General features: G+C 43.3%; 10 protein-coding genes across 19 annotated transcripts; 4 read left to right on the top strand and 6 right to left on the bottom strand.

Moving 5' to 3' along the window:
• Positions 1 to 8,240: 8,240 nt before the first annotated feature.
• vmn2r1 (vomeronasal 2, receptor 1) lies at positions 8,241 to 15,590 on the bottom strand. Its single transcript, XM_076099862.1, has 14 exons — positions 13,763 to 15,590; positions 13,024 to 13,315; positions 12,689 to 12,931; positions 12,358 to 12,549; positions 12,098 to 12,223; positions 11,740 to 11,924; positions 11,385 to 11,505; positions 11,055 to 11,282; positions 10,806 to 10,929; positions 10,047 to 10,207; positions 9,751 to 9,946; positions 9,404 to 9,645; positions 9,117 to 9,316; positions 8,241 to 8,824 (listed from the first exon to the last, which is right to left on the bottom strand). The coding sequence occupies exons 1-14, from the start codon at positions 13,984 to 13,986 to the stop codon at positions 8,503 to 8,505; spliced, it is 2,856 nt and encodes a 951-aa protein (XP_075955977.1). The 5' UTR covers positions 13,987 to 15,590; the 3' UTR covers positions 8,241 to 8,502.
• Positions 15,591 to 15,740: 150 nt separating this feature from the next.
• On the bottom strand, positions 15,741 to 26,330 carry gmps (guanine monophosphate synthase). Of its 2 annotated transcripts, none has more exons than XM_076099863.1 (16): positions 26,054 to 26,330; positions 24,458 to 24,630; positions 24,240 to 24,354; positions 23,774 to 23,871; positions 22,974 to 23,077; positions 22,665 to 22,858; positions 21,744 to 21,909; positions 21,491 to 21,642; positions 21,095 to 21,268; positions 20,748 to 20,853; positions 20,426 to 20,541; positions 19,721 to 19,846; positions 18,697 to 18,812; positions 18,454 to 18,584; positions 17,863 to 18,035; positions 15,741 to 17,702 (listed from the first exon to the last, which is right to left on the bottom strand). In XM_076099863.1, the coding sequence occupies exons 1-16, from the start codon at positions 26,078 to 26,080 to the stop codon at positions 17,601 to 17,603; spliced, it is 2,073 nt and encodes a 690-aa protein (XP_075955978.1). In that variant the 5' UTR covers positions 26,081 to 26,330; the 3' UTR covers positions 15,741 to 17,600. The 2 variants fall into 2 exon arrangements, with proteins under 2 accessions (XP_075955978.1, XP_075955979.1); XM_076099864.1 differs by lacking the exon at positions 26,054 to 26,330 and adding an exon at positions 25,674 to 25,691.
• A 2,977-nt stretch (positions 26,331 to 29,307) lies between these two features.
• Positions 29,308 to 35,013, top strand: slc33a1 (solute carrier family 33 member 1). Of its 3 annotated transcripts, none has more exons than XM_076100044.1 (9): positions 29,308 to 29,395; positions 30,310 to 30,767; positions 30,866 to 31,019; positions 31,131 to 31,326; positions 31,432 to 31,631; positions 31,765 to 31,949; positions 32,048 to 32,165; positions 33,071 to 33,286; positions 33,381 to 35,013. In XM_076100044.1, the coding sequence occupies exons 2-9, from the start codon at positions 30,352 to 30,354 to the stop codon at positions 33,546 to 33,548; spliced, it is 1,653 nt and encodes a 550-aa protein (XP_075956159.1). In that variant the 5' UTR covers positions 29,308 to 29,395; positions 30,310 to 30,351; the 3' UTR covers positions 33,549 to 35,013. The 3 variants fall into 3 exon arrangements, with proteins under 3 accessions (XP_075956159.1, XP_075956156.1, XP_075956158.1); XM_076100041.1 differs by having other exon boundaries at positions 31,732 to 31,949; XM_076100043.1 differs by having other exon boundaries at positions 29,323 to 29,567; positions 31,732 to 31,949.
• A 552-nt stretch (positions 35,014 to 35,565) lies between these two features.
• On the bottom strand, positions 35,566 to 43,247 carry rps6kb1b (ribosomal protein S6 kinase b, polypeptide 1b). Its single transcript, XM_076100045.1, has 15 exons — positions 43,067 to 43,247; positions 42,013 to 42,056; positions 41,774 to 41,894; positions 41,547 to 41,615; positions 39,664 to 39,811; positions 39,433 to 39,490; positions 39,255 to 39,355; positions 38,878 to 38,968; positions 38,642 to 38,732; positions 38,422 to 38,529; positions 38,256 to 38,318; positions 38,060 to 38,137; positions 37,720 to 37,827; positions 37,151 to 37,263; positions 35,566 to 36,838 (listed from the first exon to the last, which is right to left on the bottom strand). The coding sequence occupies exons 1-15, from the start codon at positions 43,136 to 43,138 to the stop codon at positions 36,583 to 36,585; spliced, it is 1,521 nt and encodes a 506-aa protein (XP_075956160.1). The 5' UTR covers positions 43,139 to 43,247; the 3' UTR covers positions 35,566 to 36,582.
• A 554-nt stretch (positions 43,248 to 43,801) lies between these two features.
• On the top strand, positions 43,802 to 46,751 carry tubd1 (tubulin, delta 1). The gene is made up of 8 exons (XM_076099950.1): positions 43,802 to 44,095; positions 44,198 to 44,345; positions 45,048 to 45,264; positions 45,344 to 45,575; positions 45,709 to 45,873; positions 46,000 to 46,128; positions 46,244 to 46,427; positions 46,511 to 46,751. Exons 1-8 carry the CDS (start codon positions 43,945 to 43,947, stop codon positions 46,614 to 46,616), a joined length of 1,332 nt encoding a protein of 443 aa, XP_075956065.1. The 5' UTR covers positions 43,802 to 43,944; the 3' UTR covers positions 46,617 to 46,751.
• Positions 46,752 to 47,664: 913 nt separating this feature from the next.
• vmp1 (vacuole membrane protein 1) lies at positions 47,665 to 60,810 on the bottom strand. Its single transcript, XM_076099951.1, has 12 exons — positions 60,617 to 60,810; positions 60,104 to 60,208; positions 59,675 to 59,807; positions 59,417 to 59,507; positions 58,881 to 58,991; positions 54,994 to 55,161; positions 54,587 to 54,718; positions 52,635 to 52,715; positions 52,390 to 52,506; positions 51,051 to 51,112; positions 49,366 to 49,465; positions 47,665 to 48,752 (listed from the first exon to the last, which is right to left on the bottom strand). Exons 2-12 carry the CDS (start codon positions 60,180 to 60,182, stop codon positions 48,609 to 48,611), a joined length of 1,218 nt encoding a protein of 405 aa, XP_075956066.1. The 5' UTR covers positions 60,183 to 60,208; positions 60,617 to 60,810; the 3' UTR covers positions 47,665 to 48,608.
• Positions 60,811 to 61,275: 465 nt separating this feature from the next.
• npat (nuclear protein, ataxia-telangiectasia locus) lies at positions 61,276 to 70,972 on the bottom strand. Of its 3 annotated transcripts, none has more exons than XM_076099947.1 (17): positions 70,656 to 70,972; positions 70,302 to 70,420; positions 70,119 to 70,179; positions 69,951 to 70,023; positions 69,770 to 69,810; positions 69,198 to 69,440; positions 68,898 to 68,973; positions 68,029 to 68,149; positions 67,527 to 67,618; positions 67,303 to 67,384; positions 67,085 to 67,181; positions 66,854 to 66,970; positions 65,277 to 66,686; positions 64,818 to 64,918; positions 64,517 to 64,604; positions 63,024 to 64,384; positions 61,276 to 62,086 (listed from the first exon to the last, which is right to left on the bottom strand). In XM_076099947.1, the coding sequence occupies exons 1-17, from the start codon at positions 70,690 to 70,692 to the stop codon at positions 62,006 to 62,008; spliced, it is 4,200 nt and encodes a 1,399-aa protein (XP_075956062.1). In that variant the 5' UTR covers positions 70,693 to 70,972; the 3' UTR covers positions 61,276 to 62,005. The 3 variants fall into 3 exon arrangements, with proteins under 3 accessions (XP_075956062.1, XP_075956063.1, XP_075956064.1); XM_076099948.1 differs by having other exon boundaries at positions 67,527 to 67,615; XM_076099949.1 differs by having other exon boundaries at positions 65,334 to 66,686; positions 70,656 to 70,971.
• Positions 70,973 to 71,149: 177 nt separating this feature from the next.
• On the top strand, positions 71,150 to 94,426 carry atm (ATM serine/threonine kinase). Of its 5 annotated transcripts, none has more exons than XM_076101064.1 (63): positions 71,150 to 71,297; positions 71,545 to 71,670; positions 71,824 to 71,942; positions 72,285 to 72,430; positions 72,524 to 72,688; positions 72,863 to 73,028; positions 73,144 to 73,382; positions 73,855 to 74,024; positions 74,157 to 74,335; positions 74,492 to 74,866; positions 74,987 to 75,190; positions 75,495 to 75,596; positions 75,759 to 75,993; positions 76,091 to 76,222; positions 76,348 to 76,473; positions 76,969 to 77,058; positions 77,157 to 77,343; positions 77,466 to 77,659; positions 77,751 to 77,830; positions 77,956 to 78,111; positions 78,631 to 78,706; positions 78,908 to 79,038; positions 79,173 to 79,290; positions 79,384 to 79,554; positions 79,866 to 80,041; positions 80,192 to 80,435; positions 80,859 to 80,974; positions 81,135 to 81,261; positions 81,372 to 81,571; positions 81,663 to 81,840; positions 82,324 to 82,482; positions 82,646 to 82,778; positions 82,883 to 82,978; positions 83,085 to 83,256; positions 83,368 to 83,509; positions 83,681 to 83,857; positions 84,073 to 84,250; positions 84,360 to 84,465; positions 84,611 to 84,769; positions 84,954 to 85,062; positions 85,370 to 85,458; positions 85,573 to 85,675; positions 85,764 to 85,912; positions 86,045 to 86,149; positions 86,251 to 86,370; positions 86,537 to 86,771; positions 86,953 to 87,117; positions 87,273 to 87,392; positions 87,752 to 87,969; positions 88,152 to 88,359; positions 88,464 to 88,589; positions 88,675 to 88,815; positions 89,063 to 89,201; positions 89,419 to 89,501; positions 89,964 to 90,104; positions 90,856 to 90,972; positions 91,186 to 91,335; positions 91,495 to 91,660; positions 91,888 to 91,974; positions 92,294 to 92,408; positions 92,840 to 92,903; positions 93,010 to 93,155; positions 93,286 to 94,426. In XM_076101064.1, the coding sequence occupies exons 2-63, from the start codon at positions 71,599 to 71,601 to the stop codon at positions 93,464 to 93,466; spliced, it is 9,273 nt and encodes a 3,090-aa protein (XP_075957179.1). In that variant the 5' UTR covers positions 71,150 to 71,297; positions 71,545 to 71,598; the 3' UTR covers positions 93,467 to 94,426. The 5 variants fall into 5 exon arrangements, with proteins under 5 accessions (XP_075957179.1, XP_075957181.1, XP_075957183.1 ...); XM_076101065.1 differs by having other exon boundaries at positions 71,286 to 71,403; XM_076101066.1 differs by lacking the exon at positions 86,953 to 87,117.
• A 728-nt stretch (positions 94,427 to 95,154) lies between these two features.
• LOC142959679 (transmembrane protease serine 2-like) lies at positions 95,155 to 100,290 on the top strand. Its single transcript, XM_076101071.1, has 11 exons — positions 95,155 to 95,321; positions 95,809 to 95,901; positions 95,992 to 96,105; positions 96,552 to 96,681; positions 96,791 to 96,901; positions 97,001 to 97,044; positions 97,460 to 97,622; positions 97,695 to 97,867; positions 98,545 to 98,646; positions 99,269 to 99,411; positions 100,108 to 100,290. The coding sequence occupies exons 1-11, from the start codon at positions 95,216 to 95,218 to the stop codon at positions 100,288 to 100,290; spliced, it is 1,362 nt and encodes a 453-aa protein (XP_075957186.1). The 5' UTR covers positions 95,155 to 95,215.
• Positions 100,291 to 101,009: 719 nt separating this feature from the next.
• Positions 101,010 to 115,087, bottom strand: bace2 (beta-secretase 2). The gene is made up of 9 exons (XM_076101070.1): positions 114,520 to 115,087; positions 110,546 to 110,634; positions 109,897 to 110,113; positions 105,835 to 105,966; positions 105,022 to 105,156; positions 104,641 to 104,742; positions 104,082 to 104,231; positions 103,798 to 103,966; positions 101,010 to 102,695 (listed from the first exon to the last, which is right to left on the bottom strand). The coding sequence occupies exons 1-9, from the start codon at positions 114,805 to 114,807 to the stop codon at positions 102,457 to 102,459; spliced, it is 1,521 nt and encodes a 506-aa protein (XP_075957185.1). The 5' UTR covers positions 114,808 to 115,087; the 3' UTR covers positions 101,010 to 102,456.
• Between the last annotated feature and the right edge of the window lie 5,537 nt (positions 115,088 to 120,624).

Raw genomic sequence — 120,624 nt, 5'->3', positions numbered from 1 at the left:
AAGATACAATTCAGTAAATACAGTTACCTTGATCTAGTAAGGTAGAATGCATGTGTTAAATTGTCTACACATGCATGAAGACAACTAAGAAAAGGAATAGTTTCAATAATCTTGTCTCTATTAAAAGCACATTAGCATTAAATTCATTTGTAAGAGGAAACAAAATGCATATTTGAAGGGGGGAAAAGGCTATTTTTAGCTCAGTTATAAAAGCCCGGGATTTCTGTTGTTACATTCTGCCCCAGTTTTTATGCAGAATCACTGGAGAGCTAAAAATCGTAGCAATTGTTTTGATTCAAACGAGAGAGAGAGGATATCCAGCCATCATATGCTGTTTGGCATCCGCATCAGGGGTTCAAAGAGGAGAGCTGGCAGACAGCATGTGTGTGTGTGTGTGTGTGTGTGTGTGTGTGTGAGGCACGAGTTGGCTGATTCACATGAAGGGGACTTTTGGAGGGTTTCATCTCATGCTCATGTCTTTTCTAGGTCACAGACAACCGTTCCTTCAAGCAGAAGACCAACTCCCCGTCATAATCATGGCGTCCTAGTGATCAGACACTAATGATCAGTATCGATTCTCCAGAGGGGATCAATTGTTAAATGTGTTTTTGTCCATGTGTGTGTGAGTACAGCTTATCTGTGTGTGTGTGTGTGTATCTAAGTGTGTGACGGCCGTGCTAATCTTCTAGTCATTTACACAGCGTTGTCCCTTTTTATTGGATCTTCCCAATGAGCTCATCACTTCGGAAACATACCTATTAGTCACACTCACACACTCCACATGCACCTGTCAATAGAGCCACAAGAGGCTGTCATCATATCTTTATGAGCCTGTAAATAAAGACCATGTGAAATGTGCAGCAACTGCTAACATGTCGCCAAGCCAACTCTTAAAAAAAACATGAGAAGCCACATCCCAAAAGACAATCTGACGAGTCGTATTTTTCCTCAGTTAACAGGCCTATAAGGCATAATAAGTACATTCCATCTTTGAAAGTGCTTGAGAGGTGGAAAGTAGCATGAAGTGATTGAAACAATACTGACTTTAAAATCTCCATCTGTCAACACTACAGTGGCATGCAGCGATTGCTATATTTTAAAGTATTAGCTGGTTTTTATCAAGCTGGGTCTTCTTTACAGAATTGTGGCCGTTTTGACATTGGGTCACGCTAACTTGCCTGCAAGCATGAGTTTCTTAAATTTTCCAAATAACACTGTAAATTATTTCAAACACTTTGTCTTTGAGTCCAGACAAAAACAAACGCATGAATTACTCCCCTGGATTAGCTACTGTAGCTAAATGCGAAGGGATTTACTGTTGCCCCAACAAGCCAGTTAACCAAACTAGCCGATTAGCTGCTAGTTGGCTGGTACGCTAGGAAACCAATTGGTTGGTCCTACAAATCCATGGTTAAGTACGTTAAGGTATGCTATGACAACCAAAAGCACTTGTAAAAGGTTAGGAAAAGGGTGCAATCATTGTTAAATATTCTACATTTTAACAACACTTGTATAAGAGACATCAGTAAAAGCCAAGCTTGTTTGTAAATAGCTAATGTAACACCTGTACCTTATATCTCCTGATGAGTAACTATTAACAAAGCAAACATTTTATTTAATGAAGTAAATAGCCAATCACTTTTAAAGATAACCCTTAATGTCCAATATAAATTATCTTTGACATTTACATTGTATTCTACATCTGAAACGAGGTTTAAAAAAAGAGATCACACAGTACATAAAAGCTGCCAGAAATCTTACATGGACAAAAGTTACTTGAGGCCGATTGAAGTTCCTCCAGTTTTCAGCCAACTAATAATAATGATTATAGAAATCCATTTGAATTGTGACATTGATTTGTTGCTCTACAAAATAAATGGATCCATAAATATTTGGGAGACCTCAACATTTTGACGCCGCTCTTGGCTCTTAATCATCCTCGTCTCTGCTTTTCTAAATTAGAGAGTGAACAGAGCCCAAACCAGCGGGGAGCCTGTAGAATAAAGACAGAGGGAAAAGAGAGGAGAGGAGATGAGAGGGAGGGAGAAAGGCTGGACGATAGACCCATGAATGTGGAGCTTTAGGCTTTTAATGATTAGAATGGGGCACAGACGGATTAGGCATTTAGCAGCAAGAAAGGAAAGTAGAGTAATGGCAAAGGAACTGGAGGGGTAACCCAATACTAAAAATATCCATGTGTGAGAAAAAAGAGAGGAGACAGAGAAAGGGAGGAGATGGGAACACAAGATCACCGCCACTTGCTGCGCTAATATTCTAACTTCCAAAGGTGGAAACGGTCGCGCACGTCACGGCCCGCTAACCAGCGCCATTGGTGCCCTCTGTCTGTCAGTCACACAGACAAGAATAAAAACACTCCCTACCAGCCTCCATATGTTTTGTCACCATGGTGTTAGAGGATGTCAACACGGCCTAATGCGGCAAGACAGATGCTGGCTATTAGCATTACGGCCAGATCAGGTGGCACAACTCTAGGCCGGAGGTCTTTGTGACAAATGACATGATAGGACAGGGGACCACTTGTCAACTGATGGTCCAGGCCAAAAATACAGCGTACATGCACACACCATGTGTTTTTACTGAGCAAAAAACCTTTAATACTTTTTTTTAGTGTGTGTGTGTGTGTGTGTGTGAGCACTGCTGAGATTAATTTGTCCATGGAGCCAAATTATTTTGTGCATCAACAAGCAGCTCTGTACAAAACATTAGGACTTCTATCTGTTTGCGCTGTGTCACGTGTGGCTGCATGGGCACTATTTAATCTCTCTCTCTCACACACACACACACACACACACACACACACACACACATTCTCCCACACTCACAGGGCTTAACTGACCTGTAGGGCATGCCAGTCTTGTGCGCGACTGTGTCCTCTTTGCCCAGTCCAGACATTTTTAGGTAGCAGCTGGTCTCAATCTCTCTGATCAGCGCCGCCTTGTGTCTGTGCTGGGCCCCCTGCTTCCCGGATGTGGAACCGCGCTTGGCATCCTGGCTGCGTTGGGCTTTCGTCCCGCTGAGAGAGGCCACCGAGTGTTTGCGGTGCGGGTAGTGCGGCTGGTGCCCCCCGCCGACACCCCGGGCAGCTAGCATGGCCCCAGAGGGTGCCCCTTCCCCTCAAGGGCAGAGTTCAGAGGGCAAGGGGAAGAGGTGGAGCTGCAGGGTTCCAAGTCCTTCTTTTGGACTGATCACTCCAGCTCAGAGTGTTGCAGCATTCAGGAAAGCTTCTTTTGTTTGACTGTCACAGCCTTTCTCTACATTTCCTTTTGTTTTCAAGTTCCTATCTGTTTATCCTGAGTTCTCTCTCTCTCTCTCTCTGTCCGTGCACTTTGCTCTCTCTCTTATAGCCTCCTCCAGCCTGAAACAGGATCCTGGTTTCCTTGTCTCGTCACCACCAGCCCTGGTCTAAAAGAAGGGAGCCAAACATGCCAGGGTGTCGGCAATGCATACACGCACACACCCTGCACAACATTTAAGAAAAAATAAGAAAATAAATTCTCTTAAATGTCTCTTATGTTTTTTGTTAAGAGAAAAAAAGGAAACTCCAGCTGCACCAAACTTAAATTCTTAATCATCCTGCTCTGACCCAGATGAGCTGAATGATGAATCCCACTTGATTATAAATTCGAGGCATGCGGCAGATTGTTTAAAATGAGCATAGGACACGCCTCCTAAACGCTATACAAGTAAGAGGTTTATGATATTAATGCGTTTTTTCCCCTCAAATTTAAAAAATATTTTTGCGTTGGACCAACAATTTGGTTGACTGTGAAACAAGAGGGTTTTTTTTTCTTATTTTGGTAAGCGTGGTCTCTGAGAGAAGAGCAAAAAATAAGAAAACATTGATGAATCCCATTAATCAATGGGTACGAACAAAATAAGAACAAATTATGGATACAAACAAAAATAAGAGGAAATTTGTTTGTATATCGCTTCCTGCATGAGGCTCATTGTTTTTTATCTCCAGGGTTGGTATCAGTGACAACTCTATATTTATACTCCTGCAGGACCATTTCAGAGTCTTGGAGTCTTAACACCATTCCTTGTGTCATAAGACACCAGACAGAGAAACACAAATTTGCCAGACATAACAATGTGGAAACACACACATTTGGCTGCAAAATATGCAAGCACAGATGCACACCATGTTAAATACTTGTAGTATTTCAGACTTTGCCAAAACAACAAAATTGATATCCGACTATTACATGTTTAATCTAGGAGGAAAGCATGAAAAGAACAGCACTGCAGCCAAGCTTTCGTGCATATTTATTTGTAAAGTCATAGAGGCTTTGTGATTCACTGTTTCCATTTGTGTGTGTTTGATCTGCTGGAAGTTCAAAGTTCAAGTACACACTAACAGGGAGCCTTTCTTGAATCCGTCCTGACAACTTTCAAGCAGATTTTGGAATCTTCCTCCGAACTTTTTCTGACCACACACGAACAAACTTGATTTTTTGCCTGAATGCACCAGAGAGGGGGGGGGGGCACAAAGCAGCACTGCGAAGAGGGGAGAGTATATTTACTGAAGGTGAGTGGAAGGACCCAGGAGATGCAGGCATTCAATCATCGTTTGTGTGGTGGAGGGGGATTGCATGCTGATGAGATGCTAATTCATGTCAGGTACTGCAGGAGAGCAAGGGGCCGATGTGGCCCTTTACCACCTGACTCAACACAAGTTTAGCACAGTACACAGAGAAGTTCAAAGTTAGTCTAAAGATGGAAGGAGAGAGGCAGTGAGAGAATTTGGATCCTGTGTGGAGTTCATTTATCATGAAAGCTGGCTGAGCAAAGTGCTGGCTGACATGTCCAAACCAAAGGATGAGAGCAAGCTTTGTTTGGGGAGCATCAGGGAGAACTCTACTTTAATTTTAATCAAAATGTTTGAACAATTGTTTGAATTTAATGTGAGCTGATCACATACTGCAAAGATGACAGAAGAGTCAGGTATAATTTGTTGAAGCTCACTCACTGAATTCTTACAATAAGAGCATCCATGCTGTTTGCATGGATGCTCTTGATGGATATATTCATGATATTATACTTAACAGACTGAGGGCTAAAGCTGCATGTTTAGCTAACGTAACTCTATCCAAGTTGGCCGGGGTTTCTGGAGTGTAAACTTACCCAAATCCAAAAAAAGAACATGAGCTGCTAGCGCCGCTAAAACTCTGATAGCATCCATGACTGGCTTCAACACAGTGGGGAAATACAATGAAGTTGATGTGCTAGTCATTGACAAGGGTTTTTTAGATACCATGCAACCCCAACTGATGTAATTAGTTTTAACTAACGTGTTTGTATAGGATCATCAATGCCTCAGAGCTTAAACCCTTTCAAGTATTAGGGGTTGATTTCTATTAGGTTATAGTGTACTGACTGTGGGCTCCTTTTGATAAAAGACATATGTCACATTTAAGATGACGCACACACGCCTGCTCACAGCACTTTGTCTGGATGACCTGATTGTTGTCAATCAAGGACATTCGTCACACAAAGTGAACCCAATCTGGCTTCTCTGCAATGTCTTCGTCACTAGGAGAGAAATCCAAGCATGGACAAAATCTGTCATTCAAGTAGTTTATCCTGAACGCCTACCCAGACGCAAACTGATACACGGGCGCACACACACACTCACAGGCCTGCGTGGTACACCCAACTCTTTCTCTGAATATGTTAGATGCTGTTTAATTAGTCTAATTACTACTGCGAGTGCGGTTGTACACCTTCTGTGGTTTGCACTATGCATTATTTTAACAAGATGCTGCATGTATTTATATGGACGAGGTTCTATCTGCCTTTAACTCTGAGATAATCAGCTTTAAAGATGACATCCATTTAGTTAACTAGTGATGAGTTAGTACGCTGGTACGTTAGGACTGCACAATGAATGTCATTCTGACCTTAAAACCATCAATAGTTGCAAGAACCGGTGCAGTGTATTCTTCTCCCAGACCAAAAGGTTTTTTTTAAAAAGACAGTGTGGGATTAAAGGAGTTACAGATACCGAGTGGGTGTATAATTAGTCTGAGAGCCAGATAGTGAATGAATGTTTAAGACAACAGAAAAAAAATGATCTCCATTGGAATCACTGTAGTCAGGTAAATTCTTAATCTCTGCAACATGTCAGTTTTTGAGAAGATCAGGAAACAAATGGCATTTGGAGAGCAGATATTTCACCGACAGCAAAAACACAGTAGGTTTACTGACAGTTTGTTCCTGCACCGCCAAGAACAATGAGCTTTTTTTAATACCCATCTGAACTTTTTTTAAATTGGTCTTGAGAGCAGAGAATTTATCACCATGGATCAGACGAAATCACCAAAGAATCCACACAAACACAGACGTAGTGATTCATCACGGGCTCAAAGCATTTCCAGCTCTTCCTGGAGAACCCCAAGGTCTTCCCAGGCCAGGCAAGATAAAATACAATCTCTCCAGCGTGTTTTGGTTCTACCTTGTGGCCTCCTACCAGTTGGGCGTGCCTGGAAAACCTCTGGCGGGAGGCGTCTGGCATTCTGATCAGATGCCCGAAAGACATTACCTACCTCTGCACCAGCTGGCAGGCAGTCATCTCTTTTCGGCTTTTTAACCTACAATAAAAGGCAAACCCACTCTATCACAATGATTAAACAGTACAACACATCAAGGTGCTTGCCCTCCACTACCTAAACAACAAAAACACCAAAATAGTGATGAAACATCATTAATGATTTTTTTTAAAAGCACAGGTTTGGCTTCTTACCAGAGCCACATGTACAGATCAACAGTCTAAGCCGAGTGCACACACAAATCACCACTGTCTGAGCATAAGGGCAGCCTGCAGTGTCAACACCTGCGGCCCATTAGCCTACTTATGAGTGTGTGGCTCTCACCTGATTGGCTAATCCGGCATGGATGGTACAGTCTGTATAATATTGTGAATAATGTTTTATCACCTTCACGGCCAAAAGACCTCAACCCAGCTGAACTCCTGTGGGAGATTTTGGAGTGACATGTTAGACAGCCCTCTCCACGCCCAGTATCATTATACCAAATGAGGGAATATCCGTATGAAGAACGGCGTTCATCCCTCCAGTGGAGTTTAAGTTTGACTTCCCTGAAAAAATAAAGGTTTAAAAAAAATGATGCCAAGGAGCATAAAGCTCTGTAGGCTTGGGGTTGCCAAACACCTCACAGAGACACTTTGTTCATCTTTCGTTTTGTTTGTCCCTGATCTTATTACTGATCTATGGTTAGACTCACTGTAGCAGCATCAGCATCAGTTAGCATCTCCCTCTGCTGGTGTATGTACATTTTTACAGACTGGCTTTTATGTGACGTCGTCGCTTTACTGTTTTATTTGTATTTGTTGATTTTACTAAATGATTTTATTTTATTTTTTTTATTTATTCGTTTTTTTTTATCGTATCGATTGTTTTTGTTTTATCTATTGTACTGTTTTATCCAGGTTTAACTCTTACCTTTGTTGTTAAACTTTCTGTTAACGGTGCTATGAAGTTATTATTAATATTATTATATGTTGTAGACTCACTAATTCTATTTCAGCCTTGAAATAAAGCTTTAAAACACATACATACAACAAACCCATACACACACACACACACACACTAAACTCTATTAATCATTTTGAGTGACTAACACTGCACCTGCCCACACACTACAATGATTAATCACAAGACCACCGCATGTTGATGATTAGCGAGGCTCCTCTCTGCATCTCCTGAGAGTTTCTGTCTCCAGCGATTAAAAGTTGATCAATTCCTCTCTTTTAGTTAACACAGTACACGTCTGTGAAGTTGACTGCACGGTTACTTGGAATGGAAACAAATGACATTAGCTCTTTGGCTCATTTGGATTGTGTCACACTCACTTAGTTCTTGATCAATCACATGGAGACCGAGGAAGATAAACTAAACCTCAAAGTCCTTCAGGAGTAGGAAGTGTTCGAGAACGTCTCGAAATGAATCATTGAAGTTGTCTAGAATCAACGCAGGCTAATTTAAGAGCACAGTGTTCCTTAAACTGTATAGAAGGAAAAACCCAACTTGTGTGTGTGATGTTTTACACAAATTGAAAATAGATAGTTACATTTTCTATGTATCGCCATGCTGCACTTGGACTTGCAATATGAAACATGAAGATATCAAAACACAGGAAATCACAAGGTAAAATGTTGACTTTAAAATGTAAAAAATGTATTATTACAACAGTACAATATCTGAGGTAAAACGTTGCCTTTATTGCAATTATGCTACACAAAAACAACACTGAAACAACAGCAATTTGATAGTAAGAGTCTGAACTTGTTAAAGTATATTTTAGCATGACTCAAAGACATCATAGTAAAAACATGATGATTGTAAAATATATGTGAATAACAAGACTAGGGACCCTAATCAGCTGGACCAGTTGCTTAATGAGCCAATGAACTATTTCACGATGTCGGTATTGTGGCTCTGTTTAGTTCTTAGTGCAGCTCCACTAATCATCAATAGCAGTGGATGCAATCGTCGCATTGACCTCAGTAGCAGCTGTTACGAATGAAGCCGAGGTCCCGGTCGAGGTCCCATCGCGTGGTTTTGCGCGGGGCATCATCATCTCCTCTCTGTTGCACTCAGGTTTGACCAAAAGAATGTAACACTTGGGCAAGAAGATGCAGCTCAGCAGGCCGAAGCTGGAAGCCAAGATGGCAAAAATCTGGACGGCAACCATGAACTTGCCGCGTGTGCTGAGGTACGCTGGGACAAAGGAGATCCACACGATGAAGAAGACGAGCATGCCGAAGGTCACACACTTCGCCTCACTGGAAGGCAGAGGAAGAAACATGTTGCTTTAGGGTCAAGAGAAATGTTCTTTACACCAAAATGTCTGAACAAGAGAAAGAGGAACAAGTGGAAATTGAATTAGAAAAGTTACATAGCACACATGTTTTGATTTCTCACAGATTAATACCGGCACTTTTGTGTGTTTGTGCGAGAAGAAGATGAGGAAAACAGAAAGAAATCATCCCTTTTAACATGTTACGTTACAATACAATGTCAAACATCAACTACAACGCAACTCTGTTTACGACTGAAACCTTGTGTGTTTCCTACCTGAAGTGGTCCTCCAGTTTGCGGGCTATGAAAGCAAAGATCAAGGCCAGCAGAGCCAGCAGGATGTCATAGGCGAAGATACAACAGATGAAGACCACAGAGCCTTCGTCACACTCCAGAATGATCTTTATATTCTGGGCAGCGGTGTTTTCAAAGGGGTGTGGAGGGAGGATGATGAGCCACACTGTGCACGCTATAGCCTGGGTAGAAGGATGTCAGATATAATACAGGATCAGGTCAGAGTAAAGATGCTTCACGTCCTTTCTTCCTGTATTTATTGTATCTACCTGTATTAAAGTTGCCACAGCAGCTATCGCCCTCTGGTGGGCACAGGTGAGACTGTCAATTTCAGGGTTAGCACAGGCATTGGAGTCACTGTTTATAAAGGTGTTGGTGAAGATGACATCAGGACTACCGCCGTTGGCTGCTGCTTCAGCTGCAGCCAACTTTGCAGCTTTGGCAGCTGCTTTGGCTCTGATCCGGGCCGCTTTCAGAGCCTGAGCTCTCAGCATCAGCACTGCTGTCTTACCTGAATTACAGAGCAGTTAGTAGATAGACAGACTGCGTGTATATACTCATATACATACACACATAACAGTGCAGTAAAAAAACAAAAAAAAAGCAGTGGACTCACCCATGATAGAGGAAAGGCAGAGAGCAAAGCCCAGAGCCAGGGATACTTGACTGGTCATGCAGCTCCAGTGCTGAGGCTCTCCGAGGAAGACGATGGAGCAGAGGAAGGTCACCACCAGCGAGAAGAGCAGCGAGAAACTCAACAGAGCATCGTTGGCTTTCACCAGAGGGGTGCCAATGTGCGCTACAAACACCACCTGGAAAAAGAAGAACAGTGAATCACACCATTTGGGGTTTTTTGGCTCCTTATTCTGTGCAACAAGGGATCTGTTGGCTTCACTGGGAGGTTTGTCTCACCCCGACACCGATGGTGACTAGCGCTCCGAAGGCCGAGATGATGATGAGAGTGATCCCCAGCGGCTCTCCAAAGGCTAGGAACTCAATGATTTTTGGTACACAGCTGTCATGAGCTTCATTGGACCACTCGTCATAACTGCACAGGATACATGCACGAGCATCTGTCAGAGAGGGAGGAACTCCGACTTAGTCTGGAAACGACCCGGAAATTAAGAGCAAGAGGCCCAGCAGATACAAGTGGCCTCTAAAACATGACAGAAGAGATTCCGGATCCAGAACCATTTCAGTGTGAAGTGTCAATGAATATAAAATGTAAAATAATAGACATTTTGGTAGTGTATTATATGTCGAAGGGGATTCCGATGGGTTTTGTAGACGCCATGCTTAGTTTTGCAGCATATTAAATCTTTGTGAGGCGAAATTAACGCAGCTTCCTCACCGTGGTAATTTGCATATTTTGAATAATACATTGTTATTATAGCAAGTTTTATAAGATGTCATTATCACATTTACTTTGTGATTATTTTATATTTGCCCCAATAGCATTGTATTTCAGACAGATTAAGTTAAGTATTTTCAGGCTATTAAATTAAGTAAAAACAGATGTGTGTTTTCTTCTAACATCAATCTTGAATGTCTTTGCAAAAATTAAAATAAAAGTAACTTTATTCACTCAGGTTTATATTTCAGTAAAAGTTCAGACTTTTCAGGAAGACACCGTCATGTCGATAAGGTACAGTTTAGAAGCTGTATACTGACTAGTTGAGTTGCTGATCTCTCCATCAGCACACGGGATACAGTCAAAGCAGCACACTGGCTCTCCCTGTCGGATTCCCTTCCTGGTGCCCGGCTGGCAGTTCTCACTGCACACTGACCGAGGAGGCTAAAAAACACACACATATACACACACACACACACACACACACCGATTTATAGAGCCACACATGCATGTGACACTAATCCTAATCTAGAAGAGTTAAACTCCGTCTTGATCAACATGCTGCTGACCTCCAACATTTCATTGTTCCACACAATGGAGTCATTCGTGATGGTCATCCTGTCCTCTGGAGCTGCTGAGCCATTGTAGCTTCCCACAGTGACGTAGGATATCTCCCCGTGACTGTTGACCTGCCAGTTAATGATGTCGTAGCCGCCTTCCACGTCTCCGTCCTCAAAGTAGATCTCTTCGTCCGTGTGCGGCACTTTGAAGCGTACGTTCTTCAGGTAGTACATCAGCTGAGGGAGAGAACGATGGAGCCACGTCTGAGTGAAACACGTGCACGTAAAAACAGTTGTACTCACACACACACACACACACACACACACACACAGGCTTACCTGCCATGGCTCAAAGTTGGTGATGTCAGCACAGCTTTTCCCGATGAATGGCCCCTGTCCGTCTTCACAGTGCTCCAGGTTGTGCAAGGCGTGGGCCACAGCGTACACAGCTTTGTACACACTGTGGGGAGATATCTTCATCATCATCATCATCAGCACCACCATTATCAATCACGCCTTCATGGCACATCAGTGTCTCTATCTCAAAATCTCTATGGCCTGGTGTTACTTTTTGTAATTTGGGTGTACTGACCCTTTAATGGTGGAGACAATAGGTGTTGTAGAGGCGATTCCAGTAGCATGAAGGTAAAAATAATTCATACTTGTAGCAGCAATATGGGCAGTGAGAACTGACCTGTAAGTGATTCGTAACTGGGAAACATCAGAGTAGGTGTTACTGAGCTGTGCCAGAGACTCGCCGCCCGTACACAGCCCGTCAGGAACCCCCCTCACTGCCCTGGACAGCGTGCCGTTGACCTCCTTGTCCCTCTGTTTGGCCTGCTTCACTGCTTTGCCATAGTCCAATGTGCAGTTAAACAACTACAAGAGAAAAAACAAGGTCACAAACTTTTTCTAGATTTGTGTATGACTTTTAGAGTTGCCACTGAATGTTCGTCGTCATTTTGTCTCAATGAGATTTTGCATGTGGTTAATAGATGGGTGGAGACAGATATGGTGACAGTCTGTGCAATTAGAGAGCTTAATAAACGCACGATCTCCCAGAATTCCTCTGTGAGCTGGTTAGAATAGGGGTCCAAATCCAGTAGATGGCGTCGAAGCCCCGGGATGTCAGCCCTTTTTACCCCAAAGCCCAGAGTACCACCGAGCACCGAGTTCACCTGGGTAAAAACACGCACATTGTCGACTTCAGTTCAAACTGTGATTCAGAGCCTGTGGAGCATCTGCTTCATGTCTGTTCAGTCAATCAATCAATGAGCTTTGACCCTCAGTCATCACTGGACTGAGCACTCACCTCAGGCTGGTTGATGAGAGCGGAGGTGACCCAGGCCTCGCTGGCGATCCAGGTGCGGTTGGTCACGTTGTGCCGGAGCAGCTCGAGGATCAGAGGACTGAGGTCCACGTCTGACGAGAAGACCACAATGATCTTGGACGTGGCCTCAACTACGGTTTTAGCAATACGTTGTATGTCCTCTTGTGAACTCACCTGAAGTTAAAAAAAAAAAAAGAACATATTCATTTTTCAACAGGAATAAATTGCAATACATCCCTCGAGAAGACCGGCATGACAGTGTGTGATCAGAACTAAAGGAGGGACAGTGAAATATTGACTGAAGAGGTGTTACCTTGGGCAAGATCTCAGAGAAGGAGATGCAGACACCAGCTTCCTCAACCTGCTCCTTGAAGGCTTTGATGCCATACTTGCCGTAATCATCATCAGCAGCTATGGTGCCCACCCAAGTCCAGCCGAAGTGCAGCACCAGCTGGGCGATAGCTGTGGACTGGTGCTTGTCATTGGGAATGGTCCTGAGGAAGGTGGGGAACTGGAACTTACTTTCCAGGGCGGAGCAAGTGGAAGAATAGCTGACCTAAGGATGACAGAGGAGAGGACACGAACATTGCACTTGTTCTTTCTATTTGTTCATCTTCCTTGTCTTCATCCAACTCCCCATTGACCTACCTGTGGGAAGTGATAAAGCCCAAGTATCCTCGCCGTGGCAATGGACAGATCGGAGCCCCCAGCGCCCACCAGAGCAGCCAGAGGAGCCCCAGTCCCGCAGCGGTAGTTGGGCACGGCCTCGTCTTGGCCCGTCAGGTAGGTGAGGGTGCCCTCAACCGCCTTGGAGATGGTGAAGCAGGAGTCGTAGATGACGTAGCCCAGGTCGGTGTTTGGCAGCAGGTCCTGCTTCTCGTTAATTTCGTTGATGGCAAACAGCATGGTCTGGGTCCAGCGGAAGGTACGGAAGTTAAACCTGGAGGATGATGGGAGAGAGATGAGATAACGGTACACAAAACTTCATGACTGGGAGATATGCACGGACTATTTTAGTCCTTTGAAAGTTATTACCTAAATTAGCCACAAGAGGGCAGTTTGCAGGCTCTCTGATTATTGTTGCATAGTACTAGAGTGTAAAGGCCTGTCTCCATGATAATATGGGCTACTGAGGCTAATTGGCCCCCAGAGGTGCTGCCCAGCTCTTTCTTGATTTCTATAGTAAAATCCTCAGGTTAAGAGTTCTCAGAAGCACACTGTGAGGTTGAAACATATACTCTAGTAAATCTTTTTCTCATTTAGGGGCTAAATTATGAAATAATGTCACTTAATTAGGCTTTTGAGATTATCTAAGATTAGTGTAATATATTCTAACAGCAATTTAAGCAAAAGGCCAATACAAAGACAAATGAGAAGCTCAACTCACCCCTCACACCCCGAGGAGACCGGCACCCTTGACGTGTTGCGATCACTGGAAGCGATACGCTGGTGAACAGGAAACATCCCCCCAACGACAACCTTCTTCTTCTCTACATCCTTGTAGCCGCTCAGGTTGAACTTGGCCTTCAGCTTGCATGTGGACTCTGCTGAAAATGATCTGTACAAGTACAAAAAGGCACATAATCCAAGCAAAAAGCGACCGATTTCCATGCTATGCGGGCGCAGAAAGGAGTCAAGAGAGCTCTCGCTGTGGCAGACAGCAAAGTGTGACAGGTGTCTTGTCTGCTCTCAGGGGAGATGTGCTGCACGGGGAAACCTGAGAACAAAAGTGAGGAGGAGGGCACTGGATGAGGACATATTAATCTTCATTGAAACATAGACAAGAAGGACTTAGTTCATTTTAGATGATTTTAGTAATTATTAAAGAATGATGATCTCATTAACGGTGTATAAAATGATGTTTGGTTAAAAAAGTTTTACTCTGTTTTTTTCTCCCTCCATTCGCACAAACTGGACCCTGGACCACAAAACGTGCACAAACACACTTCAACTTCAAATAAACTAAAAAAAAAAAAACATCCCATAATTTAATTTCTCTTTGTTTCCTCTTTCTTCAATCCTGTTGAGACAAATCAGTTTATCAGTCTGCACTCGGGTCAGCTGTGGAGGATAAACTGCCACAGGCCACATGTTAATTGGCAGCCGCATGTGGTAACTTGTAGAGTCTTTACGCAACTTAACAGCACGGCTACTGTTCCAAAACCATGGGTTGTCCCCTGAGTGTGGGTCTGAGTGTGTGTTGATGGATGACTGAACTTGTCTGCTCTTGTCTCTCAGTCAGTGGGGAGAAACACACACCTGAACCCCGGCACACAGAGGGACCTCTGCTGGGTAACAGCACACAAATAAGCTACAGTCTAAACTTCTCTCAACAATATGGCTGTTTACATGGATTTGATTGAAAGGGAAGTTGAAGCACAGAAAGCAGGAATCTAACAGGAGGATATTTTCATGTAGTTGCTGATGATCAAAGATGACCTACAGGGTGTGTGTGTGTGTGTGTGTGTGTGTGAGATTGGGCCCATGTGATCTCTCTCAGGCACGTGAGAGACATCTGACCGATACTGATGTGTGCTGCAAGAAATCAATTACATGTGGTAATTCATAAAAAGCGCTAATGTAATTATTTTAAAGGCCTCTTCCAGGAGGACATTTGTAAAGAGGCACATGATTAAATGGAAAAAGGGTCTTCCACTTTCCCATTTTACTCTACTTTTTGAATAACTACTTCTACATTAATAAAGTTAGATAAAGTTGCTTCCAGTCCTAAAGAAAACTGTACTTCTGTATTCTGGCTGTGATTTATAGTTGGTACATATAATGCACAAGGCCGCATCGGAAGCATGTGGAATAATTTCAACCCAATTGGGGGGGGGGGGGGGGGGGACAAAATGATGAAGTGTGGATAGTTAAAGCAGCGGGGAGTGAGGTTAACACAAACTATATTTACTTTCACCTCTATGGATTTAGATCATCATCCAGTCTCCACCCCTCCAGACAAAAAATATCATAAATCAAGTGGAATGGAAAAATGGAAATCAAATAGCGACAACATAAGGAAAAGGTCTAATAACATGTGAAAACTTAATCTCTGCAATGCTCACTTTACCCTCAGAATTTACCAAGTTCTCTAATATCAAAATTTGGATATTGTTCTATAATTTAAAAATAGTTCCTTTGAATCAATCATTAACTAGAAAGCTTTAATTTACTTAAAAGTGCTTTTGATTTCTTCATTGTCTTCTGTATTTTGCTGTTATGTTGGGGTTATTATTTACATTATATACTCCAAATAATCAATACTCTCAAACTGTGGGAAGACAAACTATCACGATGAAAATCATTAGAAAAAAAGTAATGTGAAGTGTAAACCAGTAGAGATAAGTTGCTCATTATAGAAGTGAGAAGTTTCAACATGGAGATCTTTATTAAAGCTCAGTTTTCCATTGTACAAATGTCATCAGAGTTGAAACTGCATGCAGTGGCTTGGTTTGAGGCACGTTACAAAGGAGAATGAGCGTTGTTGAACAGAAATTATAAAACAAAACCAAAAAAAAAAAAAAAAAACTTAATCTTATCGATATTGCAATTAAATCCAACTAAGAAAGTGTGTGTCCAATATTATCAAGCTGTTGTTTTCTATGGTGACATATGCAACGGAAAATACACATGTATAAAAGGCCGAACAGAGGGACACTAATGGCGGTTAAGACGAGTTAGGAAAACAATTTATTTCGCATTAGGAGTACGTTTGCCACTACGGGTTACGGAGAGAACAGAGAATGAGAGGCACAAAGACATGACAACCACTGCGTCCGAGTGAAATGGCTCTATCGGGGGGGCACAATACACTTTTAAAATCTCAGTTAAACCCGAGCACTGTATTCACTGAGGACTAAATGACGAGACTAGAGATTATGATGTAATTAATGTTCTGACAACGGACATGAATTAAGCAGTCGATGCCTTTTTGAGACACAGTGAACTTGAGTTAAGAGATGTAACAGACAACCTGAACTTTGACTCTACACAGTGACGCACTTGAATGTGGTGACGTTCCCACTGGATGCATTGTTCCGCACCAAGGCTTTCTTTATGGGTGGAAAAAAGAAAACAAAAGACAAAATGTGCAAAAATGTGCCCCTGCGCAACAAAAGAGCAGCCAAATAATGCTATAAAGACAATTGCAATTTACACAATGTGGTTATAAACTCTACTGTACTTATAATTTTGTTATTAGTTAATCCTCTTGTGTTTATTCTTCATAAAAAGCATACATATTGCAGCATGAAGAGAAACAGTGTTATATCGTCCTTTTCCAGAAACATTAAAGTCCAGGTCGGGTCACATCAAGAAATTAACGCAAACAACAGAACAGGCACATACAAAGCTGCCCATCATATTGGCTTCCTGCACACTAGTCATCACACTGAAGCTAATCTTGGGTTGTCTGCTGTCCTCCCTGTGGCACAGCAACAAGTCAAGAGCTCTCGTCAACAACATGATCGTCAAGAGGAGCCCACAATGTTATACATCACCACGGCTTATTCTACTTTTGGCAAAACAAAAAGCTGAAAAATTATTGATTGGTCACATAGGTTGCCCGTTGGGTATTTACCTTAAAAACAGACAACCGTCTTCATAGCACAGTACACAGGCAGAAACTGAAAATGAACAAATAGAGAGGATAGTCTGAGGTTGAGAAGATTCTGACCCACAGCTGTGAAACAAAAAAACATCCGACAAAAAAAGGCAGAAAACAACTCTCCTTCAGTTCGTGACCTTTCTGTTTGCTTGTTTTCACGTTTAGCTCATCCCATAATGCAACCTGAGGCACACCATCAAAGTCCACTTTCTTAACTTTTCACAGCTTCTCACCACTGGCCTTTAATGGTTGACCTTAAGAAAAGGAAGCAGCAACTTACCTTTTTAGTCATAGAGAGGAAATACATTGATGCACATGGACCAAAAGTGACAATATATTATCAATAACCAACATTAATCAATCCCTATCGCCAAAAATATTAAGACCAGGGAGGAGTGGTGGGGAGAGCAGAGTAGTAGCGCCTTTGCATGTGCGCCCGTCACAGTACGGTCTGCCTTCCGTGGGAATGTTGAAGAGGAGGGAGGGAGGGAGGAGGAGGAGGAGAGGGGGGGGGCGACAGAAAAGGAGGAATTCACCAGCCCACTCTGATATCGGTTGAGTGTATTTGTGCATTGTGTGTGAGTGTGTGTGTCCTGTCGGTATGACGTCATGTCGTGTTTTATTCCCACTCAGTGGTGCCGGGTGGTTTGGAGGTCAGATCATACATGACTCTGGAGATGCCCGGGATCTTCTTGATGTCATTTACCATCTTCAGCACCACCTGCGGAAACAGATCACACGACAAATGACTCTTATAACATTGAACAAAATGTATTTAAATCATTCTGGGGCTGATAATGCTCAATCCCTTAACGTAGGTTCGGTATTCATGATGGTGAGATAATGCCAACACTAAGTTGAGCGCTTCAATCATGGTTTACCTCCTCCGGGATATGGTTGCCTGGCGTGGCAGGGATGCCGGTCATGAAATCGCTGGTGATGAAGGTGCGGACCACCACAGAGCGCCGGCAGGATGGCTGTTTTTGCAGAGGGTCGCGGTCAAAGTGCAGGGGGGTCAAGATGATTGGCATCTGGCTGATCTTACTGGAGTAGCCTGCAAGAGAGAAAATGTTCTCATTGCTGCTATAACAACATGCTTTTTGTCACTTAATCATGTTCATCTGTTAATGAAGCAAAAAAGGCTTACACCATACTCTTATGGATCATTTATATGATATTAAATGTGGACAAAATGATCTTCAAATCCTCCCCGGACTACTGAGTGAAATCACAGACACAGTCAGGAACAGACTCACAACAACCAGTATGTGGTTTGCCTCTGGGGAAACGTTACATTCCTCATGTGGATGCAAGTATGCAGATGAGTAGACTATTCTTGAAGCATATTAATACCAGGCTTTGTAAAAAGGAGAGAATGGCTCTAGAGAGACTACATTGTTATATTGTAGTCTGTAATACAAGACATAAGGCTAAATTAAAATGTCTAAAATCACTTGGCTACACACACTAACCAGACTCTGTGAGGATAGAGTGAGCTACGAAGTCAGCCTGTCTGAGAGTGCTCAGCACGCCTGTGGTCAGGAAGGTCGGGGTAATGTCTGTAGGCGGCTCTTTCACGTGAGACCCGAACACATACACGACTCTGGAAAAAGGAGAGACGTGAATGAATGGATGAGTGTCCATAGAATACACAAGAGTGTGTAATGAGGCATATAAGTGGGGAGAGAGACGAAGAGCAGAGCGGGGTGTGTTACCTATTGATAGTATGGCACATGCGAGGGATGAGTCTGGCCAGGAACATGAGAAACTCCCAGTGAGGAGACTCTTTACTTGTGATGCCGCACACGTAACTGTAGGACCGGCAATCCCCCTGAGACAGAAGAACGTATTTTTACAGTCATTTATAGGCTTATCAGAAAGTCAGAGCAACAAAGACAATAAAACTGCAACAAATGTTAGATTACCACACACACACACACGTGTGTCATTCTCCAAACATTTCCTTTTAAATAAACAGCGAAGTTTCTATAAATAGAGTGTTTTCACTTCCAACAAATTCCACAGGCAATAAACGCTGCCTGTGTTTGTCCACCGTCTCCTGTCTGCCCCACAATTTGAGGTTAAGGGTGAATATAAAACTCAAACAGGAAGTATTAGGACACACCCACACCCACACAGAGTCACTGGACGACTGCAATGTTTGGGGGAGGAAAGTAGTCATGACCATACATTTCTCCTGGAAACAGTAAAGGGCCGTTAAATTACTGGAAAATTATGTTTGCCGCGTTTAGCCACACCCTCGGCATATGTCATGTGTTAGCATCAGAGAAGTTGGGGGAGAAACAAAAACATGTCACAATGTTTACAACAGATCAGTCATTTGGCTAGGAAGAGAGCGAGGGAGAGAGAGAGAGAGACAAAAAGTAAGAAACGGAGGCTTTGTGTGGGTGGGTGTGTCTCGCGGTTAACCACTAAATTATAGTGAAAACACAGCGAGACAACCAGCACAAGTGAGACACACCGCTTCCTGCTTCTCCTGCATCACATTTATCTGCATGTCTGAAGACATTTAGACATAAATGTTTGGATCAACCTACAAAATGTCCTCTTTATAACTTTTACTTGGGCCTTTAAGAAGCCACTGCAGCAAGTCTGCTTTAACACCATTTTGACTGCAGGTTAAAGCATTCGGACTGTAGAAATATGTGGACAGACAGACAACACACAAACTATCAGTGACCGGTTGGAGTTGATGAGTCGATTGACCAGCTGGTTTACCTGGACGCCGACAGTTTTGATGGGCAGCAGGAAGGCATTGAGCGAATGAAGGCTGGTGATCTGCAGGAGCTTCTCTTCCTCCTCGGCCGACATGCACGACTTGACTCTCTGCAGCAAGGTATGGGGCTGGAGGAGAGAGAGAGAATTTTAAAGCAGAATGTAAAACTGGAACTGCAAGGACCGAGACCTCAGAAGTAGCTCTGTCTATGTTGTGACTACTTTTAACTCTTTTTTTGAACACTTCTCATTTTCCGGCTTTCCGATGCGTCCATCGTCTTAGTCAGTACAGCCACAATAACCCTGATTCATGAAGTCAAAGTAGATCAACTCTGAACTTCCATCATTTATCAAATGAACAGCTGTTCTGCGTGTCATGGCAAATGAGTCCCCGGTTCTACCGTCAGACAACCAGCAGCAAACAGCCAATCTTTGTTTGTTTGGATCTGTGTACTACCTCTAATGTTTGTCATCAGGAAATGTACAGTGAGCGCACAAGCCAAGAGGGCTGTTTTCAGTAAGCAGTGATTCAATTCATATTAAAAAAATGTGCATGCATCATCCAAACTGCAGAAAAAGAGCTATTAGTTGCAAATACATGAATCATGATCCTGTTACAGTGACAAGTTGTTTATGATATTTCCCTAAAACACAGGACGTCAGATGACTACTTATTACAATTTATTTTTGCATCTGCATTGTTCTGACCTTTTTGACGCTTGCAGAGAAGTCTGTGATGATTTTGAGGATGTTGTTTGTTTCAGCAAAGTCCTTACAGATGTAGGGCTCCTCTGCACAAATCACTCTGATGGACAAACCCGGACCTAAAAAGGAAAAGCAAGGAGGAGGGGCACTTCTTCTTTAGCAAATATAAGAGCAACGCGAGGACAGTTTTGAGTCCGTCTGATTGAATTAGGCAAATGATACATGAGGGAAAGAAAGGAGAAAATGGCAGAAAGAAATCAAACATTATATGAATAATCCCTTTTGTCAGAGCAGTCACATTATTGGCATGCGTTCATGTACTTGCCAGGGAAAGGGTGTCGGGAGACGATCTCCTCTGGCAGGCCCAGCTCTCTCCCCAGCACTCTGACCTCATCTTTATGGAAATCTTTCAGTGGTTCGATTACTTTTCCCTGGAGGGTCACAAAGGAGTGGAATCAGCATTACAACAGAGTGGGAGTGAGGTGAATGCGTCGGTGTTGCGGAGTTGTGCGTTTCTATAAAAAAGGGGCTACTGAACAACTGTTGAAGAAAGAAAGCCTCTTAAGGGGACGATGGATGATGTAGAAACGCATGTTTCAATGAAAAGTGAATGACGTTCAGCTGTTTGCTGGCCTCTTAGTATTTGTGTGGATGTGTGCATGTGTGCAGTACCTCATCCCTGAGTTTGCGGATGAGCTCAGTGTCGTTGTGATGCGTTTTGATGACATCCGCCTTGCCGCTGGCCAGATGAGAGGCACTCTCAATAAGATCGGGCCGCAAGGTACCCTGGGCCAGGAAAACCTCTTCAGGCTTCAGATTCAGCTCTCCTATAACTTCATTTGCCACCTGTGAAGCAACGGAATCCAAACCGTCAGATACAACAGTGAAGCAGTGAATTAAAGAAACAATAAAGCAGCCATATTGGCAGATGTTGACAAATGTGATAAATGACGATGTATTGCATGTTAGTGCAGACAAGCTGGCAGGTTGAAACAAACATGTGATATATAACAAAAACTTATTACGTAGCACTTTCCACAAAAGAATTGATTAAGACCCAATACTCACTTTGACAAATGTATCGCCAATGATTTTCCTTTTCTCTTCTGGGTTGGTCGTCATATTCAAAGTCTTGCTGATGCGTTTGCGTGGCGTCCTGTCCTCCTCAGAGATGGGGAGGGTTGTCGTTCCGTTGTAGAAGGTGTGAGCAGCGTTCACCACTAAATAGAGCGACATTTTAGAGCAGAAAGAGAATTATTTTATTTTCAAACTGATGAGTCATTTAGTCTAAAGTAGAATATAATGACAATTGTGTCCCTACCTTTGAGTTTGATGCCCAGCTTGGTGAGGGCCTCCTCCACACTCTGACTCTCTCTCTTCCTCATGAAGCCGTTGTCGATGTGAACCGCTATCACCTGGTCCTGGTTCAGCGCTTTGTTGAGGAGAGCTGTGCAAACTGTTGAGTCCACCCCGCCACTCAGCAGCACCTGAATACACCGTTAGAAACAGTCACTAACTGTGCAGTCACATCCACCCTCTGCTGGATTAAGGAGGAAGGAGCTCCTACTCTGCCTCGCTCTCTAAGCAGTATGTCTAATATCGATATATATGTTAGCCTCCTAAGACATTGGTCATGTTGTCTTTGACATATCTGGTGTTCTGTCTTATGGCAGGCTGTAAAAATATTAGGCATTGTCAACTCAATCAAAAAGATAGATGACTACAGCCTTGACACTTCTTTACTTATTAGCAGACTATTAACTCTTGTGACTCACACACCACTACGACAGGAGCAAATAGTGAAACATGCATCAGACTATAGTTGAAGAACAGGAAACAGAGGCTGCATGTATTTCTTTAAATATAAACCACGTGCCTGGAGGCCGGTTCTTCCACTCATTTATCGCCTTCACAATCCCCTGAGATGAAGCCCAGTTTGAAGGCGCTCAGGGAGTCGACTACCTCTTTTCAGATAAAACAGGGTTTAATTTGAGAGTTTAATTGGTTCTACTTTACTTCCCACCACCGCTGCTGCTGCCGTCACCACTTCCTGAGCGGCTACTAAATATCACACTCAGCAACCCAGCTTTTGACTTCAGTCAAATGATCTCCCATTGTTTGTTAAAATGTGCTGAGAATATATTTTATTCTGTTTTCTGCTGTTCTTCCTTCATCTCTCTGCCCTAAAAATAGTTTGGATAAGAACACACACCGTCATGAAACTTTGTGCAGTTTTACTCACCAGCACTTTAGACTTCTTTACTTTTTCTTTGATGTCGTCGATGCAGACCTGTTGGCGGTTCTGTACGGTAAAATTACTGGTGCATCCCGCAATCTCGAACAGGAAGTTACGCAGCATCTCGATGCCTCTCTCCGTCAGGTCGACTTCAGGGTGAAACTGTGTCCCGTACAGCTTCTTCTGTTCGTTAGCGATCCCTGGTGGGGACATCAGATGTGGCGGAGGACCGTTAACATTACCATTTATCCTCTTTGAATGACACTTCTTTTTTTTTTTTTTTTTTAATATATCCAAACAACATAACATGCTCACCGGCAATGATGTTCCCCGATTGGGCCACCACTTTAAAGCCGTCGGCCACTTTATCCACACTGTCTCCGTGCGTCAGCAGGACCAGTTCATCCTTCTGAAGGCCCCTGATAAGATAAACACACACACACGTCAGAGGAAGATGTGTGACGTTCAATAACATTGCATGGAACAGTTAAATGTGTCCAGGCCTGCGTTTACTCAGTGCATGCGAGTCAAGTGTGAGAGGCAGACAGCGGCTGTCTATTTTAGAGTCTGCAGTATTTGTGTAACAACCAGGGGGAAATATGTGACTGCTGGAGTGGTTGTGCAGTTTATCTCGTAAATATAGCACGGGGACAAACCTGTTGAGCAGCAGTTGTGCTTTACGCAGCCCACATCATTTTGTCCTCAGTTATTTAAGAGAAAGAGATGGTACTGTAAATTTGCCGACTGATCTAGAAGGGATTTGGTGAATGCTTATTTACATTGGCTATCTTCAATAGGTTAAAGTCATGTCGGCTGGACTCCAGTCGCCCAACCCTAGTTTCTCCTTCCTTGTGATATTGTTCTCTCTTCACTGTGCATCACACCATGTTGTTCCTGCACCAAGTATAATTGTATGTTCTGTCCTCATCCACAAACTCTCAATATGTTTTCTCGTCAGTCTGTCATCTTCTCACGCCAAACATATCAGATTATAAATTTAAAAATGCAAGGATGTGTAAGAATGTGCAGCTCCAAGAAGATCATATTGACACTTATTTATAATAACACCCAAATTAAACTAATTTTCTTGCGATCCAGTTGAGCAACCATATTACCTGAAGAGAGAACAAGTGTTGTCCAGTCCAATAGTGAACACTCCATCTTCCCTCACACTCTTTTTGTGTACTGTGCCGCCGAAAACTTTATTCATCATCTGTAGGAAACACACAGAGCAAAGTTAACACTTGGACACAGAAAATGACATGTTAGTGTGATTCCAAAGATGGTGTAACTGCCAGCTGCCTCGAGAAATGAGCTAGAGAATGGATGGCTGCTGGTTTTAGTTTCCAGGCAAAGCTGGGGAACAATTGAGCGAGTAATTCTCTCATCTCCCTCAGCGAGTGTCAAAGTGCCCTTGAAGAAGGTGGTGAAGTCCCAGCTGGCCCAGGAGAGAGCTGAACAGCAGCTTTAAGTCTAGCTGCTCACTGTGAATGTGTGTAACACAAATGCTTCCTGGAACAAAGGCCTAAGCACTATAAAATCCCAGAACTTTACTGTGTATGCATGCATGTGCATAGATACCTGCATCCCATAGCAAATCCCAAGGACTGGCTTTCCTATGGTGAATATGGCCGGGTCGAACCAGGGCGCATCTTCTGCATACACAGAAGCTGGACCTCCGGAAATGATGATTGCCCTAAGAAGGGAAACAATAAAAGGCAAAATGCATTATAAAACACTTCCATAATGACAGAATAATGTAATAACAATGATGTGGTTGAAATGCTTCTCATGCTCACCTGTAGCCCTGCTCTCTGATGGCGAAGGCCGGGGTCTCTAAAGGGAGGATCTCAGAGCGTACGCACATCTCCCGCACCCGTCTGTCAATCACCTTGCCATACTGGGCCCCAGCATCCAGGATCGCCACCGCCCCCTCGCAGGATCCATTCTGCTCTGTGCTGCTGATCTCCAGCTGTGGACAGAAAAACCCCGGTCTTGATTTTAAGTGCTTGTGTTGAGCCGAGCAGGGCAGAAACGTATATACATAGTCTCTCGTGCACACGAGTATTTACTGAATGATTTTGACGAGCCTTAATGCTGTCCTTAACAGTTCGGTGGTGTAAGGTAACCCACTCCTCCACGACTTAATTGGGCTCCACTTCAGACATCCCCCGTGGAAAAATGTGACTCAATGAAGCCTAAGACAATTATGGACATGTGAGCTTTCAATACAAGACAGACAGTCACTCCCGTGAAACGTGGTGTATCCATTCAGCCCATCAGGAGAATCACATGAAACCCACAAGTTAGTCAAAGGCTATCTGGGAGCAAGATGTACCGTTTCACTTTGACACAACTTCCCAGTCTGGATTGTTTTTATAAACATATGCGCAGATCGAAGTTTGGGAAACAATTTTCAGCACAAGAACTAGAGAGATGTCAGATCACTGATAGCTAATGAGAGTAGATGATAAGGACGGCAAGAAGAGAAACATGATCCCACGTGGTTTGTTGAAACACTTCCGCCCGTAGATGTTTCTAAAAACAACTTTCATCAGGCATGCTAACGTTACCTTATCACCTCAGACTTGTTACCTTTCAGTTTCAGTTACCGTATTATCGTTAAATCATATCGTCAGCAGCTCTAAAAGTATAATCACGACACAAAAACAAATATACCAAAACTTTACCAAATGAGCGGATAAGACAGCAGTAATGGCTCCTGTTGTCAGAGAGGTAGCGTTAACCGCAAGTTGGCTCATACTAGCTCCGTGACGACGTTAGCAAAACCTGTCAGTTAACGTCCCGTTAGCTTAAAGTGTGTGACAGCAGCAGAGGGAAATAAATTACTGTTCAATGCCACTTCCCAAAATGAAAAGCATATAACAGTCATACTGCATGGCTGTCGGTTAGCAGTACTATCGTTACAACATTCTGACTGCCCCGGCTAGAGCTAGCTAACACAGTGCCTATGTAGCATGCTAGGTCACGGACAGTGTAAACAGTAGCAATCACCATTAGCCTGTTAGCAGCACGTCCTGCTGGCTAAGTTAGCGGAGCTATGCTAAAACCCACGCGGTGCTTTGGAGGCAAAGGGTCCTGGGAGGGATCCACGAATAAGGAGAAAGGCAGCCACGGCTAGGGTTTAAATGTGTAAGATGCTAATCGTAATAGAGATATCCTGTGCGGCTAGCGGCTATGAGCAGCATGTTAATGTAATACAGCAACAGGCAACAGCGGTACTCAGAGCTCCTCAGCGGAACTGATGATAACGCTGAATGCTCTCTAACTTTCCCCCCACACAGGCCGTAATTAACCGGGGGGGACTACACGGGCAAACAGGGTCCTAACACCAGGCAACCGGTCAACCCAAGTGTTCTCCCCGCACCACTGACCTTGCTGTCTCCGTTGCACACAGCCATGGAGGACTGTGGTGTGGTGGAATGAGCTCTCCTCTCGGTGTCCCAGGTCTCTCACACAGAGAGAGAGAGAGAGAGAGAGAGAGAGAGAGAGAGAGAGAGAGAGAGAAAGAGAGAGGGGGCTACTGGTTCGCTCCTGGCTCAGCACGCCGACTACTGTTTCAAAAGCAGATTGGGTTGAAGATGGGCTGTCACACAGACTCCTACACTCCGGCTGGGAATAAGTTTCACAGCGGGAACTGAAGACTAAATAAACCTGCCATGCATCATGGGGTGGAGCGCAAAGTGAGAGTAAAGAACAGTGTGGCCCCGAAGAGGGCTGGGCTTAGACAGCATAGTAGAATGTGACTGACCATGTTATGATAGTGGCAGCATTTGGGTGCTTAATTTTTGTATGTTTATATAGAATATGAGATGGAGTTTATAGCAATGTAATAGTACATTTCACAGAGGTGTCCAGATCTCCCAGGATATTTGCCAATCCCGAACCGCAGAGGTATCCAAAGCGAGACAATTCGATTTTTTAACAATTTGGGAATTTGTCCTGATCCACCATACAATACTGACATATCTAGGTTTTTCTAAGATAAAACTGTGGGCTATGACAGGGGCACAGTGGTGTGGATAAACAACTTGTCCCACACACGCTATGATTTGTTTTATATTGCAGTATCAATATTTATCATAATATACACCATTTTATGGAAAACGTCTGCAGATAAAAAAAAAAAAAAGATGGTAAATTCTGTTTTTGGCTTATCCAGTGAATTAAATATCTGACTATTGAATTACTTAATTAGTACTAGTATCAACATCCGCATAAAACAGTCTTGCACACGTATTTGCGACATTGCCAGCAAGCACAATGAGTCTACAGAGCCTCATGCTTCAGAGTCTCGTCAGGCAGAGGCAGCAAGTAGGAACCACCTGTACTTTAACACATACTGTACTATATGTTCCACAACCTTTCTTCTTGCCATTTCTTTTTCAGACAATATATTACAACATAAGTTACCTCCAGGCTCATTGTTCATATGTGGCTTTTTTGTCTGCCACTGACATTTATTTCTTTATTTATCTAATAATAATGTAGTTTCAGTATCCATATTTTCTCGACATAAAGATTATTACATTCTCTCATAATTGTTCAACCCGCTTCACTGAAAGCTAAAGAGGAACGTCACAGCAAAAACACAAGTGTCAAATAGGCAGATGTCAAAGTCCACTTTGTGCCAACAAGTTTGTCATTACTAGATTCTTAAAAAAAATTCTAGGTATGATAGTGTCTTAAAGAAAGTAGTTTCAGAAGTAGTAAGGCAGTGGTTTTCAACCTGGGGGCGGCAAACATCACCAGGGTAAAATGTGTCAATATAACTACACTGTTGAATAGACTTCTCTCAAAGCAGGCATTTGTACGAGGCACTTGCTGTTGCATCTAATTACATTATTAATTGTGGCATATCATTTGGATAATTGCTGGAACAGAGCCTACATTAATGTTATTAGTTCCATCAGTGTATTACCTGCTACGACAACTCAAAATGTTTACTGTAAGATTAAGTGCTTGGTTCTCATTTGTCTTTTTCCCACATTTCAAAGGAGTCTGACAGAAAAGGTCTGGGAACCACAGTTCTTGCAGATCACAAGATAATTAATAAAGAGTTGTTCATATGAATCGCAGGTTTAGGGTTAAAAACAAACATTCAATAAACACGCCCGTGATGGGATATTAAAACATCTGAAGGCACATAACCAGAGGTTGAGAACCACTGGGCTCTGATATGCAGAGGTGCTGTAATATCAGCGCCATCCTGTGGAAAATGTAATGAAAAATACATAATTGTTACCATGGCCATGATTAATACACATTTCTGATTGGCTGGTAGGTGTCAATCTATAACCAGTCAAACTATAACCTCCACTCCAGTGCACAAAGAACACTAACCATAAAAGCACTTCCTCCTCAGTGAACTATCACTGGTTAAACCAGGAACATGGTTGGATTAATCTAAAAGGCAGAACTGATCTGTGGGTCCCTGTTGACCTTCTGCTTTTTGTCATTTATTTTAGGAATATCATGCACCATGTCTGTTTTGACAAAGCTCATATCTACAAGCCTCTCTTCTGTGGTTAGTGACCGTGGTGTAAGTACAATAATGTACTCCGTTCTGATGACGAGTGCATTATTTTCTTATATCAGGACACGTTATGGTAGATTGACACCCTCTCACATGGTTTAAAACTTCCCAGTGCTCCTGTTGTCACATGCTGATCCACCCAAATATGCCTGTGTGTTGTCACATGCCATCGGTGTGGATAAGCAGCTTCACATGCACTCACAGCAACCACAAGGCAGAGCGTGCGGTTATTCATTACCTCTAATTTAAATGGGGTGGATGCATCATGACCATCACCAGAATATCTTTTGATGGAGGAGAATGTTTGAGTGTGATTTCGGTTCAATCAGTCATCATTCCTGTTAATTCGTGTTAATTTAGAAAACAAACTACTACTCGTAATAATAATAATAATAATAATACATTCCCAATACATTATTAGTGTGATAGACTTTAAATGATAATGATTTTTGTTTTAAATGCTATGGGCTTCACAATGAATGAATTAATGTCGTCTAGTCCTATTATAAAGTGATACTGCGACTAGTGTAGACTAATTAATATGCAACCCGATTAAAGACTTGCAAACTGATCAACTTACCATTTGTCTGCCTTGTTCTTATAGTTGATGATGATGCTAAAACTTGAAGGGTCTCTTGTTTCCTGGTTTGCTTGGTGTTTTAAATGCCATGTCTTTGTTTTAATTGTATGTGAATGTAACACAACATGCCAATGAAAGGACAACCGACAGTATTTCCTAAAAGTTTCCCGACTCTGTGATTGTATGCTTTAATGATGTTGGTTAATTTGGCGTTTTGTGGAACTGATGTTATTATTGGTGTGATATTTCCAACCTCTGAGGAAGCAGCCTCTACTAAAGGATCATCACCAGTCAGTGGTGTGTGTGTGTGTGTGTATGTGTGTGTGTGTGTGTGTGTGTGACACCTGAGTTTGTGAGGATATTTTTGAAAGTAATTTTAGGCTCGAGTTTTACGATTAGGGCTTAAGAGTGCACTTCTTTGAATTTCTTTTCCTTCCCCTACATGACATACTGGCATTAGCACTGAAACGGAACTCCTTTCCGTTCGTCTTTGACACGTCATCTGTAGGTGCCGGACCCATTTAGACGTCGCACATGCCGCACATCCTGGATCTTCTCTTGAGAGTGTATTGATTTAACTAACCTGCCTTGAGTGAAACGGTAGTGATTTTCTCGTGTTTCTTGCCTTCTATTAAGATGCCGCAAACTCGCTATTTGCAAGAACATAGAATAAAATCGGCCTCCCGTTGATTTGCTCTGTAATTCAGCCGTTTGTGTTCAATCTCTTTCCTGATCTGGCATTATTTGTGTGGCATGCTGCTATCATCACCAGGTACACGTCAATTAATGTACTGCTTGTGTGATTTACCTTTTACCTTTTCATCTCGCGCATGTCCTTTCTACGTCTGTATGTGTACTAGAAACTATTGCTTTTAATAGTTTACGTTTAGGCTAACGTAAGTTAACATCTTGTGATTTTTAGGTGACAGCAGGAAACAGCCGTGAACATTTTCCTTGTACTGTACAATACAGTATGAAATACAAAAGCTCGATAACTTCTTATTTCTAACCAACCTAATCCTGGATCTATTGGTTAGCCTCTGGAAGTGTCTCCTTCACCTTTCACCCCAACAATGACTTGACACTATTTATTTTTTCTTCCTTTTGCACAGATTTCTGTTCTTTTATCTCGTCATTTGAAGTGTACATACACTGTATACACTGTACGTATGATGCGAGTCTGCTTTTCATTATTCTAATCAGTCAGAAACTCACTTGACCATTTTGCTGACTGCTTTTGTTCAAGCATGATCAGTGCGTCCCTGCTTGTAGTTCACTGAATGTTTGCATTCTACTCTATTCCATTTCTTTATTGTATCTTTACTCTCGCTATGAACAGCTTTTTCTGCCTGTGAAGTTCTGTACCGTTGCTGTTTTGGCTATGCCTTTCAAACAACGATAACAATCTTAATGGGATTCAAATGATTGGAAATATTCACGGCAGACATTCAGTCATTTAGCTGCTGAACTAGTCTCCTCTATTCTTTTTTTTTTTTTTTTTTTTTTTTCTGCAGATTCGCTGAGGGCACAGCTGGTTTGATGCCCACTGTTCCAACATGGAGCACTCAGATTTGATGACGCACAAGAACGGGCGGCAGAGGAAGATCGTGGGTACCACCTTCTTATCCGAAAACATCACGGGCATGGACAGGGGAGAGACGAGCTCCTCTGAACCTGAAGTAGAAGAGGAAGCGGAGGGTCTTATCAAAGTGTTGTCCTCTGAGGACAGGAGGCACAGGAGAGTCCGGCCCGGGATCCGTGACGAGTTGGGGAACGTTTTGCTCCTTCTGTTCCTATATGTGCTGCAAGGGATTCCTCTGGGACTGGCTGGTAGCATCCCTCTGATCTTACAGAGTAAGAGCATCAGCTACAAAGACCAAGCCTTCTTCAGCTTTGTCTTCTGGCCATTTAGTCTCAAACTTTTCTGGGCACCGCTGGTGGACGCTCTCTACTTCAGCAGGTTTGGGAGAAGGTAAGAAGGACACATGCGTACTGTTTATGTTGATGTTTGCATCTGCGTGGAGGATTATATTTTCCCCCTACAATGTGTATATTGTTCCTGGTTTTCAGAAAGTCATGGCTGGTGCCCACACAGTACCTGCTGGGCCTCTTCATGCTCTACCTTTCCGGGACGGTCAATTCACTGATGCAAAGCGAGGGAGGACCGAAGGTGGTAACACTGACTGCCGTCTTCTTTATGCTTGCCTTCCTTGCAGCCACACAGGTAGGCGGACGCAAACACTGTGACACAAACGCACATTCGGGAAGATAAATACATTGAATTAGATTAGTTTTCCTCCTGTCCTCCAATTTCGGTACCTTCTCTGCTTCAAAGGACATAGCTGTGGATGGCTGGGCCCTGACCATGTTGTCCAGAGAGAATGTGGGATATGCTTCTACATGCAACTCTGTGGGCCAGACAGCTGGGTACTTCCTGGGGAATGTGCTCTTTCTGGCTCTGGAGTCTGCAGACTTCTGCAACAAGTACCTCAGAGTAGAGCCCAAGGACACGGGCATCGTCACCTTGTCGGGTATTATTCACCCCTGACCTCACAGAGTTGTTGTTCTCTTACAACAGAGCAGTGATTTTGGGTGACGTGTAATCATTTCTAATGCCTTCTGTTCTTCGGCTGCAGAGTTCTTGTTTTTTTGGGGAATTGTGTTCCTGATTTCCACGACTCTGGTGGCCATCATGAAAAAAGAAAATAATCACGGCAAAGGAAAGCAGAGAGTCCACCAGGAAACACAGGGCGTCATGGAGACCTACAAGCTGCTGTTCTCTATCATCAAGATGCCCACAGTCTCCACCTTTTGTTCCCTGCTTCTCACTGCTAAAGTACTTCAGCATTACATGAAACAACTTTTACAACATGACTTAGAAAGTGTTGCTTACGGACACTTTGCTGCTTTACACAAACATCCAATGTGAATGGAAGATTTCTATTTCTTCTCTTTTTTTTGTTATTCAGATTGGCTTCTCGGCAGCAGATGCAGTGACGGGCCTGAAGCTGGTGGAGGCTGGAGTTCCCAAGGAGCAGCTGGCACTGCTGGCAGTGCCCATGGTGCCTCTGCAGATCCTACTACCTGTGATCATCAGCAAATACACAGCAGGGCCTAGACCGCTGGACGTCTTCTACAAGGCCTTCCCTTTCAGGTTGTAACACACACACACACACACACACACACACACATATACACAAACCCATTCATACAAACTAAAAGCTGACAGAGTGTTGCTGTTTGCGGTTGCAGGTTGCTCATAGGACTGGGTTACGCTCTGCTGGTGTGGTGGACGCCCAGTGTAAAACATGAAGGAGGGTTCCCTGTTTACTACTACGCCATAGTGCTGTTTAGCTACGCATTGCATCAGGTTTGTATTTCTGTTACTCTCTTTAATATCTTGCTTTTCTTCCCTTTACTGCTTCTAGCTCTTATCATAGTTTTTCCAGGTGACAGGATGTCAGCAGTGTGCAGATAGTGACAGTCTGCTGCTTAGAAAGGGCTTCTGACCCTCTGCACATTATGAACAGTACTGTATGTCTAAGTCTGCTCGTAAGATGGGGAATGGAAACTGGCTGCAATGAGCTAAAAATGACCACAACTTAGAGAGTCAATTCTGAAATTCTATTTTGTGTAATACATTGTTTTATGACCAATTACCTGCAACACTAATGATTCCCATCAGCCTCAGCTGTACTTTGTGTTTATTGCTAAGTAGCAAATTAACTAGCATGGTAAAGACGGTAAGCATTGCACATGTTACATGTTACATGTTCGCATTTAGCTCAAAGCACAGCCTTGCAGTGCTGCTAGAATGGCAGGTTGATCAAAACATGTGTTGCAGATGCACAGATGTTTGTCACGGTCTTATTTTTAAGTATAAAGGCAGACAAGTGTTAAGATGAGTTCCTTTTTCTCCCACCAACCTCATTTCATTTCCTGTCTCTGCCCGCAGATGTGCAACAGAAGAACATCTAAAGTATCAGGGACAGAAACATAGTCGTCCCCTCATTCTTTCTTTTTTTTACATTTGTGGTATATTTTAGTGAGACAGGTTACGTTTGCATCTTTCTTTCTATTTGTCTTTCAATAGAATATAAAAACCATTTTATTGATTATACAATTATTCTTTTTCTGGACCTTGGATTTTTGCCATCCGGTCATTAAAACAGCAGATAAAAATATAAAATTGATGTGATAAGAATGAAGTTAAATATCATGGTAAGTTTGACTATTGAGCAGCATAAACAAATGTTTCCCATGTTGCTTCCCCAGGTGGCGTTATACAGTATGTACGTGGCTTGCATGGCCTTCCACGCCAAAGTGAGCGACCCCCTCATCGGCGGGACCTACATGACCCTGCTGAACACAGTCACTAACCTCGGTGGGAACTGGCCCTCCACGTTGGCTCTGTGGATGGTGGATCCCCTGACCTCTAAGGAGTGTCAGGGGGCCGCCGGGCAGAGCTGTGGCTCTCCAGAGGAGGCGGGGGTGAGTAAGCAGCGAGGGAAATAATCCTGCACAGCGGAGTATGTAACTACCTTGACTTGATATATTGATTCCTTTCTCCCTGTTGTGTCTCCAGCTGTGCGTTAAGGAGGGCGGCGCTTGTGTGACCACGCTGGACGGCTACTACGTGGAGTCGGTGGTGTGTGTTGTGATTGGTTTAGCCTGGTGGGTGTGGTTGGGGAAGAAGATGAGACACCTGCAGGAACAGAAGCCTGCTGCATGGAGGTGCAGAGCTAGTCGGTGATGACACTTTCATCAGTGCATTTTTCTTTTTTTTCCTCTTGCACTTCCGCATACTCTGCTCCAAAAAACAGCTGAACGGCGGACGTGTTATTGTTCCACTTCTCGTCCGTTTAGTCCAGCTGGTCGTGCTCGAGTTGCTGCGTCAAGAAAACACTCATACTTTCTCACCTCTGTCAACTCCAGGTACACAAATCTGATGAAGGACTCTGAAAACTGGACCGACCGGTCAGACTAGCTGAGAAGTTTTTACATTTTTATTTTGAAACCATATTCTGCTGCTTGGAACAGCTTAACCAAACAAGAGCTGGCTCAAAGAATATGTTCAAATAACTTTATTAGTGTGTTTTTACCTGCCTTCACGTTCAGTTATTCTCTGCAGTTTCTTTACCTTTTGGCCCAAATATGAGCAAAAAATAACTTCAAAAGTAAACTTAGCACTTAAGACTCTTGTTGACCTTCCCGGCCAGTCACCATTGAATCTATATTAACAGATACTAAAGGTAAAAAAACAGATGGAAGTGTTTAAACCCGGTGTGAAGATTATCTTTGATTGCTGCTGGACTCAGATCTGAACCAATGATTCTTTAAATCATTATTTAAATATATATATTTTCTTCCTCTTAAGTGATTTTTGCCTTGTTTGGTGTTTCAAAGTCTGTCTTCTGGTTTGGTAGATTACACAAAACATACTCCATAATATGACGCTGAGCACACATTCCTCATTATTACCGATATCATCAATGATCAAGTGAACTGAGATGTCTGAAATATTAAAACATTTTCTTGGAGCATTCTTTTCTTTTTCCAAACTTTCCTTAAATCTGATCGGTTGTATTCTTTATAGGACCAAATCAATTCTTTAATGGCATTATTGGACAGTGTGGATTTGAACATTTCGGACCTCTTGGTTGTCAGTGGGGCATTTTTAATTTGCATTATTATTCAAACACGTTTTATGTAAAAGGTCAATATGCTGTATACTAACTATCAATGCAACAATGTATTACAGGAGTCCCAATTACGACATTTTAACATCCATAAAGCCAAGTTCTGCAGAGTGGGACGTTACCACCAGCCTTTGTAATTAAATACATACAGTGAAGTTCTTGCTCCCAAAACCAATTGAGATCCGGGACCAGCAGCCTTGAAGAGACACGTGATACGCACATGTCCTGTTTATGTTTTCATATTGTACGTAGAATTGAATGTTACAGTATTTTTCTCTAAAGCCAGCATTGAAAAACGTCTGTCAAATGTAAGCGTTGAAGCACACAATCAGGGTTCATGTCAGGAGAGCTTCATTTTCAACTCATTTGGCATAATTTGATTCTGATGCCGACTTTTTGAACTACATGTAAAAGGTCAAATAGTTTGATTGCTGAGGTAGCAGTTCTTTGGCCAATGGTTCCTCTGAAATGCACAAAAGTCCCTTACGCTGCATTAAAATTAAAAGTCATACTACATGCCTTTGTTTGACATTTATTGGGCCTCTCTCCTGTATTTGTACCAGCACATCGCTCTCATGACACTTCTTCCTGAAAGCCTTTTCTCATTATCAGGGCACTGGATTTGTTGTTTTGATTTTCTTTGACAAACATGTTAGACTGTGACACTGTTGATTTCAGCAACATGTGCATTTGTTTTTATATTTTATATCACTTTCAGATCAGATACTTTAATTTGCTAAATTGGCTTTTGGGTGCATTTCAGCTGCGAAAAAAGTTTTAATTTTTCTCACAATCCTTTAACTTTTATTTAAATTATTTTTACTTTGCACAACTTTAGTTTACGATGAGTCTAAATTCCCAATCGTAAAGTAAAAGGATAGCACAGGGTGATGGTAAAGTCAGACATTTAAATAAGCTCGCAGCAGTGCTCTCTGATGCTCTGATGTGAGGATCTTTGACGTTCACAGGATGTAATGTTGAGACAAACAAATCTTATACGTGATTTAAAAAACGTGCACTTGTGAGGTCTCCAGATGTTTTTCCTTTCATACAAAAAAAAGACACGATGCATTCTGTATTTTTATTTTTTTTTTATTTGAATTTTCCTTTCTAAAACTTCCCTCCTAAACAAGTGAGCTGATGTCGGACGCTGTGAATGTTGCCCCGAGTTTTCTGAGCATCAAACCCCACAACTGAGGATCCAGATCAACTGGTGCCAGAGTCTCCAGTATGAGCTCACTCCGGGGGTCAGATTGTGGTCACACAAAGCAGCACCCAGATCAGTGAGACATTTTCGGGTGGTCAAGCTGAATTATGTCTGGTGACGTGTCAACTAATCCAGCGATTCGTCCTGCAGTGTAGCACGCCTTAAGAGCAGAGAATCAAAGTACGGTTCCCACATCAAATACGCCTTTAATGCCGAAAGAACGTAAAAAGTCAAGGTTTCTCTCTTTTTGAAACTCGGCTTTGATTCATCATTGATGTATAGCACAGTTAATGCATCCATTGTGTATATTCATCAATACCAGAACCTCTGTTCACAATGCTCAATTCTTTTTCAATAATTAACCTAATTTATATCATTTCATTCAGAGCCAGGAAGCATTTTTACTTTTTTTTTGTCTGAGAAGAACTTTCAAAATCTCCCAATGGAAGCAGTTTGCCTCACCGGCATTCATTCAAATAGCACGAAGCACTTTGGACGTCGTCTTGTACAGTAGACTGACGGCATTTTAGAGTAAATAGCTTGCATACTGTGCATTCTGTCGCCTTTTTGATTTCCAGGTCGCACAAAAAGGCTGTGGCTCCTCAAGAAAGGGGTTTCCAGTCCTACTAGTCCAGTTCAGAAGACACAGGTCATGAGACCTGAGGTGTCGGAGGAGAAGCGGCGAGGCCTCAACTGCAGCACGCCGGAGCCGCAGACCCACGCACTAACTCCAGGTTGTGACAGTATATGGAGTGTGCGGATGTGCAATTTTGGATTTGAATCGTCTCCAGCATCCATATCTTTTTGCTTTGTTTCTTAAAAATAAAAATAAAAATAAAAAAAGAGTCAATAAATGAACTTTCCTACAGAGGCGCGGTGGGTCATAGGTTCATACGTAAATGCTCGGGCCGCTTGGCCATGCTGGGATAGGCTTGCTGCTTCATCTGGCCCAGGTTGACCCCGGCAGGCTGACGGATGGGAAGAGGGGCCGAGGCCTCGGAGCTGGTTGTGACATCCATCTGCTCCGGGGTGGACAGCTCCATGGCCTGGTCCTGAGGTGACTGGAGGACACTTGGTCCTGCGCCAGGGAGAAGGGGGCTCCGGGCCCAGCACTCCCCACCTGAGAACTTGACTGGGCTGAAAGCACAGAGAGGAGAGGAAGGAAACGGGACAGATGTAACCGAGAGGCATTTGTAACAATGTGCAATATGGAAGATCTGTTTTCATGTGTATTCTGCTATCATTTTTGGTCTTAACGAATTAGTCCGCATGATTGAAAAAGCCAAAACTCATATGTTCAATAAGCTGCTGTTAAGGGTGCAGTTAGCACGACGTAAACAATATTTCTCTTGGTGAGAAATATCAGGAATTAAACAAAGACTCAGGGTGGGAATAAGGGGTTGATTTTGCCAACCAGTACAAGTGGCTGCTGCAGACATGCCCAAATACCTGAGAGGTGTTCTCGGGCTATCCACGATGCGTCGAGGTGAGCGGATTTTTGGCTCAAATGCGAACCTTTCTTTGATGTTTTCCAGGACTGACGGAGCAACGTATGTGAAACCCTACAGGAACAGAGACATCAGAGACAAGCACAGATACGGTTGGTGCACGATCACATCTGAGGGGCAGGAAGACCTCTTTTCATTACCGAGTCAGAAGCAGCAGCGTCAATCAGCAATGCAGCGACTTTCAATCTGATATTTGTTGCTCCACCTGACCGATTTGGTTGTGTGTGCTTTTTTTCTAAACATTAATTAAGGTAAAATGGAAGTAATTAAGATGGAACTTAATTGTTACCAAAAGCTTGAGTAATTCATTTAAAATTAAAATAAAAAGGCTCTCAACATTCTTTCTTTTGTGTTCACGAGAAAATTAGAATTATATTCATGTGGCAGATTACATCCATGTCTGTCGAAAATGTCATCATTTTATCCTATTAAACATTTGTCATAATTCTCGAATGTACGGAGGCAGAACGAAACAAACAAAAGACGTGAACACGCAGCCAGAGAAGGTACCAGGAAGGCTTGATTGGCACTTTCACTGAGCGTCGAGTCGTCCGGGCTGTCGACCGGCGTCTGGCTGGTGAACTTCGAGTCGAACTGACTCACGTCTTCAGCTGATTGCTGCCAAAATAGAAGGAGAAGACAAACAAGAGGTGAGGAGGTGCAGCAACATGAGCAGATGTGTCAACTAACAACACGCAGGTCTGGAACAAGAGACGACCTGGGTTTGATTACCAAACACTCGATCAGCTGGTTCAACCTGGCCAGGTAGCCGGAAACAAAACTCATCTCCAGCTCACAGAGATCTAATTCCAACATGTAATTCAGAACTCCATGCTCCTCTGATACTCACCAGGAAAGGTTTGAAGGGGGGCTCCACTTTCCGAGCCAGTAGATCCTCCCAGTTGGTGTGTCTGAAGAAGGGATGAGCCTGTGGGACATCAAATACAAAGACAGGGCCATAAGACTGAGCTTCTACGTCGGGGAGATGTTAAACAACAGTATGTTACTACCAGTACGTCCTGAGAGGTAATAATATTCATTCTCACCTGCACCTCTGTGGCGTCTCCTGCTGCCGCTCCCAGCCGCGACGAGGCGTTCCTCTTTAACAACTGTACAAGCAGCAGTCAAGTGTCAAAAGAATGCTTACACAACAACGCCACACTTATTTTGGATAAACACGTGTCGTATAAGCTTTAAGCGAACAGGAGATACCCGTTTCAGGAGATCTCTTGCTTCTTGTGTGAGGTAGGGTGGGAGGCTGAGCTTACACTTCAGGATCTTGTCAATGGTCTTTTTGCGGTTTTCACCAGTGAACGGTGGCTACAGTGGGAAAAGAGAGGAAGGGGGGGGTTACACACACATTACCAAATTATGACTCATATCTTATAATAGTAGAAAGATATTTTTTAAATGTTGTGAAAGTTTAACTGACCGCTCCTGTGAGCATGTCGTACATCAGAGCGCCCAGACTCCACCAGTCTACTGCTCTGTTGTGTCCGCTTCTCATCAAGATCTCTGGGGCCCTGCAACAACACGAGTGCACACCTGTTACTAACGAATGAACGTAAATGAGTCGATACTAAGCGTGGAAGACGAAGGAGGGGAACGAGTGAGTGAGGAGGCATATTTGCATGCAAGTGAGTGGGATTGAAGGACTGCTCCACTTGCATGTATTCGATGGTACCGCAGAAAGTGTGGGTGACTGTGCCGTCGTGAATTGACTCTTTACACAATCCAAAGTCTGTCAACTTCACATGCCCTGGAAGGAAAAACAACACATATTCAGATGCAATTGTTGATAATTATGAAATTGCAACATGATCTTTATTTACTGTCATTTCTGTGGCATGATATTTGTGCATATGGATAGTGATGTTTCGGGACAAATACAAAGAAATGTAAGACATCTTCTTTGGATAAATTATACAGGAAGGTTTGAGTTAATTTCATCACGTGTGTGTACACACACACACACACACACACACACACACACACACACACACACACACACACACACACACACACACACACACACACACACACACCGTGGTTGTTGAGCATGATGTTCTCCGGCTTCAGGTCTCTGTAGATGATGCCCTTCTGGTGCAGGTGGCCCAGAGCCATGGAGATCTCAGCCAGGTAGAAACTACAGAGAAATACAAAGAAAATAAACCGATAGTCTGCCGAGATATCTGTCCGTCCCTATTCAATAAAAACACTCACCAGGCTGTGTCTTCCATGAAGATGCCCTCCCTCTCCAGCTGCATGAACAGTTCTCCTCCTGCGCAGGTGAACACATTTTTATGCTGTTAACACGCACATACATCCCTCCCGCCTCCACAGGTTAGGTCGCAGCCAGGAGGAAGTGATTTCTCACTTGCGTAATATGCATTGATCTTCCTTTAGAGTGTGCGTTGTGTACCAGGTGTGTGTGTGTGTATTTCTCGTACTGACCGCTCAGGTACTCCAGGATGAGGTACAGCTTCCCTCCGGTCTGGAAGGCGTAGATGAGATCAACTATGAAGGGATGCTTCACCTCCTCCAGGATGTTCCTCTCTGCCTTCGTGTGGGCCGTGTCCTTGGCGTTGCGTACAATCATAGCCTTGTGCCCCCGAACCCGAAGAAGTTCACCAACATTAGTCAACTCCAGAGGCAGACGGAACGGTGAAACAATGGCCATCTTTTCATCCATGCAGATGTGAATAGCACTGAACGACAAATATGTCCTGCCAACAGTCTGTTTATCGCCGACTTATGAGCTGCTTTTGTTCTATGGAAGAATGACGACGTCAATAGTCCGAGCACTACTGTGGTTGTATATGTACAGTGTCTTCTGTTCCTCCAGCTCTCCACACTCTTCCTCTCCTCTCTCCTGCTCATGTTTGTGTTTGCTAACCACTTATGTCAGAAAGCTAAAGAGCCGCCTGTCGGCAGCAATGTTGTTTCAGCTTTGAGTGTCAGAACTACCACAACCGAGGCTGCGACGCGCCCGTTGATTTGAAATGGTGCAGTACGAGCTTGCTGACTGAGATACTTTAAAAGGTCTTTGCAATTCACTTTTTTGTTGAGACCGATTAGGAATCGTGCATTGTTTACTGAATTTTAAGCCCTTTCCGGCTCGCTAACTAGGCCTTTGTTCCCTTTACAGGACTACCAAAAGTAACTAACCGTCATCCACTAAACCCTAACTTCCTGTAATCTGGGCCCATTTTTATCAAGCAACTAAGAATCACTGTGACTCAACCTCGGAGTAGGACTTTAGTTATTAACGAGCCTTGCTACACACGCACAGCAAGGAGTCGAAGTTCTCATTTAAGAGTAAATGACATAATTGGTATATGCCACTTATTCATCATTCTCTGTGGTTCGATGTGCAATCAACAGATTCAAATCAGACTGAATTAGAAATATCGTGAAGCAGGAAAATCTAAAGTAATGACCGCATACAGCATTATGCTACTTGTATTACAAGATAGTTTCGTTCACAAAAAGACTACAAATATATTTCATCTGAAAATAAACATGATACATGAATTACACGTTAGTATATAATTACATTTAGAGGTGGAACAATAGCAGCCATAGCTATAACGTTCTACATCGTTGCTGTTGTAGCTATACTTTAGTTTTGAATTCAGTGTAAATTGCAATAAAATGTAACTTTTTCTGCAGGAGGATTATATTGAAAATGTGATTTTTTTATTTTTCCAATTCAATCTGAAAAATCTCGTTATTCTACATCAAATGTTGCACATTGTGACTGTGTACACGAGCTGGAGTGTATGTTGCCATCTGTCCTGTTGCTATCTGAGAACTCTGAACTGATTGGGACAGTTCTGCAGCTCTCCTGAAACCCGGAAAAGCCTAAACGCACCACTGCATGTGTGTCACTGACAATTTTGGGCAAGTCATGACTGATATCTCACTCTGAGATGCTTCATAAATACGGGCCCTGTGCTCTAACCCAAAAACTACAGGCCCGCCTGCCACTTTGAAGCTGAACGATTGAAAACGACCGGTTGAAATCTGGCAGGTCTTCAATGTGTCACTGGGGTCATTTTAGCCAATCAAGCAGAAGCGGCGTGAACATCAAGCGGAATCGAATGGGCTGAGGCAGAGCGTTTTTAAGTGCCAAGGCTGCAGCAGCGCAGATGGCAGTCTACCAACGAGCAGTGAAATCCTACCCCACCACTGGCTTCAAGGACAGCCAATATTTGCAGACGGAAGCAATATAATGTTTATTTGTAAAAACAAGCATGCAATTGCATTCACAGGATTACAAACTGAGAGCGGCGGTACATTGCTCTAATTATAGATATTTAAGAAGAAAAATGTACCTTTTTTAAAACTTTCATGGCAAATATTTTGCCTGACGCAGCTCCAACAACTTTTCGAACTTGAAAGACCTGCACAAAAGGGGAAATGATTAACATGTTTAAGATAGAACACTTTCGAGTCAATACAACTCCTTTGCATTCTAGAGGGACAATAATCCAACGTGTGCATTTGTAGGCGTGTGTGCGTGTTAAGTGTACTTTCTCAAGGCTTCATGCTTCTTGGGTACCTTTCCATAACCACCTTTCCCCAGGACCCGCAGCAGCTCAAAGCACTCGGGTCTGATGTTCTCCGTCCCCTGGTTGACGTTGTCCTCCGATATCTCAATCTTCTCACAGTCGTCCATGTTGCTGCAGAGACACATTCAATGCATTGAGTTCTTGTTTTTCCACTGATTCAAATGCAAAAAAAAAAGAACAAAACATACATACATGAACATAAGCACGGAAGGACATAGTGAAAACTTACAACTCAAATCCACTGCACTGGTCCATGATGTCACCGATTTGAACCTGCAAGGAAAAGTAGAAAACACGACATAAACACAAAAGTCATTCTGCTTTTCTGTTCTCACGAGGAAGAGGATGGACTCCAATGGAGAAAACATGAGCAGTGCTCGAAATCACAGTTTGATTGAGTGACTTTCTTTCTTCGGTTTTTCATTTCTTATAGGGAGCCTTTGATCTCATGAAGACATTTCTGTATTTCATTTTTTCCCTGTGTGATTTAACGCTTTATGTCTGTTTTATTACTATGATAGTACAGCATTTACAATACTTGTCATGCGATGCAAATAAATAGCTACAAAAAAGACAACGACTTAAAAATAGAATCAAGCATTTTCAAAGGGTCATTTCCTTGTCTTATCTGACAGTTTATAAAGGTGTTTGGCTTCACATTAAAACAGGAGCTGTGATGGGACACTGACAAACAAGAGCTGCTGTGAAGTAACAGTTTCCCAATTCGTGCTATATAGATAAAATAATAAGCAAAAATGGTTTATTAAATTTTTAATGCTGTATTAAATTAGGTGTACAGTCAGTTGTTGTGCTGCTGTATTTCAGGCTCGGTGTGAATAGAAACACACAGACACCAGCTCTATGTCCACACAGTCACACTCTGTAGCAGTCTTGCCAAAATAAACTGTTGCACACCGAGCCACATTTATCACTGCAGCACATTTGGCCAAGTAAGGCTCTGTTTGCACAACTCTTAACATGACAGCGACGGTTCTATTTAAACGAGACGGGGTTAAAAACACATGCAGCTCACCGCTGAGCTATCGCTACTGGTAGAATAGAAACAGAACGAGTGACAGCTCGCTTTCATGATCGCTGTCAGGCTAACGGTGGCGAGCTAGCATTAGCCTCTGCTAACCCTGTTAGGCCTGAGAGCGCCGGCTGCAGGAGCAGGGCCTGTGGCAGGCTAGCAGGCTAACAGGCTAACAGCTAGCTACTGTGCGTGGAGAATTTCTGCGGTGACAACTCTCGCAGTCACGTCTCAACATCCTCCATGAAAGTACCTCCTCGTTCTCATCATCGTCGGAGACGTTTTCCTCCGGCTGGTCCAAATCAATGTCAAACATTCCAGCCATGGCAGCGCTTCGCTCGGATCGCTCCGTCACAGACCGCAAGAATAGCAGGCGTCTCCACACCTCATGGACAAAAACACACCGCCGCCATAACCGGCTACTACACTGAGCATGCGCATTGCAACACCCGACAAAAGGGGGCGGTGCCCTGTATGACTCGCTTTTATTTTTGGTCATAAACCAACATCAGTGTATTCACTACAAATTCAAATAAAAGACTAAATAAACCTATTCAAATCTTTCCATTGCCATTCATAACAAGCCTTTTCTGACTGTACTATTAGGGTCTCTGGTCACACCTAAAATAGTCAGGTTAATTTTAAACATGAACATTCTCCGCTACTAAATACTGACATGTTTTATGCTTGAAACAATTCAGTCCACGTTGAAGAAACTATGTTGTTGAAATGTTTTTGTCATTCTCATTTAATTTATATTCAAATCACAAACACTCCAGTAACATAATAAATTACCATTACTTATAAACCCCTATTATAAGAATACAATAATATAATAATATAATAATATAACAATATAATAATATAATAATATAATATAATAATACCCAATGTACATTACATCATATTACTTAAATCAGATCTCATCACATATGCATAGGAGCTTTATTTTGAAAGTGTTGACAGTTCCGGCCGGAAACGCCATTTTAACTTCTCGTGGCGGATGACGACAGGACGTGCGCCGCTTTTAAACAACAAAGATGCTGACAGCTCCGTGGACTCAGTCATGAAACCTTTCAGACTGTATGTTCTGATACTCTGATCGGGGAAACTATCGATCCTCCAGAGAACATGTCCATCGTAACAGTTCAGCTCGGTCAGTGCGGCAACCAGGTGGGCCACGAGCTGTTTGACGTCCTCTGCAGCGATGCTCTGGAGGGACAGAGGAAAGTGTACAGCACAGCGGGCTGCGAGCGATTCTTCCACCAAACCTCACGTGGAGGTAAACACCTGATCTATGTCCTCCTTTAGTGGGTGAAATAAGCGTCTAAATAAATAATAAACACACGTGTTTAACTGTCATGTCTCCCTGTCTACAAACCAGAGCTCGTAGCCAGGGCGGTGCTGATTGACATGGAGCCCAAAGTGATCAACCAGAGTATGAGCAGGGCTGCAAAGTGTGGCATGTGGAGGTATGGAGAGTCTTCCCACTTCAGCCAGAAGCAGGGCTCTGGGAACAACTGGGCTAATGGGTAAGACCATTTCACCTTTTACTGTAAAATATGTACAAACTAATAATCTGGTAAATGCAAATAACACTGTTTTTGTTATAGTAGTATGAATATTACAAAGCAAAACATCGGCAATCACCTCATCATTGTGTAAACATGTCAAAACTTTCACAACTCAAGGCCTATTAACGAGCATTCTTCCCTGAGCTTTCAGCTGTTGGGGATGGGTCATGATGACTTAACTCAATAGCTCATAATCTGTTCAGATTTATAAATTAAATATGACTCATTATGGGTTAATTTGCAGATGATTTTTCTCTTATGTCTTGTAACTGTTGTCAACAATGCCCCTTATATTCTGTCAGAGCCGAAGTCGTGCCCGTTTAGTATCATGTATTACAAAGAAAAGCATCAAATTATCACAATTGATAAGTTTTAACTTGAAAGTTTTACTGAAACGATTGATTGATTATCCAAACATTTGCTCGTTCATTTTTTGTTGATCCGCTAACTGATCAATTAATTGTTTCAGCTCTGAAATGAAGCATCAAAGTTCATTCTAGACCTTTTTTAAAATGGCAGTTTGACAATAAGAAGCTAGTAAGCGGAGTTTGAGTTGGGACTGTTTCATGCTTTAGAAACAAGCAAAATGTAACTTAGTGGGAACTTTTTTTTTTTATAGACACAACACAAACACAGGATGTGCTTCTTGTGTCCCACCAGGTACCGTGTCCACGGGCCTCGTCACAGAGACGTGGTGGAGCAGCTGGTGAGGCGAGAGGTGGAGCGCTGTGACAGGTTGGCCGGACTCATGGCCATGATGAGTGTGGCGGGGGGAACGGGGTCCGGCGTTGGTACTTACGTTACTCAGTGTCTCCGAGACATCTACCCCAAAACCTTCATCCTCAACCACCTCACCTGGCCGTACGGGACCGGGGAGGTAACGGAGACGGCTACCGAGTGTTTAGTCTTTAATATTAGAATAATGTGCTGTTAAAATCTTTCACCTGTCCTCTCAGGTGATTGTCCAGAACTACAACTCTGTGCTGACGCTGGCTCACCTCTACCAGCTGTCCGACGCCATCCTGGTGCACGAGAACGACACGGTGCACAGGATCTGCGGTCAGCTGCTCAACATCAAACACATCTCCTTCGGTGATGTCAACAAGGTGATCGCTCACCAGCTGGGCAGCATCCTGCAGCCCGCGCTCACCGCCGACTCCCATGGAGTCTACGGCAGAAATCCTCTGGGTGAGCCATGCCGAGACACGCAGGGCCTGGATGGAGAGGCGGAGTCTACACAGGGAATGTTGTACCCTGTGCCGTCCTCATGAGCCAGCACGTCTCACCCCTAATGTGGACTTTACTCTTTGTCGTCTCTCAGGTGAGTTGGTGAGCGCCCTCGCGTGCCACCCGGAGTACAAGCTGCTCAGTGTGTGCACCATCCCTCAGATGCCTAGTTCCTCCATGGCCTACAGCACGTTCAGCTGGCCGAGCATGCTCAAACACCTACGACAGATGCTCATCTCCAACACCAAGATGGAGGAAGGCAAGTTCTATCAAATTTAACCTCGTAGTTCAGTTTCAGATTCGTTTATTGAGCCATTATATGGCTTGAAAGTGAGTGTAATCCGTTGAACACTTCTGAGGATCGCTGTTTTTCGTCCCGTCTCAGGTATAGACTGGCAGGTGCGTCCACCTGCAGCTTCTGAGCGGACCAGGAGTCTCACAGGATCCAGCTTCAACCGCTCTCTGGCCAACCTGCTCATACTGAGAGGGAAAGACGTTTACAGCGCAGAGACAGGTCTGGTTGAAATGTATTTATTTTACCTGATTAATCCACAAGTCATGAGGGATATGATGACATTTTGGAACGATGTGGCGCTATGCATGAGATGTAAAGTGTGTACCGTCCACAGGTGGCTTCGAGGACCCGGCCCTGTACACCTCCTGGCTCTCATCAGAAGAAGCTTTCAACTCGTGGAAATCCCCAGTGCCTTTTAATAAGTATGAAAAATGTGCCACGCTGGTCAGCAACAGCCAGGCTCTGCTCAGACCTCTGGACAACATGGTGGGAAAAGCCTGGAACATGTTTGCGTCCAGGTGAGTCAGCCCCGTTACTCAGGGGGAAAAAATGTCGCTTTTAGGAAGTGTTTCTTTTTAACGTTTTATTTCCTCTGTTAAAGGGCCTACATTCACCAGTACATTAAGTTTGGGATCTCAGAGGAGGACTTTCTAGACAGCTTCACATCTATTGAGCAAGTCATCTCCAGCTACAAACATCTGCACTAGAAATGGAGAAAACTAACAAGCACCACCTGCCCATTGGACTGTATGTACCAAACAGAATACCATGACGTGGGACATTGCTGCTGCTTTTCTTCTTTTTAAAACATGTACATAAAAAAAAGAGATTTATTTACTTGGTTCACTGAAAGAAACTGATTCCTTGACTTTTGACCATTTCTTTACACCAAAAGTATCATTGGGACACATTCAGTTCCTCTTGTTGGAACTATTTTATTACATTTAATTAGTTATGGACTTTGGGATTAGATCATTTTATCAAATGCTGCGTTCAGAAAAATGTCAACTTCTACACTTCCATGACAACGCAGCGTCTCCATCTGCTGAAGAAGATGTGTTGTGATCAACAGCTACGGAGCTATTCTAGTTAGAAAATGTGAATGTTCAGCAATTATTGGGAAACAAAGAAACGTAACAAGAGCAGTTAACATACTTTTCATCACTTTATTGTTCATTTTTTCCCCCCCCCATCACAGTATTTCCAGATGTGGGCAGATCAACATAAAACCAGGGGTTCACTAAAGACCGGTCTGTGTGTCCACTAATGGACCGGCTGAAGTGCAGTTCTGACACGAGCCAAGCGTCAGAAACGAAATGCTGAAGGCCCAGAACTTCAGCCAGCTTACAGACTGCTGTTGCCGTGCTAGTTTAACAGCCAACACCAGTCTGATAAGCTAGCTGACGGGATGGGAAAGTTGAGTCAAGGATGTTCATGAGAATGTAGAAGCGGGGTCCACAAGCCGGAGTGGAGCAGAATCTGCAGAGTCCGTTTCAGGCCGGACTTCACCCCGACATGAAGAGTCTGATACAAAGAGAACTATTAACTGATGGTGCTGAACTGTTCACTTACCTTAAAGAGGATCATTTCTCAGAGAAAACTAACCATTAGCTCCGTCACGAGGATTTAAAGAAACTTTACAACAGTTTTTAAACGTCACAATATCTCACAGCGTATGAGGATGAACATTTAAAAGTTAATCTTCAACTCAAAGAATGTGAAACAAAAGAGAGAATCAGACTTGGAAACCAGTGCTATGATTTACATGTTTTATATATGATCTGATCCAAGGTTCAACCTAAATGTACAGAATAGAAATGGGTCTAGTTAGCCGAGAGTACAATGTCACTTTACAAATGATATCACCTTTTTTTTTTTTTTGGTTCAAGTTAACTCATGTCCACACAGACCATTAGAATAGAAATACATCTGTGCATACTGTCAAAAAGATATTAAGATATTTACACAATGTGCAAACCATCAACACCACACTCTTAAGTTGATATTGCTTCTTTTTTTTTTTTTTTTCTTCACTATTTTAAACTGACAAATCCAGAGACCAAAAAAAAGACAAATTTGGTCTTTAACAGGACAAAAAACAGGACAATTAAACCCTGAAAAGAAAGACCATCCACAGCAGTTATCTTGGCAGCGCACTGTACAAACAAGTCAAGATCCATCCGTACATAAATGTTACAAAATTAAATAAAAATCAAGTTAAGTCAAAAACTATATTCAAGGGAAGTGAGACCTCCCCGTCTTGCATAAGGCATAGCGTCTGATGGGCACTGCACCTACACAGCAGTCACCACCCAACTGCTGCTGTACATCTGAGGTCAACAAATGGGTTAATTTAACAGAAAGTAACACGTTAAGATCAGCAATAAAACCAATCGCACTACACACCTAGAGAGTGAGATGAGAGGAAGAACTACAAAACCTGAAGAGGGACAAACGCCAAACAGCACATACATCCTCAAAAGCGCTCGCACACACACGCCAACAAATAGTGCCTGGTTTTTTGAGTGGTCGGCCTCTGAGAATGGATTGGATTGGGGGGGGGGGGGCAGGGGGGCAGGGGGGGGGGGGGGGTGAGGTTTGTTGTTAAGTCGTAAGTGGCCGTGGCTGAGCGGAGGTTCTCTCAGCAGCAGCAGCAGAAACAGTCACTTGGATGTTTTTGAACCGCTTCCGTCTCGCCATCACTTGGTCTTCCCCTCTGAGTGCCTCTGCTGCTGCAGGCGCTTGGCGTAGCTCTGAGCCGCGGAGTTGACGATGGAAGTGACAAAGTAGCAGACCATGACCAGCACCACCTTCTCAAACACCCACGACAGCCAGTTCTCATCCTGGAAACCCAAGAAATTGGGAGTGCGTATGCCATCAGTTACCCTCATAAAAAAAAGCATATTGTAATATTTCAGTTCATGGGGCAAAAATATTGCGAATATCCATGTAACCCATGGAGTGCGTGTTCTCTAGCAGCCAAAGACTCAAACTAAAAACTACAGCTCGCAAATATACAAGTATCAACGCATACGTTGGTCGATAACTAAAATAAAATTGCAGTACAGAAATGGTAAAGATATGTTTGAGGTCATTAAAAAAAAATTCTTAGTTACATCATTTGTCCACCAGAGAGCACTGATAATCACACTTTGGTAATAACTAAATTTAAGGATGTTTAAAAACATTATGTTTTGCAATTACGAGAAAAAAAAGAAGCTTTTTTTTAACACTCCAAAATATAAATATTGGCCTCAAATTTGTTGGGCTTTATTAAAACAAGCTCCCAACTCTGTTTATATTTTCCATCTAGAGCACGACAAAAGGCTCAAAGACATACATTGCTAATCTTAACAAATAAATACATCAATAAAAGTCAGATTTTTGTGATATAAAGAAGAAGTCATCATTCTAAAGTGGTGCGTGGTCAAATATTACCACTAGTATTGCTCTTACCGCTGATGCACTTCCTCCAGCATGGTGCAGCTTGTTCCTCTGTGCGTCCAGGTACTGACTGAAGGGCTTCTGGAGTGATGGTCCCACTCTGGGCACAGACCTGACACAGCGCATACATGCACACAGAGACACAAGAGACGGGGAGGAAGAACATTAGTTCACTTACCCTTTAAAGCACCCTTCCTTTGACAAGGACACACAAAAATTGAAGCTTTAGAACACTTGTTCCCTATAAGAGCCTGAAGTCTTCTCTTTCCCTGAACACTACCAAAAGGTCCTCAACCAGCATCCTTTGTAACAGCTGCTGGAGGCCCTGTCCTACATGAGGGGCCCATCCTGGAGCCTCCACCTACTGTGAGCAGGAGCAGACAGCAGAGAGGAATGAAGTAGAAACCCTTCGGCCCTCCTCTTATACTCCTCAGCTCTCTATAGGAGCCCGTGTCAGCCCCTTAAATCAGGAAGTGAGTCGACATGATGTCATCACCTTTACCACCATTGCTGCCTTCTTGTGGAATGATATCCAATCAGGGCGTGCTCATGTCCTTATTTGGTAATGTGGATTAGCTCACCAGGGGGCCAATCATAATGGATACCAGCTCATCAATTCATGTCATAGAGAAGCAATGGAGTTATAGTTCCACATGTTGGTCAGCAGTGGTACAGTTGAAAGGGATCCATTTTCTATATAGACTTCCCACTTCTTTCATTCAATTCTGTCCCAACTTGAGACATAAACATGTTTTTGGATCATTTACTAAACAACTAATAGCTAAAGGGAAGTGGGTAATTGCTCATTTCAAACAAACCCAACTAGTTTTAGTTTGACTCATTCATTTTTCTTGCCATCTCTTCCACTTAGCATGCAAGCACACACAAAAAACATCCTGTATCAGTACTGAAGCTCTCATGGCGAGTCACCGTCTGAACTTCATGGGAAAGAACCTTGAATTTAATTTTTCAATCAAAAAGACACAGAACACTCGGCTATGACCATAGATTCAGGTCAAAGCTACTTCCTGGACGTACATTAAAGTGACATTAGATTAAGATCACTAACTGCTCATTTTTTATTTAATCTAGTCTATCATGAACTTAACATTAAGTCTGACTAAACTCTTTACTGGCTTTTATTTGGCCTACTGATAATTCATTACTTGACCTACAATGATTACTAATTAGTATCTTTTTCTTTTACTGTGAATGCTACATTTTAGCACCCAAAGTGCTACATTAAAGCTAACAATTAGGACATTACCGCTACCTTGAATTCCTTAAACTAGTTCAACAGTCAGAAGGTTTTTTTTCCATCTATGGTCTATGATTACGTTTCCCGCCTCGCTGGGGCAAATATCTGAGTGAAAGCTGAACTTGGTGAGTCAGATCAACATGCTCAGATGGGACCTCACATGCCTGACCACCAGTGCTGGAGAGATGGAACGCATGCGTGTGTGGAGGGGGGGGGGTATACCTTTTCTGTGGAAAAACGCTAAATGCATGCACGTACACCCCCGCAGTGAAAGCATTCATTCATACAGGATCTCCAATCAGTGGTCAAAATGCATCTGAAAATGTTTACAAATGCATTGCGGTCCACAAAACCAGGTGAAGACAATGGCTCCACAAACACACACACACACACACACACACACACACACACACACACACACACGCACACACACACTTACCCAATGAGAGACACCATTTGCTCCACTATGTGCTTGCTGAAGGTGATGATAACAAATAGTTTCTGTAAGAAAACGAGAGAGATTAATAAGCGTTAAAAACAATTACTTTCTGATAATATGCAGAGGAATACAACACAGAAAACCTCCCTGACATAAAATGATAGACGTTTATGTAAAGTGGTGTTTTACAGGACATGGGGACAAAACAACAAAGTGTCTCTGAGAAACACACATGACAAACAGAAATATATTGACGGATAAAACATCTTTAGATTTTCTATTTTAGCGGCACAGCTGTGGGAAATTGAGGCCACATCTGCCACAGTCCACAGACACACTAATTACGAAACCCAAACCCGGCAGTAAGCTAAATTCTGGGCTGCGGGGGGCTTTGTGTGGTTTTTGCAAAGCGCCAAAGTGTGTGTGTGTGTGTGTGTGTGTGTGTGTGTTCTTTCTCCGGTCCTGAAACTGATCAGCTTTAAACAGCATGACACATGGCCCCCTGGACAAAATCAGACGGGACATGACACGTGATGCCCAAGAGGTTCAAGGTACCAAAAAAAGGAAAATACTACAAAGAGACACCCCCCCCCCCCCCCCCGCAGCTTCATACCGGCTCTTTAACTTCCTCCTCTCATGTCTAGCTTCTCATGTCCACTCGACATCCTCCACAACCTTTGTCTGGAAGGCCTCAGAGTGAGATCACCGACTGGTACCACCATGAGATGGATCGGCTCAGTTTGTTAAGACACTCAGCGACTCACCCGCAGACAGACTCCCTTTGTATCGGCTTATATTAGTCACTGGTGTGGCAGACTCAACAATCGACCCATAATTAACAGGTTTTTTTTGATCTAGTGGAGTTTTATTTAATCCAAACTCTTGTTTAAGACTTCTTAAAAGCTTCCTTCCTTTCATCTGGAGCCTGTTTATACGTTCTGGATCAATCTCAAAGCTAAAACTAGAATAAGGAATCCCCAAAAGGCCCAGAGTCAGAAAGAGTTAACCAAAAGTGCACAATTAGGAGTTTCTCACAGCCACCAACCCGTGATCTAAGCTGGAGGTTTGATCTCAGTTCTCCCACACGTTTTGAGGTTGTGAATCAGTCAGCAGTGCATAACCCCCCCCCCCCCCTTTTTTTTGACATGCTTTATTACATTATGTGGATAGGCAATTGTGATGACATGAAACAAAAGATGAGTCATATTTGAAGCTAAGTGTGCCTGTATGGTTTTCTTTATGTTAAAATGGAAAAACCTGGTGTGATTTGATGTGAACTGGTCCTTTGCTCGTGTATAACCTCCTCTGATAAAAAAAAGCTTTTAGTTGAGCTACCGACCTGTATATGCATCTTGATGATGGCTTTCCCAATTAGAGTCGCTCCAAAGAAGGTCCAGAAGGGAACCATGAAATGACCGCAGGTTATTCCAGCCAGGTCGAAGAGAGGATTAGGGATCTGAAACACACACAGAAATCACATATTAATGTATAAGTTACCCTTGTTACAGGTTATTGAAATGAGGAAAGACATTAATCTTTCATCACACATGCATAAAACTTGCTGTTACATTATAAAGAACTTACCGAGGCACAAGCCAAGATCCCAAAAAACCCCACTTTCTGCACCATATGCTGCACTCCCAGTTTAGCTCTTGTGACAAAATCCTGAAAAACAAATGAGCAAAAACAGATTCAAACCACATTACAGCCGTCAGATATGAATGGGTAAGATCTTCTTAAAAGACTGGCATGACACGGCACAAGTTTTAAATACATGGGTGTCTCTCAACACGTCATCCTTTTATTCATTTCTGAAAATACTCGAGCTGTGTTTCTCACAGATGTGTGGTTTGCTGAGCAGATTCTCTGCCAAGACTATTACAAGAAACGAGAGTACTGTTGAGAGTACTGGGGTGAAATGGCTGCTATTTCTGAGCACTGTATGAAGTAAAATAAAATCTATTTTGGTTTAGTTTTGTTGGTTTGATGACATTACAGCTGAAAACTCAACATAAGAGCAGAGGATCTTTAGTTCCCATCTTCAGCCCTGTGGGGGGGGGGGGGATGTCTGCGATTACATGGTGAAGATGAATAGAAACAATAACCCAGCACTCACAAATAAAGGTTCTCCTCATTAATTATGTTTCAGGTAGAAGCCATCGTCAGCTACTTTCCACAATACATGGTGGAGATGACGGCCGATGCAGGAGGGAGATTAAGGGGGCAGCTCATCAACGTCGATTTTGGAAGCCATTCACATTTCAGTCTCCACAATTACAATTCATCTTTGATTTCATCTTCAGAATTTTGTTTTATACGTCACAAAAAACCCTGAAGATGAAGCATTAAAGTTAGTCGGCAACTTAAAATAACTACTCAGGATATAGTGACCGTCATAAAAAAACAAACATCTGCCATATTTGCTCAGTTACAAGTTATGATTCATTCTTTTCAAGTTTGTTTCAATGTATCGCAAGTTATTTTAGTCCTATGAAGAATACTGACTTGAGATTATTTATTATAACAATACACACCTCAAAGTCATTTTCTTCTTAAGATATTTTGTGTGACATTGATTCCCATGAACCATGTGTTCCTCAGCTGTTAATAAAAAAAGCTTCAGACTCTCCTGTGAGCCGGTTGCTTAGAAAACATGTGAGAAATGCACACGCGGATACGTCCTGAACACATTCCCGTGATGAGACCCGTGTGATGTGAGGTTTGGCCTCTTGAGCCTATTCATCTGAGAAACAGGTCATGGAGACAACGTACACAATCCCTCTGATTTCTGTTGCTGCTGCTGACTCAGCATCTGATCTCAGCCGTCTCCAGTCATGTGAGCTTAGGTTCCTGACAGAACTGTCAGTCAGTCAAATTAGAGGCCGGTGAAAAGAGAGGAGGGAGGGAGGGAGGGAAAGAGGGAGGCAGGAGAGAGAGAGCGTAGCCCGAGGGATGATTAAAGGGGGGAGCTGTGCTCAGGGTGACTCACCCACAAAACAGACAGATTTACTGGAAGTGCAAGGAGGGAGGGGCTTCACTGAAGTCACATGGCACTTCAGGACCAATCGCTGGACAGTGGCTCCATGGTCAGTCGTGCATTATAAAGATGAGGCCAGATCAGATATGATCATGTCATATTGGGTGGGTTGGTAAAGTGTAAACATCTGTGCTAATATGGAACCAAGTAGAGGGACGAACACTTCAATATTCAGGGTAGTTGTGTCTTCAATGAGGACAGGAGGTTGAATCGAGGCTAACTTCTGCACTAAATGTGAGAAATTTGGAGGATAAAGAAAATGTAACCTATTCACAGTTAACTTGTGTTTGTGGAGATTTTTAAACTACACACTCTGCTTTAAGGTGTAACCGTTTGCCACTTCAGATCAAATGAAAAGGTCATCTGAGGTGGGTACTGCTTCTTAAATCTTGATCAAAACATTCTTTGTATTTTTGTGCACATGATCTGCTGATGACAAAACCACTGGTTCTCATAACAGATGTGTGAGTGTGTGTGTGTGTGTGTGTGCGACTCTGACCTGAGCGCCCTCTGCCTGCTCCAGCATCTCCTCAAACTCCTCGTAGTCTTCGTCCTCTGGATCAGCTCCCGACTGACGAGCCGCTCTGGCCATGAAATACGGAGGCAGCTCCCCGATGGCAGTGCCTGCCCCCTAGACCAGCACAATCAAAAATGCTCCACGTCAGCGTTTGCTAATCCATTTCACCCACAGGCGACTAATTCATGCCACCATGAACTTCTGAATTTCGTACACACGACACAAGCATTTGAAGCATATACAAGTATCATAGCGTTTCTGTCCTTCCATAGGCATGTTGACATGAGGCTGAGAGTAGTTTCCAGCGGTCACAATACCACCCACCGCTGGCTAACAGTCTTGCCCTTTGTCAGTGTGCATCACTGAGCTGTCTCTTTATTCAAACTTACCCACATGCAGGCCTCCAGGCGGACCTTTGACATGATTGAGAAGAGGGAGATGCTCCCCTCCAGCCCTCCACCTTGGGGACACATGATCTGGTCTGGGTACGGAGGCTCTGGGAAGTCTGTGGAGCTGCACTCGTATGCTGCCAGGGTCACCGATGCTATGTGAGGACCCTGAGAGAGGTGAGACAAGATGAGCTGCATTAGTGGACATATACTATACTATTATTAGCCTACCCTTGTTGAATATTCTCAACAGAAGAAAGTTTAAATATTGCCAATACCACGGTCAGTAAATGCTAGGTGTACCTAATAAACTGGCAACTGTGTGTATTTAAGTATTTAGTAACTGTTGGACCTTTAACAATGATATATGGCTGTATTGCACAGCCCTACACAAGTACTTTAGGTGAATTGAATGTGCTGTTGCATGATTAAAGGAGCTCTTGTGCCCACAGGTACAGACACAGACCGACGGTAGCTGACTCACAGTCTCTCTCCGACAGGTAGGCATGTCATCCTTTATCATTGTAAAGACGTCTGGTTAGGCCCAGCCACCTGGCCTCAAAAACAGTGGGCCCCGCTGTAACTAGCACACAGCTCCTCCATTATGCCTCCTTCAGGTGATACAGGCAGCACTGACAGAAGATGGACAGCGCACAATTAATCTGTGTTGACTGGAAATTACTCCCCCCCCCCCGCCACCGCGTATGAGCGCACAAGAGGCTTCTTTAGTTGACACAACACGGTCTGTTCCAAACCAAACAGGAGCTCACTTAATGGCGTTTCTTCACGACACGACAAGAAACACTAAGCAGCTGCGAGTCAAACTCTGAAACCAAACCGACACTCATCAGACCGGCGATACGTTGGCCCTGCGGGGAACTTCTTTGTTCACCAGAGTACAACGCTTTGCATACAGGGCCGATGAACTACTTCTTTGCGCAGTATCCTAAGTGGATTTCCATTAAATGAAAAAAAAAGATTACAAATCATGTTTAGGAACGAGACAACCTCGCAAAAGCACCGCTAGTGGACCCGTAAAGCAGCAGAGATGGGACAGACAACATACTACCAATTGTTCCTTTTCTCACCAGTAATGGGTCTAAATATGTCAAAGTTATTGGGAAGGTGACTCAACAGGAAGGGCCACGGAGTGATTCAAATGTTAAAACGAGTTCAGGAAAATTTCACGGCAATCTGCTTTGACACTCTGACCTCTGGATCGAGTAAGAGGGAAGTTCTCATGCGTAGCTCTCCGTGTCTCCAAAAATGTTACGATCTAATCATCTCGGGGTCATGAACAGCCACAGCACATTTCATGGAATCCAACAAATAATTAGCGGAAAACAGCCTGTGCTGGTTGACTTTAATTTGGACCTGATAAGTGTACGTTAGCAACATTAGGAATCATTCTCTGAACATCATACACAACTTTAATCAGGTGTTCTAAACCAAAGAGGTGAACGGAGACAGGGTTGGATCGCCATATTTAGCTGCCATCATGACAGGAGGAAAAGAAGCTTTAATCAAACCATGATCAAATAGATACATCTCCAAGTAAAAGCAATGTATGAACGTGCCTTTTCTCTTATTTCATCCACATTAGTACGACTAGAATCCAGCACTGAGCTGCAACACATCATGATGAATCATAAGATCATGCTGGTGAGTGAATCCCCTCTCCCATGAGCGTGATGATTTCCTCCTCTCTATGGGGCTATCTATTCGTGCTTCAGGCTTGATGTGAACTCACAGTGCAACGTGTGCAGGTGGGAGATGTTTTTCCTTCAACATTAAAACCGGGGGTTTCCCCGTCTACGGCTGACATCAACACTGAGTAAGTAGGCATCAGTGATAGGAGCTGTGACACTGAACACGAGCTAAGTTCTAGTGAATAGAGACACAGGAAATAGTCTCCTTATGAGCAGAGGGCTTATGGTCAACATGTGTGAAAAGCTGAAGAAAAGGCTATACAGTCTGGAGGGGGCTACGATAAAGGAGGCCTGGGTTGGTGTGAGGAGATGGCAGGAGGTCTAACAGAGAGCTGGGAAAGGACCGATGAGCTGGAACTGTTTTTTCTAAACCTCTTCAAAAGCACTCCTCCACGGCTACAACCCCTTGAACCTAATAGTATCTTTGCTCAGTTCATAATGTAAAGTTAATTGTAATTCAAACCACCACGTTCTTCTGTCGCTAATTGGGCCACAAGAGCCCTCCCACTTATAATAGAGACATGGGAGGATTGTCCTGACTTTCAACAGAACACTTTTCTCCTGTAACATGAAGGTTGCTAGCCACTAACATTTCGGGAATACTGGTTTACATTTTATTGTCTAGACACAATGTTTCTGATGGGAATTTCAACATTTTATCAGGTTTAGTAAAACAAGATCAGAAGAGCCTCAAGTAGGCCATCAAAGTGGGACGCAAAGGAAAGTTGTTGTCAAAAACAGATAGTATCCATTGCAAAAGTAAAAGCTGGTCATTTAAAAAAAAAAAAAAAAAAAAGAAATGAGGAGAAACTGGTTTAACAGATGCTCGGTTGTTCCATCCGGGGGAGATGACGGTGCCTACTCAGAGAGAAAACCTCCCTCACACAGAGGAGGGAGAGAGGATGAGGTCACACCTTCTAAAGTGTTAAAGAGAACATGAGCCACCGCTGCGTTATTGTTGGACTGAGTTTTTAAAGTAACTATAGACAACAGAGGACAGTGAACTCAGTCAAACAAACAATGTGAAGCATTAACAGAAGGAGTGCACAGCATCTCCGACACATGGAGGGCCCAGTAATATCTGTTCCCATGATTTCATTAGCATGGAAACATCTGACTCAGCAGGCCCACATCTGCACAAACTCCACAGAACAGAAGCCACATCATCGGTCTAAAGAGGACTATGTCGCACTCTGGTTTCATGTTGCTACGTTCTCCTTTTTTTTTTTTTTAAACCACAAGACAAATGACACACATTTTGGTGACTCAGTCATACGGTCATTCTGTGACTGCATGTCAGGGGAAAAATTACACTGAACTTTTGGTTCGCTCTGGATCTGAAGGGTGACAAAATGGAATGAGTGGAAGACAATGACTGTGGAGTGTGACGCCATCCTCTGGCAACTGCAGGAATAGACACACATGGAGCTTTTATGTCCATTAGGCAGGTATGTCTAGAAGGGAAGTGTGTGGTGAATGAGACGTCAGCCTGCATACTATAGATACACACAGGACATCCTGACTCATGCCGAGTACATCCGACCAGATAATAACACTGTGTCCTTCGAGACATTTTCATTTTGCAGCCTTTTGACTGTTGAGAAATGGGTCGCATGTTGGCCAGCTGAGTCAGTTTTCCCAGAAATATGTAAATGTAGTAATGGGTACAATCGTGACAAAAACATGTGGATGATTAGATATTAATGTGGTTTAAGTGGAACGTTACATCTATTTATTGTGTCTGTTTTTGTTTGCACTTACAGTGTGTACAGGTGGGCAAATTACTTTATCACTGACCGGCATTTCTCGCCATTTTTCCCCCAGTTACTACAATTTCATGCTGCTTATTTAAATGGCATTACATCAACATTTGCTCCAGTTGGTTTGAACTTTATATAGAGCCAGAACAGTAGGCGGCTTCACATTCATAAAGATGCGTTAGTTTATATTTTTCCTCACTTTTGTCATGTTGCTCATCTTAAGACGGAAGATTTCTTTCACAGCCACAGCTGCCCTCGCAGTGAGGTGGCTGCTGGGATTGCAGCACTTTCATAATTCAGTGCAGCCTGATACTTTTTGTTTCATATCTTTTTTTGGGATAGCGTGTCTGTATTTTGTACAAACCCAATTCAAAAACTGGTGTGTACACTTCTGCCAAACCATAAAGTGTTATCTTACCAGATAGAGGAGAAAGGTGTGCAGGCCGGTCCCAAGGCCAACCGAGGACAGGATCCCAAGGCCTACCCAGTAGGCACACCACAGGAACCTCTTCTCCAGGTACTCGACATACTTCAGTGAGGAAAATAAAACTGATTAGAAGGCAAATGCTGCTTGAATTATGTCTGTTTTTAAAAAGGCAATTCTAAATTACTTTAAACAACAGTTTGAGTCTTTCGTACTGATATTTAATGATTTACTTAAGAGCTGTCGTGAGTTACATATTAGTTCATCATTGTAAATGTGAGGAATATAAGGAGATTCATTTTATGTTGAAGCTTGGTGATGCTTCAACCGAACAGTAACGAACCGCTGCACAGAGGAATTAGTAAACACAACTTTCAGCCAACTGACTGTATGATAATAGGTTACTTGACCTCATTATTTCCCAACAGCCTTACAAGAATGTTTTTAGGTGGCTAAAGAGTGACTTATCATTGACCTTTAAACAGGCTGGTGACAGAGCAGTGGTGTTGATTATTAACGTCAAGCCTTACTTGTTGGTGTGCTCCCTCCGTAGAGTAGGCGAAGGAGAACAGAGAACATAACAACAAAACTAAGAACACTGCGCCTCGTCGCTGCCAAAGCCTGAAAAGGAAAGAAAGGAAACAAAATGTCAATAAGTAAACAAGATCAAATAACTAATTATTATTTAAGTCAGCGGGTATGTTGGTGAGCAATACAGACTAGATTAACAAGAAAAACAGATATGACATCCTGACAAAAACACTAGAAAAACCTGTTCAACGTCTTACTTCAAGGTCCACTCCTTTAGCTTGATAAGAGTCTCCAGGAGGAAATAGTGTAGTGTGGTGACGGGCCTCCTCCACACCACCAGAGACAGGCGGTCCTCCTTATCCTCCTGTCGCCTCTCTCTCACTGAAGAGTCTGGAGCGCAGACAGAATTGCAATCAACCTCCAATACTGTCATACTTGCCTCTACTTCAACTATTGTATTCTGTTGAGCTGTTAATGGTAAATACATGATACCACGTGACACCAACCAGCTCTATTATAAGCCAATAGTTTGAATGAATCAGGGTGTGTATGACTTGTTCAAACTATATGGTGGTTATCGTACTGTGGCATCAGAGATAACACCTGCTACACGTCTCAGGGACACCTCGGAGATGAGTGTTGACTTCTTCTAATGTACACATTTAAAAAGTTTGACGTTTACCGACCTGTCGACTTGCCGTTGTGTTTGTCTCTGGCTGCACGTTTCTGTTGCCGTGCACAGCTCGCTCCATTGGCTGCCATCATGTCTATCAAGGTCTCAGCAGGTCAGGCTAGGAGACAAGAGAACAAGAGAATAACAGTCGCTCGCTCACTGTTCTTTCGTTTCCTATTGACCAAAGAGCACATGCCTGTCTGGAAAACCTTGTCAGCTTTAAAAAATAAAAAAAAAATAAAAATCTCGTCAACACGCCGACAGACATTTAAATGAGATTACAAAAAGATTAAATATCATTCAAGATATATGACGAACATGTTACCAACTGCCTCGTGACAACAACGTGTGGTTTACTTAATAATCGTCGCTTTGTGGTTTAATCTGTCACAATATATGATGCCGAATGCGTGCACATCACAATCCTCCACATGCTAACCGGTTAGCCACCATGCTAACGGCTAAGCTAGGGACGGAGGCAGTTTCTACATCAAAGGGTTTTAATATTAATAAGGAGTCGCCTTACTTGTGAGGAGATATGTAAAAAAAACGTTCCTTCTCGTTCTGCTGCTATAGTAATGACAACATTTACTCCAAACTGAGGGGATCTAGCGCGATGTTTGTTAAAATCATATGACAGTCGTACCTCTTTCCTGTCCTCTAGACCCGGAAACAAACCTCGGACGTGTTAAAGTAAAACCCGTTCAGCCGTGACATATTTTTCTTCAAGCAAATTTTGTTATCCTGGTGTGGTGAAATAATCCGTTGTATAAACGTGGAAACAATGCGTAGTATATATAAAGCACAGTCTTGCCTTCTAATTCAATACGATTTAACTCATAAAGGTGATGCTTTTATTGTGAAATTGGATTGGAGACGTATTTCCGTAAAGTGTGTGTCATGGTCCAATCAGAGGATGCCAAATTTGCCAACAAAGTGAGACTATTGCAACACTCGCAGTGGGTTAGTTTTAACCTTGAGCCATGGAACAATATTAGTCTAGAACCAGATGAAGATGGCATTAATCCTAAATCAAGTCTGAACATTGTTGGTCAGTCTCAGTGTCCGTCTGTCCATCAGGAGTGTCCAACTGTAAAACAGGTCTGCATTGTATACTTGATGGATCTCCTTTTGGGCCCTTAAAGGACCCTTTACCTCACTGCAATGATGCAGACTGAACATATATCATTATTTTACTCAGAGAGAGCAAAACTTAATTTATTGAGCTTCATGACATTCAAGCCAAACACATCTCTGTGTACACTGAGGAAAAATACACAAAGACTTTGTTTTATTACATTGAATGAAGCAGAGTACGCAATTTTGAACAATTGCAGCACTTTTGTGTGTCATTATTCCATGTATGTATACGTGTGTGAGACATAAAATATAATTTCACATTTTTGTATTTTTCAATTAACCAGACTTCACTGAACATGACAAACTAAAACCAATGAGTCTTCAGTATCCCAATTATCAAAACACATTGGTACAAAAGATTATCAGCCAGTGGAAGCTGGATTTATCAAACTAGGGTCAAATATTGACCAAGAAAATGCTTTGAGTCATCATTTTATCAACATGCACCCAATATGTCAAAGGGCCCCAAAACAACTGATGTTTGTACAAAACAATGAAAAATTAAACAGAAGTGAGCATGAGGGGGGGGGGGGAAATACAACAAAGTTCCACAGCTGCATGAAACTAGGCGTTATGCAGATCATCCAAAATGGAAGCTGATCAACCAAATCAAAGCCCGTCATTGGCTGAAGGAGACATTGCAGCTTATACGGTCTCAGGCAAGGTCCCTAATAGGAACCATAGGCACTGATTTAGCAGATGGCTTGTTCTATTCCTGGATAGTAACTTAAGCAGGTAGCGATACGGAGGTCCTTTCCTGTTGGAGGGTCCGGTTTCACTCATCATAGTGTAGTGAGGACAGGAACTTATCCACATCCAGGTCATGGGGGAATAAGTCTACAAGTTTTTTCCTTTCCTGCAGATTGAAACAAAAAGTCAGAATTACACAACAGTGATGTGAATCAACATCCCCTCTTTTAATGGTATTAATGGGGTTATGCATAAACACTTCATTACAATATAAAAGTAAAGTACAGACAGCAAAAGGCAGTTCTTCAGCAAGAGAACATCTTGTGGCTCTGTGTAGATGTGCTGCTCATTACACACACAGTGTTGCATGGATGCAGAACAGAGACAGCTCGGATCCTCTTAGTTCTTAATGATCGGGGCAAACAATAAATAATAGTAAAGATCAGCCTGATGGTGGCACTAGAGTAAAGGCCGCACTGTCACCTAAATCCATCCAGCCACTCTGTAAACTGCTTATCTTGTTCAGGGCCACAGAGGGCACCAGTCTATTAGAGGACGAACACATGGCGACACAGTCACACCTACAGGCAAAGAGAGTCCAATGCACCAAACCGGCATGTCATGTTAGGACATCTCTCATTCTCAGCTTGTCAGGCTCAGTCCTAAGTTAAAAGACTAAACTTAACTTTCATTAGTATACCGTTTTTACATATAATCATTAGAATTGCTTAAGAGAGCAAACCAGAGTGTATTGGTTGTCTCTCAGGGTTGTCCAAAATATGAAAGATTCCCTTATTGAAGCTTTTTTCAAATGTGAGAACTTGCAGCTTTCCATATTTGATAGAAAACCTTTAGAGTTTTGATTAAAAAGGCGATTTGAAGACATCACCTTGGGCTTTTCTAAATTGTAACATTTTTTTCTTTTTCTTGACAATTTATGGACCAAACGATTAAAACGGAAAAATAATACACTGTGAAAAAAGTCGTTGTCTGCAGCCCTACATCTAAAAACAGAACAATGTTGAAGCAGAACTTGTCTATAACAAAGTAGTTTTAACACCCAAACACATTCTAAACATGACAAATCCTTGTATGGTACTCACCCGGTCTGTCTTTTGGCTGGGAGATTGTTTTGACTCCTTCTTTGCACGTGGGCTGGCCGTGGGAGAAGGCTGTTTGCGTTTCTTAGAGGTCTTTGAGCTCGTGGGCGATTTCTCTCCCACTTCCTCCTGACGCAAGCTGTCCTTCAGTGGAGTGCCCGTCCTGGCGATGGCGGCACGCGAGAGAATCATGAGCGTGTGGGCGGCCATGTTGATGCTGTTTTCACTGCCGGCCTCGCTGGCTGGGCTGCAGGTGGGGACGTCCGGGGTGTTGGGAGGAATCAGGTGCTTGGGAGTCCCCTCTCCGTCTTTACCTTTCCTCTGTCGGGAAGGAGTCCGGGCGCGGTCAGCAGACTCCTCCTGGCTGCGACCAGTCCCCGGGGTACAGGGAAGGCTGTGGTCTGAGCCGCCTGCTCCGGGCCTCTTGACTGGGGAGGAAGGAGAGTTGAGCCCCTGGATGTCCTGCAGCATCTCAGCTGCCTGTTTGGCCAGAGAGCTGGTCTTTGAGGGGGCTTTTGTAGCCTTGGACTGAGGATTCGATGCAGGCTGGGTGACAACCGGAGGGCTGAAGTCTCTTAATGCCGAGGATGAAGGCGTTGACTGCTGCTGCTCTTGCAAGCTGCCTTTCATCTCATTTTCCTTGTTAGCCGTCACATTTGGCATCTCCTGAGTAGGAGTCCTCTTTTCTGTGCACCCCTCTCGTGATTTGCTAGCAGCCTTTTCTACAGGTTCTTTCCTGCTGCTCTCCTCTTTCTCCTTTACAGTTCCTGATTTCAGAGCAGAATCAGAGGACAAGGACTTAGAAGTACGAGAATCCTTCGCTTGTGCTGCATCACCATCCTTATCATGATTGTGTATACCGTCTATAGATTTTGATCTCCTTCCCGATTCTGACTTTTTCAAAGTCTCGGGCTGAGGGGCATCAACCCTGCTGGTACTTGCCCTTTGAGACTCTTCGTTATGGGTGCCATGATCTTGTTTGCGATAGTTCTTTTTAAGAGGATGTTTCTTGTGCTGTTGTGGAGGAGTGGCCTTCTCGGCCTCCTTCATGAAGCTTCCTCCGGTCTGGGTATCTGTTGAGCATCTGACGGTCTCTATTCTCCTCCGGGGCTTGTTGCCACTCAAGATAGAAGGTTTAGTTCGAGTCCCCGACTGTTTATCATCTTTGTCAGTCTGCTGGGCAGATCGTGGCGTCGATTTAGCTTTGGTGCTTCTTCTTGTTTTAGCAGTTTGTGCTTGAACTTCTGCAGAAGAGTCAAAACATAGAATTCTCCTATGACGAGGACCCGTTGCTGTCTCCTGCTGGCCCGTGTTTTCAGCCAACACAGGTTGAACCAAGTTACCGACCAGGTGTTGCTCAGGGCCTGGAATTCAGAGAAAGAAGGTAGTGACATTAAAACATTAAGCAGAGAAACACAGAGGACATCCTTTGGTAACATGAAGCAAAACATTTTATAGCGCGAGCTGGCACCGCTCCAATTCAACTTGCAACTCACCAGCAGGTGTAGACCGTTTGATTGTGGGAGACTTTGGCGTGACAGTTTCTGGCTGCTGTACCGGTGCTGGGTTTGGTATGGCAACAAGCTGTAAATACAACAATGTTGATAAGTTTTCTTATTCTGGGCGTTGCTAAAAGTGATGCATTAATGTTCATTTTACCATACACAATACAATTGCAGCAGAATGGTAGATGATCATCTGAATGATCAGGAATCATGTTATTATTTAGGTAAACATGTTAAGAAAGGAAATACCTTTTGACTACCAACTGAAGAAGTGCAGATAAAGTTCTGTTACCTGATTGGACAGCATCTGGACCTTCCCCAGAGTATTTGGCCCCACAACAGAAACAGGAAGCAACATGGGCTTAACAGGTGATGGTAAGATGAGTGTTGGCCCTGCACAAAATAAAAAATTTAAAAAAAAATGAATTATGGCAAAAAAACTAATCTCAATGAACTTTGCTCTTTAGAGTTTCCTGAATTTTCTGTGGAGGTACTCAACATGTTTTATATTTTCAGGTATTTTGCACTGCAGCCTGTGTGTCAATGTGGACGAGCATACCAAATTGTGCATTATGTATTGCTTCATAGGAACATAACTCATTATCAATACACATGATCACATTCTATAAAAATGGGGCCAAAGAGACATGACAAGAGAAGAGTGTCCCTTTCACAGTAAGTTAAGACAATTACAAACTAAATATAAAAAAAGATGCAACTACAAAAACCAAAGCCAGCTAGTGATACTTACTAGAGAATACTTTCTGTCTACCGAGATGACCCACTACTGTAGTCTGTTGTCTCTTACCGGTGGAAGAGCCTCGAGAGCGAGATGGTGTGGTCACCCCGTACTGGTTGGTGGGCAAAGGCTGCACCGTTGAGACTCCAGCAGACAGTAACACCTGTCTGGTTTGAGCATCTGCAGTAGGGGGCTCAGTCACAAGGAAATAGCTGGCAGTGGCTCCTTGGAGGGCAGGATTAGCCATGTTCAGGGGTAGCTGAATTATGAAGTTTTGCTGGGCCTGTGACGTCCCCGTCAACGGGGATGCGACTACAGCTCCAGTTTTACAGCTGAGAGGACTGGCGTGCGCCTCAGAGGTTTGTAAGCCACTAACTGCCTGTGCCGCCTCATCCAAGGTAGCCTTTGGTGTGCCGGGGCTTACGGAGGACTTAGCTGGAGAGGAAAGGTAGATGGTGGGTATCTTGTCTCCAGAAATGCTAGACATTGCCTGATTCAAGGCCGCGTTGCTGGAAAAATCCTCCTCCTGGTTGTCGCTAATAATGATCTCCAAAGAAACGATATTACTGGAATCCACTGCAGCCTTGCTTGGAGTGGTGTGGTTGGCAGATGGAGGATCGAGTGCTGCACCAACTGGGGCACAAGAGGAGGAGGAGGATGCGGGTGAGACGGGTAAGGATGAGGCGGGCGTAGCCGTTAGCGTTGCAGAAGTAGAAGCAGATGTGGGTGCCGATGAGGGCGAGGCAGGCACAGTTGTGACCGCGGCACTGCTAGGAGGAGATGTGCAAGAGGCAGATTCAGGTGTTACTGAGAGAGAAGCCCCGGGTTGAGTGTCTATCCCACTGCCTGAAAGAGACATATGAGGTAGGTCGGCCGTCAGCATCGGAGTGTTGTTTAGTTCCACTTGCAAAGGAAACAAAAAAGCAGAGGGGGCTGGAGCAAGTTGCGCTTTAGATCCTGGCGCTTGTTTATGCTCCGGTCCTTGAACGACATACGATGTCGCTTCCGGCACATTAAACACAGCGGAGGGAAGAACGGTTGATTCACTGGGGGAAGTTATGATGCACGGGCCTTCCTTCGTGGCAGGCTCCTGAATGAGCATACAGTCTGAAAGAGGGGGAGGGGTGTTCAACGGTTCATCAATATCCATCGGTGTTACAAAAACAAAGTTATTGAAGAGTGAGGCCTTTTCTTTTCTGTTTGAGTCCACTGCAGCGGATGAGACACCTCGATGCTCCCCGTGACTCACTAACAACCTGGCTGAACTGTTTTCTATTCTAGACACTCTGCCGCTGGGGCCAAGAGCTACTTTCTTCAACAAGGTGGGAGCAGTAGACTTCCTGGTTCTATGCTCTTGTCCAGCTCTCATCTTTACGGCCATTGCCGTTGTATCCGAAGCCTTAGCATCTCGGTGTGCAGTGACTGAAAAATTAAATAAATATTTGAGTATTAGTATCTGTCCCCATGTGTGTATTTAATGCAGCTTGGTCTTCAATAGACCTTATTCTCCTTCCAAACTTTGAATTCAAGAAACTTGCTTTGGCCTATGTGAGGCAGACAATAATCAAAAGGTGACATTGTAAGAATACCTGGATCATCACTCGGAAGGGGTCCGACTGTAGATGAAGGTCCAGCGGGGTCGCCCTCTTCTGGAATATTGCCAATATCTCCATCCCCCGGTTCGCCATCAGGGAATCGTGTTTTATCTGTAAATATACATCAGAAAACTTGGTTTTCTATGGTGCGTTATAGCACAATTTAAAAAGAAGTGATTCAGAAGTGCTCTGCACAGCAAACAAAATGAAAGCAAAGTAGGTTACTGTAGTCGAAGAGCTCAAAGAGGGCGTGAAAAGCTGGGTCGGACTCCGTTTGCTCCAAAATGTCATGAATGGCATCGTCACTCATGTGGATTTCCCCCTGTTTCAGAGGACAAATGTCAGGAAATAATGTAAGGACACACAGTAAAATAAGCACAGCTTGTTATATATATATATATAATTATATTGTTATGATATTAGTATTTATAGTTTTTCAGCACCTGTAATCCCAGGATTTCATCAATAGACTGGTCTGCCTCCACTGTACTCGAAGGGGCCTTAGATGTTTGGGGCGTTGGCTCACTGATGAGGAGAAATTGGTGCAGCCATGTAATAACATCCTTGCAGACATGTCACAACTTTGATTGCCATCGACAAAATCATAAATCATCTATCACAACAACTTAATACAAACGCAGTGAGGAAATGACAACTGAAAACTTACTTGGCGAGGATTTTGTTGATGTTTTCAGCAAGCTTCTCTTGTAACGATCGGTCCCCCAATATCCTGTCACGTGCATTTTGTATCACAAGCTGCTGTGGAAATTAGCACGTGTTGTGAGGTCAAAAAAATATATGAAACATAAAACCTAAAAAATTCTGATTCCATGACATTTTACTATCACTTAATTGCTTCCAGAAACAGAGGTACGGCTGAGGTCACCTACTGTTGGTCTGAGAAACAACAGTTATTTTTACCCCTCACTTAACTCTAATAATATAAATAATAGATTAAAGTGTTGAGACATGTCCCAGGGAAGCTGGCCCTGCACAATGAACCAAAATCAGATCAAACTGGTGTCTAGAGCATCCAGTCATTCACCATACTACAAAAATGAAAACACATTTATTTCAGGGATCCTAAAGAGGTGATAATCTAAAAAGGTAATTTAGCCCTAATCTGCAGCACAACATCATCGTAACTCCTGACATATAGATCTACTTACAGGAAAGTTCCCGTCACCATCTTCAGGTTGAGGTTCTGCATTGGGGGTACTGACAGTCATGGCACATCTACTGGGGGTACTGGACCCACACTGAGCACCACCTCTCTTCCTGGGGGTGTCCCTGAAGGCAGCAGAAAAAGAAAAAAAACATAATATATATATATAAAAGAGGTTAGGAGGTGGCTGCCAACATGCACAAGGCATGGACAACACAATATCATGAAGCGCTATCTCATACAGAAACACCCCAAATTAAACCCGTTAACAGGAAAAACACAGGTGTAACTAATAACATTAACGATGAGTCCTTTCCATTTAGATGAAGCAGTTCCGCAGTCCTTCTATTCTGCTCAGCTGGCTGAAACAGACATTCCATTAAATGTAGTAAGCAGCACCCTTACTTTCCCTGCAATCACATGTTAGCTGTGCAAATGTCTGCAGTGAATAAGGTCTAAACCGAGGCCATGTACCTCGCACACAGAGTTTGAGCCACGGTCATACAGACACATTGATTAAAATATCAAAACTGCAGTAGTTCTTTTCACGGTAGACATTTTGGTGATTTCCAAAATGTCCTGTTATTTAGTAGCTAAGACAGAATGTGAGATTTTTAATATGTCCGAAACCTTAGTATGGAACCAATAGGCTGTGAGTTGCATACTATTTCCAGTCTAATATTACAGTATGCAAAGACTGGACACTACGGCGGCATTAACATCCCATAATGCAATGCGGTATGCATTCTAGTCAAGTCCCCGAATAAGCATTTACATCTACTTCTGTACTGTAGTTCTGCATCGAGAAAGCAGCTTTGTCAATCAAATGCATCAATGCGTTAACTGCAATATAACAATAATAATCATTCTTACCATTTCCGCCGTCCAGGAGACATTGGACCTGGATTTAGCCGATGTTCTGAAACAATTATCTGTATTGGTGAATCCCCTGTGGTGGACACATTACGTCACACATCATACACAAGCAAATTTGTTTTGTGACAATCATCAACGTTTTCAAGCAATCATCAAAAATACAAGACTACTTTTGTTCAAAGAAAATCAGAATACATGTTTGTTTCAACGTCTCTACAGTATTAAAAATGTCACCTCAGCTGCACTGTCAATAAAACCCAAATATATAGAGAGCACTGCTTATTTTGTGGTACTGACTGGGCGTGTTTAGTAACCGGCTGCCATCATGGATCTGCTGGTGTGCGCCACTGCTGGTGGCTGGTCGGGCGTGCGCGGCAGTGTAGCTCACGGGAGTGGAGTGGCCGAGCATGCTGTGGGAGATGTTTGCAGGGCTGACGATGGAGCTCGTCTCAGAGACCGATGAGCAGACGACACCAGCAGCCGAAGCCACGGTCAACACCCGTTGTCTAGCCATGTTAGCCAATCCGATGCGTGAACGTACTGCAATGAACAGAGACTAGTAAATGAAAGGCCCTAAAACCAAACCCTGAGCCAAAACACAACTCAGACAGCAAATATAAGATAAATAAAAACTTTACCAATCGACAACAGAACACCTCAACATTAGACAATTACACTTTCAACTGCATACCACACATACATTTGATGGGTAGAAATCATAATACAAAAATCTTGATAGCTGAGACAAACGTACTTGGGTGGGTGTCGATTAAAAAAAAACATTGGTAACATTGCAGTATACATTAATGTAGCAGTAATGTACCCTTTGTCACAACAAATTAAAATGGAAAAACTAATAACAGACTTACTTCTTTGATTTGCTGATATAGCTGGGGAATTCTGCAATGACCTAAGGATAAGATACAGAAGAATAATGGAACAATAACAGTGTTGAATGTCAGCTTTGAATAGAAGTCACTGAGATTTGAGACGGTGGTCAGTTAAAACTTAGTTGCAGTGATTTAGAAGATGAATCTTGAAGCTTCTTACTTGATCTGGTTGAGTGTAAAGTCCAGCTTTTTCCACAACGAGGTCATCACTGCAGGGACCTCATGACAAGACTCTATTGAAAAATGACCCAAAACATAAGCGCGACACTTTAAGAATATATAACAAATGCTACATGTTTCTAGGTGGAACAATGTCAGATAAGCTCACCTTTTGTTTTGGCAGCTACATACTCGTTTAGGATGGTTGTCAGGCCTTTCCCAAAGATGGACTGTGAGGGGGGGGGACAAACAAGAAATCACAGATGTGCAGTTCAATGTACGAGCATCATGACATACACACTGAAGAGTTTGTGAAAAGGGGGCCTATCAGAGACAAAAAAGGCGCACTTACAAAAACACAAGCAGGAATAGTCCCATCTTCTGTGGAGTGTTCGGCGTACTCTTTCAGGTTTGGGCACTCGTGGATGAAAGCTTGGGTTGTCTCGCACAGTCGCTCTTCTTGGAGGTACCCTGAAGAAGGACGTTTACCAACATCATCAGAGGAGCATAACAAAGCTCAAACGGCAAATTTCGATAGTTAATTACCCAAATGCACTGCAGGTTTATCGTTGAAGGTTGGTAACGGCTATACGCATTGAGCCACCTTTTTACAGTTAACGTTAATTAAGTATCATGTTTGGCTAACGCTAACGTACAGCTACAGTTTCGCTTCGAACGACAACACTAAAACCTTGATTAGACTTACCCAAAACAAGCCGGGCGACGTCGGACGGCAGCAACATGGCTGCCTGTTGGTTGATATTAGGAGTCAAGAGGAAGCTACATGTTGAGAAAAATCTCTCAAAAAAATCTGTTATACCGAGTCGAATTTAAAAAACCGTCAGCGGTTATTATTGTGAAGGTCCTGGGATGATGTCGCTTACTCAAAAGGCGGGGAACTCAAGCGTAACCCGGAAGTTTGTGGATTAACGTCCCGATGGAAGTGCTGGTAGTTGTAGTCCAATCCGAAACGTCAAACTCCACTACACTCTGCTCTATACATTAATACGTGTAATATATCGGACATGACTTCTATATGCTTTCTAACACTTTAATAATATTGCACCCGACCAAACAGTAAGTTCGTTTGACCGTCGGCTCTAAACTAACCGGAAACACACACTCGGGTCTATCCGTAACCAGGAAGTGACGTGACCTCTTCACTGCTGATGCCGGGGCGGGGATTTTCCTGCGTGGTCTGCGTGTGCGTGCGTGTGTCCGTTAACGCGCGTCAGGATGGAAAAGCAAAAAGTTATCAGGAGCTCAACCAGCAACCGTTGCACCGTAGTGAACATCTGAACTTAAATGTGTGACAGCTCCGTCTCTAAAATCAGGACAGCCACCAAAGGTCAGTGGACGGACTGAGTTGTGTTTGAATGGACGTTTGTGAATCAAAACAACAACTAATCTGGCAATGTTGTGTTGCTAAAGTAGCTGTTGCTACTGTAGCTAAGGTAATGCAAAGTGAATTCTTGTATTTAGGTTAAGTGGTAGGTAGTTAAACTGCCATTTAATGTCAATATTTTGACAGGAGTGCTTTGTATAATGTGTACCAAAGATCAATATTCTCTATTGTCAACATCCTGCTCTTGCAGGTAGAAAAGCCTTATCTGCATTGATGAAAGCTGCGCCTCCCACTGTGAAGCACCATGAGTCTGGCTCTTCATGATCTCCTGGTCTGCTGCAGGGGGCTGGAGAATGACAAGGCCACAGAGAGGAAGGTAATCACACCTGCATGTGAACTGCATTTAAACATTATAATCAGATATATTGTCCCATGCTTTTTTGTCAGCCTCACTGTAATCAAGTTTAACCAGTACGTGCGGTATAAATCCTACACTTTCCACAGTTGTATCCTCTCTTCCTGCTTCCAGAAAGAAGCTGAGCGTTTCAGGAGACTCATTCGAAGTCCAGATGTTGTACAGGAGTTGGATCGTACCTCCGGACTCAAAGCTAAAGGCTCCAAGCAACTCACATGGGATGCTGTTTTCAGGTAATCTGATATGTGTTATTGTACACTTGCACATCTTACTTAACTATGATCTGTTTAGTTTCACTTTTGTTTCTTTGCATCACAAATGAATACCAGTTGACTTCTGGGAACCTTCCTGTGTCCATTATTCAAATGGAAATTTGACCTACTGCACTTAACAACATACTAAATATGATGTTTGTATAATTACAATGGCTGATTTTTTTCCCCAGTAAACTTTTCTCATTCCATATTGTGCAACATACATGTAAGTTTGGGTTTTATTAGGTTCAGTTATCTGTCAGATGCAATGGTCTTGCTGAATAAGCACTTTCTATTCTGTTTTTTTCCCCCCCTTGTCAGATTTTTGCAGCGTTATGTCCAGAAGGAGACAGAAGGCATGCAATCAAGTAAATCCAACGTCACTGCGACTACTCTGGCCACGCGGCAGAAGAAGATGGCGGAAATGTGCAGCTTGATCAAATACTTCATTCGTTACGCAAACAAACGTAAGAAACACTGACTTTTTTCACAATATATTCCGAGCAGTTGAACGTATTGTTGGGACTGCAGTTAAAGTGTCTCTCTCTCTCTCTCTGCAGGCGAGCCTCGTCTTAAGTGCGGTGAGATGCTGAAACATGTGATGGACGTCCTGCAGAATTCATTCAGCTGTTCAGCTTATGGACAAGATTATAGCAGCCTCTTAGTAAAGGACATCCTCTCTGTCCGCAAGTACTGGTGTGACATCCCTCAACAGCAGTGGCACAGTCAGTGGGACATCCATTCAAACTATATATATTTCATATAAATGATACGAGAATTTTAGCAACATTTCATGAACTATAACGAATCTTTAATTATTGCTTTAGATTATACTGTTTTATTACTGATGTCTGATATTGTAATACAAACTTGCCTTTGTTTATATTTGTGATTCTTAGATCTTCTGAACTTATACTGCGACCTGTTTAATACTTCGTCCAAGTCCATCAACCGTGTTTTGGTGAGCAGAGTGATCCACACGGTGGTGCAGGGCTGCTGCGTGCAGACCGACGGATTCAACGACGCTCTCTTCAGCTTCTTCTCCAAAGCACTTCTAAATGCCAGGTAAAGACTTTGTTTAATCAACATTAAATTGTATTATTTTGCTACATAGTGTACGCCCACTAGAACAAATAGAAGCACTTGTTGTCGTCTTTTCAAAATCCTGTGATCCTGCTAGGCAGGAGAAACACTTGACTGTTTTGGAGCACCTCGTCTCGGCGCTCAACATCTTCTTGAGATCCGCGGCCATGAACTGTCGCATGAGGGTGTGTCACCTGGGAGAGGAGCTTCTGCCTTCTATACTGTATGTCTGGGCGGATATGAGGCCCAGTGCGGGTCTCAAAGAGGAGATCGTGGAGTTCTTTAACCTGCAGATTTGTGCTCACCACCCCAAAGGAGCCAAGACGGAAGACACAGGTAGATTAATCGTGACACCGCAGGTTTTCATTGTGCGGTAGACAGGCGTTATTGTGGGTTGTGTGTAGTTCCATATAAGGCTGATAACACTATTGTGATTGTTCCAAGAAATTTGACGAACTTAATCTTTAAAGTTCAAACTGTGCCATCAAGGAAAGATTTCAAAAAGAACATCTGCTTTATTGAGTGATAATAATGCAACTGTGACAAACATTTAAAATAAAATAAAGGTGACTAAAGATGAATGGTGATGGATTACTGATATCAAGCAATCTTTCAAAATTGCATGAACTAAAACACAATAAAATACAAGTTTATACCGTCAAATGATTGAAAACCAGTGGCTGAACAGGGGTTTGCTTTGGATAATTGTTGTGAATATGTGATTTTAAAGGTAATTAAACATCTTAAGCCACAGGTATGACTTTGAACTAACAACCATTAACTAGCTGTCCGCTCTCTCATATTTTAGGTGCTCATGCTGAGGACTGGACCCGGTGGGGGAGTCTGCTGTACAACCTGTATGACGCCTTAATCAGAGAAATTAGCAATATAGGCAGCAGAGGGAAGTACGTCACTGGGACACGACACATAGCTGTCAAAGACAATCTCACTGAGCTCACAGCTGACATCTGTCATCAGGTAACACAGTTCAAGTCTGAAGTATGCATACAGAAAATCACTATTTTCTTAATGTTAGTGTTTATACAATAGCTAATATTAAATGCTGAGTTGTCAGAACTATTTCCTTCGTCTTGTGTTTCCTGCATGCAGCTGTTCAGGGATGACAATGACCCCCATATCGTGGAGGTGACCCAGGCCTCCGTCAGAGCCACCCACGTGGGCAGTCCCACCCATGGTGCAGCCAGCAAGCGCCGGCGCATTGAAGTGGGCTGGGAGGTCCTCCGGGACCATCTGCAGCCTCAGCACAATGACTTTGATGTCATACCATGGTATGAAAATCTTATTACAATAAAAATAAGAACGTTTTAAAGGTAAATAAGTAAGTTCTGAGTATGACTTTCCAAAAATAAAAAAAACGTATTTTGTGGTAGAAAACACTTAAAGTAGCCTGTGATGATATTCAAACCCTCTTTTCCTCCTCTCAGGCTGCAGATCACTGCAGTGCTCACCTCTAAGTACCCGTCCATGGTGCCCGGCCAGGAGCTGGTCCCGCTGCTGTCGGTGTTGTACCAGCTCCTGGCAGAGCAGCGGAGAGGAGAGAGGGGGCCGTACGTGCTGCGTTGCCTGAGGGAGGTGGCCCGGTGCCAGGCCGGCTACCCGGAAAGGGCCCGCGTCCACAGGACGGAGCTGGCCCGGCTGTGGGGTCGGGTGTGGGCCCTGGCAATGCGAGGGGTCAGCTCACCTCAGACAGAGACCCTCAGCCTGGACCTGCTGAGGTCTATTGTCCACGGTGGACTCATCAATATGAGAAATACAGAATTCTGGAAGCTCTTCTGTGGATCAGCATGTAAACCGTCTCAGTGAGTCTTCGCCATTCCTCGACATATATCAATACATTTGTTAATACTGAAAATGTGTTGTTATGATGTGTGGGTTTTTGTGTTTGCATTTAGTAGCCCCTTGTTTCTCTCTTTCCACAGCGGTGCTGCTCTCTGTCTGGCCCAGGCCCTGCTGAACTGTCCGACCCCTAAAAGTATCATCTCGAGCTCGGGGAGGGACTATGTGGGGGCCACAGAGGGTTCTGCGACATCCAACCTGAAGGAGACCCTTATAGCCTGGCTGCTGATGACCGATCAGAGCGAAGAGATGGAGGATAGCTCCAGACCCCACCCCATCATTTGCAGGTTTGGCTCTGTGTGTGCTTTTCCATGTTAACTGTGGGTTTATGGGACTTTGACTGTAGATACATTTATCCTGGTTCAGTACCCGCTAATTTAAGGACATGAATCGTAATATCTTGAGACTGCGTTCATGTTTAAATAGTGGGAAGCTCCAGTTACAGACGGGTGTTCCCCCGCGGATGCACTGTGCTGCGTTTACAGAAACAGAAAATACAAGCTCCATGATGGAGCTTAAGATGGATCTATCTTTCTTTGATTTTAAAATAAAGGTCTCTAAATTAATGCTTGATTATGATCTTGTGTGCAGAGACTTTCCTTACAACCTAATAGCGAACATCTTGGTCTCCCTGACCTTGAAAGACACGAGAGCTGGCCTGAAGCGTCTGCTGGGTCCTGAGGGAGTAGAAAGGTGAGGGTCCTGGTCTGACACGCTGAGTGTACAGAGTACCAAAATCACAGACAAACGATGAAGACAAACCTTCGTCCTAACACCTCCTTTTTGCACAATCCATGTGTCGATTGCCGTTTGGAATAGAAATAATTAATCTTTCAACTACTGTTCTTTTTAAAGTGCCTTTTCTCAAGAACAAACAACATCCAACGCCAAAGACAACCTGGAGGAGATCGAGAGGCTTTACCTGCAGTTCAGCTTCAACACGCTGCCGTCACCGAGGAGAGACACTGGCGATACAGCGACAGCGGCTTCAACTGACGGCCAATTCGCCGCCGTCCCCTTCCTCAGAAACAAGTTGGAGCAATCCCTGCTTTGTGTGGCTGACAACCTACTCAACTGCTACTCTCCCGATGTGAGTGGGAGTTGATGCTTGTGTGTTTATGTGTCTGTATAGTCGTCACAGTGACGGCTGGTATTTATTCTGATGTGCCCCCCCCCCCCGACCACAGTCTCAGTCCACGCCTCCAGAGTGCCTGGTGCGCTGTTTCAGTCTGCTGACTGGAGTTCTAGCTGCTTACGTGTCCACTGGGTTTCTGACTGAGGAGGAGGCCTGCCGCTCACAACTCTACACTAAAGCCAAGGTAGCATTCAGATGCATCGCAGTAGATTTATCATTCTTGGTGATTAATCATCCCAGCCTCTTAAACATTAAAACATTACGTCAAAACAGAGAAGGTTAAGGTTGTTGGTGTGTTTTTGTTCCCAGGCCGTGGCCCAGGACTTCAGCGGTTTTGTTTCTAGTGTGAGAGTGAAGATGACCGAGGAAGGAACCATGAGCACACTGAGATCTGTCATGAAGCTCTGCTCACAGTCAGCCAGCAGAACCAACAAGGTGACACAAGTCTGCATTAGAGCTGGGCAATATATTCATATGACATTGACATCGTGATATGGGACCAGATAATGCTTAGATTTTGGATGTTGTAATATGGAAAGTGTTGTCTTTTCCTGGTTTTAAAGGCTGCATTGAAGTGATGTATTTTCCTGCAGTCTTCTTCCCAGACTGTTCAAGCTGTTTTATTATTTGCCTTCATGTACTTAGTCATTATATCCACATCACTGATGATTATTTATCACAAATTGGGTAAATATTTTCTGAAGGCACCAATAGTCAACCCTGCAATATCGTAGCAGTATGGAAATCGAGGTATTTGGTCAAAAATATGGTATATTTGATTTTCTCCATATTGCCCAGCGCTAGCCTCCATCATGACAGGATGCACAATGCTGACATCATACAGATAAAAATCTGAATCACCGGTCAAAATGAAGGATGCTGTCCAAGAGCTCTTTGTTTTTGAGTAAATCGTTGTCCATTCTTCTGCAGGATAATGGTTGTCTTATCTCCTCCAGTCTGTTCATGATGATTCTGCCGGCCAGTCTCCTCAGTGAACTGGCTGAGATCTGCAAACTGTTGGTAAGTGACATATATTTACGTACGTGGCATATTCAAGATGTTTGTTGCTCGAGGATAAAAAAAAAAGAAGAAATAATCTCACTTCCTCGTCTCCTCAGTTAAGCAGCGTTTCTAAGAGAGTCGGTGTTGTGGACGAAGACGATCATATGGATGATGACTTGGACGTGACCAGAACTCAACAAGGGGATGACATTGACCTGTTTGATGAGGGCGACGAGTCCCACAGCAGCACCGATGGGAGTCACAGACAGAAGGGAGACAACAGTGAGGCTTCCTGTGGGCCAGGTACGAAGGGATCACTTGCTCTCTGTGTCAGTGTGGGATTAGAAAGAAAGAAGGAACCAGACACCAGTAAAACCAAGTAAGTGGATGACTGTTAAAAGAATCTGGGTTCTGTCCTCCGGCAGGTGCAAAAAGTCTGTTAGCAGACGATCATCTGGCCCAACAGGACGTGGCTCTCCTCGCAGTCCTGGAGCTCCTGTGCGAGTGCGGCTCCATCCAGCACGTCCACGGTCTGCTTTTCAAACCACAGGAGGTGCGGCGCAGGCTGCTGCTGCTGGTGGAGCAGATGGACTTTACCAAAGCGCTGCACCTCAACATGGTGGGTAGCAGATGTAGCTGTGGAGAGTCGTGGTTGCAGTGGCAATGGTGGTGGTTCAGCGGATGAACATTAATATCTGGTTCTCTTCCAGTATCTTGTCCTGTTGAAGAAGCTTCCAGCTGAGGACTCGCTCTCTCCGGAGGAATTTGATTCCCTGCTCCGTCCTCTGGCGTAGGGAAATCTTTCTGCCACACAAATGAATGTTTTCTTTTAGAATGCATCCATTTCTGTCTTTATGAATTGAAATAATGAAGTTTAGTTAATGTATTTTGTTTGTGCTGCTGCTGTGTTTACAGGGACCTGTGTTCTTCGTACCGTCAGGACCACGAGATCTGTGCTGCTGTACTGCTGGGTTTGTTACCCTCCATCACGAGCCTCGGGAAAACCCACCACATGCCGGAGGAGATGAGACATGTTCAGGGATCTCTGCTGAAAGTGGTGTCTGGATTCTGGTTAGCAGCATATTTTTACCGCATGAGAGATTATGACTTAAAGGGAAGCGTCTGTCTGTGGCAAGGAGCCAGCAGTCTTTGAAGGAGGATCAAGTGAAACAAAGCCTCAGGAAAACAAAGTCCCTTCTAAAAGTTATATTGTTATTACATTTTGAAGGGATAACTACAGTATTAGACTTGGAAACATGAATCTCAGTTTTCTGTGAATGTCGATCCACTCGTTCATAACCTGTCGGCAGCTTGAGCTGCGTTCCAAATCGCGTACTTTTTCTTTTTACTTTTGGTACGTACTGCAGCTGCCCTTACAAAGTGTGTACTGTCTTTGACCCTCTTGCTCATATATCCATCGCAGTCCATAGTCTGAAATTTGAAGCTGTCAATGAGCATGGATACTGCATTTGACAGACCATGTATTAGGAAATATATATAAATATTTTTCTAGCATAATAAATATATGGTAGTATGGGTATTGGAACGCACCCCTTCTGATACTAACTCAATCCCTATAATGTGTTTCAGTTTCCTGAGTCAAACGGGGAAATGCATGGCAGCTGTCCGAGCTGCGTTAGTGAGATGTCTGGTTGCCTTGCTGGAGGTGAGCTCTCACAGTTATTGTTATGTATCTGCACAACCATGAAATGCAGCGTTTCTCTTTATATATTCCATATGTTAGTTTAATAAACTTTTAGAGACTGTTTGACTGTGAAGACGACTGGTTTTATTGCTGGCTAGTGTGTTTTTTTGAGTCAAAATATTAAAGCTGCTTTCTATATTTTCTGTCCCTCCCCTCTGACAGGCCGACCCTTGTTGTAATTGGGCAGTCTTAACTATCAGAGAGGAAGATTGCCCGGTGTCTGTCATCCTTCCTTCTCACCTCGCAGACGCCCACCACCAAGTCCGCATGCTGGTAGCCATGTCAGTGGAGAGGTACGCTTTAGCCGGGAGCTGATGATGTTTCAGGATACATTTCAGTGAAAGATGTACATCACACAATATATGTCACTTCTAAACATGGTAAATCATGGATCTGGTTGTCACCATTGTTCCTCCTGCGTCTCCAGGTTGTTTCTGGAGACGAGACCAGAGCATCCAGATAAGAGGAACATGCTGCCGCTTAAACACCAGCAGGCGGCTTTTGAGAACGTTTACCTGAAGGCTCAGGAAGGAATGAAGCTCCCGGTGAGTTCATTAGGAATACTGTATTACGCGTGTGTTTTTTCCACCTCTGTTTGACTCTCCTAATGCTTCTTGTGTCTGTGTGATCGTACACAGAGAAGCAGCTCTTCCCAAGACCAGAAGGACGAGTTGTTTAACCGCAAAGCCACCCTGTTGAAGACTTTGTCCGTTGTGCTGTGTTGTAGCCCAGTCTGTGAAAAGCAGTCTCTGTTTGCCCTCTTCCAGTCCTACAAGGAGAACAACATAGAGGAACAGCTCATCAAAAAGGTGACGATGTCGGGGCCCTGTGCATTGTGAAAGGATCAAAATGCTGAATGCAGTTTTAAAAATACAATTTTGAAACTGAATCAATGAAAGTAGTGTCTATAATAGTGTTTGTAACGTCATACAGCATCGTCCAAATTGCTTTAACAAGTAAATGTTACTTTTGCACCACTAATCCGATACTTGAGCTCATCTTTATGCATCACAGTATGACCTAGAAACTAATCCGAAGCCTGCCCTTCTTCCCTATGAAACAACAAACTGCAGAAAGAGCAGAGTGAGAGGAACCGGTTCTGTCCTTCTTTTTGTCACAGATGCTGTGCAGTGTATCCAGAGCGCTGGGCTACAGGAGTGTGAAAACATTTGTCAGTTCTCACCTGTACTACCTGGTCGCTGAGTGGCTGGCGCAGAGACAGTCTGACGATCGCTACACTCTTGGATCTTTCCCCTACACCCTCCTAAACCACGACACAGTCAAAGACTTCTACAAGTGAGGGACTTAACTTCTGTTATTTTCATTTTAAGTCACAACTCCATTTGATGTTGTTTTCCCCGGGATGCAATGATCTTACGTTAAGTAAAACACTGTCATAGATGATAATAAAATCCAACATAGCTGTTGTCTTGTGTCCCCTTGAAGCGCTTCCTACCAGGTGTTAATCCCCCACCTGGTCTTCCTGGATGACTTTGAGCAGGTGAAGTCTATCGGCAGGTATCTTGAGAAGGACTGGAAAGGGTTACTGGCCGACTGTTTCCCCAACATCATGGTCAACATCCTGCCACACTTTGCCTTGCCGGGCCAGGATTCACAGGTCGCACAGCAGAGGGAGAAGGCCCACAAAGTGTACGACCTGCTCAAAGATGCCAACTGTCTGGGCAAACAGGTAAACACGGCTGTTGAACATATGCAGCTTTTATAATTTGATCACATCGTGACAGTAATTCACTTTTGAAAATAGTGAAAACAGACAGAGAGGGAAAGCAAATACATATGATTTTCAGCACCAGGTGTGGACTTACAGCACACTGATCTAAATCACATTAAAGTTGTTAGTAGAAGCTGCATCTGAAGTGCAAAAGGACAGCGACTGTTGTGAGGTTTCCATAATGTGTCGGCATGATATTTGTTGTGGGATTTTTGCACGTTTGTCTCACGTACACGTTACTTTTTCAGAATGTGTCGCCCCAGTCTGAATAAGTTGCTCACCGGTGAAGATGTACCCGGATCAAAGGCTCAACTGAGTGTGCAGTGTGTGCCGTAAAGATCCAGTAATTCAATGGCAAATTGTTTGTGCATGTCTCCGCAGCAAATTGACAACCTGATCCACAGTAACCTGGCGGACATAGTGGTTGAACTGCTGATGACTCTGTACGAAGGAAGTGGAGCTGAAGGGGACAGAGGAGACCTGAACCGCTTCATAGGGTAATGGTTGTTCAAATTTACTATACTTTCCTCATATGAGTCTATTTTATTTATGTGTTAATTTGTTTTTCTATTTACTCACCCTGGACATTAATAAAAGTTGTTTGTCTCAATCTAAATCTAAGAAAATGTGACAAAATATCTGTTTCACGGCCCTCAGGGAGCTGGACCCTGTACCAAACCCACCGTACTTCAGCTCCTATGTCATTAGAGCTACACTGGACTACCTCAGCAAGTGCCACAGCGCAAACCACAAGACTTTGGTAGCCATTCTTTCAAAAACTCCGGTAAGACATGCAAGTTATCCCTCACGTGGTTTCATTGACCAACATTATTTTGCTCTAAAGTAGTTTTTAGTAGCTCGTAACCCGCTTGTCGTCCCTTCGTTGTGCTGTAGATTTCTATCCAGAGGATTCTGCTGGCGGTGTGTGAAAGAGCAGCGGAGACGACCAACAGCTATGAACGTCATCGCATCCTCCTCATGTACCACCTGTTTGTCAACCTGCTGCTCAGAGAGGTGAAGGACGGCCTCGGGGGAGCCTGGGCCTTCGTGCTCAGGGACATCATCTACACACTCATCCACCATCTCAACAGCAGGTTGGTGCACACAAACATCCACAGTATCACACACGCTGTGTGGACACAAGCCACTCACTATGTCGTCTTCCCGTCTTTCTCTCATCCTCAGACCGGTTCAATGCGATGACGAGGTTTCTAACCGGAGCCTCTCTCTGTGCTGCGACCTGTTGACGTCTGTGTGTCAGGCGGCTCTGGAGTTCTGTGATGACGCTCTAGACTGCCACCTACAGGTCATCGTCGGGACTCTCACAGCTCAGGTGAAAAGCCGGCCTGCCATCACACAGCAGGTAAGCAACCGGGAGTCGATGTACAGGAGTCTCCTGTTTTGCAAGTTAGCAGATTCAATGAAATTATATGTAATTAAAGGAAAATGCAACAGACTTATGCATTGGAGAAGGCATGCGTTAAGCAAAACTGCCACATGCAGGTATGTCACGCAGTGGACAGAAGCGCCCACTTCATTCACATCTGAACATATAGGTTCTTGTATAAACATTTTTCTAAATATGATACTCTTTTAGAGAGTTTTTACATCCACGGAGAAGTGCCACAAAAAAAAACACAGACAAAAGAGTGGACTGGTTGATACTTATTTGATAAATGCTTCTTGGATTTATAGACTTAACTGCTGTTTCTTCACTTCCCAAGCTCCCCTTAAAACATGTATTACTGTTTTTCACTTTGCACTGTTTTGAGAGAAATATCTGTCTCCTTTTTAGCATTTGCGCGCCACATTAACTTTCATTGTTACTCCCCTCTGGCCCCTCTAGGTGAACAGTCTGTTGCAGTTTCTCGTGATAGAAAATCAACAGAAGTTAAAAGGAGCCATCAGCAGGCTGGAGCCTTTTCCTGACCTCCCTGAGTTCAGAGAGCTGCGCTCTGTACAGCACAAGCTCAAATATAACACTGGGAGCTTCACACTGAGACAGGTTATAACCTAACTAATATCCATGTATTTGTATCATGTACACCAGTCATTTTTTTATGCATATGTAGCTCTGATTTCTCAGTGACTTGCGGGGTGGAAATTTCATGGGTATCAATGAAAACGAACAATTCAAAATTTACATCCTCGATGTTTCCCTTTCACAGGAGATAGCCCACTTCCTGTCAGTGACGTCATGTGACTCCTTACCTCTGACCAGACTGGAGGGGCTGAAGGAGCTCACCAGACAGCTGCATGACAACAAGGGACAGATCAGAGAGCTGCTCAAAGAGTGCCAAGGTACGGTGCTGAAGCTGGTTAGCTGAGGAGAAATGGTCCATGCATAATAACGTTATGAATGTCTAATGAGCTTGTTCTCTCACTCGTCTTTGTCCTTCCTGTAGCTGAACCCACTGACAGTGTGCTGGTGAAGCTGGTTCTCAGTCTGCTGCAGCTCTGTAAGCTCGCAGCCAACCACCCGGGAGGATCCGACATTCTTGGTATGAAATCAAAAAACCTCCTACGGCGACGGTATGCTGTGTTCTCAGCCTTGTCTGGACACATTAATCATTTTCCACGAGTACAAACACAAATCTGTTCCTGCAGAGGCAGCGGGCAGCTGTCTGGGAGAACTGGGTCCTGTGGATTTCTCCACCATCGCCCTGCTTCATGGCAGAGACCCCCTGTATGAAAAGGCTGTGTCCCTCTTCACTTCCACGGAGTCACAGTGTCTTTACATCGTCCTCAACTGCATGAACGACGCACTCACTCAACAGCGGTACGCTGAAGCCTAGATCTCAGTAATCAAACGTTTGTTGTACATGACTATGGCGTAGGGAGCGGCTTGTGTTTATATTTACTGTCGTCTGTGCTGCGGTTGTCTTGCCAGTATCGAGGTGAGGCAGGCGGCCGCTCGGTGTGTGAAGAGCATCCTCGCCACTCAGTCTGGAGTCGATTTCTGGGAGCAACACAAAGACAACAGAGACCCCATGCTGGCCTACCTCAACCCCTTTAGAAAGGCCAAGGAGAAGGTGGGTTAAGGAAGAGTGTGTATGTATACTAATTAATAAAAAAAGATCAACCCTTTTCTTACCACTTTGCTCTCCAGTTGAACGCAGATGTATCTCCCTCACTTGTATGAATGTGTTTTCGAGTATGCACATGTAACATCTGTATCTTTACCACTGGCTTTCCTTAATTAGGTGGCAGTCGTGAGTGCTGAGGAGAGTTTGGAGGCCAGAGAGAAGCTGGTGAATCAGGAGTTTTGGATTCCTCAGGCAGGCGGCCACAAGGCCTGGCTGAAGGCTCTGTGCACCGCCCTGCTCGACAGCGAAGGAGTCAGGAGTGAAGCCCTGCTGCTGTCCCGACCGCTGTGTCTGGTGAGCACACAGAAGTTAGCTGAAGAACTGTTACCCTGCCTACACATACACAGTTTTTGAATGTGGTTCCATGTGCAGAAAGTATCCACATCTTGGACTGTGCTTTCGTGTTTTAGAGCATTTTGTAGCATGTCTCATACTTTCCATCAACCAGTTCTAGTTTGAATCCGGAGCTCCGGCTCTAACAGCGCCTTCTTTCCTCGGTACGTCTCCAGGTGAGGGTGGACTGCTGTCAGAGGCTGCTGCCGCTCATCATTCACTCCATCCTTCTGGAAGACCACAATGGTGTGTGGAGGGAGTTGCTCTCCTCCCACATTCGGGACTTCTTCAGCTTTTGTTCCAGAAGCGCTCAGGCTGCCAGTCGCTCTGCCACACCTCTCAACTCTGACTCCGGTAAGCTTGAGAGTGTGACAAATAATATGCCTGTCTCTCCGTCCACTCACATTCAGGAGTTTGTATGTTTTTGTGTTTGTTTTTGATTAAAATGTGTTATTCTTTACAGAGTCAGATGCTGCCAGTCAGGGCCTGTACGACAAGACCTCTCTACGTACAATGCTTGCTGTTATTGACTATCTGAGACACCAACAGAGAGCACTGGAAGCTGATAGGTCTGTTATTGTAACCAAATATGTGTCGGATGTTCAGGGACTGTATTTGGACCTGCTCTTACTCTGATTTGTGTCTTTGTTCATGGAAGGTTCACGTAAACTGACAAACAGTGTCTTTGAAATAAACACTGTATCGTTCTTCCAGCAACTCCTGTGGCACGGTGTGTGACTCAAACTTCTGGCTGGAGCTGAACTACCTGGAGGTGGCCAAAGCTGCTCAGTCCTGCTCAGCACATTTCACGGCTCTGCTGTACACTGAGATCTACGTGGATAAGATCAAAGCCAACATGGAGGAAAGCCGACGGTATGCAACTTCTAAACACGTGTTGAAGACGTTTACATATTATTTCAGTTCAACATTTATTTTTCATACACATTAAATGTTGAATTGGTTCTCTACTTATAAACAATATGTATATACACTTTTTTGAAACATCTGAAAAACTAGAGCACCTTTAATTTTATCCATGCGTTTACCAAATCTGCAGAACCAAGTCCAGAACAACACGTAAGATGAATTTTGAAGAGAACAGCCAGAATTTAACCATCTCCAGCCTCACTGAGGAGAGTATGGAAGACACCGATATCAGCCTGCAGGTCAGTTTTTTCATCAAGTTTGTTTTCTAAATCAACAGTACAAAGCAATTTGCTCATTCAGATTTCTCTCTGATGTATTTCTCAAAAATGCCCCTCGAAGCAGTTAAAGTTAGATTGTTTATTACCCAATATGAGTCCAGTTTAATGACCAACAACTTCAAAACCTGTGACAAATGGACACAACTTGCATTGTAAGGCAGAACAGTGTAAATGGCTGTAAAATAGTACGCAATCCAATATAAAGTCATTCTGTCGTGAGCTTTAGAGGATTTATTTCCACTCTCTCTCTCTCTCACGTTTTCTGTAGGAGCTGCTGATTGAGGTGTATCGCAGCATCGGAGAGCCCGACAGTCTGTATGGCTGCGGCGGGGAGACGCTGACCAGTCCACTGACGAGGTAATCAATAAGTAGATTAATGAGACCTGCATCCCTTTCACATCATCACTCGTTCCCTGCAGTGTTGAATCACTATCAGAACTACAAAGGTCGTTTTGTCACACTAATTTATAGGATTCGAACCTATGAGCATGAGGCTATGTGGGGGAAGGCCCTGACTTCATACGACCTGCACACTACACTGCCTGAGGTCACTCGTCAAGTGGGAATTGTGGAGGTAAAATAACGAAGGAAAATTTAGATTCTTACTACGGGTATTGATGCATGTAACGCAGCCTCTTCAGGTGTAGCGTTTGCACCAACAGGGCCTGCAGAACTTCGGTCTGAGCAGCATCCTCGCCACCTACATGAGGGGTCTGGAGAGCGAAGGGGTGGAGTGGGGAGCTGAGCTGAGAGAGCTCCGCTTCCAGGCCGCCTGGAGGAACACACAGTGGGACTGTGAGCTGCCAGAGAGGTGAGGCGAACACACAGCAGAGAGCGTGGTGCCTGCTACACAAAACACAATTGCAACCCATCAGAGAAGCAGAGGCAGTCACTCACTTAATACCTTTTTTTTTTCCCCTCTGAATCGAATTTGTTGTACCAGGAATGAGAAATCCAAACCCAGCTTCCATGAATCGGTGTTTTGTTCCCTGCAAGCGCTGAGGGACAAAGAGTTCTCCATATTTGATGAAACTATGAAACAGGCCAGGTATGATAGACATCTCACGACATTTCAAGTTTGAACTCTTAATTCAGTTTTCCCCACTCGTAAAGTAATCCACTTATCTATGTGCTCGTGTGTTTCCACAGGGGTGCAGATGTGGAGGAGCTGTGCAGAGGCAGTCTGGAGGCTGTGTCTTCTCTGTACCCGTCTCTCAGGAACCTGCAGAGCATCAGGGAGCTGGAGAGTGTTAAACAGCTCTTTTCTAGGTGATGTGAGCAGTCGAACATGAGTAACATTGTAGTCACACAGGAAGGAATCTTGAGGATATATGTGTGGAAGTCTTGTTCCCTGCCGTCTTGGGTTGGGCTGATGGAGATGTCCAGATGTCTCATAGAAACATTCCTAATGAGATATTTCTACTTTTAATATCAGGCCCTTCTCAGATTTGACTCTGAGGGAAGTTTGCAGCCAGTGGCGACAGCACTCCCAGCTGCTCGCTGACAGTGACTTTGCTTTGGTGGAGCCCATTCTGGCCGTCCGCACTGTGGCCCAGCACACCCTGATATCCAGGGCGGGAGACTCCGACAGCACCCAGTACCTCAGCTCGGTGCTCACTGACCACCTCATGGAGCTCTGCCGGCTGGCTCGAAAGGCTGGGAATACACAGGTTGTGTGTGTGTGTGTGTGTGTGTGTGTGTGTGTGTGTGTGTGTGTGTGTGTGTGTGTGTGTGTGTGTGTGTGTGTGTGTGTGTGTGTGTGTGTGTGTGTGTGTGTGTGTGTGTGTGTGTGTGTGTGTGTGTCTTTTATTTTAACTATAAAGTACTCACAGTGTTGTGATTCCTGTCCAGCTCGCAGAGCGGGCAGTCTTCCAGATGAAGCAGCGTGGTGGTGGTGGTGGGGGGTCCTCTGTCTTATCATGGCAACTAGAAGAGGCCCAGGTGTTCTGGGTAAAAGGGGAGCAGGGACTGGCCCTGGGTCTGCTGAGACAGATGATACACAACCTCGAGAAGAAGGTCAGACCTAAACACGCAGACAAACAAATCCCCCAAAAACGTGGATATTTAGCATCTATGAAAAAACATTACTTTAATTATGGAACATCCTAAAATCCCAAATGTCAAGAGACATCGTTGAACTATTCTCTCTGTTTTGTTGTTTTGTTGACCAGGTGGACATGGATCCTGCTCTGGCCCCGGTCTACACTGAGTGCCTCAGGCTGTGTGGTAACTGGCTGGCTGAGACCTGCCTGGAAAGCCCCGGAGTAATACTGGAGAAATACCTGGAGAGGGTAAGAGGAAGCTAAACGACAACAGGCCAGATTTACGGGCAAGCCTTGTTGTATGACTTACAGTATTTTCATGGATATCTGCTCAGGGAAACAGCAACATATAAACAGTGGTGTCCATAGTTCCTGCAAAACTCATAAAATGTTTGTTTTTTTTCATGGCATTTTTTCAGGCGACAAACAGAAATCGAAACGTCTCAAAATATTGAATATTGTGTAACCTGATGAATCTCTCTAACACCCTGAAGTACACATATTTGTGCCCACACAGCAGGCCTCCCTCAGAGAAATTACCCATCATTTATGTCCCAGTAGCTTTTGACAGAGAAGCTGTTAAAGTGTCTCCTGTGCTCTTCTGTCAGGCAGTGGAGGTGATCGAGGAGGAATCAAGAGTTCAGGACTCCAGGCTGCAGAGTCAGCGGACTGAGGCCTTCCTGTCTCTGGCCCGCTTCTCTGACGCTCAGTACCAGAGCATCGACAAATACATGAACTCCTCTGAGTTTGAGAACAAGCAGGCGCTGCTAGAGAAGGCCAAAGAAGAAGTGGACTTGATGGATGAGCGTAACGTGACTTCCAACAGGTGTGTCCTCTGTTAATTGCTTTTTTTCACTTGTTTAAATCACAAGATCTCTGTTTTTTGTTACACGGCAGCGAGGGAAAAAAAAGAATTGTCTCCTTAACATTTTACGTGAATGAATAAAAAGCAATTGGGAGACTTAAGATGGCTGAATGGATAGATGGGCTCTTCCTCTGACTTCACAGGTACACAATAAAGGTGCGGAAAGAGCTGGTGCTGGATGAGACGGCCCTGTCTAACCTGCAGGCAGACAGACAGCGTTTCCTGTGTAAGGCGGTGGAGAATTACATCCAGTGTCTGGAGGAAGGTGAGGAGCACGACACCTGGGTGTTTCGCTTGGCTTCACTGTGGCTGGAGAATGCCGGCGTTAAGGCCGTAAACGACATGATGAAGGTGAGTTAAACACACTCGAGTCGCTTTGCTTTTGATTTCGGGACCAAAGTCGCTCTGTAAAATGGATGCTCAGTGCTTTACATTTCACTCATTTTGTGTTCCAGAAAGGGGTGAAGCGGATCCCTTCCTACAAGTTTCTGCCTCTCATGTATCAGCTGGCTGCTCGCATGGGAACCAAGATGGCAACTGGCATTAGCGAGGATACCGGCTTCCACGCTGTCCTCAGCGACGTAATGCAAACATTTTTTTTTTTTTAATACAAATTAACAGCTATATATCAAAAGCTGCTGCTTCAGTTGTTTTCTCTCCTCACAGCTGATGTGCCGAGCGTCTCTGGAGCACCCTCACCACACACTCTTCATCATCCTCGCCCTGGTGAACGCCAACAAAGACGAGAACTTTTGCAAGACCCGACTGTCTAAGAGCGCTCCACGGCAGCCTTCACCATTCGACCTGGTGGGACTTTCATTCGATTATTCTCTGTTTCCTGTGAAAATACATGAGTAGGTTTTAATAAAAGCCCAATTTAAAGTGCTCTCTTGGATAAAATCAAGATATTCATAATGTTTTTATAGCCATTAGTTTTATTCTAGACCAGTTTTAGAAAGTAGAAAATGCACCCTGATCCTTCAGTCACCTTCCCAAATGTATTTTTCTAAACACAGCCAGTTCTGTTTTTACAAGTGAAGTTATTCTGGTGCAGGAGCGGTCCGATGTGGCCCAGAAGATCATCAGTGGGATCAGGAAAAAGAGAGGCAAGATGATCCGAGGGGTCGAGCGTCTGTGCGACGCCTACATCACTCTGGCTTATATGGACGTCAGCAAGCACAAGACGGAGAAGAGTGAGTAGCCAGAGCACAGTGACGTACACAAACAATCGCACTGGACGGCTTTTCAAGGATTTAAGGATAGCTGTCCTTGAAAATTCTACGTACTTTGCGATTGGCTTTAAGTTCGCCATTTCTGTTTTGATTCGAGTGAAATCTCTTTCTTACCCCTAAATGTGTGTATTAAATATTTAGATGTTTCCTCATCCTTTGTGTGTGTTTTTCATTATAGAGGCTATTCCCATCCCTGCTGATCAGCCCATCATGCAAATCAAAAACCTGGAGGAGGTTGCCATCCCCACAATGGAGATCAAGGTAAAACACGATCAAACTTCTCTTCATTATCCCGACTATTTTGTGTGATGTAAATCCTGAAGACACTTGAATATTTATGAATGCTAGGGACTTCCTATTACATTTGATTTAATTCGATTAACCCAATGGATTTAATTTTGCTGATATTCTGGTTGAATGTCACTTTATAAAATAGATTTCCTGCTCTAATGCACTTTTTTTATGCTTAATGTGAAAAAACAAAGATTTAAATGTTGTGTCTGAGTTGCTTGAGCATGGTTGGCAGCAAATGACACATCAGGTACAGATGTCTTGAGATATCAAACCAGTATTTGATCATTTTGTACCAACAGTACAGAACAAAGCAGCTCCGCCCATGACCCCACATTTAATAAATGAGACATTTAGGTATTTAGCACTCAGGACAGTATATTTAAACAAGTGTGTTGTGAAATAACAAGTGCTGTTTCGTTGTGTCAATAGGTGGATCCATCTGGACGCTATGACAACCTGGTGACCGTCGGATCCTTCATGCCTCAGTATCACCTGGTCGGAGGAGTCAACCTGCCCAAGATCATCGACTGTGTCGGCTCCGACGGCAAGAGCAGAAGACAACTGGTCAAGGTAAGAGTGTGCGTCTTCAAGTGTCTCTGATTCCCTGACTCGTACGTGAAGAGAGCTCATGTTACAAAACGTGTGCAAAGACATTTGTTTCTCGACTAAACAAATCTCTTCTCTTTGAAGCCAAAGCTGTCATGTGTGATTGAAGTCTGAGCAGCCCCGACGGGGAACCTGCTCACTTTTAACTTTAGCAATGATTAACCTTGTTTTTGTACCAGGACAAATACAAAGTGTGTTATATTACTCCGACACCTTTGCAATGAGGACATTCTTCAGGAGACATTGTGTGTGTGTTTGTGTGTGTGTGTGTGTGTGTGTGTGTGTGTGCGCATGTTTTGTGGTTGCGGTACCACTTGTCAGCCACTTAAAGGCTAATAATTCACCACTTAGACACTTGGGAGAGTCATGGTGGCCAGAGCAGTTCCCCCCCCCCCCCCCCGATCTTTAACCTCAGTGAACTCTACTTTTCAATCACTGTGCTCTCAATGTCACCTTGTTCGCCCGTGTTTATGTCCCATGGAGAAATATGTGGAATATTTCGGGATATCTTACACAATCATAAATCAGAATGAATTTCACATTACTGAGTCTGTCTTGAGCCTTTCTTGTATTTTGAAGACTTTAGTGTTGATCGAAGAAAAATGGCAAAAAAACGAATAATTCCTTTGCTTTAATTGTAGAGCACAGAATTAAACGGAGGCTCTCGGTGCTGTGGTCCACAGTATGTTCTCCAGTGACCGCTCTTTGTTAACAGGGTCAGGACGACCTGCGGCAGGACGCAGTGATGCAGCAGGTCTTCAGCATGTGCTCCATGCTGCTGCAGCGCAACACGGACACCCGCAAGAGGAAGCTCAACATCAGACGATTCAAGGTAATACACATTTAATCCTTTTTTTACCACTTGATCTCGTATTTAAACCTTTTGCTCTTTAATTCATGGGGAACATAATAAATCAGGAGGAGTTTTTTTTGTTACATGTTTGATCTTTGTGTTGTCGTCTTGTAATTCCCATATTTTCTTGAAAGAACCCATCAAAGCAGTTTAAAAAAAACCACTTAATACTTTCTTTCTTCTTCATCCCAGGTGGTGCCGTTCTCACAGCGCAGCGGTGTGTTGGAGTGGTGTTCAGGCACGGTGCCTATCGGGGAGTTTCTGGTGGATCCCATTAAAGGAGCCCACAAACGCTTCAGACCTCAGGACCCGACCAACCTGACCTGCCGCAGGAGGATGACGGTACTGCTCGGAGCATATCCATCGCTTAAATGGAAAATATTCAACACAGTCCTACACAATTACTCAGGGATTTGTTTCTGATAAACCACAGCCGTCTCAGTTTGCTAATCGTGGTCTTTTTCCATCTTTGCATTTGAATTGATTTCGGTCCAACTGCAGGAGGCTCTGAAGCTGGGGTTTGATGAGAAGCTCCAGGCCTACAGTGAGGTGTGCAAGAACTTCAGGCCGGTCTTCAGGTATTTCTGCATGGAGCGATTCCTGGACCCCGCGGTGTGGATGGAGAAACGGCTGGCTTACACTCGCAGTGTGGCCACCTCTTCTATAGGTACAGACAGTCCTGCATGTTCACCCCAGGGCTTGTGTTCAGCTCAATACCAGGTTACACCTCAGGTCATCTTACGAAGGGGCCATGGTATAAAACGGTATAAATTGTGACACAGACATAGCAAATTATTACTGGTATTAATTCATTTCATTATAACCAATAATCGTGTAGAAAACACTTTTGAATTCAACCGATGAACTGATAACGTTTCTGTTCTGTGCCCACAGTTGGCTACATCGTAGGTCTGGGTGACAGACACATCCAGAATATTCTGGTTGATGAGCAGACTGCTGAACTGGTGCACATCGATTTAGGTAAAAATCATTCTCATTAGTTTTATGTGTTAACAGTTAACTGTGTAAACAACTGCTGACTGTACTGAGCTCGCTGTAGTTCATGCAAAGAGACGCAGACTTGTGTAACTCTGCAGGAGATCCGTCCTGCATCTAGAAGAGTTTGATGCATTTTTGATTTGACAATAAATTAAATGAGATATGGACTCTTGCCATAAAACGCACACAGCTTTATAACTCTTTAAAGCTCAAAGATCAATACGTTGTGAATAAATGGTGTAACATGCATCCCAACACACTTCTCTCTCTCTGTTTACTTTTCATTGCTGTTGGTGTTCAGGTGTGGCCTTTGAGCAGGGGAAGATCCTCCCCACCCCCGAGACTGTCCCCTTCAGACTGTCCAGAGACATTGTGGATGGGATGGGCATCACTGGAGTGGAGGGGGTTTTCAGGAGGTGAGGAGGAGGAGGAGGAGGAGGAGGAGGAGGAGGAGGAGGAGGAGGAGTAGTGAGGGAGGAGGACGACGACATGTTTGTTCTGATATTATCAAACATTCATAAACGAAGACTAATAGGAAGTCCAACCTGAGAATGTTTTCATATCGGGTTTCTTTTCATCATAGTTTCATTTTTGTGAGGTTCATTTGTCATGAAACTTTTAGCCGATAAACTAGAAAAACTACAAATGTGATCACAAATGAACTACAATGTACACACTCGACATTGCTCCTGACTATTATACATTTTAAGATTGGTTTCCACTATTTTGTATTCATGTCACAACAGTGTAAAATGGCCATTTTTAAAACGGTTTGGTTAGTGGTGCCTTCAAAGACACCCTGATGAATACAGAATTTGAATGATCTTCACTTGTCTTCTCTGGTCAGATGTTGTGAGAAGACTATGGGGGTGATGAGGAGCTCTCAAGAAGCTCTGCTGACTATTGTAGAGGTACGATCACTGGACACACACACAGACTCTTAAACCACGTGGGATTTCTTTCACCGTATTTAAAGTGTTGCCTCTGTGTGTGTCTGTGTGTTAATGTGCTGTGCAGGTGCTGCTGTATGACCCTTTGTTCGACTGGACCATGAACCCGCTGAAGGCCTTCCAACTGCAGCATGACGAGCAGCAGGAGCTCAACGCAACGCTCGGCTCCACCATGGGGGGGGGAGATGACATAGACAACCACCGTAAATCCAGGTGCTACAGCACATGATGAGAACTGTTTTTAATCTTTTGCTTCCTAAACGGCCCTTTCGATGATGTTGAAGTCCTGTTTCTGTCTCTGTTAAAGCTCTGTCTCATCGTCGTATACTCTTGCCTCCCGCAGTGACAGTCAAAGCTTCAACAAAGTGGCGGAGCGGGTGCTGCTGAGGCTGCAGGAGAAGCTGAAGGGGGTGGAGGAGGGCACGGTGCTCAGCGTGGGGGGGCAGGTCAACCTGCTCATCCAGCAAGCCATGGACCCCGAAAACCTCAGCAGACTCTTCCCAGGCTGGCAGGCCTGGGTGTAGACTTGAGAGGAGGTTCACTCACGCTGGTTAAGTTCCTGCTTCAGGCAACACGTTTGATGTGGACGCTTTCTTCTTCTCCTCTGTATGATCAGTACTGAGGCTTCTTGCTCTTTGCTTGTGCCAGAAAAAAAAAGCGGACTTTAGGAAGTCAAACTATTTGAAAACATCTGGATTGCAACAGATTTTACCCTGCAAAAGAAATAATGCTGTTGGTCTATTGTTGAAGGAATAATATCACCACATAGTTTGAGGAAAAATAAGACATTATGCAAATGAGCTTCAGAATATAAACATGGTGAAACAAGTCCCATGGTCACTTGTTTATTGGTCTGTTGACCATCTTCAATAAAAGGGAGTTCTCTAGTACTCGTTTTCAGAGTAAACACCAACAGATCAACATTTTTGTCTTTCAAATTATTCATTTCTGCTAACCGTTGCACTTTAACAGACCATCAATTCAATTTGGCAGATTGCTTGCACTAATTCGTGCAAAACAAACCATAAAATCACATTTTTTACTGCAAACTCCTGAGGGAATTTAAAAAGACCAGTGAGCTGTAGTGCTGAGATGAGTCTGACATGTTTATGTAAAAGTGTTTTTTAGCCCATGGCATGTGAATGTTTTCATGCTTTTGACTGTCGTATGAAGTTATTAAATTTTTTGCCAATGACTACCCGAAGCTGTTCACCATGAACACGCCTTATGAATGTATGATGAGCCTTATCCAAGAGGAGTTTGTTTTAGTTCAGCTGTTTTCCAGTTTCGTTTTTTTTTTACATTTAAATTAGTGAATATTATGTGCTGTTAAGCTTCAAGAGTATATTTAATGCTTTCAGAAATGTACGATATGTGTACAGATTATACTTTGTATTATGTACCTCTTCTGTAAAAAAAAGAATGCTGCCATTTAACATGATTTCTGTATCACTAAATAAATATAACAAACGGCAGTAAAAACACATTTTTGTCAAAAAATGATCTCTCAGTTAATTCAATTTAACTGACTGAAGTTTATTTACAGATATAACTGCGTTTTCTGTCAATCATTGACTCCGGTATGGAGGCTTCATGTGTTTGCCTGTATACAGTTCATGTCGTGTGGTACCTTTCCATTGCTCGGTGTAACAGCACTCGCTCACCACACTGACAGCTCGGCAGAGCAACACTTGTGGGATGTTTAGACGAGGCAACAGTCCTCATTGTGCCTGTTGTGTGCTCAGGAGGGAAGTTTCAAAGCGATGCCAGTGGAGTGTGGGGAGCGGCCACTCGGACGATCATACAAACGCTTTGTTTCATCGCTGTGATGTGAGAACTCAGAGAGCAGAGCTTATCTTGTACCTTCACTAACTCTCGGAGTGGACGCTGATATTGACCAGATTATTTACGTGCAAGTTCGATGATTGAAATATCGCAGGAGGACATTTTTCACACTGCACCCATCAGTTGATTGTAAGATATTTTTTGGTTAAACAGAATGACCACCAATCCGGTAAGTTTTCATTTTATTTGTATCGGTTTGAAGAAGGTGAAGTCCATTTCATACTATAATAATACCACAATGAAAATACAAGTTTATAAATGTGAGTGAATAAAATGCGTACGATTTTGTGTTTGAAAAGCTGGACAATCTCACAAGTACATTTACTTTTCTTTCATCTTTAACTCAAATTCCTAAATCCCATTAGTATTAGCGCTTCTCTCTTGTCTCATCACTTATGCTTTACTGACAGTACCTGGAAGATGAGAGGATGAACCTTCCTCCACTCAGCGGATCAGATGTGAAGCCTCAGTATGTTCATCATGTGGCCCCGAAACCTCCACCTGAAGTCAGCCACCTCTGTCCCAAACACAAAAGTAAGCCAGTCTCCTGTTCAATACTGTTAAAGTGATTCTTTGTGCAAAGAAGGACTAATTGCAAGCAAAATACAATGTATTATATGACATTTATATTTCAATGTTTACAGTTTGTACTAAAAGTTAAAAAAAAAAATCCAAAAATGTAAATAAACTTTCCAATTTTTGTATGTTAGAGTTACAGAATAAATGTGGTCAACTCATGACTACTAACTGTATGTCAGCCTAATACAACAACAGTACTTCCATAGAGATGCATTCATATAAGTGTTTTATTTACAGATTTCTTTAAACGGCAAAGAACAAAAATAACAGATGTTATATAATTAAAAATAGATAAAGCCTGGCTTAAAAGTGCATTTATTAAACACATTTATCAAGTGTGTGTGTGTGTGTGTGTGTGTGTGTGTGTGTGTGTGTGTGTGTGTGTGTGTGTGTGTGTGTGTGTGTGTGTGTGTGTGTGTGTGTGTGTGTGTCGTCCTGTCAGGTGTGAAACAGAGGTGTGTTAAGTTCACTGTGGCTGCTGTGATCTCCCTGCTGCTCCTCCTGCTGGTGGCTGGAGTCCTCCTCGCTTATTACTGTGAGTGCAGGTTACTGTGTCCGCTGTAACGGCTCATGTGCTATTACAACCTAGAATCTGTGAGTTGATTCTTGTCTGTTGTCGCCTCAGTCTCCTCGTCCTGTGCGCACGGGATGCAGTGTGGTGACGGGAGCTGTGTGTGGGAGTCCCAGTGGTGTAACGGAGTGACGGACTGTCGTTCAGGCCAGGATGAAGCTAACTGCGGTAAACAAGCTCCTCCAGGGGCCAAAGTGCGGGATGAGACACACCTGAAAACATGTTCACTCGCCTTTATATTTATAAAACCAAGCTACACATTTATTACAGCTAAAAGGAACACTTTAATATTGTTTTTTAATTTAACCTCTACAATCTTAGATTATAGATTACATCTAACATCTGTGCCTGTATTTGTTAACGTCCTATTAACACACTGCTGCTCAGGATTGTCCTGTAGCTCCACATAATTTAAATTGGCCATCATTAGTGGGGTAATAGTGTTGATAGAAATTATATAAAAAGTGTCATCTTTAAGAGAAAGACTACTTAGGATCTGCACTTAAAGCATCAAACTTCACTCCAAAGAGTCCAAAGAGAACATTGTTGTTAAAGGCCAGTTATCTGTTATGTTACCTGAGTCTGGTCATCCACTTCCCACTGTTTGTGCTCAGTGAGGCTGCATGGCTCCAGCTTCCTGCTCCAGATCTACTCGACTCAGAGTAAAAACTGGAGGACTGTTTGTTCTCACGGCTGGACCGACCAGCAGGGGAGAGCAAGCTGCCAGCATGTTGGCTTCAGCCGGTAAGATGCTCCTTCACTTCTTTTTTTTTTTTTTCCCCTCATAGTCTGATATGTGAAGGATTTGTGTGTTTAACCGAAGCCGTATATTTTCCCTTATGTGGTTTGACAGGGGCACATATTTCAAATCAGGCCAACAGCAGACTGATTCAGATGATGGGTACTTAATAGCTAAGTCTGACTTCAACCCTGAGGCTTCCATACTGCAACAGCTGGTGCTCAGGTCAGTGAACCGGTGGAGATGAACCAGTGTAAATGTGTTCATGCTAAATCAACATGGACCTCGTTACACCTCAAATGTCTTTTCTTCTGCCATCTGCAGCAATAGCTGTCCCAACAACAGTGCGGTGACATTGCGTTGTACTGGTATGTTAATACTATGAAGTGTAAGGGGTGGGTGGAACTGGTTCTGCATTTGTGTTGATTATTTGCTGCAGTTAAAGATTTTTGATATATTTATATTTAATATACCTAAGACATGCTAGCTTTTGGAGAAATAATATGCAGGACTAAGTGTTCTCTGCGGTGGCTTTGGTCTCCTCTATGTCGTGTGCATACATCACATTAAATGCAAAAATTACATTAAAAAAAACACGACAAGACTATAATTATATGACTTTTCACTTTCAGTTCACTGTTCTGCATCTTTGCTCTCCTCTTTACAGTTATTCTTTACTTTTATCCACACTTTGACTAAACAGTTGTGGCCCCCTTTTGCACCTGCTTGTAAAAGCCCTGTAGCAGTGAAATGCGTCCTCTCTAACAGCAGTTTTTCCCTCAGATTGTGGAAGTGGGGTGAACTCCAGCAGGACCTCTGGGGGCCAGCTGGCCTCACCGGGGGCCTGGCCATGGCAGGTCAGCCTGCAGATTGCAGGCTCCCACCGCTGTGGAGGAGCCGTCATCTCACCCTACTGGATAGTCACTGCAGCACACTGTGTGGCCAGGTGAGGCCTTTTCACCACAGCATTTGTGGCCTGATCCAGCTTGAATCTACTCTCTGTGTCTCTCCCCTGCAGGGCCTCCAGCCCCGGAGACTGGGCAGCGTACGCTGGGATAGTGGATCCACTAGGTACTCTGTTTACCCCGGCATACTCTGTGAGCCGCATTATAGCCCACGAAGGCTTTAACTGGGCCACTCGCAGGAATGACATCGCTCTGATGAGGCTCTCTAAACCTCTGGACATCACAGGTGTTTAAAGGCACATTTACATACACAACGATGATAAACATTGATGAATATTTAGTTTATTGAACTTAGACCTAAATCTTTTTGTGACCAACAATAAAAGCACAGGGTTGTCCTTGTGTAGTCAGTTATTTTAGTTAGTGTAATAACAATACTTATATATACTTATACTTATCGTATATATCTCTTATATACCCTCAGTTGCCAGTTTATTAGGTACACCTAGCTAAAACTAAGTCCTGCAATAAATTCTCTCTTCATGAATGTTATGTTCAGTTTTTGTTGAAAATGTTTTAGAACGCTGTTGATTCAACTGTATGATCAATTCTGAGGATGTAGTTATACTGTCAAGTGTTTCTATTATTTTGTCCACCCCATTTATATCAGTGAGGGTAGACTAAATACCAGAAACACCTCTCTGTATAACGTAATACAGTTCAACAGCCCCACAAACTGCAGCCTCCAAAATGACATTTTTATTTTCAACACCTCTCTAAATCAGTTTCAACTGCAAGTGAATATTTGAACCGTCATGAAGGGAGGATTTATTGCAGGACCGCTGCATTAGACTGCATTAGTATTAGCGAGGTGAACTCAATAAACCAGCTACTGAGTGTATATCCTTTCCTCTGTGGAAACCAGCTGATAAATGACAACAGACATATTCTTTCTTTCGGTAGCCTCCAGTGATATCAGACCTGTGTGCCTCCCAAATGTTGGCGTAAACATCACTGATCCTCAGAAGGGCTGGATAACACGATTCAGTCGCACAGTAAATGGAGGTGAGACAGTTCTGCTGACACGTGGTTATGTGTTGTGATTCAACGACAAGACGTTTTAAAGATACTAGAATTTTAATCCAATTTAGAAGTGTTTAAAGATAAAAGCAATAGTATTCACTGCTGTCTGTTTCGTTGACTACCACTGGATGACACCAGAGTCTGGAGAATTGTCACTCCGCACTCAATGGTAGTGATTAACAGTGATGGAAGAAGTACTCTGACATTATGCTTCAGCAAAGGTTACAATACTACAGTGTAGAAGTACTCTATGACAAGTACTGCATTCTGAATTTTTGAAGCATTCAAATATACTTAAAGTACCAAAAGTAAACAAGCTCATTATGCATAATGGTCCATTTCAGAATATATTATATTATTGGATTGTACATATTGATGCAGTTTGTGTACAGTACATCACTTTAATGGCACAGCTTGTAAAGCTGAGGATCATTTTACTGTCTTTATAAAGTCTCATCTAATCTTAAACTATATTTTTTATTATTAATCTGATTCTGCAAAGTAAATAAAGTTCTATTGAAGTGCAGTACTTCAGTAAATATACTTTGTCACTTTCCACCACTGCCTATTATCACATACAATGTATATGAATTTATTTTGACAGACTCCGGCTCTCCACACCTGATCGAGGCTCAGGTCTCTCTCATAAATACTGCAGACTGCAACAAGTCCGTCGCCCACGATGGCAGAATATCACAGGACATGTTATGTGCCAGAGAGACGGAGGCAGTAGCCAACGTGTGCCATGTAAGACAAACCACACGGAGATTTAGATACTAAAAACATGAATCTCATTTTGATGAGACAATGATACACATATTAAAACATGTCACTATTAGTTTTTATTTTGTAGTAAGTACCAGATGGTTGCAGTGTGACTGCCCCCAGGGTTAATATGTCTAGATATCAGCTGCAAATACATTCTATAAATACAGAAGTGATCCGATAGAACAATGTACTCAAAGAAATGAGAGTTCAGCCAAAGCGACAACAAACACTCTTTATGATGAGAGATTTTCTGGGGCAAATTGAGCAGTTAAAGCATTTTCATGCTTTTATGTAACTTGCTTTGAGGCCTAGTCCAACAAGACCTGCATTATGTTCTGTACATGGTGAAAGCTTTAGATAAACAGTTCCACTTTGTGACTTACAACAAACCCCTCATACAGTCCAGTCAACAATGAATGTAAAGTTAGATCACTGAGGTGGCAGCTGACCATGATATGTTTTATTTATGGACCTCGGAAATCCTTGAAAGACCTTAAATGCTTCCGACACTGCATGAAAAGCCTTTATGGTGTTTGAATCTCACCAAAAGAGACATTAAGATCATTGTAATGCGTTTGCTCTTTAATGTGGGAGTCTTAATAAGTGTTACATGTGTCTTCCAGTGTGTGTAGTTCATAAAAATATCAATTAGTTTTGTGCTGAACTCTTTCTCAGACTGACAGCGGCGGCCCTCTGGTGTCCCTGAAGGATGGAGTATGGTGGCTCATAGGGGACACTATTTGGGGGGAACACTGCACCGAGCAGAACAAACCAGCCGTTTATGGCAACGTCACCTATTTTCTGGACTGGATCTACAATCAGATGAGGGTAAAAACCGATGAAAGATTGGACTTGTAAGGGCAGTTAAACAAAACCAGATTCTAATTGATGCAGAGGATTTCCATGTACTGTATGTACGGATCATTTGTAGCATTTGATGTAATCTGCTTGGAAGACCAGATGCAATAAGGTTTATCTGTCTGGTGCTCCAAGTATTACTGCTCGACACATGCTGGACGTACAGTGAGAAAACTTACACAGCGGAGCTTTGACATAAGCAGGGTCTTTGTAGAGCAGTGAGCAATTAATCTCAATTACAGCTGTAAAAACCCACAATTATGAAACAAAAAACATCTTGTTTATTTTATTTTGTATTTTCTTTACAGAAGCATCGAGATGACTGAGGATGACAGGACCAAAGATGAACCATCTGAGATGTTTGTTTACAATTAATTTTTTAAGTGTGCAAAGATGCATCTTTATATCAATGCCTCAACAATATCTGTATCAGTTACATAATGTATTTTCTACATATTACTGTTCCGTGTTTTTATCATTTAGATTTACTGTTGATGCTCAAATTCACATAAGAAGCTCAAATGAACAATGTTTTCCTATTATCTCATCAGAACAATTAGTTTGTTTTAATTTGATACATGTGTAGTTAAAGTCTTAATTATAGTCTTTGTAAATATGGTTGAAGTGTTTACTTTAATAAATGGTGATATTTAAGCTGGTAGATAGATACCGTGTGCCAACATAACAAAACCACAAGTCACTCACAAACCACATGCAGCTTGTTCTTTCATAACCTTTCACAAAAACACACCTTTATTTATTTAAGATGATTTACATCTTCGATTTCATCCAAAGTTATTTTATTTACAGCACAAATACGATTTTGGCACAGAAAAGAAATACTTATAAATAGGTGAGATTCAAAGATTCAAGTGTAGCTTTAATTTGTCAACTTTACATTTTGGCAGACAGTGACACATTTGTGCAGCTTGAAACACTGACTTTGTATAAAGAGACTAACATAACGCTTGACAACCTTTTGTTGCTAACAAGTCGTTCAGCTTTGCAAGAAAGCCAACCGTCCACATGTAGCCAGAATGAGCATGTGTTTCCAATGTGTCTGTTTCAGAAATCGTCTGATTTATTGTTTGTATAAAATATGCATTAGAAATATGTATCCTTGAATATCTAGTGTCTAAAAAGCAAACATTTGGATGAATAGAATCACATTCAAAGAGAATTAAATATAAGCTTGGACATAATTAGTAAGATTACATTAACACAACAAATTGCATAACAGATTGAGAAATATTGATCTTTAGCTATATAATCCACTTTTGATTGACTTAAACAAAGTGCAACTCAGCAGAGTAAGTCTCAAAGTGCTGATACTGTTTATCATTTGGTAGGAGCAGTGAGCTGAGACTTAATGGCACTACAGGCACTGTAAACGCGAGTAACCTCTAGTAATATTCTTCCTATTGACAGTGATTGATTGAGCAGCTTTTCCCCTTAACTTCAAAGTACACAGGCATCACTTTCACTCAACAGAGGACTGGAGGTCAACTTCAAAATATAAGAAGGCACAAGGAACATTCCTTCACTGATCACAGACTGTAAAGGCACATCTTAATAGGTGGTTTGCCTGGAGAGAAAATCAGTAACTTTAAAATTGTTCAAGAATGCACCAACGGTTGTTGAGGACCTGCAGTCCTGTGTTTGTCTAAGGAAGACTCCACCCTTAGCTGTTATGATACTGTCATACGTCATTGCTGGTGTGCTGTTTAGTGTGCGTCTGGAGTTTATTTTGTGATGAAGTGTTTTATACTTTGCTTCACCCTTCTGTCGTCATACCTACTAAAAACTGCTCTGTAGCTACATTTCATTACCGACTTACTACAGTCAGTGGAGAAATTGCATCTGTCTTCCCCTGTGTCACACATGACATCAGTGAGAATAAGCAATGGTCACCCTCAAACAAGAAATTGGAAGCATGAATACAGCTGTTTTTAAGAAGAGTTTTTAGGCTGGATTTTCCTGTCAAGAGGCAGTTGATCTGTATGTGTCTATCTCCACGGGCCAAGCCGTTGAGTCCAGTCTAGAATCAGTCAGACATTCAGAGGCACGCGTCCCTGTTTGGTGCAGGCCGAGCCGCACCCCTTTCTGCACCGCTGTGGATGGGCTCAGCTCGCTGTTCGCCCTGTCCGCCCATCCTTTTCCCCTCAGTCACTTGATGCGGTGGCGGACCAGAGACGACTCGTCGGTAATCTCCCCGGAGCGGTTTCTGCGGCAGGGCAGTACCAGCAGGAGCAACAGGATGATGAGGACCACCGCGCAGACCGCCATCAGGGCGTAGGAGATCACCCACATAAGGGGCTCCTTCAGCCGCCCGCCGGAGCAGTTGGCCGCCACGTCTGCTGCTGAGAAGGGCCCTGCGATCTCTGACAGAGCCTCTCCATCGCTCACTGCAGAGAGATACAAGACAGATCGTTGCGTGTCTCACGTCTGACTGGCGAGTAAAAAGTCAAATATAAATGTGCTGGAAAACTTAAAATATCTATGCACCAGCAATAAAAACTCATGTATGAGCCTCTTAAAACAGCAACAGTTGTCTTAGAATGGTGGCATCATTGAAGTATTTAAAGGTTAATTCTTTTATACATGGACAAGTCATCAATAGATGATGAGAATAGTTCTCTGTCTAGATTTCACCAGCCAGCTCGGAAATTACAGTTGGCAACCCTACTGTCACAAGCCTGCATCCTTAACCTTCAGCCTACATCTGCCAAGTCTGTTTGCTTAATACAGAACAAAGGTGATCTTTGTGCTTCAACATGAGAGTTGGAAGCCCTGTCCAAGCTCATATTTGCACAAAACTACAGGGAAGTGTGACTGTTAAAAGGTTTAACCTTTTGCTGTTTAGGTCCTGATGAGCAGGATATTCTCTGGGTTTTGGTCAGTGAACCTGTGAGTAATGTTAAATAATACTTTGTACTTTACCGTTTGCCTTTCCATAAGTTATCAGTTAATAAGGCACGTTACAGACTTCTGGACTATGATTTGTCTTCTTTGTTAAAAGTTAAATGTCTTGAAGCAATATCATCAGCAACGTTAGCTATAGAGACGTAGCATATAGATATGTATGAGTAGTTGACACTTGACAGTCAATATGATATCAAAGTGTTCTGGTGATTTTAGTTGATTACGTAGTATGAATATATATATATATATATATATATATATATATATATATATATAGTTTGTGCAAACTTCAGTCTTTTCTGCTGTGAATAATTAAGTTTAGCACTTCCCTACAAAGCAAACACTAAAAATAGCATACCGAGATTGGCCACACACATTTCAAACCACATACAAAATGTTATCATAAGGCTGACAAAAATATAAAAATATTGGCAATCTGAACAATTAAATACTGTCTTGTTTGCAGTTTACTATTATTCTCACTAACGTTTTAGGATACACTGTTGACTTACAATGTTCGGACACATGAAACGATACGTTTTACATACTTTGCTGTCTTAGTGAAAGTCTTGTGTGAACCCTCACCTGCACAGCTGCTGAGCGCGAAGCCCAGTCTCCGCTGGGTGCGGTCGAACACCACGTAGAAGCCTTCCATAACAGTAGCGCCGATCACCAGGCCATTAGCTGACGAAGACAATCCAAAACGGAAGCAGTCCAACATGCCGTCCTCGTCTGTGATTGGCTGAATGTACAGCTGTGACACGACAGACAAATCAAGAGATTGAAGGGGACCAGCGAGTGCTCGTGTCTCTTCGTGTTGATGGAGCAGAAGCGATTACTTGTTTATGCGTTTGTGTTTATCCCGGTACCTTAGGCAGGATGGTGATGCGGAAGGACTGGCTGGTGTTCGTGGCCCTGAGGTAGATGGACAGCTTGGGGAAAATCCTCCAGGGGGTCTCTCCCTTCATCCAGCATGCAAGCTTGCTGCCATCCCAGAACCCTGAAGAAAAGTCCTGGATCTGAACCAAAGAGAAACAAAGAGAAAAAGACAAAGGGAGACAGAAGGACACACACAGAATCAGAAGGTCAGTACAACACCAAAACAGGTTTTTGTGTTCTCTTTCATTTTCCCCACTTGGGATTAATCTGCAAGGATGTGGGAACATTAATTGAAAATGTTGCTTCCAGGTTCAAATTAACCTTGAGCACTGTTTATGTGCAGTTACAGAAGGTGAAAAATGTAGAATGAGGAAAGAAAGACAAAAAAGCATTGCCGCCCGCGCACACACATTTTTATAGCAGAAAAACTCCTGCTCCTTCCTCTCAAAGCCACCATGTCCTTGAGCAGCGAGCGTGTGCTATCCTCGCCTGCATCGCTTTGCTCTGACAACATGTTTCATCACTGTCTGTGGAGAGACGGCAGCTTACCAGAGAGCTGCGTGTGATGGCTTCTACCACCGCATTGAAGACGTTGACAGGAAGGCGCAGCAGCGTCGTCCCACTGTCAACTATAGCTTTATCCATGTTATACTGAAAGAAAGGGAGAAAGAGTGAAGTGCAGTAGTAGTATTCTCAGCTCAGTGTGGAGGACCTTGAGCAAACTAAAGAATGTAAAACGAGGAAGCTCTCGAGTACATTCCCCTGCAGTACTGCGTCTCAAATTCACGTTTCATTTCCTTGTTGTAACCTTGATACAATCAACTCATAATTCCTGATTAAAAAAAGAAAAAAAAAAGAAAGAATGTTATCGGTTTCCAACTTACTGCTTTTCTGCTTCAAACATAAGTTATAGTTTAGTTTGAAGTATACCTCTCTGCAGTCCAGCTCCAGATTCTGGTCGCCAACCTCCAGCTTCAAAACCTCCACTTGGAAGTACCACTCCTCTACAATAGGGGTGTACCACACTGACCCCTGATACAGAGTTGGTTCAGCCCCTCCCAAGATCTAAGGAAGGAAAAAAAAACAATACTTTTTCAATCATCTATGGGTTACAACAACAAAATCTTACAAGAGGACGCTCTAGCAAAGGTTTGTAGGATCCCTCCACAATTTGGCAGAACACACACACACACACACACACACACACACACACACACACACACACACACACACACACACACACACACACACACACACACACACACACACACACACACACACACACACACACACACACACACACACACACACACACACACACACACACACACTCCATCTGTTCGTGTCAGTGGGTCACATGATGGAGATGCAGTGAGCGAGGCACCAACAGACCTGCTCTCAGCAGGATGCTATCTTAGCTTAATTAGCTCCGCTCTAACTAGACTGGACCTCCAGTGGAGAAACCACATTGACGAGGAGGATACCAGCTATTATGTTTCTAAACTGCTCTCAGCTGCTATGTCTGATCCACTAGTTAAGGATTTTAGTGTTTGTCTGAGTGCTCAACCACATCCCAGTCCACTGTGAGTGAAGCACATAATGGACAAAAACATACACATTTAGGGGCGTGTTACTAAATCCAAAAAAGGGTCAGAAGACTGCTTAGGTCAAAGGTCTTTGCCTTTGATCAAACCTTTTTGTATAAGTTAATTTGATCACACTCAGCCCCTCCTGACTACTCACAAGGCTGCCTCCAGGGGTGTCCACTGTGTTGCTGGCTGAAAGTCCAGCACCACACATCTGGAGGGAAAAGATGTCCGGAATTCCCAGCTGTTGCACCAAAGAGTTGAAGAAGGGCTCCACGGACGAGTCCGGCTAATCGAGAGACAGGAGATGTGCAATCATTAACACATGAGTATCATACTGACAGAGTACATTAAGTATAGACAGCCAGTAAAATAAATTAATTACGGTCAGAAAAAAAAAAAAAAAAGAAAAAAAAAAAGAGTATGAAAATGTAAAAACGAAATGTTTTGTGTGAATTAAAGAAATACACAACTGAACTGAAAACTATTGAAAAAACAAATAAATAAATAATTCTGACCACTGTGTACGAGTGTATCCGTAAGAATGCGCATGTGGACTTGTGAATGAGACGGTGGTGTGCCTCTTGACTAAAGGATGTTCTCTCAGAATCAGAATCAGAACCATTTATTGCCAAGAAAGTTTGCACCTACAAGGAATTTGTCGTGGCGGTTGGTGCGTAACATTTAACAATAAACAATAACATTAAACTATCAGCAATCAACACAGTGCGAGAAATAGAAACATATTAAATTTACAATAAAATATAAAATAAAGTGCACAACAAAACAGATAACAGGACTGTAAAACAAGTGAAGTGTAAGTGAAATGTTAAAAGTGACGAGAGTGTTTAAATAAAGAAACAGGGATGTGCAGGGGAGAGCCCAGAAGGAAATGTCCTGGGGATGACAGTCAGTGGGGGACCCGGGCTTTGTTAATGAGCCCGACTGCGGACGGGAAGAAACTGTTTGTGTGGCGTGAGGTCTTGGTTCTGATGGACCGCAGCCTCCTGCCAGATGGAAGGGGCACAAACAGATCATGTCCAGGGTGAGAGGGGTCGGCTACAATCTTTCGTGCTCGCTTCAGGGTCCTTGAAGCGAACAGGTCCTGGAGGGAGGGCAGATTGCAACCAATCACCCCCTCAGCAGAGCGAATGATGCGCTGCAGTCTGCCCTTGTCCTTGGCAGTGGCTGCAGCGTACCAGACTGTGATGGAGGAGCAGAGGATGGACTCAATGATGGCTCTGTAGAAATGCACCATCATTGACTTTGGCAGGATGAATTTCTTCAGCTGCCTCAGGAAGTACATCCTCTGCTGAGCCTTCTTGGTGATGGAGCTGATGTTCAGCTCCCACTTGAGGTCCTGGGTTATGATGGAGCCCAGGAAGCGGAAGGACTCCACCACGTAGACGGGGGAGTCACACAGAGTGATAGGGGCTGGTGGGGCTGCGTTCTTCCTGAAATCCACAACCATCTCCACTGTCTTTAGAGCGTTGAGCTCTAGGTTGTTCAGACCGCACCAGGTCACCAGATGGTCAGTCTCCCACTCATCCCCACCAGAGATGAGTCCAATGAGGGTGGTGTCATCCGCGAACTTCAGGAGCTTGACGGACTGGTGAGTGGAGGTGCAGCTGTTGGTGTACAGGGAGAAGAGCAGAGGGGAAAGAACGCAGCCTTGGGGGGAACCGGTGCTGATGGTCCTGGAGGCTGAGACGTGCTTTCCCAGCTTCCCAGGTTTTTTTAGGGCCAGGGATGATGGGGGAGGCCTTGAAGCAGGCTGGCATGTCTCCAGGGAGGTGTTAAAGATGTCTGTGAACACCAGAGACAGCTGATCAGCACAATGCTTCAGGGTGGAGGGGGAGACAGTCTGGGCCGGCTGCTTTGCGGGGTTCCGTTTTTTAAAAAGCCTGTTGACGTCACTCTCCAGAATAGAGAGAGTCGTCACTGGGGAGGGGGGTGGGGGGGACACTGGGATGGGTGATACAGAGGCATGGGCCCCTGCTGAGCTGGTGGTCTGGGGCTGGTTGATGGAGTCAGGACTGTCCCATTGTCTTTCGAATCTGCAGTAGAACTCATTCAGCTCGTCTGCCGGGCGGAGGTCGTTCATGGAGTGGGGGGCTTTTGGCTTGTAGTTGGTAATCTGTCTGAGACCTCTCCAGACAGAAGCAGAGTCATTGGCTGAGAGCTGATGTTGCAGTTTCTCAGAGTACAGTCGTTTAGCATCTCTCACCGCCTTGCTAAACCTGTACTTTGACTCTTTGTACAAGTCCTTGTCCCCACTCCTAAAAGCCTGATCTTTCTGCAGCCTTAGCTTTCTGAGTTCTGCTGTGAACCAGGGTTTGTCATTGTTGCAACTCACCCTGGTGCTTGATGGAACACAGCTGTCCTCACAGAAGCTGATATATGAAGTCACAGCCTCTGTGTACTCATCCAGACTGTTGGTAGCAGTCCTGAAAACATCCCAGTCTGTACAGTCCAAACACGCTCGAAGGTCCTCCATAGCTTCACTGGTCCACTTCTTGAATTTCCTCACCACAGGTTTGCAGAGCTTTAATTTCTGCCTGTAAGCAGGAATCAGATGGACCATGACGTGGTCAGAGAGTCCCAGTGCAGCACGAGGGACGGCGTGATAGGCCCTGCTGATTGTGGTGTAGCAGTGGTCTAGAATGTTCTCCTCTCTGGTAGGGCATCCTGTCTTCTTCAGATCAGTGCTGCGTTTTCAAGTCACGCATGACAAACAGCCCTCGGGAAAGTTGACCGTGAACGCTCAGGAGACGCCAGCAGAAACAAAGTGGTCAGTGTGAGCATATCTGCCCCTCCATCACTGGCATTCGCTACCAAAGGTTGCTGTGGTCGGCACAGAATGAACGAATGTCACCGATGTCATCCTTGTCCCATCGACACTATATCATAGCGTTAAAGACACCTTGGTTCTGTGCCTGTGTCACACACTGTATAGCAGTTTCAGGGGAGGCGCAGAGAATGGAAGTGAGAAAATATAATCGGATATTCATTACGGATAATCATATGTAGTTTTTATCCAATGAAATGAATGTTCCAAGTCCATTAATTAACCCATGACAAAACTAATTCACTGATCTGGTACAACAGGGTAATACTTTTGAGTTGTTTTTTTATTATGCAAAAGCATCACATCCTTGTTGCTAAAAATAAAGCATGAACATGAAACGTCTCTGTTGTCATGTGAAATGTCCATGACTAAACCCAGATAAGATCTCAAAGTTATTCAATGCTGTAAAAGGCATGTAGGACAGCAGGAAGTCATGTAGTACTGCTTGATTAACTTGATAAAACCCGATATCTTTTTCGCTATCATTTGATGAAGATCATATAAAAGTAATACTATACATTTACTGTTGATATGCACTGCTTTTAGTTCTTTACTGCAAATAATGGCAATCCTACCTCATGGTATATTCCTCAATGATCGCGACACAAAGTCAGACCTCAAAAAAACAAGTTATAACTAGAATGGCCGCCTCACAGTTGAATGCCTCCACCAACCAGTCAAGTTCATATCCATTTCTGTCCAGACTTTGAAGAAACTTAATAAAAAGTGTATTTCTTTGGCGAAATGGAAGTATTCACAATACTGACATGTATGATTCCAGTGAATCACTTCCTGTGAGAAGCCTGCTATCTTCACTTAGAGACTATTATTATTATAGAGTACAGAGGACCGATAGAGAGCTTCATCACATGGTGCAACGGCAATCACCTGAAGCTGAATATCAGCAAAACCATTGAGCTTGTGGTGGAATACCAGAGGAACAGGAGGACCCCTGTCCTATTTTTGATGTAGCTTGCACTGTTAGCGCTGTTAGCACAGTAAGCTACGAGCCGCCGGGAGAGGCAACAGAAATGCTCCCAATAGCACTTTTAAAAAAGAAAAAATAAGAAGCTCAAGAAAAAACAATCATGTGATCACTGATCTTAAACTTTGTATGGAACCAACTGTTTTCCAATATGGAGACTGTGTAATGTTTATTTTGTATGGTGTTTTTTAATATGTGATGTATTGTTTTGCAGACTGTTTTGCTTTTGTTTGTTTGTATTTTATTGTATTGTTTTGGGACTGCAAATGTAAAAAACAAAAAAAAACGTATGGCCCGTTAAAAAAAACAAAACGTAGCCTCCTTGAACTACCATTCAAAGTAAGATTTAAACTTTAAGAGCCTCTCTCTCTCTCTCTCTCTCTCACCCTTGCCAGTGTGGGATAGGCCAGGCCCAGGATGCCCTGCCAGTTGACCCCAGGAAGGAAGAAGCCCTCAGATGACAGGATGGCAGCTATGTTGATGGTGAAATTCCCATTTGGGCCGTTGGGAATGGAGACACGGTCAGTGCCCAGTTCACCTTCCCAGTTGCCCTGAGTGTACCTGACAGCCACAGTCCGGCCAGATGACTGGTAGGTGCCGGAGCTAAACACAGGGGACGAAGGCGAGCAGTGTGAATAGTTACAAAGGCCTGTGGTAGGTAAAAAAGCTAAATGTGTGGTGATTTAGGACTGTAATAAACGGGCCATCTCAAAAGATACATGTAAGACAGACATTACATAGCAGAGATCATGCTATTCAACAACAAGAGTTTGTGTATCGCATTTAGGGTTTTTCAAGGGTAGTTAAGCTGCCGAATTTTTGCAACATTCAATTTAAAAAGCATACCTTTTAATAGTTAACGTATTTGGGGCGGGGGGGGGGGGGGGGGGGGGGGGGCCTAGTATTGCACACCCAAATTGTCGAATTTTTAATACAACCCAATAATCCCTATATTTCCACTCTGTTCCCATTATGAATGTTTACAATTCTTTTTTTTTTTTTTTTTTGATCACACAAAGTGTCCCAGCCACTCACAGCGCAGTGTCGAAGTAGTGAGTAATAAATGGGTGTGGAGCTGCAGCCACGGCGAAGTTGCTACTTCCTGTATCCACCAGGATGTTCACCTGAAACACACATGGGAGAGTTTCTTTGAACAACCAGTATAGTTATCTGCTTCAGGCCGACTCCACCCGACCTCACAGAGCTGCTGAGTCACGGGGTAAAAGTAACAGAGTGACACATTGATAAGAAGACTTTTAAAATGCCACTAAGGCATTAAAGGTTCTGTTTGTACAAATAATATTAATTAGAGGAGGAAAAAGCAGAAGAACAGCAATAAAAACTAAATATAGTGAATACAAACACAAACATGATATGGAAATTAAATGACTATTGCATCTGTAATATAATTGCTCTCTGTGTGATCTCTGAGACAAACATGACTGCCTCTAGCTACTGACATACTCTATGACCTATCCAGCCATGCCGGTGTGTGTGTGTGTGTGTGTGTCATGACCACAGTGGAGACCAGCTAACAGCGGTTGAGATAATCTTGTCTTCCAGGCATCAAGTCAACGAGCAGGAACTAATTAGCCTGCAGACTTCTGTCACCTCCACTACTGAGCAGTGGCCACATTAACACTCACTAGCGAGCGTTTCTCACCATGGCGAGGTCATGAAGCCAATGCCCCATGGCCACCGGATGACTCAACAACAAAGAGGTCCATACAGTAGCTTTTCAATGATGTCCCTTGACACAGTCATTGGAAATATAGATTACAGAAAAAAGGGTTCATTCAGCATGTTGGGAAAGAGGTAGCACGGGGATGAGAGGGCACTTAAACGACCCTAAAAAAAAAACTCTTGCACACTTGGTTGCACATGTGCCTATGGTTGCCTACCCCCGTTTTAGAAAGACCAGAACAGCAGGAAGTAGTTTATTTAAAACATGTAAGTGTTTGACAGGCAAAGGAACAAGGAATTCCAATAATTGCGTGAAGAAATCCACTTCCTCAAGCTTAGTTCCTCCAGCCTGTCACACCTACACCATGTCTAACTGGAGCATGTTCATCATTACATCACACTATTTCCTCACTATTATTAATTATTTATTTCAGCCAAGATCCCACTGTCGTGCTCATTTGTGCATGAAGTCACCATAAAACACTTGGGGAGGGAAAAACCCTGCAATTATCAACAATGTGTTATCGACCGGTTCAGTCGGGCACAGGAAGCCCTGGTTGGCCCGTCCAATGGGAGTCGGGCTTATCAGTTCCTCCTCATTGGACCGGCCCTGGTCCCCATCGCTGTGGCTGTGCCATCTAAAACCCCCACTGCTGCCGTGCAGATGGCATCAGTCCTCTCACACGAGGCCTGAACCGGCCAAACAGGCCAGATTGGAAAATACTGAAACCTCGTGGCGAGAGGGAGGGATGGCGGGAGGGGGGAGCAGGGGCATTTCCTGATCCCCGCACCGCGTATCTTTTCTGGTGACACTATCCTCCCTTAGCGCGGCTGCTGAGCCTCAGGCGAAACCTCCACCCCCGCTGCTGCTGCGGCAGCCTGCAGTTGAGCGCTCACTTGTCTAATTGGCAGTGGCTCCGTGGCGGCAATGTGCATCTGCTACCTGTTTGTACCAATTAGCAGATGTGAGGCTTCTCCATCCGACACCTCCGCCCGGCTGTGCCGCATTGCTAACAGATGCGGCAATTATTGGCTCATTTGAATAGTGCCTCATTTAACACCGCAGCCCTGTAATCACATCATTATTTAGTTGGAATAATATTGAGAGTATAACTCAATAGTATTGAGTTACAGCACGTTTTTTGGCACTGCGCAACCAATCTCAACCAACGTGGATTGAGCTCTGCTGGCACAAACATTTTTTTAATAATGGTTTCACCATAAATATACACAAGGCACGCGAGTATAAAAGGCTGGAATATCAGAGGAGAAATATCAAGAGGTGGAACGGATTTTCCTCAAAAACAACATCATCATTCATCAGTAGAATATTCAAAGTAGTATTTGTTAAAAACATTAAGTATTCAACTCAATGTTCACTTCTTCTTGAGCTTCCTCAGGCTGTGCAGACAGCAAGTCACTTGACACAAGAGCCCAAATAGACCTTTGTCACAGCTTTATCTTTGTCATGTCATAGCAGGAAACTGAGCCATTGTTAGTGTTTATTAAGTTGCACCTGACAAGTCGAAATGTGACAACGGTCTGTTAGAATTCACCAGGTGAGGCACCCCTGGCATCACAGATGCCTTTCAGAATACCAATATACTGTGTATAAATAACTAAAAACATTAGTCCTATTAGCTATAGATAGACAGTACTTGTTTAAATGACTCATAAAACACTGAGGATCTTAAAAACAGAGAGATTCAGCACAAGCATCCTAAATGCAGATAACTAATAAAATATGTTAATAATGTTTTGTTGAGACTTGCTGTATTTATTATTATATTTACTCCCATATGGAACAAAGGATTTTTTGAGTTGCTTCTCGTAAGATAAAACCGGTGATTTGTTTGATAAGTGATCCTTGAAATCAGTTTTTCTACTGGGTATTAATTACGAAGTAGTCCGATGATGCTGTTGTAAATCTGTTGTTATTCATTCAGTTATCGGTTGACTGTTGATTACTGATAAGCAAACACAGCTGTGCCTGGTTAAAGGGCGTGCATAGCTTAGTGTACTAGTTGCTCTCTATGCAGTTCGAGGATGGTCCACAGGAATAACAACGTTAACAAACATTCGATTTGGAGAGTTTCCTCCTTTGAGCAGATATTATTAAGTGTATTTTCCAAAGTGCAACTCTGGACTGGTTGTAAAGTTGTACTCTTACACGTACTGCATTATGACGTGGCAGGTATAGCACTGATAAGCCTCTGTGAGCCTGAGGATCTGAGCCTTGCCACCAAAGACTCTTAAAATCTCTGATCTGTTTAACTTGAGATGGCTCGGGAACAACAGGTCAAGTCACTAATGAGATAATTCACCTTCGGATTAAGCTCCATTCCAAACGCATCTTCTTACAACACAATGGCAAAGCACTGCCTTAAACCTACAACACCCTAATGCGTCATGTATTTTTAATAGTGACTGGGAGAATCCCCCCCCCCCACCCCATGCCAACTCTTCCGGGACCATTTAGTCCCCCTTAATCATTAATATGATCTCATTAGGCACTTTACATAACAAGCAGTATAAAACGACAGCGAATTACACGGGCCTATTTCCGTGCAACCAAAAGAAAATAAGCAGCGAAATGTACCTGGAGGGCTCGTGCTGTTTTTGTACTAAACTGTGGAGCTGCTCTTTGCTCCCTGGGAGCCTCATAATCCCCATCAGCTGCCTGGTAAGAAAGAGAGGTCCTCACAGGCAGCATCATGTGAGTGCATGTGAGCAGGGCTTTAGTCTACCTCCAGACCCAAAGGCTGTGCAGACTTGAGGCAGCTAATGCAACCGTCCTGCCAGCCTGGGGAAAGGGGAAAAAAGAGCTGATTTTGTTTAATAAGGACAGTGATAGCAAGATATGCCCTAATCTTCCCATGACCCAGGTCGTTGTTCCGCTGTTAGGGTCATAAAACAATCATTAAGTGTATGTAAATATATGAAATATTGCATGAGCCTTGGGGTGAAGCAATCAACACTCAGCTGCCTTGAATGGGTCACATTGTGGACCGACCGGCCTCTGTTCTGTTCTCTCTCACTCACTCACTCACTCACACACTCATACACACTCACTCACACTCTCACTCTCTCTCACACACACACACACACACACACACACACACACACACACACACACAGTTAAGTGTCTGAATATAGCACATGACCCTGTGTGAACACAATGAAACTAAAACAATAAAAGGAAAGTAGGGGAAAGTACATTCAGTTTCATTCTGTTTAAAAACCTTAAATAGTCTTATAAAAACTGAAAAAAACACAGGTGTCAAACAAAAACATTTAAAAGTAAACAGTGTTTGCGACTACATTACCTTTTGACCAGGAGTACCAATCGACATTTCTATGTAGTAGCCTCTTCCATAGTCCCCCTGCAAGTTGTTTACCATGTCCAGAAAGTTCACGGTACCGGTGGGATCAGAGGCCAAAGACAGGCCGGTTCCATCTGACGTTAACGCGACTCTCCGGGTCAAATCCACATGATCCGAGGATACATTGTATCTCCCGGAGTATATTTTGAGCGGTATAGCAAAGTAACACTTTGACACGTCGAAGTATACACTAAAAACAAATGCCCATATCGAAACAGTAGTGTATGCCATCGCTTTGTTACGCTGTCTAGTGATAACAGGGGAAAGTCTGGGGAGAAAAAAAAAAAGAAAGTCTCCTCGCTCAAAGTTTTTGCTCCTTTAAGTTTTCAGTTTGACCACCGTGGAAACGCCTCTACGGTAACGGACATCACGGAAACACGCTGCCTCTCCACCGTCAGAAACGAGTCAAACATGCAGTCATGGTGGTACCACAGTATGAGTAGCACTGTGACAGCTGTTCCACTGCAGTCGGTGTCTCCGACTCCGAGATAGTTTCGCTACAATAAAGCCTAAAGTTGGAGAACTGTATCCAAGTTCGATAAAATAGGAAACATAACTTCCGGTTATGTAAACTTTTCAAATTAAAGTAAATCCAAGCTGTTTATTGTTTTTTTTATAGCACAAAAACAGGACAGTCATTTTTAATATAGGCATATGAGCCACATACATCATTATAAAAGGGAAGAAATACCAAAATGACATCACAGAATATACCAGGAAAACGTATTATGAGCAATGAATATATTCTTCAACCCTTTTCACATTTGCTGAAATGCCTTGTGGCGCTTGCTTCATATATAGTATGTTATGTCAACAGTTTGAATTTAATCTAGTATACGTCTTTTTTTTATTGTGTCATTTAACGGGGTTTTTTGTATTGTGAAAACTTTTATTTTGAATTCAAACTTTGTCTTATTTTTACAGTCTTGATGCTGCTCTTTACACTTCCTGGGTGCTAGGTGATAGATTTTAACCTACCAGGGAGTGGGAACAACATCCCACTATAACCTGAATTGACGTGAACACTCCGGACAGGTAATTAAACACTTCAGGAAGCGTGTCTCCTCTTTTAACAGCGTCACCAAAATTAGATATTGTTCCACAGTTTTTTTGCTTCGCTTAATGTGTCCTCATTTACAGCGCTAATCTAATTTTCCATCCTTTGCACATAGCCTTTGGTTGTCTTGTTATGGTACTCTAGCAGGCTATTTAAATGTGTTCAGTCACAGAAAAGGACATTTCCTCATGCTTAGGCTACACCAGAGGCTTAATGCTACAATCAACACAAGTTATTACATCTTTCAAATTCAGTTGAAATGTTTTGAATATTTAAAAACCTTCCTGTATTTTACTTGTTTTACAGGTAGCTTATAATACAGGTGTTAATGCTACCAAGATAATATATAAATGGGAGCTATGTTTTTTCTTATTTATATAACTGTTATGCTTTTTGATTTTTTTAAATCTTAAAGACAATCCCCAGACCACTGTATTTGTTTCCCACATATGAGAGTAAAAACCACATTAAGATTTCACAATGCTCAGTATTGTACACTGATTACCATAAGCCCATTATGATGATATTTACAGTTTGTATTTGGAGTTGTACAATATATCTGTTGAAGCCCATTCAGTCACATTCATAACACACTACCTGTATACAGTAGACTATTCCTTTAAAGTCTCAAAATGCTCAGATACCTTCACATGCTCACATAAGCTCATTTTGATGACAAGCACAGTTATATTATTCAAATAAGCCTGACGCAGAAGCGTCTTAAAGCCCTCATTTACTCCCATAGCATGCTTAACCTGGCCAATGCACGAATATCAATTAGTTTACATACGATTAAGTCGTCACAAATAATGCCAACGGCAGTCACATGCATTTCCTCCCATGCTTTTTTAGTTCACTCTCAAGCACCATGCTGCTGGTCAGTGTTCCACTACAATATGAGGAATAATACCAGCTCTTGTATAGATTATGGGGTTTTCCTGCATTTGATTTTCCAAATTAGAAAATCAGGGGATTTTCTTAGCCTTTGCATGCATCAGTCTGGACAGTCTCATTTGCCGCATTGACAGTACAGAGAAAGAGGAAAAAGATCCCAGTGGTAAGGCAAGATCAATGTCACAAGCCTTCTCCACGCTGTCTGTTTCACACAGAGACGACCACTGTCTCACTCTGAAATCCTCATGAGTCCACAGTTATGCTGTCACATGTTCACCCCATTTCCCTCTCTGTTTCACTCTTGAAGTTAATCACTATAGTTACAATAACCTGAATATTATGGGGAAAGACTGTGACCACAAAACATCATCTTTCCGGTGTATTGCTTGTCATGCACTCGGTCTTGTGAATGACCCATTTAAGCACAATTCCTGTTTCTTCCTCCCTGTGACTGATATTTCCTTAGCCTGAGAGTATAAAACAGCAGGAAGCAGGTATGCATTGTTTACTTGTCTGTTACTATCCATGAAACACAGCGAATCCAGTGGTTGATCATGTGTGTTGTACCTCCTTGGGTTAGCTGGTTTCTCAACATTAATCTGGCTCACAACCTATTTTTTCAGGTACCAATAAAATTCATATGAATCCAGAAGCCTGTGAAGTTGTGCACATTTGTCTTTTTATTAGTGCACACAAATAAGCAAATGTACCATACATGGTGATTGATATCTTACAAATTAAAAGGCCAATACAAATCAGGAAAGCTTTAATCCGATAGATCAAGAAGAAATGACAGCTTTCGATTTGTGATGATAATGATTTTTTCATGGAAGCGAGGGTTATAGTGAATTGTCCATGAATTTGGAAAAATGTCCCAACTGCCCTGCAAAACTTTATTTTACTTAGTAAATTTTGTTGTTGGTTATGTTTAAAAAAAAAAAAAAAAAAAGTGCCTGTGTTGCATCTGTTGATTCGGTATTTCTAATGTGTCCATGCATCTTCCCCCTGCAGTTCCACTGCTAGCCACAATAAGGCACTCCACACCATTCCTGTGCTTTTAATCCAATCTAAGGGTGCTGTAGCATCGTCTGCATGTGAGCAAATTAGGCAGCTTAGGACAGCCAGTGTTCCTTCATTTGGCAGTGCAAAGCTCCTTTACTGGGACATTGGTACTTAATCCTCACAGCTCTGATCATTACAGCTGATGAGGGAGAGAAGGAGAGCACATTACATTATCTCATATGCACCCACCTTTGTCTGAACAACACACACACATCTCCACCTAATCACAGATATAACTCCAGCATTGTTTAGGCTGTAGTTTTGTGGTCACTTATTGTTACAAATATTGATTAGAACTGGTTTGTGTAACACCAGCAGTTTCGGTTGAAGCTGCTAATTGAGTTTTTACTAATGCAATTTCTGTATTTGTTTTAATAAGAAATAAGAATAAGAATCATGTCAACTTATTTACACAATATCACACCCTCAAATATTTGACTGTAAAAAAGTAAGCGAGTATTTACATTGTATGTTACAATGTACTACATTACATTTAGGAAACATTAGCTATGATTACTTAGAAACAGTGCATTATAAAGTCTTGAATTAGCCATTTTGCTTGTTTGGTGACCCCAGCTCTCTGTATTTTATAGCGTCACACAGAGCTGTGATAAGCAGCCCCACAGACAGCCCCAATCACTGTAAGTCTATAATGCTGACCAGCGATTTGTTGAATCTGTTAGCATTTCCCCGTGATATAGGACGCAGTGTAATTACAGCAGAGGCATGACAGAGCTGGATGAGCGGCAAATAGGGATTACAGAGGGGCTGGTCATAATGAGCAGGCCGGCCACATGTTTCTGAGGCAAATCTCATTTTGATATCCAGTCTACCATGCTGTTTTATTAGCAGAGTGGCTGGGGTCAATTAGCTTTTAGCTCGGTACATTCAAATATTTAACTTGACATCATGTGGCTTGCTCTATTAATTCATTTAGACTGAAGTGAAAAGTCGATTTTTAGTTTTCCGTATTCTGAAGGAGATCTCCTGTTTATTATTTGTCTGTTTTTGTATTTCCTGTCTCTGCATAGCAGGGATTGACATAAAGTTAGCCTGTTCTTCATAACAAGCTACTTCCCTGTCTCTCCCTCTGCCAGAACTGTCAACCTCCTAACAAGGTGTACATATTCACAGCTGCAGGAGAGCAGCCCAAATGAGGGGAGCCTGAATAAGATGAGAGGGACATTCCAGACAACAGGTGCGTGGGTACAGCACTGCTCACTCCCTGGTACCACACTGCATGTTTCCAGCCATATAAAAGACAGCTGGTTTTGATTTATTTTGTTTTTTTTACATCAATTACTTGTAACTGGATGGCAACTCTCACTGCTTAGACAGGCGGGAGTATGACTAAGGATGGCTCATGCAAGTCTTGCAGGCTATTCACACTTACTCTCCCCCCCGTGGTGGTAGCATTGCCTCTCTGCAGTGTATCTGTATCTGTTTGTTCATTCATAGGAAAAGCATTAGTGACACGTAGATGAGTCATAGAGGCTAGTGTCAGGCCGCGGTGGGAGTCAGGAACCCTGCCACCGCATTCTGCTCCTCGCCTCAAGGCACTACTCATACCCTCACCAGTCTCCCTACTCTAACGCTTACATACACAAACATATGCCGTCCGTGGTTGTTCAAATGCCACAGATCCCACCTGATGCGTCGGGTGCCACAGAGCAGATGTAGTAGTGGGAAGGAGAGCGGTGGCGGGCTTCGGCCGTCCACATTATTGAGATGCTGTTTGTCAACATAGTTAGGGCACGCTGTAGTAGGATTGGTATGATGCAGCCGCCGTTATAATTATTCACCCCAAACAGGAAAACTGTGGTGTTTCTTCGCATCGGATGTCATGAGTTATAATCTGTTATTTCGGTGTGAAATAACAAAAATATTAGCTGCAGATGTTTACTTTGGTGTAGAAATTGTTTTTAGATTTAGCCAAAATAGATCAAATGAAATAACCCATTTTGATGGTTTAGAGTCGGTTTCATGCACAAAACTAAATAACTTCCTGGTTCTGGTACTTGGTTTCCAAAACAGAGTTGAATAAATGACATAGAAGCAGTTTGCAAATGTTTGCTTTTACTTTGCGGTGGAAATCCTGACATATTATGGCCTGCCAGAGTTAATTGTAGAGCAGACAGATTGAGCAGATGTGTGTGTGTGTGTGTGTGTGTGTGTGTGTGTGTGTGTGTGTGTGTGTGTGTGTGTGTGTGTGTGTGTGTGTGTCCAGTACGTGTCACACTCCCCCTGTGACTCTCAGGGGTTATATAAGGTGCGACACCTGGAGTTTGTTTCCTCATTAGGATGGGCATCTCCAAGGTGATAGCCAATTAGAAAAGCTGAACCTGGCTCAAAGGACTCATGAGTGGATAGAGATCAGATACATATCATCTCTCACCAGCAAATTGCTTTCACAAATGCAGCAAATTTGGGATGCTCATTGCAGAGGTATAAGCCTACTGTCTTTCTGTCCTTTACTCATACAAACAAGCACATTTTCTCACACTCTGCCATGTTTCTTTGCTCCCACAGCAGGCAGAGCAAAGATTCCACTCTGAAGTAATATTCTCACGAAGGCTGGGGTGCCGACTCACCTTGCGGTGTGGTATTGAGTCTCCTTTGCGCTTGACTGTGTCCCTCTGTTCTTACAGCTATCTATCAGTTTCATAGCATGCAATCTGCATCCTTCCAGCCTCCCACTGCCCACCCACCAGTGCTGTATCTGTTGTGTTCTTCGTGCATGTACTGTGAGTGTACAGTGTACACAAGTGCGTACACCCCCCCCCCCCTCCTCCCGTAATAAAAGAGAGGGGAGCTCCCGGGCAGATAACACTCACCTCACGGTAGGAGAGGGGTAGGAGAATGAGGAGGGTGCTTGCCCCCTGGATAGACGCTACTCAAAAAGAGGGGGAGGTAAGGGCTGTGAGGGTGGTCGTGTGGTTGTAGGAAGGACTAAAGGAAGGGAGGGAGGGGTTTGAAGGCATGCGGGGGGGTTGGGGGGGGGCTTCTTCATACATTTTTATGACCACATAGATAAG

Source organism: Anarhichas minor, unplaced genomic scaffold (genome assembly GCF_050575085.1).
Source record: "Anarhichas minor isolate MPS153535 unplaced genomic scaffold, ASM5057508v1 ptg000026l, whole genome shotgun sequence".
NCBI classification, from domain to species: Eukaryota; Metazoa; Chordata; class Actinopteri; order Perciformes; family Anarhichadidae; genus Anarhichas; species Anarhichas minor.
The sequence above is the reverse complement of the archived record's forward strand: the minus strand, read 5'-3'. Positions and strand labels throughout refer to the sequence as shown.

What these genes read in the sequence shown, in the direction of transcription:
- LOC142959679 (XM_076101071.1), top strand. Translation starts at nt 95,216, where the DNA reads ATGAACCTTCCTCCACTCAGCGGATCAGATGTGAAGCCTCAGTATGTT. An exon ending in CCAGGATGAAGCTAACTGCG is followed by an intron (nt 96,106 to 96,551) that starts GTAAACAAGCTC and finishes GTTTGTGCTCAG; the next exon opens with TGAGGCTGCATGGCTCCAGC. An exon ending in TAAACCTCTGGACATCACAG is followed by an intron (nt 97,868 to 98,544) that starts GTGTTTAAAGGC and finishes TTCTTTCGGTAG; the next exon opens with CCTCCAGTGATATCAGACCT.
- vmp1 (XM_076099951.1), bottom strand. Translation starts at nt 60,182, where the DNA reads ATGATGGCAGCCAATGGAGCGAGCTGTGCACGGCAACAGAAACGTGCA. An exon ending in ACACCTTTCTCCTCTATCTG is followed by an intron (nt 55,162 to 58,880) that starts GTAAGATAACAC and finishes CACCTCTCTCAG; the next exon opens with GGTCCTCACATAGCATCGGT. An exon ending in CAAATGGTGTCTCTCATTGG is followed by an intron (nt 49,466 to 51,050) that starts GTAAGTGTGTGT and finishes GCGCTGTGTCAG; the next exon opens with GTCTGTGCCCAGAGTGGGAC.
- bace2 (XM_076101070.1), bottom strand. Translation starts at nt 114,807, where the DNA reads ATGGCATACACTACTGTTTCGATATGGGCATTTGTTTTTAGTGTATAC. An exon ending in TGGAGCTGGACTGCAGAGAG is followed by an intron (nt 104,743 to 105,021) that starts GTATACTTCAAA and finishes CCTTTCTTTCAG; the next exon opens with TATAACATGGATAAAGCTAT. An exon ending in CCATCACACGCAGCTCTCTG is followed by an intron (nt 104,232 to 104,640) that starts GTAAGCTGCCGT and finishes TCTTTGGTTCAG; the next exon opens with ATCCAGGACTTTTCTTCAGG.
- tubd1 (XM_076099950.1), top strand. Translation starts at nt 43,945, where the DNA reads ATGTCCATCGTAACAGTTCAGCTCGGTCAGTGCGGCAACCAGGTGGGC. An exon ending in GGGAACAACTGGGCTAATGG is followed by an intron (nt 44,346 to 45,047) that starts GTAAGACCATTT and finishes GTGTCCCACCAG; the next exon opens with GTACCGTGTCCACGGGCCTC. An exon ending in TGGAACATGTTTGCGTCCAG is followed by an intron (nt 46,428 to 46,510) that starts GTGAGTCAGCCC and finishes CCTCTGTTAAAG; the next exon opens with GGCCTACATTCACCAGTACA.
- rps6kb1b (XM_076100045.1), bottom strand. Translation starts at nt 43,138, where the DNA reads ATGGCTGGAATGTTTGACATTGATTTGGACCAGCCGGAGGAAAACGTC. An exon ending in CCATGAAAGTTTTAAAAAAG is followed by an intron (nt 39,812 to 41,546) that starts GTACATTTTTCT and finishes CGGGGGCACAAG; the next exon opens with GCTATGATTGTACGCAACGC. An exon ending in CATCATGCTCAACAACCACG is followed by an intron (nt 38,969 to 39,254) that starts GTGTGTGTGTGT and finishes TTTTCCTTCCAG; the next exon opens with GGCATGTGAAGTTGACAGAC.
- npat (XM_076099947.1), bottom strand. Translation starts at nt 70,692, where the DNA reads ATGTTGCTGCCGTCCGACGTCGCCCGGCTTGTTTTGG. An exon ending in TGTAGCTGCCAAAACAAAAG is followed by an intron (nt 70,024 to 70,118) that starts GTGAGCTTATCT and finishes ATTTTTCAATAG; the next exon opens with AGTCTTGTCATGAGGTCCCT. An exon ending in TCTCCTGGACGGCGGAAATG is followed by an intron (nt 68,150 to 68,897) that starts GTAAGAATGATT and finishes TGCTGCCTTCAG; the next exon opens with GGACACCCCCAGGAAGAGAG.
- atm (XM_076101064.1), top strand. Translation starts at nt 71,599, where the DNA reads ATGAGTCTGGCTCTTCATGATCTCCTGGTCTGCTGCAGGGGGCTGGAG. An exon ending in GTAGCCATGTCAGTGGAGAG is followed by an intron (nt 79,039 to 79,172) that starts GTACGCTTTAGC and finishes CTGCGTCTCCAG; the next exon opens with GTTGTTTCTGGAGACGAGAC. An exon ending in TCCCCACAATGGAGATCAAG is followed by an intron (nt 89,502 to 89,963) that starts GTAAAACACGAT and finishes TTGTGTCAATAG; the next exon opens with GTGGATCCATCTGGACGCTA.
- slc33a1 (XM_076100041.1), top strand. Translation starts at nt 30,352, where the DNA reads ATGGAGCACTCAGATTTGATGACGCACAAGAACGGGCGGCAGAGGAAG. An exon ending in GGGCATCGTCACCTTGTCGG is followed by an intron (nt 31,327 to 31,431) that starts GTATTATTCACC and finishes CTTCGGCTGCAG; the next exon opens with AGTTCTTGTTTTTTTGGGGA. An exon ending in GCTCTCCAGAGGAGGCGGGG is followed by an intron (nt 33,287 to 33,380) that starts GTGAGTAAGCAG and finishes TTGTGTCTCCAG; the next exon opens with CTGTGCGTTAAGGAGGGCGG.
- vmn2r1 (XM_076099862.1), bottom strand. Translation starts at nt 13,986, where the DNA reads ATGGAAATCGGTCGCTTTTTGCTTGGATTATGTGCCTTTTTGTACTTG. An exon ending in CAGAGGAATTCTGGGAGATC is followed by an intron (nt 11,925 to 12,097) that starts GTGCGTTTATTA and finishes TTTCTCTTGTAG; the next exon opens with TTGTTTAACTGCACATTGGA. An exon ending in CCAACTTTGAGCCATGGCAG is followed by an intron (nt 11,283 to 11,384) that starts GTAAGCCTGTGT and finishes TCTCTCCCTCAG; the next exon opens with CTGATGTACTACCTGAAGAA.
- gmps (XM_076099863.1), bottom strand. Translation starts at nt 26,080, where the DNA reads ATGGCTGTGTGCAACGGAGACAGCAAG. An exon ending in GGATTTGCTATGGGATGCAG is followed by an intron (nt 23,872 to 24,239) that starts GTATCTATGCAC and finishes TGTTTCCTACAG; the next exon opens with ATGATGAATAAAGTTTTCGG. An exon ending in AACACTTGTTCTCTCTTCAG is followed by an intron (nt 23,078 to 23,773) that starts GTAATATGGTTG and finishes TTATCTTATCAG; the next exon opens with GGGCCTTCAGAAGGATGAAC.